The following is a 144,179-nucleotide window of genomic DNA, read 5'->3' on the forward strand; positions in this document are numbered from 1 at the left end:
CAAGAGACCCACCTCAAAACAAGGGACACATACAGATCGAAAGTGAAGGGCTGGAAAAAGATATCCCATGCAAACAGAGACCAAAAGAAAGTAGGAGTAACAATACTTATATCAGATAAAATAGACTTTAAAACAAAGGCTGTGAAAAGAGACAAAGAAGGACACTACAAAATGATTAAAGAATCAATCCAAGAAGAAGATATAACAAATATATATGCACCTAAAATAGGAGCACTGCAATATGTAAGACAAATTCTAACAAGTATGAAAGGGGAAATTAACAAGAACCCAATAATAGTGGGAGACTTTAATACTCCACTTACGCCTATGGATAGATCGATGAAACAGAAAATTAAAAAGGCAACACGAACTTTAATGATACAATAGACCAGTTAGACATAATTGATATCTATAGGACATTTCACCCCAAAACAATGAATTTCACCTTTTTCTCAAGTGCACATGGAACCTTCTCCAGGATAGATCACATCCTGGGCCATAAATCGAGCCTTAGTAAATTCAAAAAAATTGAAATCATTGCAAGCATCTTTTCTGACCACAATGCAGTAAGATGAGATCTCAATTACAGGAGAAAAACTATTAAAAATTCCAACATATGGAGGCTGAACAACGTGCTGCTGAATAACCAACAAATCACAGAAGAAATGAAAATAATGAAATCAAGAAAAATAAAGAATAAAGAAATCAAAAGAATGAAAATGAAAACATAACATCCTAAAACCTGTGGGACACTGGAAAAGCAGTGTTGAGGGGAAGGTTCATAGCAATACAGGCCTACCTCAAGAAACAAGAAAAAAGTCAAATAAATAACCTAACTCTACACCTAAAGCAACTAGAAAAGGAAGAAATGAAGAACACCAGGGTTAGTAGAGGAAAGAAATCTTAAAAATTAGGGCAGAAATAAATGCAAAAGAAACAAAAGAGACCATAGCAAAAACCAACAAAGCCAAAGGCTGGTTCTTTGAGAAGATAAATAAAATTGACAAACCATTAGCCAGACTCATCAAGAAACAAAGGGAGAAAAATCAAAACAACAAAATTAGAAATGAAAATGGAGAGATCACAACAGAAAACACAGAGATACAAAGGATCATAAGAGACTACTAACAGGAAATATATGCCAATAAAATGGACAGCTTGGAAGAAATGGACAAATTCTTAGAAAAGTACAACTTTCCAAAACTGAACCAGGAAGAAATAGAAAATCTCAACAGACCCATCACAAGCACAGAAATTGAAACTGTAATCAGAAATCTTTTAGCAAACAAAAGCCTAGGTCCCAAATATTTAGAGAAGAGAAAACATATATCCTATTCAAACTCTTCCAGAAAATTGCAGAGGAAGGTAAACTTCCAAACTCATTCTATGAGGCCACCATCACCCTAATATCAAAACCTGACAAAGATGCCACACACACAAAAGAAAACTACAGGCCAATATCACTGATGAACATAGATGCAAAAATCCTTAACAAAATTCTAGCAATCAGAACCCAACAACATATTAAAAAGATCATACACCATGACCAAGTGGGCTTTATCCCAGGGATGCAAGGATTCTTCAATATCCACAAATCAATCAATGTAATACACCACATTAACAAATTGAAAATAAAAGCCATATGATTATCTCAATAGATGCAGAGAAAGCCTTTGACAAAATTCAACATCCATTTATGATCAAAACCTCCAGAAAACAGGAATAGAAGGAACATACCTCAACACAATAAAAGCTATATATGACAAACCCATAGCAAACATTATCGACAATGGTGAAAAATTGAAAGCATTTCCCCTAAAGTCAGGAACAAGACAAGGGTGCCCACTCTCACCACTACCATTCAACATAGTTTTGGAAGTTTTGGCCACAGCAATCAGAGCAGAAAAAGAAATAAAAGGAATTCAGACTGGAAAAGAAGAAGTAAAACTCTCACTGTTTGCAGATGACATGATCCTCTACATAGAAAACCCTAAAGACTCCACCAGAAAATTACTAGAGGAATCAATGAATAGAGTAAAGTTGCAGGATATGAAATCAACACACAGAAATCCCTTGCATTCCTGTCCACTAATAATGAGAAAGTAGAAAGAGAAATTAAGGACAATTCCATTCACCATTGCAACAAAAAGAATAAAATACTTAGGAATATATCTACCTAAAGAAACAAAAGACCTATATATAGAAAACTATAAAACACTGGTGAAAGAAATCAAAGAAGACACTAATAGATGGAGAAATATACCATGTTCATAGATTGAAATAATCAATATAGTGAAAATGAGTATACTACTCAAAGCAATCTATAGATTCAATGCAATCCCTATGAAGCTACCAATGGTATTTTTCACAGAGCTAGAACAAATAATTTCACAATTTGTATGGAAATACAAAAAACCTCGAATAGCCAAAGCAATCTTGAGAAAGAAGAATGGAACTGGAGGAACCAACCTGCCTGACTTCAGGCTCTACTACAAAGCCACAGTCATCAAGACAGTATGGTACTGGCACAAAGACAGAAATATAGATCAATGGAACAAAATAGAAAGCCCAGAGATAAATCCACACACCTATGGACACCTTATCTTTGACAAAGGAGGGAAGAATATACAATGAAGAAAACACCAGTTCTTTAACAAGTGGTGCTGGGAAAACTCGTCAACCACTTGTAAAAGAATGATACTAGAACACTTTCTAACACCATACACAAAAATAAACTCAAAATGGATTAAAGATCTAAACGTAAGACCAGAAACTATAAAACTCCTAGAGGAGAATATAGGCAAAACACTCTCCAGCATAAATCACAGCAGGATCCTCTATGACCCAACTCCAAGAATATTGGAAATAAAAGCAAAATAAACAAACAGGACCTAATTAAAATTTAATTTTAATTAAAATTAAAGCTTGTGCACAACAAAGGATACTATAAGCAAGGTGAAAAGACAGCCTCCAGAATGGGAGAAAATAATAGTAAACGAAACAACTGACAAAGAATTAATCTCAAAAATATACAAGCAACTCATGAAGCTCAATTCCAAAAAAATAAATGACCCAGTCAAAAAATGGGCCAAAGAACTAAACAGACATTTCTCCAAAGAAGACATACAGATGGCTAACAAACATATGAAAAGATGTTCAACATCACTCATTATCAGAGAAATGCAAATCAAAACCAGAATGAGGTATCATTTCATGCCAGTCAGAATGGCTGTGATCCAGAAGTCTACAAGCAATAAATGCTGGAGAGGGTGTGAAGAAAAGGGAACCCTCTTACACTGTTGGTGGGAATGCAAACTAGTACAGCCACTATGGAGAACAGTGTGGAGATTCCTTTAAAAACTGGAAATAGAACTACCATATGACCCAGAAATCCCACTCTGGGCATACACACCGAGGAAACCAGAACTGAAAGAGACACATATACCCCAATGTTCATTGCAGCACTGTTTATAATAGCCAGGACATGGAAGCAACCTAGATGTCCATCAGCAGACGAATGGATAAGAAAGCTGTGGGACATATACACAATGGAGTATTACTCAGCCATTAAAAAGAATACATTTGAATCAGTTCTAATGAGGTGGGTGAAACTGGAGCCTATTATACAGAGTGAAGTAAGCCAGAAAGAAAACACCAATACAGTATACTAACGCATATATATGGAATTTAGAAAGATAGAAATGATAGCCCTGTATGTGAGACAGCAAAAGAGACACAGATGTATAGAACAGTATTTTGGATTCTGTGGGAGAGGGTGAGGGTGGGATGATTTGGGAGAATGGCATTGAAAGATGTATATTGTCATATGTGAAACGAATCGCCAGTCCAGGTTTGATGCATGATACAGGATGCTTAGGGCTGGTGCACTGGGATGACCCAGAGGGATGGGATAGGGAGCGAGGTGGGAGGGGGTTCAGGATGGGGAGCACATGTACATCCGTGGCGGATTCATGTCAATGTATGGCAAAACCAATACAATATTGTAAAATAATTAGCCTCCAATTAAAATAAATAAATTTATTTTAGAAGAGAAAAGCAATAGAAACAAACAAAAAAAACTCCCCACAAATTACTTCTTAATTACATAATGGAAAGTAGACTTCACAACAGGAAAAGCTAGTAGACATCACCATAGTCAAGCAATCAATGTTAACGTCACCAATGTTGAGACAAGCCAACATCATGTGACTACTGTTATGATGCTCTGAACAGGACATAGTATCACTTCAGTCATATTCCTGCCAGAAATGCACAGCCTGACTTTAATAATGAAGAAACATGAGACAAACTCACATTAGGACAAGCTGGACAGAACAGTTGGCTTGCATTCTTCAAAAATATCAAATTAAATGAAGACAAGAAAAGGCTAATGAATTAGTCCAGATAAAAGGAGGTCAAAGAGATATGATACCTAAATGTGTGATTCTGGACTGGGAAAAAACTGTCAACCACATTATTGAGACAATTGGAGGAATATGAATATGGAATACGGGTTTGATAATAATACTGTATCCATTTTAAATTTTTCTTTTTTTGTTAACTAAAAAAAAAAAAAAAAAAAAAATTCATTACCTCCTCCACTCCCTGGAAATGTACTTTCAGGCACAGCCAAAAGCTGCATATCCCCAATTTGCAAACCTTTTGAACAATAAAATTGTCTTTTGACTTAAGAAAACCCTGACTCCTTACTGGGATTTATTTCTGATTCAGGACAGCATTGCAAAGGGAGGGAGGTATCTCACGAGTTTAAAAAGGATGTAGGATTCACTTTGAACTGGTATTTACTTAGAAGTGTCAGGGAAGAATAACTTTCCCTTTACCCTTTTATATTCAGTGACTGAGGGCATATGATTTCAACTCACAAAAGACAGATCTCATAGGAGAAAAAAAGGATATAATCCTGCTAAAAGTCTTATATGCATAGGAGTTCACAGAAGGCTTCCCAGGTGACACTAGTAGTAAAGAAGCCTCCTGCCAAAGTAGGAGATGTAAGAGGTGTGGGTTTGAACCCTGGGTCGGGAAGAATACCTGGAGAAGGAAATGGCAACCCACTCCAAAATTCTTGCCTGGAGTATCCCATGCACAGAAGAGCCTGAGGAGGGGAAGGGATATCGGCCATAGGGGAGCCAAGAGTTGGATATGACTGCAGTGACTCAGCACACATGCAAGAGTTCATGAAGAGAAGTGAAACTGCTGTGGCACCCAAGTTCATATTGCCTTACCCAGAGTAAAGCCAAACAAACCGCAATGTCAGAGAAAGGTTTATCGTAGGGTGAAGCAAGGAGAATGAGCAGCTTGTACTCAAAAGACCCAAATTCTCCAATGGCTTTAGGGAAGATTTTTAAAAAGATAACATTTAGGGTGAGGAATGTAGGGCACATGACTTTCTTCTGATTGGTTGGTGGTGAGGTAATAGGCTGATTTTCTAGAAATTTCAATCGATCTTCTGATTCTGACCAGTTTAGTGGTCTCAGAATATAGTTAAATTAAGGTCCCCTGGGTAGGGGGTGGGGAGGCTTGATTCTTACTGAATAGTCAGAGATATGTATCAGATTATTATATATACCCCTTGAGGAGGAATAAGGATCATTTTTAGGCTGAACTATTCAAGACCCAAATAATCACGATGGTGTGATCACTCACCTTGAGCCAGACATTCTGGAATGTGAAATCAAGTGGGCCTTAGAAAGCATTACTATGAACAAAGCTAGTGGAGGTGATGGAATTCCTGTTGAGCTATTTCAAATCCTGAAAGATGATGCTGTGAAAGTGCTGCACTCAATATGCCAGCAAATTTGGAAAACTCAGCAGGGGCCACAGGACTGGAAAAGGTCAGTTTTCATTCCAATCCCAAAGAAAGCAATGCCAAAGAATGCTCAAACTACCACACAATTGCACTCATCTCACATGCTAGTAAAGTAATGCTCAAAATTCTCCAAGCCAGGCTTCAGCAATACATGAACTGTGAACTTCCAGATGTTCAAGCTGGTTTTAGAAAAGGCAGAGGAACCAGAGATCAAATTGCCAACATCCGCTGGATCATGGAAAAAGCAAGAGAGTTCCAGAAAAACATCTATTTCTGCTTGATTGACTATGCCAAAGCCTTTGACTGTGTAGATCACAACAAACTGTGGAAAATTCTCCGAGATGGGAATACCACAGCACCTGACCTGTGTAAGTTAAGGGACTTACAGAAGGCGAGGTTCACAAAAAGAACAAGACCGGCACTTTACAGGAACAGATCACCTTTAATGAGGCGAGAAAGGGCAACAGTCAGATTAGTGAGCTGCTGTACTTATCCAAGAAAAGAGTAAGTATATATAGGCATGTATGTAGGGAACTAGGTGTAAGGAAGGTTGAGAATGCTTGCAAACGAGACTCTCAACCAGGGCTGAACATTCTTGCAAATGAGATGTTCAGCTAAGAATCCTCTGTTTGTTCCCGTGGGAAAAGAACATTTCTTGCACACAAGGATGTTTCTCTGACTCCTCAAGAGGAACAGACCCAGGGATAAAACGGATTCTAAGTTGATAAGGAAGTTCCCCAAAACAAAGTCTTAGCTGCAGTAAATAAGTTAAGGTAAAGGTTATCTCGCCCTGCGCCTGCGCACTGTATAGTCGCTGAATTATGGTGTTTGGCAACTTGCCCTGTAGATTGTTGTGCAAAAGATATAAAGTAAAGCAGCTGTAAGAAGTGAGGAGTTAAAATAAAAAGATTCAAACCACTCTGCAGTGTTGGTGTTTCATTCCGTCGCCAGCATCTGGCGCCCAGCGCAGGGCACGACTGAACCGAAACGGTAAGCACCCCGGGGCGAGATGCTGAAAGGGGGACTTCCGGGAAAAAGAAAAAAAGAGAGAGGAAAAAAAAAAAAAAACAAAAACCAAAAGGGTGAGCACCCTGGGATGAAACGCTGAAAGGGGCACTTTAGAGAAAAAGAAACATAAGAGAAAAATAACAAAAAAAAAAAGAGAAAAGAAAAAGAAAAAACTATGGGGAATTCCCCGTCTTTAAAGTCACAATATATGGAGCTGGTTAAGGGGCTCCTGCATTCTATAGGAATTAAAACGTCTACTCGCGGCTTGAGTGAGTTGTTCTGTCTTATAGAGCAGCATTGCTATTGGTTTCAATATCAAACAGAAGTACAGCTAAATTTGAAGGAATGGAAAGTGGTGCAGAAAGAGTTAAGAAGGCAACATCAAAAAGGACATGTGATTCCTTTAAGGCTGTGGACTCTATGTAGTGCTATAACGCAGGCTTTAAAATTAATGGCTGCTGAGAGTGAGGCCGCTTCATGTTATCTTGAGAAGGGGGCTTCACCTCGGCCTCCGCCCAAACCTCCGGATGATAGTAAAGATTCATCCACTGAAACAGATAGAGATGTGAGTTCTGGGGAGGATTCAGATTCTGTAGAGGCAATGACTACTGCCTTTTGAAAGGTTTTATTAAATAAAAAACGAACTTCCAAGGCTGTTAACCCTTCTGCACCACCTTACGCATCCCTATTTCCAGTAGCTGCCGACAAGGCTGAGGTAGGGAGAGAGAGTCAATGGTTTTGGAAGTACGGGACAAAGTATATTTTGGGAAATGCTTATTAATGACTTTCGTCCTTTAATGTCACTGATTATTGAAGATAAAGAGTTTGAAGGATTAGTGGATACAGGAGCAGATGTTTTGGTTATTTCTCTCCAGCAGTGGCCTAATGACTGGAAAAAAGAAAAAAGTCCTCTTGTTTTAACAGGCTTAGGATCTATAGCAGATGTGTGGAGAAGCGCTCAACCTTTGTCATGCCAATTGTCTAATGGAAAGAAAGTATCTATTTCTTTTTACATTGTTAATATACCTATTAATATCTGCGGAAGGGATCTCTTATTTTCTTTAGGAACAACACTCAGCATCTCGTTGGAAAACTTGTAGCCACTGCTCAGATTCCTCGAGCTCTCCCATTAAAATGGTTAACTGATGTCCCTAAATGGGTTGAGCCGTGGCCGCTTCCAAAAGTGAAGCTCGAGGCTTTAGAACAATTAGTAGAAGAACAGCTTCAATCTGGCCATATTGAACCTTCCACGTCTCCTTGGAATTTTCCTGTTTTTGTCATTAAGAAAAAATCTGGTAAATGGAAAATGTTGACTGATTTAAGGGAAGTTGACAAATGTATAGAACCTATGGGAGCTTTGCAACTAGGTCTCCCTTCTCCTGCCTTGATTCCACAGAATTGGTCTTTGATGGTTTTAGATTTGAAGGATTGTTTTTTTTACTATTCCTTTGCAAATAAAAGATAGAAATAAATTTGCTTTTACTATTCCAGTGTATAATCATGGGCAGTGTCAGGTAACCTTACTATATGGAGGGGAAATTTTACTTTGAATATTAATGATCCTAAAGGGCCATTTCAAGTTCATTTGCATATTAATAAATCTTACTCTGCTATAGCATGTGTAAAATTTCCTTATTCTTTATTGTATGGGCAATGGATTTGGAATGAAATTTTGGGAGTTGTATTATGTTCTGATTGTAGCTTGACTAAATGTATAAACCGTTCCTGGTGGGAAAATGTTGAAGATGGTCCATTCCAGTAATTACTCTTCGGTCATTGTGAAAGCACAGACTGAACTCTGGTTACCTGTTAATCTTACTCGACCTTGGTCAGACTCTTTTGCTGTCACTCATCTTGTGAATGCTGTACAAACTCTTCTCCATCGATCTCGAAGAATGCTTGGCATTGTCATCGCATCAATTCTCGCCATGGCTTCAGTAACAGCAACAGCAACTGTAGCAGGTCTTGCTTTGCATCAGGGCATACAGACTGCTGATTTTGTTAGGGAGTGGCATAAGGATGCTCATTTACTGTAGCAACAACAGCATGATTTGGACTCTCAATTGGCTACTGATGTATTGAATTTACAACACACTGTTTCCTGGTTAGGAGATCAAGTGACTGGGTTAGCTACAAAGAGTGTGTTAAAATGTGATTGGAACTCATCTTACCTGTGTGTAACCCCTGTTCCCTTTAATATGAGTGAGGGTTAAGAAAAAGTAAAAAGGCCTTTAGTGGGACACCAGAATTTAACTGCTGAAATTATGGAATTGGAACAAACTATATTGTCAACTTTTAGTAAGATGCTGCCTGATAGTCTTGGTTCTGATATACTAAAAAGTCTTCAAGAAGGATTAGATAACCTTAATCCTTTAGGGCATGTATCTACATTGTTAACAACATCCTTTGTGAATACTTTGTTAATTGTTGTTTTATGTTTTATTGCTTTTATAGTCTACAGGAGCTAACAAAAAGGGAAACAATTGAAAGAAGAAGCTTTGCGTATTCAAGCGCTTATTCAGCACCTATAAGAAAAGAAAGGGGGAGATGTAGGGAACTAGGTATAAGGAAGGAAGGTTGAGAAGTGCTTGCAAACGAGTGCTTCTCAACCAGGGCTGAACATTCTTGCAAATGAGATGTTCAGCTAAGAATCCTCTGTTTGTTCCCGTGGGAAAAGAACATTTCTTGCACACAAGGATGTTTCTCTGACTCCTCAAAAGGAACAGACCCAGGGACAAAATGGATTCTAAGTTGATAAGGAAGTTCCCCAAAACAAAGTCTTAGCTGCAGTAAATAAGTTAAGGTAAAGGTTATCTCGCCCTGCGCCTGCGCACTGTATAGTCGCTGAATTATGGTGTTTGGCAACTTGCCCTGTAGATTGTTGTGCAAAAGATATAAAGTAAAGCAGCTGTAAGAAGTGAGGAGTTAAAATAAAAAGATTCAAACCACTCTGCAGTGTTGGTGTTTCATTCCGTTGCCAGCACATGTATGTGGAAAGTCACTATCTTAAGGGAGCCTGTTCTTCTCCAAGGTTGTTTGGAGTAGTTATCTCTTAAACGTCTGGGGCAAGGAATTTTGGCAATCAACCAGATGCTGGACTAGCTGGGAGCTGGGCGCAATCAACCTTTTTTTTTTTTAAATGTTTATTTATTTCTTAATATAAATTTATTTATTTTAATTGGAGGCTAATTACTTTACAATATTGTATTGGTTCAGAGAAGAAAAAAGAAAAACGAATTAAGAGAAATGAGGAAAATCTCAGAGACCTCCAAGACAATGTTAAACTATAATCAATCTTAATGTCCATTTTTCTCTTCGGATGAAAGAGTTCTTTGTTTCTCATAGAAATGGTGATGAGGACATGGAGGGGAGTTTCAGTTTCAGGCCATGTAACTTTCCTTCAACCTGTCTCTTGAGAAATCTGTATGCAGGTCAGGAAGTAAAAGTTAGAACTGGACATGGAAAAACAGACTGGTTCCAAATAGGAAAAGGAGTATGTCAAGGCTGTATATTGTCACCCTGTTTATTTAACTATATGCAGAACACATCATGAGATATGCTGGGCTGGAAGAAGCACAAACTGGAATCAAGATTACTGGGAGAAATATCAATAACCTCAGATATGCAGATGACACCACCCTTACAGCAGAAATGAAGAAGAACTGAAGAGCCTTTTGATGAAAGTGAAAGCGGAGAGTGAAAAAGTTGACTTAAAGCTCAACATTCAGAAAACTAAGATCATGGCATCTGGTCCCATCACTTCATGGGAAATAAATGGGAAACAGTGAAAACAGTGTCAGATTTTATTTTTCTGGGCTCCAAAATCACTGCAGATGGTGACTGCAGCCATGAAATTAAAAGACGGTTATTCCTTGCAAGGAAAGTTATGACCAACCTAGTTCAGTTCAATTCAGTTCAGTCACTCAGTCATGTCCAATTCCTTGCGACCCCATGAACTGCAGCCCGCCAGGCCTCCCTGTCCATCACCAACTCCCAGAGTTCACCCAAACCCATGTCCATCGAGTCAGTGATGCCATCCGGCCATCTCATCCTCGGTCGTCCCCTTCTCTTCCTGCCCCCAATCCCTCCCAGCATCAGAGTCTTTTCCAATGAGTCAACTCTTCACATGAGGTGGCCAAAGTATTGGAGTTTCACCTCAACATCAGTCCTTCCAATGAACACCCAGGACTGATTTACTTTAGAATGGACTGGTTGGATCTCCTTGCAGTCCAAGGGACTCTCAAGAGTCTTCTCCAACACCACAGTTCAAAAGCATCAGTTCTCAGCTTTCTTCACAGTCCAACTCTCACATCCATACATGACCACAGGAAAAACCATAGCGTTGAGTAGATGAACTTTTGTTGGCAGATTAATGTCTCTGCTTTTTAATATGCTTTGTAGGTTGGTCATAACTTTCCTTCCAAGGAGTAAGCGTCTTTTAATTTCATGGCTGCAATCAACATCTACAGTGATTTTGGAGCCCAGAAAAATAAAGTCTGACACTGTTTCCACTGTTTCCCCATCTATCTGCCATGAAGTGATGGGACCAGATGCCATGATCTTAGTTTTCTGAATGTTGAGCTTTAAGCCAACTTTTTCACTCTCCTCTTTCACTTTCATCAAGAGGCTTTTGAGTTCCTCTTCACTTTCTGCCATAAAGGTGGTGTCATCTGCATATCTGAGGTAATTGATATTTCTCCTGGCAATCTTGATTCCAGTTTATGCTTCTTCCAGCCCAGCATTTCTCATGATGTACTCTGCATAGAAGTTAAATAAACAGGGTGACAATATACAGCCTTGGCATACTCCTTTTCCTATTTGGAACCAGTCTGTTGTTCCATGTCCAGTTCTAACTGTTGCTTCTTGACCTGCATATAGGTTTCTCAAGAGGAAGGTCAGGTGGTCTGGTATTCCCATCTCTTTCAGAATTTTCCACAGTTTATTGTGATCCACACAGTCAAAGGCTTTGGCATAGTCAATAAAGCAGAAATAGATGTTTTTCTGGAACTCTCTTGCTTTTTCCATGATCCAGCAGATGTTGGCACTTTGATCTCTGGTTCCTCTGCCTTTTCTAAAACCAGCTTGAATATCTGGAAGTTCATGGTTCACGTATTGCTGAATCCTGGCTTGGAGAATTTTGAGCATTACTTTACTAGCATGTGAGATGAGTGCAATTGTGTGGTAGTTTGAGCATTCTTTGGCATTGCCTTTCTTTGGGATTGGAATGAAAACTGACCTTTTCCAGTCCTGTGGCCACTGCTGAGTTTTCCAAATTTGCTGGCATATTGAGTGCAGCACTCTCACAGCATCATCTTTCAGGATTTGAAATAGCTCAACGGGAATTCCACCACCTCCACTAGCTTTATTCATAGTAATGCTTTCTAAGGCCCAGTTGACTTCAACCTAGACAGTATATTAAAAAGCAGAGACATTACTTTGCCAACAAAGGTCTGTCTAGTCAAGGCTATGGTTTTTCCAGTAGTCATGTATGGATGTGAGAGTTGGACTATAAAGAGAGCTGAGTTGATGCTTTTGAATTGTGGTGTTGGAAAAGACTCTTGAGAGTTCCTTGGACTGCAAGGAGATCCAACCAGTCCATCCTAAAGGAGATCAGTCCTGAGAGTTCATTGGAAGGACTGATGTTGAAGCTGAAACTCCAATACTCTGGCCACCTGATGCGAAAAGCTGACTCATTTGAAAAGACCCTGATGCTGGGAAAGATTGAAGTTGGGAAGAGAAAAGGAAGACAGAGGATGAAATGGTTGGATGGCATCACCGACTCAATGGACATGAGTTTGGGTAGACTCCAGGAGTTGGTGATGTACAGGGAGGCCTAGCGTGTTGCAGTCAAATGGGGTCACAAAGAGTCGGACATGACTGAGTGACTGAGCTGAACTGAACTGATTCTTTCTGCACTGCTTTCTGTTTTTTGCATTCCCTCACTCCCGCAATTAGCAACTGCTTGAATCTGCTCTTTGGAACTAAGGAAAGGGCTAGGAGACTATTCGGGGAGGTGGGACGTATGTGGTACAGATGGGCTTTTGCACCCAAGTAGGCCCCCCTAGCGGAGAAGGCAATGGCACCCCACTCCAGTACTCTTGCCTGGAAAATCCCATGGACGGAGGAGCCTGGTGGGCTACAGTCCATGGGGTCGCTAAGAGTCGGACATGACTGAGCGACTTCACTTTCACTTTTCACTCTCATGCGTTGGAGAAGGAAATGGCAACCCACTCCAGTGTTCTTGCCTTGAGAATCCCAGGGACGGGGGAGCCTGGTGGGCTGCCGTCTATGGGGTCGCACAGAGTCAGACACGACTGAAGTGACTTAGCAGTAGCAGCAGCAGGAGCACCCCCCGCCCCGCCCAGGGTCTTGCTCATTTTCAATCCCTGCTTTTCTTTGACCCTCCTCAATCCAAAAGGGGAACAGGTACAGGAGGAGAGAAGGAATAAAGTTTTAGACAGAGATGCAAATCTGACATAAATCATAAACTGGGCAGAGAACTCAGTTCCAAAACTGAAAGGTAAGGCTAGATTCAGGTGCATTTATATCCTAATAAAGGAATGGTTTTTCCAGTGGCCATGTATGGATGTGAGAGTTGGACTGTGAAGAAGGCTGAGCACCGAAGAATTGATGCTTTTGAACTGTGGTGTTGGAGAAGACTCTTGAGAGTCCCTTGGACTGCAAGGAGATCCAACCAGTCTATTCTAAAGGATATTAGTCCTGAGTGTTCTTTGGAAGGACTGATGCTAAAGCTGAAACTCCAATACTTTGGCCACCTCATGTGAAGAGTTGACTCATTGGAAAAGACTCTGATGCTTTTCAGAGGGATTGGGGGCAGGAGGAGTAAGGGACGACCGAGGATGAGATGGCTGGATGGCATCACCGACTTGATGGACGTGAGTTTGAGTGAACTCTGGGAGTTGGTGATGGACAGGGAGGCCTGCTGCTGCTGCTGCTGCTAAGTCGCTTCAGTCGTGTCCGACTCTGTGCGACCCCATAGACGGCAGCCCACCAGGCTCCCCCGTCCCTGGGATTCTCCAGGCAAGAACACTAGCGTGCTGCAATTCATGGGGTCACAAAGAGTTGGACACGACTGAGCGACTGAACTGAACTGAATAAAGGAAAGAGATTTTGGGGTAGAAAAAAACAATTTCTGGATAGGCGACTATGAACTATATGGGGGAACCAATGTTAGATAATGATTATTTTAGTACTCCTTGTTTCTGCAAACATTAACATCTGAGGTGCTGACTCTCTCTGTGTGAATGAGTGGCTCTCCTCTTCTAGCACAGAGGAAGCAAGTACAGCCTTCTCTGAAGCAATACATGCCTTGCTCTTAGGCCAGAAAAGAGCAGAGGACTCTTCTGTATCTGAGTGATTCCCAAGTGCCTTCAGGTCAAAATTATCTTTCGGCCAAAGTGGCATATTTGGGGGTGGCATATTCTGGTCTCTGCCAGCGGTAATAAGAGCCACACAAAGAAGGGGAAATTCAATAATCTTTTTTACATTTTACTTAATGTAAAGAGTTTAAGTTAAACTCGTCACCTTTCCAGGAACAAACAAAACAAAACCTCGAAAACCCCATGTGGAAATTTCATTTCTTTGGAAAGGAAACCGCATTGCTCCTGCTGATGTGATTTCCCAGATCGCAACCGGGCAGCTTCAGTAGCGGGTGGGGCAGAGTGAGCCTTTTAGGCAAGCTTCCCCCACTTGCCTGTCACTCCTTACGGTTAAAGGGGTTCTGCCACCCCCTCGCTCGCTCCCTGCAACCAGCAGAGGTTGAGGACTGGTCCGCCTTCTCCCTCCGCAGCAACGAGAAGTGAGGGAATACGTTCTTTTCCGGTCCTTTCCTGTCTGTCCCGGAGTTCACCGCCGCTTGGCCCCCACCCTACGCCCATGACTATTGTAGCCGATGGCCCCAGCCTTTGCGCAGGAGGAACCAAAACAGAGGGGCTGCTGGGGCCCAGCCCTCTACAGGCCCTCTGGCGAAGTTCCGGTTCCCCTCTAGGAGGTTGGGAGGACCGAGTCTCACTCGTTCTGGCGGCTCTGCTGACCCACAGAGTTAGATTCTGTTCGGGAGCTCTAGTTCACGATGCTTCAAAATTAAACCGAAAACCGGTGGTGGCTGTAGACCTTCAGGAGTGAATTGAAATTCCTGCAGACTGAAAACAAGCATCTTCTGAGCTCCCCAGTCTTGGCCTGGAACAAAAAAGTCTTGTATATGTATAAATCCCATTCGCCAAACAGAGGTATTAAGGGGTCCTTGGAGACATGGCTGATTGGGGAGGGAGTGAACCTGACATGCCTGGGCCAGGCAAGAGGAATGAGGGGTCAGCTTGAAGAGGCTGCCTTTGGGCAAATTGATTTGCGCTTCAGTGAGAATTATGACTACAGTGAACCAAACACAATGCACCACGAAATACTCAACACCTTGAAACTGAGCCCAACTGTGTTATGCTCCCTTCCCCCACCCCAGGTCACATGGCTCTGATAGCAGACAGGGCTTCCATTCAGGGATCCCACAGACATAGCAAACAGAGGAGCAATTCTTAACTGGCTGTCTCCCCAGGGCTCATAGAAGAGGGAGCAGATATTCTCATTTCCTTGGGTTTTTCCCCTAAAGTGGTCTATTTGCATACTTCAAAAGTTACTTCCTGAAGGTCTGGTAGCTTGCATCTAGTGGCTGACTGTAATCCTCCAGGAAGACAAGGGAAGTGTGGGAATATTACCCTTGCCTTCTTTCTCTAGCCTACACCAAGTCACCAGTGTCTCCATTGAAGGAGCTTATACACATGTCTGCTGCCTGAAGGAAGGGCCTATGGATCAACGGGCTCTGATAGACAACAGGGCATGCATTCAGGAGTCCCATAGGACTGTGGTCCAAAAGAAGTTCTTAAGGGGCTTAGGAGCAACCATCCCATGGTTATACAACCCAGCTCAACACAGAGGGAGCAGGTAAAAAGTCCTACCTCCCAATTTCTTTCTTAGAAGGGCATAGCATTATATGTTCCCAGATGCTAACTGAAGGTCTTGCTTCTAACCCATCTGTGTCTGAGTGCTAACTGTGATTCTCCCATTTAGGACACTGATAGGTAACGGCAAGCCCACAGTTACTGGGAGCCACTAAGAAAAAAGGTCACTTGACCAATCATAAAGGTTTGAGACATAACCAGGAGCATATTCTAGGCTGATTGATGAGGTTCATCTCTTATATAAGACCATTCTGTCAAAACTAGGGGAGAGGGTAACTTAATCTACAAATATTGCACAATAAAAAATTTAAGAAAGAAGTGTTAGCTGAGTTGCATTTAATTATATATGACAATTGAAATAAGATATATTAAACACAGTTTCAGAGATTCAACTAGTGTTAGCCCACATCAAATAATAAATGAACAAAAGTCCTTTATAAATCCCTGTAGCTTAAATATCAGAAAAATTATTTTCATCTTATATAAACTGCAGAATGCTGTCCTGTGCCATCCAAACTAAGTAAGGAGTAAATCCATGAATAAGAAATAGTGATAAACAAAACTAGACACTACTGTCGACTTAAAAAATATTCACAACCTAAAAGTTGAGAGTTATGTTTTATTCAGTGGGAGTTTTTAGGACTTTAAGCCCAGGAGTCAACATCTCAAATAACCCTGAGAGAACTGCTCGGAGGAGGTGAGGGAAGGAACCAGGTTACATAGAAGTTTTGCAACAAAGGGCAGGTGGTTAGAACATTAAAAAATTATTGTTAATTAAAGAAAACCAGATAACCCAAGTTAAGGAATTGAGCACTTTTCTATGAATGGGAAGATGCAAGAATCCGGGCTCACTGAAATCATTCCTTTCATATGCATCTCAGCTATTGCAGCCAGTGTCCTGTGTTTTTCACACTCTGGGCTCCCTTGGGCCTCTCCTTAGGGAACTGCTGCAGTTTGATGGCTGCTTGATTGCAGGTATTCTTCTCTCTCTATTGACAAGAGCTTGAGGGCTACCATCACCACGAAACCCATGCATTCTGCTAATCCCACCAACAGGTGCTATCCTTCCCATCCTGCAAGTCACAGCATAGGATCTCTGCTGATCCAAAGTAGAGAGTTTCAGTCATCTTTCACCTTTAAGTCCTACTATAAGAATAGCCACACAGAAAGTCAATGGCCAGGAGAAGGCCAGGAGTCAGGGTAAAATTTCGGGGGCATAAATAAATATTGCTGAAAATCAGTGGTTTTCATAGGCAGATAGCTGTGTTTCAAGTCAACCAGAAAGACTCTGCATGAGGGTCAAAGCAGAGTGGAGTCAAACATCCAATATTGTTGTTGTTTAGTTGTGTCTGAATCTTTTGCAACCCCATGAACTGTAGCCCACCAGGCTCCACTGTCCAGGGAATTTTCCAGGCAAGAATACTGGAGTGGGTTGCTATTTCCTTCTTCAGGGGATATTCCTGACCCAGGGATCTACTATACAGCAGGTGGATTCTTAACACCTGAGCCACGGGGGAAGCCCCCAAACATCCAATGGCGGGCAGGTAATTCAAGAAAAAATGAAGAGGTCAAGTTGTGCTTCTTGAACTTTACATAAAGCATAATATCATAAGTGCCGTATGGAACCCAACAATATGGTGCAGGAGATCGACCAGGTGCAGGCAGAAAGTGTGGGTAGGAGCAGTATAGAAATAAGTGCTGGTGTTTGTGCATGACAAATAGCTGAGAGGAGGTGTGCAAATGACTGTGACAGTCTCTCTAGTGTTCAAATTAAGAGGCTATCTGGTACCTCCATGGACTTCAAAAGCATTGTGTCCAAAATAGCTTAAGCTGGGCTTAAAGGATGGCCAGGAGTTGCCTGGGAGATGAAAGGAGAAGCTCACTGGACCCAGCTGCAGGCCAGCTTCTCCACCCTGGCCTGAGAAAAATCTCAGAGACTGCTTTCCCTTCTTACCTACCCTACTCTTTCCCTTCTTTTCATCTGTGTTTATGGGGGAGGGGAGATGGCTCAAGATGTCTTGCCAGCCAAATGAGAAAACACTGCACAATGACCTCATCAGGAAAGGACTCATTACTGCTTGGTTTTAGGCAAGAGCTGGAAAAAAGTTAGCTTCACCAAGGACTTTCAACAACTGACCTTGATTCTGCATTGATGGCAGCTCCATATGCAATAACTGATTTCAGTTTTGTTCAGCCTCCAAGCTTAAGATGTACAAGAGATCACTCAGTTGCTGAAAAGTAGGCATGACAAACACTTCTGGTAGTTTATTGTTGGGTACTGTAATCTTCCTACAGCCCAATCAATGGCTACTATGCTGTTTTGCATCCTTACTGCACAAAATTAGGACTACATCTATGTGACTGAATTTCCTGTCTGTATAATATATGAATTGAGCCTCTCCGTTGTGATTTTTTTCCTTTTTATAAGAGTGACATGGAGCAGTCACTTTGAAAAAGTGAAAAAAGTGAAATGTTATTTGCTCGGGTGTGTCTAACTCTTTGTGACCCCGTGGACTGTAGCCCACCAGGCTCTTCTGTCCATGGAATTCTCCATGGCAAAGTACTGGAGTGGGAAGCCATTCCCTTCTCCAGGGTATCTTCCAAACCCAGAAGTCGAATCCTAATCTTCTGCATCGCAGGCAGATTCTTTACCATCTGAGCCACCAGGGAAACCCAATCAGTATAAGAGGTCTGCCCAAAGTATGGGTCATTCAACCAGCCCAAAAGTCTGAAGGTGGCACTCTGTGGTGAACAAGATGTCCTGGCAATCCAAGGGGAGAGATTATGGTAAGAGATGACAAAACACAGGAATAGAGGGGTTGGGGGAAGTGGCTTTGAAAGGGTAAGTTCCAGGTTCTCAGGTATTGGGTTTTTGTTTTTTTCATTTTAGGCAATTAATTTATGGTTTTAGTTACCCACAAGAGAGTTTCTGCATGATTCCTAAGAACCCAATGCAACTAAGACAGATGTTATCCATGAATAACTATTGCAATGTGGGAGAGAGTTCAGTGCAAGCTGAGTCCATCTAGTGTAGATGTAGCTGCATGTTTTAAAGTGAGGATGAGAAAGGGGAGGAAAATCCAGGGGAGTGAAAATAGAAAAAGAGAGGGAGGAAGGGTTAGTCTATGTGACAGGGTTTGATGTTTATTGAAGCTATAGAGACCCTCCTATAGAGACTGAGAGACAGGGGCTCTATCTCTGAGTGTTGGCTGGAACAAAGAGTAAATTCTTTTGGTAGCCTTGAGCTTTCCAGGGAGGAACCTAAAGGGCTAGGTCATCCCAGGGACATAGCTTTGAGTTGTTAGAAACCATGCTAAAGTTTGTTCAAGTCTCTTAATGTGGTTGGTGAGCAACATTATGCTGAGAGTTTGCAGTCCTTATGGGCCAAGTTTGAGGTCTAGCTTACAGCTGGTCTCAGATGTGTCTGAGTTTGGTCAAAGGGGGAAATTTTGCATGTCCTTCTTTTTCGAAGAAGAAGAGAAATTCTGAACAATATAAGTCTATATATATATATATATATATATATATATATTTTGCTTCATTGATGTTTTGGTTATTAAGTACCAGTTAAGCCATCTGTTAGACTTGGTAGTAGAAGATATTTGCTGGTGATGTGAGCAGTAAGGCATTTAATGAAGTTCTAATCTATGAAAACAAAAAGAACAAGATTAGTGGGAGGATCAGACTATATACCCAGTTTCTGAGTTCACAGTATAGCTAGTCAAAAAGATTTGTAGCTGCTGGGCAACATCAGAAATAATATTAAGGCAGGGAATCTTTGTTTCCTAGGCAGATTACTTAAAAGGCAAAGAAAAACTTTGTATAATTTCTTAAGAACAAACCAACAATTTAAAAAAACTTTGTTATTTTAATAGAGGAAAGCCAAACTCTAGCTTTGTATCAGTTATGATATTAAAGATCATCAAAAAACACTTCTAAATAAGGCCATACAATCTTAGTCAGCTTGGGCCATGAGAGATAAGATTCCTTTTTCACAGGCCTTCTCAACTTTCCATTATCTGTTCAGATTTTGGTCCTATACTTTCCACTTTCTCATTGTGGAACAATCAGTCATTTCAGTTTAGAATAAAATTACTCTTTTTTTCTTAATTAAACATATCCTACATTCCTTGCATACCTTTCATGTAGAATTGTTTCTCTTTACTCTTATTGTTTCTAGTAGTTTTGTTTATATATATTGATTATAATTTTTAGTCATTAGTTCCCAGGTGGTGTAAAGGTAAACAATCCATCTGCCAATGCAGGAGATGCAAGAAACACAAGTTTGATTCCTGAGTCAGGATGATCCCCCAGAGTAGGAAGCGACAACCCACTCCAGTATTTTTGCCTGGAGAATTCCATGGACAGAGGAGCCTGGCAGTTCACAGATCACAGGGTCGCCAAGAGTCAAACATGACCGAGTGACTGAGCACACACATAACCTTTACAGGGAAAATCAGGAAGTAGACAATTGTAAAGTGTCATATATTGGCATTCTGCAGCAGACCAGTAAATTTAGCAAGCATGTGCCTTGTGCTCAGTCGTGTCTGACTCTGTGTGACCCAATGAGCTGTAGCTCCTCTGTCAGTGGGATTTTCCAGGCAAGAATACTGGGGTGGATTACCATTTCCTTCTCCATTTGTAAACATAACATCTCACAATTTTTATAGGTATATGTTTCCTTATAGAATAATTATTTTAGTGTGGCAAAAAGAACATGTTTATTAACAGACCAGATAGCCTTAGCCTTTTGTACCATATAAAGAAGCCAAAAGAATATAAATTTAAATTTATGCTTAATACTGAATGTCAATATTTTATCTTATAAATAATCTATCTATTTAATGAATATCTGTTAATTTAATTTGGCATAATTCTAAAGTTGCAAGTTACAAAAGAGATTTTGGAAACTACTTTTAAGTAAACATTTTATAAAATGTAATTATTGTTGAAAAAATTGGTCAGAATAATAACTCAGTTTGGTTAAAATAAAATTTATAGTTTATATAATCCTCTACATCTAGTAAGTAGGTCTTCTGCATCTAATAAGCTTATTTGATTAGTCAACTCAAGTAGAATAAAAATGTATGACTATTACATTTAAATCTAACAATTAAGAAGACATACTTAAAAAAATTAAACCTATTGTATAATATCAAACTAGACTTATTTATCAAAGATTTACCTAAATCAAGTGAACTTGATAAATATTTCTAAATTTCTGGGAGTTTTAAATTTCTATAAGCATTCATTTTTATCTAAGTCAATCAAATAGACTTTCTTTAAAGGATCTTATAATATTAACTTGGTAATACCATCTGCAGGGAGGAAAATACCACATATACACAACATTCATGCATAAACATACAGACAGATGCAAATAGGAATCTTATGACTTCCATTCTAAAATTTTAGCTGTGGACATAAAACTCAGGATTTTATGTAAGAGTTGGTGCTGCTCACTTTATATTTTTATCAGAACTGTATTCATGGCAGATGGAACACGTTAAAGTTACCTGCTCAATACGGGGACTAAAATGCTTTGCCATATTTCTGGAGGGAGACTTTTAAGATTTTATTTTGCCCTGATATATAATCTTGCAGAGGCTGTGGGCTAAATTTGGAGTGAGGGTCTGAGGAGACTGTAAATGGCAATCTAGCTATGTTCAAATCCCATATAAATGGATAAAATATTTGCTTTGTTCCAATTAGTTCCTTTTACTTTTTCAGTCTCAGGTAGCTTTTTGGGTCTGTGGTCTCTTGAGAACCTCTGGTGGGGGAGCAGGGCCTAAAGTTTGACAGACCACAGGAAAAGTGAGAAGCTGGAGTGGGAAGAAAAGTTCTAGTGGGTGAAGAGAGGAATATAGGAGGTAGGAGTTTCAATAGAAACAAATCAAAAGATTTAAAGGAGCCAAAAGGAAAACTTGAGGTGATAAAAGGATGAAGGAGTAAAGGGGAAGGGAAAGGATACATCTCAGATGAGATGGTTTGGGGGAGATATTAAGTTTCCCAAAGAAGCCACTGAATTTCAAATTGTCTTTAGTAAAGTCCGTCCACAGGAAAGGACATGAATAGAATGAATGTCACTGTGGTGAAGCATATAGGCTGCAAGAGCTTGAAAAGATGGAATTTCAGCTGGCTGAAAATCTCCCAAGTTCTTAACTGGTGGTAGTTTTTAGACAAAGAAACCTGCCTTTAACCCAGGCTTCCTGTCTTATAAACAGAGAAGTCTGGGACTCTAACCTGATCTCTTCTGACTGGGATTCTGACTCAGCTTGTAAAGTATATTCAGAATCTTAAGTCAAAATTTATCATTATCAGCTTTGACAGACATTGTTGTTTCTTCTTTTTTCTTTTTCTTTTTTTTTTTTTTTTTTTGAGCACTGGATCAGGAGTTGGACTCGCCAATGGATTCCCAATCAGTAAGTCAGGAGTGAAGACAAAGACTTCAAAACTGTGCATCTGGGGTCCTGAGTGAGTGGTCCAGTAGTCAAATGATGTATTTGATTCTTTCCAAGTTGTGACACCAGATAATTGTCAAAGATAAAACTGGGTCCTAGCTAAGATGATAAACAGGTTTTATTGATTAATACATTATTGAAATAGGGAAGAGTCCAGGGTAAACTGAGTTCAACTATGACTTGAGCAGAGGTGACTGGGTGTTTGAAAGGGAGGATGAGGGAGTAGGGAGTGCAGTAAGCAGGGGATTAAGCAGAGTCAGTGTCCATTGAACCACTGTTTACCATGACATGTCATGTTCCCAAGACATGGAAGCAACCTAAATGTCCATTGACAGATGAATGGATAAAGAAGATGTGGTGCATATATACAATGGAATACTACTCAGCCATTAAAAAGAATGAAATGACGACATCTGCAGCAGGATGGATGGACCTGGAGATTATCAGCTAAGCGAAGTAAGCCAAAGAAAGGCAAATATCATGACATCACTTATATGTGGAATCTAAAAAAATGGTACAGATGAGCCTATTTACAAACAGAAACAGACTCATAGACTTAGAGAATGAACTTTTGGTTACCAGCGAGGAAAGATGAGGGTGGGGATAGATTGGGAGTTTGGAATTGAAATATATACACTGCTATATTTAAAATAGATAACCAACAAGGACCTACTGAATAGCATTGGGAAGTTCAATATTGTGTAGTAACCTAAATATGAAAAGAATTTGAAAAACAATAGATATATTATGTTGTTGTTATTGTTTAGTTACTGAGTTGTGTCTGATTCTTGGGACCTCATGGACTGAAGCCCACCAGGCTCCTTAGTCCATGGGATTTCCCAGGCAAGAATACTGGAGTAGGTTGCCATTTCCTTCTCGAGGGGATCTTCCCAACCCAGGGATTAAACGTGCTTCTCCTGCATTGGCAGGCAATTCTTTACCACTGAGCTACCAGGGAAGCCCAGATACATGTATATGTAAAATTAAATCACTACTGTACACTTGAAACAAACACAACATTGTTAATCAACTATACTCCAATATAAAATAAAGATTTAAATTAAGAAAAATGGAAATTTACAAGAATTTCCACTTGTGGAAACTGGCTCCTACCCTTCTATACAGACTACGAGACCAGGATACATCTTCAAGTGTTGACTGGCAGTAAACTGTTTTTTTAGCCTTGAGTTTTTTCAAGCAGGAGCTGTAACAGGGCCTAGGTCATCCCAGGGACACAGCCTTGAGTTGTTAGAAATGATGCTCAAGTTTGCTCAAGGCTCTTAGGTTAGGTGTTAGATGGAATCATTTGTGCTGGGAGACTACAAGGTTGAAGACTAGTTAAGATTAGGGCTCAGAAGAACCTGAGTTTGGTCAAGGAGTCTTTGTCAGTATTTCATATGAATAAGAGAAAAATTAATGTCATGCAGAGTACATCATGAGAAATGCTGGGCTGGAGGAAGCACAAGCTGGAATCAAGATTGCTGGAAGAAATATCAATAACCTTAGATATGCAGATGACACCACCCTTATGGCAGAAAGTGAAGAGGAACTAAAAAGCCTCTTGATGAAAGTGAAAGAGAAGAGTGAAAAAGTTGGCTTAAAGCTCAACATTCAGAAAACTAAGATCATGGCATCTGGTTCCATCACTTCATGGCAAATAGATGGGGGAACAGTGGAAACAGCATCAGACTTTATTTTTCTGGGCTCCAAAATCACTGCAGATGGTGACTGCAGTCATGAAATTAAAAGATGCTTACTCTTTGGAAGGAAAGTTATGACCAACCTAGATAGCATATTGAAAAGCAGAGATATTACTTTGCCAACAAAGGTCCATCTAGTCAAGGCTATGGTTTTTCCAGTGGTCATGTCTGGATGTGAGAGTTGGACTGTGAAGAAAGCTGAGTGCCGACGAATTGATGCTTTTGAACTGTGGTGTTGGAGAAGACTCTTGAGAGTCCCTTGGACTGCAAGGAGATCCAACCAGTCCATCCTAAAGGAGATCAGTCCTGGGTGTTCATGGGAAGGACTGATGCTAAAGCTGAAACTTCAATACTTTGGCCACCTCATGCGAAGAGTTGACTCATTGGAAAAGACTCTGATGCTGGGAGGGATTGGGGGCAGGAGGAGAAAGGGATGACCGAGGATGAGATGGCTGGATGGCATCACCAACTCAGTGGACATGAGTTTGAGTAAACTCCAGGAGTTGGTGAGGGATAGGGAGGCCTGGAGTGCTGCAATTCAGGGGGTTGCAGAGAGTCGGACATGACTGAGCAACTGAACTGAACTGAACTGAGTGTGGTAGTCAGATTTGGAATATGAGTGCTAATGAACATCTTGCCCTCCTAAATCCCAATTGCTTTTCTAAATAAATATGGAAAGCAAAACACAGAAGTCATAGATATAACTGCAGGCCACAAGAGCTGTTAGTGAAACCCAAGATGTTGTCAGAGTCAAACCACTGCAGACCTAGGCAAGTGGAAGCTTAGGGACCTTGTCTCCTGAGGGCATCCTTCTGAACTTTCTCACCTTAGGACAGCGATTAGGATCAGGTTGTAGGGCTTAAATCAAGCCAGAATGATGCAGTGTGCCTGGTGATAGAGACATGATTCCTGAAGAACTTCAAGAGGAGGCAGGACTTGTTTTGGAAGATGGACTCAGTTCAGGGGGCCAGAGGAATCAGAGGATCTAGGAACACTTCGGTGAGTGGCAGAGGTGAGGGTTGATTCTCTATGGGTCCCAAAGGGAGTAGGAAATAGAAAGCCAAGAACTGAGAAGGCTATGGGAGTGGGTTGAGTTAAGGGATTGTTATCTAGAAACAAAATAGTCAGCTCAGGGGACAGTGTTGAAGGAGAGGTCAAAAATGCATCTCTTAGGAGGAAAGGAAATGGCAGTCCACTCCAGCACTCTTGCCTGAAAAATCCTGTGGATGGAGGAGCCTGATAGGCTACAGTCCATGGGGTCGCAAAGAGTTGGACACAACTGAGCAACTTCACTTTCACTTTCACTTTCACTTTAGGAGGAAAGGAGAGAGAGACACAGCCAGAGAGAAGCCTGGCTACACACACACACACACACACACACACACACACACACACACACACTTCACACATAAAGGTATTTGTGTGCATGTGTGTGTGTGCGTGTGTGTGTAGTAAAAAAAGAGATGGAGTGGGAGAGAGATTGATTTTGTAAACTTCTATGCAGTTTATTCTCTCTTTATTTGGCCAATAAACTGAGTCACTCACAGGTAAAACCTGACTTCACACCCCAGATTTGGTTGGAACTAAGAAGTTCCTTTGTCTATTGAAGTAATGCAGACTCATGTTTAAAGATTAAAATTGAACAAACAAACAAACAAACAAAAAAAAAACAATAATACTTCAACCTCCCTCCCTTCTTCATCCTTTCCCTAGTCATTCCAGTCTTATTGCCAGAAGGAGAACTCACTGACTTTGGGGTTTGGTTTTCCTGTAATTACTTCCTTATGTGTAAATTTTATCACCAGTCCCTGTCTATTGACTCTCTGGTCAGAGGGCTCAAGATTAAGTCATTTATACTACTCTCTACCTCCTCACCACTCTTCCCCCATGACTATTACAGGTTCATTTTCTCCCATATATATATATATATATATATATATATACATCTACATTTTTGAACAATCATCTTTCAACTAAGGAAGTGAAAGAAGATCTTCAGGAATGACGGAAATCAGAAAAATTATTCTATTGAAAGACATTTATGGAAATAAAATACTGGAGGGTATTTCAAGCAAAATGAACCTAAGGAAAGATAAAGTAGATGAAATATGTAACATAAGGAAGAGTGGTGTGCAGCAAAATTGCCAAAAGTAATGAGTATTATTTTAACTGTGGCTAATGAAAGTGAAAGTGGAGAGTGAAAAAGTTGGCTTAAAGCTCAACATTCAGAAAATGAAGATCATGGCATCCGGTCCCATCACTTCATGGGAAATAGATGGGAAAGAGTGGAAACAGTGTCAGACTTTATTTTTTGGGGGGCTCCAAAATCACTGCAGATGGTGACTACAGCCATGAAATTAAAAGACGCTTACTCCTTGGAAGAAAAGTTATGACCAACCTAGATAGCATATTCAAAAGCAGAGACATTACTTTGCCGACTAAGGTCTGTCTAGTCAAGGCTATGGTTTTTCCAGTAGTCATGTATGGATGTGAATTGGACTGTGAAGAAAGCTGAGTGCTGAAGAATTGATGCTTTTGAACTGTGGTGTTGCAGAAGACTCTTGAGAGTCCCTTGGACTGCAAGGAGGTCCAACCAGTCCATTCTGAAGGAGATCAGCCCTGGGATTTCTTTAGAAGGAATGATGCTAAAGCTGAAGCTCCAGTACTTTGGCCACCTCATGCGAAGAGTTGACTCATTGGAAAAGACTTTGATGATGGGAGGGATTGGGGGCAGGAGGAGAAGGGGACGACAGAGGATGAGATGGCTGGATGGCATCATGGACTCGATGGACGTGAGTTTGAGTGAACTCTGGGAGTTGGTGATGGACAGGGAGGCTTGGCATGCTGTGATTCATGGGGTCGCAAAGAGTTGGACACGACTGAGCGACTGAACTGAACTGAACTGAATGTACTTGTGATTTTTAATGTAATTTTAAGAAAATAGTTCTTAACATAGAAGAAGGACAAAATGTATTTAAAAACATCTGAAACTAAACTTCCAGATTATTTCAATTAACCTTGGGAGTTTGGAGGGAGATGAGTAGAAAGAAAGGGAAGACAAGTAAAAACATGTTTAATATTTTGTCTCATTGAGAAGTGACCAGCACTTCTAGAAACACTGAGGAAAAAAAATACTCTTTTACATTTTTAAGAGTAATTACAAATAGAAATAGGTTACAGAACTTTAAAACCACTAGAGGGGGCACAAAGAAAGAAAATTGTACAACCCAACTGCTAGGAAACAAATATGCAAGAAGAAATTGTTTCATAGGAACATAAAATAAGAAGACAAGAGTAAAAGTCAAAGCAAATTAGTAACCACAATAAATGTGACAGATTAAGTTCTCCTATTAAAATAAAGAGGTTTTATCATGTGGGAAACATTTTACCCATTGTTTGTGTTCTAACTTTATTTATAGTATCATTCATCTTAGAGAGATATAAAATTTTAATGTAGATAAACCTACTAATGATTTATTTTATAGTTTCTGGGGTCTGTTTCATGGCTTTGAATATAAATATGATTTTAAAGGCATAAATATTTAAATAGAAAAGAAAATGTATTTCTTGTGGATGATAAAGTTGTCTACCTATAAAACCCAAGAGAACCCACTGAAAAATTATTTGAACCAATCAGAGGGCTTTAAAAGGTGATCAGGTGCAAGATATGATCAAGAAGACAATGATTCTTCTTCATACACTAGCAATAAGGAATGACACTTAAAAAAAAATTCTCTTTCACAGTAGCCACACAATCCATGAAATAAAGTCTAGGGAAAAAAATCTTAACTATATACCTGAAGAAGAAAACTAAAAGACTATATTGAAGAACAGAAAGTGGACAATATTCTTGGATGAGAGATTAACTTAAAGATGTCAGTTATTCCAATCCAAATCTCAAGATGTTTACTTTGAAAAATAGTAGAGATGATTCTAAAGTTCATATGGAGGAGCAAATAGAAAAATGTATCTCAGATACTATAGAAAAGGAAGTATAATCAGAAGTGAGATGCCCTTCAGATATCAAAATGTTATTAAAAGTGTGTTTCTGACATAAAAAGAGATTAAGTAGGTCAATAGAGGGGCTTCCTTGATAACTCAGCTGGTAAAGAATCCACTGTAATGCAGGAGACTCTAGTTTGATTCCTGGTTTGGGAAGATCCGCTGGAGAAAGGATAAGCTACCCACTCCAGTATTCTTGGGCTTCCCTGGTGGCTCAGATGGTGAAGAATCTGCCCGCAATGCAGGCTAGTCCATGGTGTTGCAAAGAGTGGGACATGATTGAGCGACTAAGCAAAGTACAGCACAGGTCAATAGAATAAAACTGAGGCTCTAGCAACAGACCCAATATTGTATGGAAATACAGTAATTAATAAAGATGTCACTTCAATCATGGGAGAAACTGATTTTTTTCTAACAAATTATATGCCATTTGCTTCCCACTGAAAATTTTATGTTCCTAACCACACACGTGATGATTACAAATGAAACAAAACCTATAAAATTATTAGAAAATACTAGAAATATTTGTATCATGTGTTTGTCATTTAAAATTACATTTATGTTCAAAACATGAAGCAGACCCCAGAAGTTATAAAATGTTGATATACTTACCTACATTAACTTTTACAGCCATGAAAAGGAACAAAATTGGGTCATTTGTTGAGATATGGATGAACCTGCTGCTGCTAAGTCGCTTCAGTCGTGTCCGACTCTGTGTGACCCCACAGACGGCAGCCCACCAGGCTCCCCTGTCCCTGGAATTCTCCAGGCAAGAACACTAGAGTGGGTTGCCATTTCCTTCTCCAATGCATGAAAGTAAAGACTGTCATATGGAGTGAAGTAAGTCAAAGAGAAAAACAAATATATTAACACATATATGTGGAATCTAGAAAAATGATACAGATGAATCTGTCAGCAACGCAGAAGTAGAGACATAGACATAAGGAACAAATGTACGGATACAAAGAGGGGAAAGGAGGAATGGGATGAATCTGGAGGGTGGGATTGACGTGTGTATACTGCTATCCATGCAATGCATAACTACTGAGAGCCTGTTCCTGCAGGGAACTGTACTCGATGCTCTGTGGTGACCTAGATGGGAGGGAAACCCAGAAGGCAGGGGGTAGTGTTTAGCTACTCAGTTGAGTCTGACTCTTGCAACCCCATAGACTGTAACTGGCCAGGCTCCTCTGTCCATGGGATTCTCCAGACAAGAATACTGGAGTGGGTTGCCAGTCCCTTCTCCAAGGGAGGGGATGTGTGTGTACATATGACCGATTCACTTTTCTGTACAACAGAGACTAGCACAATGTTGTGAAGCAATTATACCTCAATAAATTAAAAATAAAAAAGACCAAGCCAGATGAAAAAAAATTTCTTTTACATCTCTAAAATGTCATACATAAAGTTAAAACACAAACAATGGATAAAATAATATCCAAAATATCTAAAGAACACATCCAAACCAATGAGAAAAGGTAAACAATCCAATATGAATGAGATGAAATACAGCAGACAACTCACAGACCTGAAATACAGTAAAACATAAACATGAGCTAGAGATTTTAAAAGGTACACTAAAATAAATGCAGCGAAATGCAAGAGATTGATGACTTCAGTATTTATTTAAAGAGTGCACAGAGATGGACCTCATTGTACCTTGCTGCTAAAAGTGCCAATTGGCATAACATTTTTGGAGTGTAGTCATCAAAACCTTAACTACGTGTTTCCTATTATCCAGAAATCCCCTTCTGTTCTAAGGGGAATGTTACACATATGCGCAGAACACATTCAGGACAGCTTTTGTGTGTCTGTGTGTGAGAGAATGAATTTCTGCCCTTCAGAAGCCAAGACAGACAAGATCAAAAAGGTGCACAGATCAGCAAGAGTGGGATAATGTGAAGCACCTCCCTTGCAGGCTTGAGAGCCAAGTCTGAACAGAAATACTGTGTCCATGACCAGCCCTCAACCTCAGCCGGGGCAGATTCTCAGAACTACACCCAGGATACAGAGTGTGCACTTCCCCAGGCATGCTGTGTCATGGAAACTCTGCTTCCTTATTTAGGCTGGTGGAATCACACATTCTGTGTTTCAGTTCTGGATTGTGCAATGAGGGGCTTGGGTGAAGTGATCTCTAAGATAGTCTGTACCCTACGTATTGTGGAGGAACTTACTTCTCTTTCTAGTCTCTTCGTTCCCTCCTCCATTTTTCCCTCCTGATGTCTGCTCGGGAGTTGGTGTGTTGTCCCAGCTGTGGTTGTTGAGGACAGAGGCCCACATGCAGAGGAAAGGGCTGGCCACCCCAAACCACCATCAGCTTCCCTCCCTCCCAGCCAGCTTCTTCCCTCCTCCAACACAATACTGGACAAATATTTTAGGAGTCAATAGAGATGGTCAACTCTGAATGATAGTCCTCCTTTCTCCCACCTTAGGCAGTTACTCAAACCAGCCTGATTCTTAGTTTCACACTTAGGAAGGGACCATCATCTTCCCTCTTGTGCCCTGTTCAGGGAACAAACTTGCTCAATTATAGCTGAGGATTTGTGTCCTTACCAGATTCCAGACATAATGATGTAAGTGTGCAGGTGAGAGATGTGAATGTTCTTTTCAAAAGGTCTTCATAATGACACTGTCAATCATACTTAGATGTTTAGAAATTAAACCTGAAATGATAAAGAAGACAGAAAGGCCTCCTAAAAGGATGTTGAATATTTGAGAGAATTTTCCTGGCAGTGTTTTCCAGATGATCCCATTTTATCCTGCCTCCACTGGGGATGGACTGGGGCTCATCATGTCAGTGATGAGCACACAGTGCTGATAAGACCAGGCCAATGGGTCCCTACTCATTGAGGGCCAGGGTCAGGGCACTTTCAGGGAAAGCTCTTTCTAGACTAATAACTTGTCAAAGTATGTATTTTTTTTTTAATGAAAACATGAGCCATTAAAATTTGAAATGAACACATTAAGGATTTTATTTGACTCATAATTAATCAATAATATGGCAAAAGCTGGTCCGAAGACCATTTGAGGAGTTGGATATTTCGAGCCAGCTTAATATAGGAATGTTTGGATAAAAATTTATTTTTGGCCATGCTGTGTGGCTTGTGGGATCTTAATTACCTGACCAGGCATTGAACCTGTGCCCCCTGCATTGAAAGCATAGTGTCTTAACCACTGGACCACCAGGGAAGTCCCTAGAATGTTGGGATAAGATTACTGGCTTACATGCAACAGTGGTTAATGTCCCACAGGGCAATAAGCTGCATGTTTGAGACTATTTTTCTTTTATACTTGACAGAAATTATTTGCAGTTTTACTAGACAAAAACCTACAAGTTAAACATGCAAGTTCACTGAGTCTGAGAGCTTCAGTAATAAACAGTAGTGAAATAAAGTATATATGCTCCAATCAATAATGAATCCTTGGTTGCACAAGTGTTTCCATATGACCCTGAAAGGACATGTTGCCACCTTTTATGCCTTATTTAGAAATTTTAAACATTTTAAAAAATGGTTTCCATCTAACATAACAAACAGATACTATTTGTATGTCCAAGGAGCCAGGACAGAGTGTGGATGGCACAGTGGAATCCACCCCATGCTGGGGAAGGAAGCACTGATTTGATGCCGATGAGTGTGGAGCATCCTTAAATAACAGCCTAATCACTTTTTTCTATTAAAATCTCTTTATGTAACTCAATCTCTGTCAAATCCTATTTAAAAAAGAATTTGACAGCTGCTTTAAAAAAACATAATCGAGGCACACTGGTCAAAGCCTGCCTTCTTTTCCCTTTATGTGAACCCTTTATGTGTTCTCAACAGGGCCTGCATTAGTTGATGGCTTCTTTACAACTAATTCTTACTCTCCACTATTCTGTTCATTACAAGAGGATGTTGGCTAATTCTTTACTAGACAGGGATTCCTTTGAGGCTGGAGTGTCCAATGAGGATGCCTTTGGGCCACACTCCTAAAGTCACTCCAGAAATGCCTGTTGACCTTGGAGATTTCAGGATGGTTGAGTAGTGGAAGGGTGTGTGAGGCCCTTGTAGCCCTTTATGTCCCCCAGGGCCTAGCTTAAAATGAATGCCTGAGCTGGTAGTGTGTTTTTCCTTCTCTCTCAATGCAAGTGTGCATCTCACCATTTGTGTGACAAAAGCATAATTGTGAGCACCCTGCCAGCTGACAGGCACAGGACCTTCAGTCTCAGTTTCTTGGAAAACAACAAAAGAAGGTATGTAATAGGAGAGTTCAGGGAGCCATGCTATGGGCTGGGGGAAGGTTGTTGAGAAATTAGCAAATCTTTCTGTCTCTGAGCAGTGCAGAGCAAAACCCATCTCCTTTAATAACTGTCTTCTCTTTTGTGGATCAGGTCACGCGATTGGCTAGAATCTTTTGTGAGGAAGAATCACTTCTAGTACCCAAGGATCAAGGAGACTTGGCTGCTGAAGAGCAGGAGCCAGAACTGTAGAGGAAAAAAATATATAGTTACATAAAGACAGTTGTAAATGTGGCCCCATGAGACATTTATACAAGTTTAAACTATATGAGGCAACTTAAAAAAATGAGAAGAAAGTATGTATACAGAGGTAAGAGGAAATTCATTCATGAAGGCATTGGAAGAAGAAATTTTGAGCAGGAACTTGGGGAAAGTGATTAGCAGAGAGAAGAGGTGGGTGGGATGCTGGGAGAAAATGCATGGGGGTGGAGGTCACTACCATGGGTGCTTGGCTGGTAGAGATTAGGGGCCAAGAATAAACAGAAAGAAGACTGGAAAAGCTAGAATGAGCAGTGAGACGTAGTGAGAAAGAGGATACAAGCTCCTCTGAAGGAGGAACTCTGATACTCTGAAGATGAAGGAAAGCTTTATAAATTTTCAAACTCAGTATAGAAGGGGGCTTCCCTTCTCCCCTACGTTTACATCTATTCTCACAAGTTTATCTTAAGCTGTTCTTATTGCCATTTCTTCTGCTGTCTTTCCTTTTTTTTTTTTCTTTGCAGAAGAATTAACTGATCTACTTGTGAATTTGGCATGACTTTTTGTTCCATCTTCCCATGTCGTATGTGAGAATGGCCTTTATGCTGGAGGTGTTCTCTGGCTCCCCACCCATGAATCCTCTCAGACAACCTCATGGTGAGGTTGGTATACACCAAGGAGAATTGGCCAAAGTGACCCAATGGAATAGCTGTAAAGATGAGTTCCTCACTGACCAAAGGCAGCTGAGTTCAGTTCAGTCGCTCAGTCGTGTCTGACTCTTTGCAACCCCATGGACTGCAGCACTCCAGGCTTCCCTGTCCATCACCAACTCCTGGAGCTTGCTCAGACAAATGCAGCTGAGGGTCCTTCCCTTTTCACTTGCAGCTCCCCAGGAGTCCAGAGCTCATCTTTTTGAACACAGGCCTGTATGCACTTCTTGAGGCTTTGGAATGAGGTGCCCACGTGCAGCTGGTAGGACAGGGCACAGGGTCCTGTCCCTGCTGGAGGATGCACCAGGAAGTACGGAAGTGGCAGGTGGGGGTCTCCCTCCCACATCCCAGCTGTGCTGTGTCCAGAAGTCACAGAAGTGAACTCTGTCTGCTGCCTTTGGGTTGACATTCTCACCTCTCCCCAAGTGGTGTGCAGGACCTCAGGGAAAGACCAATAAAAAACTCAGGATTAACCTTTCCAAATAGTCCCTCAAACAACCGCCATTTCTCTTCCCATTCTGAATCACTTCAGGTCCTTTGAATGTCCAATTGACTCTTGCCTGCCAACTAGGACAATGTTCCACTTCCTTCTGTGGAATAAAAGTTCCTTTGCAATTTGGTCCCATCTATTTTTGTTTCCAGGACTGCCTTCCACTGGTGATTTTCGTAAACTCTCATGGCAAGCCCATGACCTATTCCTGCCCCATACGTGCTAACAGCCTCTTTCCACTCAGTGTCTTTACCCTTCCCTTTGTCTCCATAATTTCCCTGATCCTGTTCTTTATTCGGTGTCAATTTTATGTTAAATCTGTTCCTGGGCCCTCCAGGACTGGGACCCACCATTTAAGCTCACTACTCAGCTCTCTTTGCTGTCCTGGGATGTCTCTATGGGGGGCTTGCACCAGCCTGTCTCAATATGGAGCGTCACCATCAGGTTGGGGCCCTAAAGTTCACTGTTTTCACCTCCATCCACTAACCCAGAACCCCAGCACCTGCACAGGCCCCTCCCTAAACATCAGGCATTTCTTTCTGGGAGTCCTCCACGTGCTTGAATTCCCCTGTACCACAGCTCTGACTTGTCCCCTAGGAACGATGTCAGGGTTGGGGTAATAGCTGGTTAGGCTGGCACCTTGGTCCGTTGTGCTTCATTCCCACTAACACCAACGTGGCACAGTGGCATATGGCAAAACGGGGTAGGGTGGGATAGTCATTGTTTTTTCTCTTTTTGAGCTTTGCTCCATTACAGGAGTCCCAGCACAATACCCTGCTGCATTTCCAAGTTGTATGTGAATAGCTCTTGCAGGTTTTACTCATGGCCAAGTTCTGAGATTATTTTTCTTACTGTCCTTAACCCTATAGAGGTAAGAGTTGAGCACCAGAGTTAAGAGTTGAGCTCCAGATCTTTCCTAATCCTTAGTGGATATTCCTGTCCAGTCTCTGTATGTTTTGCTATGATGGTGAAGAGAAAGGGGCAGGCATGGCCATCCTGCCTCCCTGGAGCCCCAGAGATCCTGGGCAGCCAGCTGGAGCGTCTTCTCCCTGCTCTGAGCTTCTATAGTTTGTAGTCCCTACAAAACTCCCAGATACCTTTACCCTACTTCTAAGACCTTAGTGGGGCACTTTCCATGGAAATTCAATTCAGGCAGGATGTGACAGAGACTTCCTCGTTTTGTTCTATCTATCTTGGCTTTTATAACAAAGGGCTGAGCAGGCAGCATGTATCTCAATGTGGAAGGTGGGTGAGTAATTCTGTCACAGAAGAGCTGGTCCCCTTCTACTGTGCTGCCAGTTCGTGTCTACGGGACCTTAGCATCTGGAGCCAGGATACTTCGCAATTGTCTCCCTTGCAGGGAACTTGAGATCACCTGTCATTTTGGAACCTTTGCTGCTACCTGCCAGGTACGTGACTCAATCCTGTCTAAACCTCCACCTCTCAGAAATGGGACACAGAAAATGAGGGCTGAGGAGATAGCACAGCATGGGTTGGTACCATCTTATCAGCTGAACCTGGCTTCAGGATAAGGATGTCAGTGTGACTGAGGGGAGATGGCCGTTCTGGCAGTTCCACCTGAAGAGGAAGGATTCAGACACATCCCATTTCCCCCTCAAGCCATATGAAACCTCACTGAAGATCTCTCCTTGGGATAATTCATCTCCCTTAGAGACCAGGGGTATAAATACTCTTGTGGACCTATTGAAATAAAACCAAAGCAAGCTGGGGAGCATTAATTAACAGTTTGCAGAGGGCAAAGCATTGCTGTGGGCGCTGGAAAAGGAGAGGGTGCAAGAGTGCAAAAGTCCTACCCCTGGGAGCTTAAAGCTTAGGACTCAGGGAATGATAGAAGGGCAAAGCACACACAGCCCAAGCCTACAAAAGCAGCAAAAGCAAAACAAAATAATATTTAAAGAGAAACTCAAGAGCTGAAGGACTGGAAATCAAGAAAACATAAATGTTGTTCAGGAGGTGGGGATGCAGGGGGAGAAAACTGGAATGAAGTTGGAGTGTGGCCAGGGAAAAAATGAGAAGGAACAAAGAAAGAAGAGGAAAGATAAACTTGGGTGGACGGTAGCAGTATTTCAGCAGCATTTCTTTGGCATTGGTGTACACGACCTTTATATCTCCCTGTGTCTTCAGAGGCTCCCTGGAGAGCAGGGAGCATGTTCCCCACCAGCAGAGCTTAACTCTAACCTGGGACCCCCTTTTCGGCCATCCTTCCCCTCCCTGGGTCTACCATCTTCCTCAAATCTGCAACGTGTCCAGTCTCTCACCTTTCCCCAGCAAAACCTCCCCATCAGAAAACGAAGCTAAAATCCATTTCCACTGTGATGTGAATAGCTGAGATCAGAAGGGGTTTCCTCTCAGAGGGGTAAGGATCAGAGTGTTTCAACTGCTAAGGGAGGTTGGAAAAGGCAAACTTCTGGCAGCAAACAGGGAGGAGCATGCTCTTTAGAACGGGAAGGGAGCATTCAGCTCTTCTAATTTCCCTTCAAGAATTCACCAGACGGCTTCCCTCCAATTAAAGGCTTTAAAATCAGCTCCTTGAGTGTTGGAAGCAAAAGTACTATGGGGCATGACCTCCTGCTGGAGAAGATGCTGTTGACAAGTTCTGGGGGAAACACTCGTTTTAAGCTGTTTTATTAGAAGTGGAGTTGTTTGTATTCATTTATTGGTTGGTTAGTCTTGCGGCTGACATCTGGGGACCCAAGCCACTTCTTCAATTGCCGTGAGATGCTATCAGAGTGAGTGCTGCAGTCTGTGACCAGATGGTCCCTAACAGGGGTCGTGAATCGGGGGACAGGAGAACTGAGGTGCACCCAGCCTTGACACAACACTGCTGGTGAGGAAGCTGCATCCACAGAAGTGCAGAGCTTGGGAGGAACTCCCCCAGCTCCACCACCTTCCAGCCATGTGTGCAGGGCAAGTCACTTAGCCTCACTCTGCTTCAGTTTTCTTGTCTGTACCTTGGTCCTATAATAATAGTAATAATACTTCTGACATAGGAAAGTTCTGGGTAGATAGTAAGCACTCAATTCATGTTAATTTTTATTATTGTGGACACATGCATGTATGTATGTGTGTTTATGACCTCTTCCACCTGCGGCCTCAGTGACTGAAATCACAAGAGTGTATCACAACAGAGAACTGCAGTCCTGATAGTAATTCCAGGGTCTGGAACACACAGACTGACTGATAGATGGCAGCTTCCTCCTTCCCCAGGAATATGGGACCTTGAATACTGATCCTGCTGTGAGGTGCCCCTTCCCCCAGCTGCAGGCCTATCTAATGCCCTGTTGCTGCCTTGGGAACACTCAAGTTGTTCCTAGCACAAGTCTCGACTAATTCCTCACAGTCTGGCCAATCCGTATGGATCCATAAACACCCTCTGAGCTCTCCTTGTTTTGGAAGGCATTAGCTGGTGCTGATGTATCCTTAGAGCATCACACTCATAGGGCTCTGTGTCCTTTGTTCCTAGTTGGTGGGCCTGTCGCAGACACATTTCTGCCGTCAGCCAAAAGAGTGAAGGGCTAGACTGCCCAGCCTGAGCCTGGGCTCTGGCCCAGGGCCTCTATTCTGCTGGTTATTGTGTGACAGTATTCCAATAGCTGCTGGCTATCAAAATAGCCAGGGCCCCTTGAAAGGGGACTCCAATCTCCTTCCTTAGGGGCACCTTCTGATGCATGAATGGAGCTCCCCAACTTAGCCTCTGCTTTCCATGAGGCAAGGCCCCTGGCCAACTGACTCACAGGCCATTGCCTCTCCCTCTGGCAGTGGTCCTGTCAGCCCAGGTCCTTCCAGCACAGAGGTCATTCACGTTGCCTGCCTTCCATCAACTTACGTACAAACTTCCTCAGATCATCTTCTGCTACATGACCAACAGTTTTAAAGTCTTTCACATACTATTAGTTTTCTTTTCATTGTCAACTATTTTATTCTAAGGATTTTGACAGTTTAGGTAAATTAATCAATTGAAAAAGAAGGAAAAAAAATATGACTACCTGAATAGTTGCAGAAAAATAATTTACTAAAACCTAATACGTTTTTCTCTCAACTTAATGAAGCATGATTGACAAATAAAAATGGTATATATTATTTATTTTTTTAAACATATTTATTTACTTGGCTGTGTTGGGTCTTAGTTGTGGCATACAGGATCTTTAGTTGTGGCACATGAACTCTTAGTCACGGCAAGTGGGATCTAGTTCCCTGACCTGGGATTGAACCTGGGCCCCCTGCATTGGCAGTGGAAAATCCTATATACAGGATCACCAGGGAAGCCTCCCAAATTGTATATATTTGTACCATATGAAATCTTGATAAATGCATTCATTGTGAAATAATAATCCCAACCAAACTAATTAACATATCTACCATCTCACATAGTTATCTGCCGGGGTCCAGCCCCGGTGGATCCAGGGTGATTCAAAGGTGGGGGGACGGAGTCGGCGTCTTTGGAAATAACTTATTTAATTATAGATAGAAAGGGATTAGAAGATTAGCGGAGGAAAAGAGGCTGAATAACTTGGTTCACATGGGATACCAATCACCACCTACGCAGGCCGCAGGCGTCTTCCTGTTCTCCAGAAGGAGAGGTGGCACTGAGGCCCCCCCGGTCCGATCTTAGAAGCCCAGGCAAAGTTAGTAGGCTTGGCGGGTACCCATGTACCAGATGGGAATTCGGCCAGAAAATAGTAGGAGAGAAAAAAAGGGGGCTGAATAACTTGGTTTACGTGGGATACCAATAAAATTCCAAGACAAGGAATTTGCACCATCTACGTTGGGCCACCGGTGCCACTTGAATATCGGAAGGTGCCCCTCTTTGGGCTCCTCGCGTGGTCTTGAAAACCGAGGTGAATAAGTAGACTTGGAGGGCACCCACGCTCCAGATGGGAATTCAGCCCGAAAAATGGGGAGCAGAAAAGAACGACATGAGGGAATCAGTCTTTCCAGAAACTGATCCGATTTCTTTATTTTTGGGTTTGCTTATATACCTTTTGTTACACATAGGGATGAATACAGAGTCACGTGGGGGTCAGCAGTCCTGACCTTTATCAAAATCAGGCGCTTCACATAAATGTATAAAAAAAAGGTCTTAGGGATATTACATCATCTTCTGGCCATGAGTGAGACCTGCTGACATTTTATGATCCTTTCTTTCTGATAACCAAAAAACTTATTTCTTCCAAGGGTGTTTTTTCTTAAACCAGGCACCACCCTCCAAATAAAGTTACATTCCTATAGGGTGAGGGTGTAGTGAGTTACAATCAAGAAAGGAATTTATTTAACCCAAGGTTAACATGATTAATCTTAAAGGTTAATACTTATTTCTCCTATATGCTTAAAGGTTAATACTTATTTCTCCTATATGTTTAAAGGTTAATACTTATTTCTCCTATATGTTAGTTATATTCATTATAAGGGTAGGGAACATGGAGATTTAGCACCAAACATCAGCCCAACGAATGAAAATCCTTTCACCAATGCTCCCCTTAAGATCTATTTAGTCTTAAGATATGATAAAGTTACATTCTTACATAGCAAGGACACAGTGATTTATAACAAAGTACAGTGATCTATTACAAAAGAGAAAATCCATTAACTCAAAAAGTCTAGTATTGCTAACATCAAAAACTACCATATTTCCTTTTCTATAGTCCAAATATATTGATTAATATATTCCCAGGTGCCTAAGGATATGGAGGCCTGGCGGCAATCATTGACTCAACAAGAAGAAAAAGTCCTATGCTAATTAAGACTCTCAAAATACTCCAAAACTCTCTGTGCTGTTTATGGTTAAGAGGTAGTAAACAATCATGTGGCAGGAGTATGAATAATCCTGTCACACAAGCTAGTCTGTCAGCAGAGAGGTTTGACCTGAGACATCCTTGTCCCACCCAGAGCAGGGAATTAGCAGCAATTATTGACACAACAAATGAAAAACCCTTCACCAATATAGTTCCTAACCAACACACTATACTAATAATTTCCAACTCCCCAAAATAATTTGCCTTTAGTAAGTCTAAAACATCTCATGCCTCTCAGGTTGGGAGGCTATAAACAATCACATGTGGCCGGACGAACCTATACAGGTGGGCTAGATAACCTTCAGAGGAGTCCGTAAGCTGAAACACTCTTGTCACACCCAAGAATTTTTATTGCCTTGGAGCTGCATCTCTGAGAGAAACGGTTATATGGGGGAGAGCCCCCCGTAAAGTCAGAGGTGTAGGTGAGAGCATAAAACAGACTCTGGTTTTGAGGTTAGATGCTCGGGAACAGGGGGTTTCCTGAGGCTTGATCACGCCTTTGCGTATGCCAAGCCTCCTTCCTCATGACCTTTGCCATGGGCGGAATTCCTCACGCTGGCCCCCGGCAGTTATCTTTTTTGTTTGTTGTGAGAACACTAAAACTTTAATCTTAGCAAAATTTAGGTATACAATGCAGTATTATTAATTATGATCACCGTGCTATACATTAGATCTTCAGAACTTATTCATCTTATATCTGAAAGCTTGTACCATTTGACCAACACGTACCACATTCCCCCATCCTCTTCCTCTGCTAACCATCATTCAACCCTTGGAATTCGGCTTCTTTTTTTTACTGTAAGCTTTCATATGTAGGATGGATAAACAAAGTCTTACTGTACAGCATAGAGAACTATATTCAATATCCTATGATAAACCATAATGAAAATATTTTTTTAAAACAAAGTGGATTGAACTTGGGTCTCCTGCATTGCAGGCAGATTCTTTACTATCTCAGCCACCAGGGAAGTCTCTATAACCCAAACCATGTGTGTGTTAGTCGTGTCCGACTCTGTGATCTCATGGACTGCAGCCCACCAGGTTTCTCTGTTCCTGGAATTCTCCAGGCAAGAATACTGGTGTGGATAGCCATTCCTTTCTCCAAGGAATCTTCCCAACCCAGGGATCAAGCCCAGGTCTCCCACATTGCACGCAGATTCTTTACCATCTGAACCACCAAGGAAGCCCAACACAAACCATAATGGAAATAAATATTTTTTAAAAAGAATGAATCACTTTACTGTACAGCAGTAATTAAGACATTGTAAATCAACTACACAATAAAAAAAGAACTAAAGTCTTTCGTGTAAACCCTGCTGATGATATTACTGATGGTGTGGCTGGGGCTCTGTAGCCACAGGATCCCAGGAATGGGTGCCACCTCGCAGGTCTGTGGTAAAAGGCAAACCAAACAGCAGAGTGGGGTGGCAGACAGAGGGAGAGGGGAGACTGGGGAAGCAGGAGAGTAGAAACTGCCATGGGCCTTTCTGCTCTGGGATGCTATGATGGAGTGAAAGGAGAGGGATGTAGCCTCTAGAAGAAGATGGGGAGCAGAAAGCAGATGTTTGGAAGTTGAGGGCAGAGGGAGGAACTGATTTTTCTTTAAAGAGCATCCATCTCACCTTGGAGGCTTAACAACCCTCTGAATTGGATTGGTTTTTTCCATTGTTCAAGTGAAAAAATTAAGATTCAGCAAGTTACATAATCTGCATAAAGTCCCACAACTAAATAGAGGAGAAATGTGGGGAGGCTTGTATATTTCCCAAGATGAGTTGGTTACTCAGGCTCACTGATTCTCATATTACATTACCACAGCTCCCGAAAAGGGCATCAGGAATGAAGAGGAAACAGCCCTTGCTTGCACTGGGGCTGGGTCTCTGGGGCCACGGATGGGTATGGGGAGGAATCAATGAGACAGCCCCATCACTGTGGTCTTAAAGATGCTATTGACTCAGTGACAGTCATCAACTGACCTCCTGGGAACTCCACCTGAGGTCTTAGGGCTGGAAAAAGGTGTCCTAGGTGTGGCTGGAGTTAAAAGGCAGCCAGGCATGCATGCCTCATGTTGATGTATGGCAAAACCAATACAATATTGTAAAGTAATTAACCTCCAATTAAAATAAATAAATTTATATTAAAAAAAAAAAAAAGAAAGTGCACTGTGTTTGTTCCTCTGTTTTGTGGACCTGATGTTCCAGGTCAAAGGGAATTGGGAACTGGTTTGGGCCGAGAAAAGGAAAACGCATCTGGGAGTTCTTATAGATTTCCCTTTGTTTGGGCCAAGTCACTGAAACCTAACTCAGCTCCCACACAATACATGGCTCTATTCCTGGCTCTAAACAATGAGAAGCTCAGAAGTTGCTTCCTCTGGGACCCTTTGGCCCTGTCCTGTTGGAGGACTGTGAGTCCAAGCAAGGGTCAGCCCCACGACAAGCAATGCTGCCTGTTAAAATTAGAAGCAACTCTCACATCTGGCTATGACTGGAAGAAGCCAGGCGCTGGAGCTTGCAAGTCCCCGAAAAAAATAGACTTGAGGCAATAACAGATGTCAGGCCTGATACGTGGCGTTCTAACTCTACCGCATCACTCCAGTATGTCTTTATCCCTCTGCAGGTGGCCCCCACTTCTGTGGAAAAGTGATGGATTTCTCAGTCTTCCTGAACTACCAGCGAGGACGTCTGCCCAGCAGTCTCTTCTTCCTCACTCACCTGCTCCTCCTCCTCCAGCCCAGGGTGCTGTGCTCAGGTAACGTGTCTAATCTGCATCCCAGACAGCCAGGACCTCAGCGAGCACATCAGCTTCTGCCCACCCCTTCTGCAGGTTATTCCAGGCCTGAGATCTTGCAGCCTTTTACTAGGCTGTCTCAAGGGCTAAAAAATAAGCCCTCCATCCCAGTTGTTAAAGAGTCACTGACCCTGAGCACCGTCCAGCCCCACAGTGCTCCTCCACCATCCCTTCAGGGCCCCCGTCCCCAACAACTCCACAGCTCACAACCATGGCAGAAAGCATAGTGGGAGGGTGCCAGGAAAGTCTTAGTGGTCTGTACTTAGGCTGAGTGAGTGAAGTCGCTCAGTCGTATCCGACTCTTTGCGACCCCATGGACTGTAGCCTACCAAGCTCCTCTGTCCATGGGATTTTCCAGGCAATAGTACTGGAGTGGATTGCCATTTCCTTCTCCAGGGGATCTTCCCAACCCAGGGATTGAACCCAGGTCTCCCGCATTATAGACAGACACTTTACCATCTGAGCCACCAGGGAAGTCCACTAGGCTGAACCAGTTGGAAAATACTTTTAACTCCTCTCCTGCGATATAAGCCATAGCTTTTGAAGAACAGAAAGGATCCTGGTCATACTATCTCTCATGAAAGAAGCAACTAACAGAGAATGTAAACTAATTATGCAAATAGAATTCCCCAACTCCCTGAGCTGGAAACCAGGGATGCTGAAGTGATTGACAAAGCAGTCAGTTGAAGGAAGGTGACAGACATGATATACATGATTGTCCAGCTGTGTGACCAGAGCTGCAAGAGAAATACACCCAGAGATCTGGGATCACAGCTAAGAGACCAATTTGTTTTTTCCAGAAAGCCAAGAAGGGCCATAGACAGGAGGTACTATATGAGTAGAACCTTGCAAGAGACAGTCTGTAGGAAGATGACAGATGGAGAGTAAACTGAGGCAGGGTATGCCCAGGAAAAGGGCCAGGCATCAGGCATGGGAGCAGCGACAGCTGGAGAGAACCTGAAGAGGGAAGCTGGTAGGAGCAGTGTCAAGGCTATACCCAGTAGGCAACAAGGGGTCTCATATGGAGAGAAGAAAGGTGCTCCCATGCTCTATGGGCAAAGCGAAGGATGGGAGGAATTCATAAAGGAAGAATTGGGGGTGGGATTAAGCTGAGCTTTGAAAGAAGGAAAGGAGGAGCACAGAAGCTAGAAAAAAATGAATGAAGGCATGCTGGGTGGAAAGGCACTGCAGCAGGAACAGCAACTCTCATGGAAATTGCAGAAAACAGGGAGTAAAGCAGCCACGTGGAGACATCACTGCAGAGGACAATCAAATGAAAGATCCAGATGAATAAAAATCTCGACAGCAGGATTTGATCTTAGATAGGAAAACCCGTGAGGCAAGAAGCACCCCCCGAGATTATTTTAATAGTCTTTGTTATTACAGAAGCTATGCGTGTACATTATAAAATATTAGAAAATCAAAAAAGCAAAATAAGAAACAAAAGCAAAAATAAGAAAACATCTATTTGCACCATGCAGAAATGATCACCATCAATAATTTGGTCTTTCTTCTTTCAGATCTTTTATTCTGCACATTTATGCAAATACGTCAATTTTTATTCACATAAGAGGATAGTGTACATTTTTTTTTGCCAAAGATTCCATTTAATTTAATGCCTTGGCCATATTGACACAACCGTCCCCTGAATAATATTGGCAGCTGGTTGGTTCAAACCAGCTACCAGTACCCCACCACACATTTGTGTCTGGTTGTAATGTGTCTTGTGTAGTTTTTAACATGGCACATCCAACTATTTCATGACAATTACTTGCTCAAGAAACAGGACTGGTTGTCCTGTAGAGTGTTTCACCTTTGTCATTTGAATAGTTCACTGTGGATTTCTGAGCTGCAAAAAACAAACAAACAAATAAACAAACATATTTTTGAGGCACTAAATTACATGGAATCTTTGAAAAAAAAAAAAAAAACAACACAAAACCAACCCACAAAACATGTACATTATCTTATTTGAAGAAAGTTAATCTGGGCCATTGTCTGGGATCTTGTCCTAGAGGAGATCAGGGTGGTAGGCCATGAGGAGCCCATTCTGGCACACGTCGGCGATGAAGTGGAATTCTCCTGCCACCTGTCGCCATACCGGGACGCCGAGCACATGGAGATCCTCTGGTTCCAGAGCCAGGCCTCGAACGTGGTGCACCTGTACCGGGAGCAGCAAGAGTTCTACGGCTGGCAGATGAAGCAGTTCCAGAACAGGACCCAGCTCATCAGGGACGATATCGCAGATGGCAGCGTGACTCTGCGGCTCCACCGCGTAGTCCCCGCCGACCAGGGTCTGTATGGGTGCCGCTTCCTCTCCAGCGACTTCACTGGGGAAGCGACCTGGGAGCTGGAGGTAGCAGGTGCGTGGTCAGTCCCCAACACGGAGGGGAGAAGGATCCATTTGGGAAGAGCTCAAGAGAAGATAGATTGAAAAGCACAGAGAAAGGGAAAATTTCTCTAATTAAAAAAAAAAAAGAATATTAAAAAATATTCGTTAGGAAATGAACCCCCAAAATGCACACAAAATGGCCCTTAAACAAAGGAAAAGACAATTATTCTACTCACAGTGAGAAAAAGGCAAATTAAAACTACAGAGAGGTGATTTTTCCCTATCAGACTGACAAACATTCAGTAGCTGGACTACACACTCTTGATGGAGGAAGCAGGCCCCTTCTTCCTGTGCTGATGGAATTCGAAGTCCTGAACTCCAGCGCAGGGGGATTTGGCAATAGCTAAGAGGACTTCCTTTGTGTCTGCCTCTGAACAGCAATTCCACCTCTGGGAGTTGACCCTGGAGATATACCTCCCACAACTCCAATATGAAAGAAAGGCATTTGTATAAATACACATTGTACAGCAGTGTCGCTGCTGTTCAGTCCCTAAAGTCATGTCTAACTCTTTGTGACCACATGGCCTACAGCACATCGAGCTCCTCAGTCCTCCTCAAATTCATGTCCACTGATTCACTGATGCCATCCAACCATCTCATCCTGTACCACCCTCTTCTCCTCCTGCCTTCAATCTTTCCCAGCATCAGGGTCTTTTCCAATGAGTCTGCTCCTTGCATCGGGTTGCCAAAGTATTGGAGCTTTAGCTTCAGCTTCAGTCCTTCCAATGAGTACTTAGGGTTGATGGAAACTCCCTAAATGTCCAAGCATAGAAAAAGCAAGATGCAAAAGAAGCTCGATAGCATATTAATTTTTGTGTAAGAAAGGAGAAGAAACCTGGCACAAAAGAAACACAGGAAGCTAATGAAATTGGTTACTTAAAGAAGAGGGAGCAATGAGATGCAAAGGATGGAGAAAAGCCTGGGGCTTTTTTGATCTACTTGTTTTTTTATGGTATTGATGTTTAAACCATATTAAGGTTTTGCATATTCAAAATATAAAGCTAGTTTACTTGGGTAAAGAGATTTTTTAAAGTATGCATAACAAAGATACTTTAATTCTGGTGGGATTCAAGAGATAGAGAAGGCAATCTATTGAATTTTGGGATGGGATTACTCTTCAACCTAGGGGGACGGTCCCTTGCATTATATGGCTGAATACCAGCAGCCTTTCCTTATTTTAAAATGCCCTTCAGAGGTAGTGCTGTCCCCACATGCCATCTATAGTTTAGCCTGTCATTTATGGTCCATGTTAGGCTGCAAGCCCATATGTGTTGAGTGGTCACAGTCACCATGCCTTATGGTGACTGCAAATGGTGACTGGTGACATGAATTTGATGTACATCTGGGAAGGAGCCTGATCTTTCCTACTCTTCCTGCCTCTCCCAGGACTGGGCTCAGACCCTCATATCTCCATTGAGGGCTTCAAGGAGGGAGGCATTCAGCTAAGGTGCCACTCCAGTGGTTGGTACCCCAAGCCGCAGGCTCAGTGGAGAGACCATCACGGACGATGCCTGCCCCCGGAGACTGAAAACATTACTGAGGATGTCCAAGGCCTGTTCAGTCTGGAAACATCTGTGGTTGTCCAAGAGGGGGCCCACAGCAACGTGTCCTGCTCCATCCAGAACCACCTCCTAGGCCAAAAGAAAGAGTTTGTGATCCACATAGCAGGTCAGTGGGTACCAGCTCACCCTCATCTTCTTAGCCTTTAAGTTCTCCATGTCCATTATCCCTATGTGTCTGAGTGCTCAGTCACTTCAATCGCGTTTGACTCTTTACAACCCATAGACTGTAGCCTGCCAGGCTCTTCTGTCCCTGGGATTCTCCAGGCAAGAATACTGGAGTGGGTTGCCATGTCCTCCTCCAGGCCATTATCCCCAAAACCATCTATTAGGACACAAGGGCTCTGGAGCTTGGTTGTGTACAGGGCAGGCTGAACTTGATACCTGAAGCCATAATATTTAAAACCTACTAAGAGTACAGTAATTGGGGGAGGTTCCAGAAAGCCAATATTATTAGACAGCATCATAAGAACCCATGTGTTCCTAATTTTATCCCTCAAACAATATTTATTGAGCACTCACAATGTTCCCCAAACCCCTGCCCTCAGATGCACATTCCATGGGGGAAACAGATGCACAAAAGAGTAAATTATAGCACATGTTCGAAGGTATTAGTGATACAGAGAAACATGAAGCAGGGAAGAGTGCTAAGTATGGTGGGTTGAATGTATATACGTGGATTTAAAAGTGGTGAAGCAGGAAAGAAGACCGTTGGGAATGAGTTGAAAGTGAGGCCATTATCTAGCATCAAAGTTTTGTTATGAGGCCCCCACTGATGGATTTAATGTTCATAGGGATATATATGTGTGTGATACATAGTTCACCCAAAATTCACCCGGTAATTGGGTAACTGGTAACATCTGTGTTAGCTAATTGCTTTTATGCAAAGGAGAAAGATATATCTTATCTCAGTGACAAGCATGTAGCTACAGCTTGGAGCCAGGTGCCTAAGTGAACCTCCCAGGAGGCCTGGCGATAGGAGTGCTTTCTTCTTGATGTTTCCATTTCAAAGAGATGGCTCTGAGCTCCTTAAGAAAATCATTCCTGGATTGTAAAGCTGGAAGATCCTTATATAACTTTCAGAAAGATTTATATACATCTTAAAGGAATGTGCGTGCTAAGTCACTACAGTCGTGTCCGATTCCTTTTGACCCCATGAACTGTGGTCTGCTGGGCTCCTCTGTCCATGGATTTTCCAAGCAAGAATACTGGAGTGGCTTGCCATTTCCTACTCCAGGAGATCTTCCTGACCCAGGGCCTGAAGCCAGGTCTCTTGCATCTCCTGCACTGGCAGTCAGCTTCTTCTCTTTTTTTTAACCAGTTTTTTTTTTCTTTTTTAAAATTAATTAGTTTATTTTAATTGGAGGATAATCACTTTACAATATTGTGATGTTTTTGCCACACATCAACATGAATCAGCCACAGGTATACGTGTCTGCCCCATCCTGAACCCCCCTCCCACCTCCCTCCCACCCTATCCCTCTGGTTGTCCCAGAGCACCAGCTTTGGGTGCCCTGCTTCATGCGTGGACTTGTACTATTCATCTATTTTACATACGGTAATGAACATGTTTCAGTGCTATTCTCTCAAATCATCCCACCCTCACCTTCTCCCACTGAGTCCAAAAGTTTGTTCTTTACATCCTCATGTAGGATCACCAGTACCATCTTTGTAAATTCCATATGCATGCATTAATATACAGTATTTGTTTTTTGACTTAACTTCACTCTGTATAATAGGCTCCAGGTTCATCCACTTCATTAGAACCGACTCAAATGCATTCCTTTTTATAGCTGAGTAATGTGAGTTTGAGTGAACTCTGGGAGTTGGTGATGGATAGGGAGGCCTGGCGTGCTGCAATTCATGGGGTCACAAAGAGTCAGACATGACTGAGCAACTGAACTGAACTGAACTGACTATTCCATTGTGTATATGTACCACACTTCTTTATGCATTCATCTACTGATGGACGTCTAGGTTGCTTCCATGTCCTAGCTATTGTAAATAGTGCTACAGTGAACGCGTGCAGGGTATGTGTGTCTCCTTCAATTCTGGTTTCCTCAAGGTGTGTGCCTAGTAGTGGGATTCCTGGGTCATATGGCAGTTCTATTCCCATTTTTTTTAAGGAATCTTCACACTGTTCTCCATAGTGAAGGTACCAGTGTGCATTCCCACCAACAGAGCAAGAGGGTTCGCTTTTCTCCACACCCTCTCCAGCATATATTGTTTGCAGACTTTTTGATGATGGCCATTCTGACTGGTGTGAGATGATACCTCATTGTGGTTTTGATTTGGATTTCTCTAACAATGAGTGATGTTGAGCATCTTTTCTTTCTTTTTTTTTTTTTGTTGAGCATCTTTTCATGTGTTTATTAGCTATTGGTATGTCTTTGGAGAAATGTCTGTTTAGGTCTTTTGCCCACTTTTTGATTGGGTTATTTGTTTTTCTGGTATTGAGATGCATAAGCCGCTTGTATAGTTTGGAGATTAATTCTTTGTCAGTTATTTCATTTGCTATTATTTTCTCCCATTCTGAGGGCTATCTTTTCACCTAGCTTATAGTTTCCTTCTTTGTGCAAAAGCTTTTAGGTTTAATCAGGTCCCATTTGTTTATTTTTGTTTTTATTTCCATTACTCTGGGAGATGGGTCATAGAGGATCTTGCTGTGATTTATGTCAGAGAGTGTTAGCAGTTGAGTTCTTTGCCAGTAGTGCCACGTGGGAAGCACTTGAAGGGATAGAGAAAGAATTTATAAATTTTCTAAAGGAAACAGTCTAAGAGAAGGGGAAGGGGAATCTCTCTTGCTTTTTTGCACAAATTTTTAAATTTGTGTTTAACCTTGACAAAGGGTGTTGGTCACGTGGATTTCTGTAAGGAGACTATTTAGGTAGAGGGAATAGCAAGTGCAAAGGTCCTGAGGTGGAAACGTGCATAGCTAGTGGAAGAGCTGGAAAGAGGCAGGAAAGGCTGGAACAGAGAGCAAGATGGAGATCACAGGTCATCAAGGCTTAGGACTCTGAGCTCTTTATCTCCTAGGTCAGTGCTTCAAAAACCATCTGTGGTGAAGGACCAGTCCTTTGTGGCTCAGTACTTTTACCAAATAATAAAAACACACTGCTAAAAGAAGGAAATTAAAAACCAACCAAAACAACACATTATGTTAAGTGAAACAAAGACAAACACAAAAGGACAAATATTGTATGATTCTACTTATATGAGGTACCCAGCATCATCAATTCATAGAGAGGGAAAGCAGAATAGAAGTTACCAGAGGCTGGGTGGGAAGATTGGGGAGTTAGTGTTTAATGGGTACAGATTCTCAGTTTGGGACAATTAAAAAAAAAGTTCTGCTGGTGTTGGTTGCACAACCATGTTGGTGTACTTTTTTTGGAGGGGGGGCATGCCACAATGGCTTGCAGGATCTTAGTTCCTCAACCAGGGATTGAACTCAGTGGACTGCCAGGGAATTTCCAGTGTGAATGTACTTATGCCACTGAACTATAAACTTAAAATGGTTAAGATAGTAAATTTTGTGTTATGTTTATTTTACTACAATAAACCGAAAAAATTAAAGACCATTGAGATAAAAACACCAATTTCATTATCTTCAACAGACATAAAATTATTCTATCGAACTTCCACCAGAGTTTCTAGAGGATTGCTGTATTTCTTTACTGTCTGGCCACTGTCTCTGTAGGCTCTGCACCACACTCTGCTTCTGGGAAGATCCTCCTTAGGATGTCTGGAGTGGGAAGAGGGGAACTGTCAGTCAGCCCTATATGGCTTTGCTAACAATTCTTGCAAAGATGTGATGAGAAGTAGAAGCCAGGTGTTTGCATGAAGGGCAATATGACACATGGATTTGTTAGAGCAATCAGTTCAGTTCAGTTTAGTCGCTCAATTTTGTCTGACTCTTTGTGACCCCATGGACTGCAGGACGCCAGGCTTCCCTGTCCATCACCAACTCCCAGAGCTTACTCAGACTCATGTCCACCAAGTCAGTGATGCCTTCCAACCATATCATCCTCTGTTGTCCCCTTCTGCTCCCTTCAATCTTTCCCAGCATCAGGGTCTTTTCCAATGAGTCAGTTCTTTGGCATCAGATGGCCAAAGTATTGTAGTTTCGACTTTAGCATCAGTCCTTCCAATAATATTCAGGACTGATTGCCCTTAGGATGGACTGGTTGGATCTCCTTGCAGTCCAAGGGACTCTCAAGAGTCTTCTCCAACACCACAGTTCAAAAGCATCAGTTCTTCTGCGCTCAGCTTTCTTTATAGTCCAACTCTCATATTCATAATGACTACTGGAAAAACCATAGCTTTGACTAGATGGACCTTTGTTAGCAAAGTAACGTCTCTGCTTTTTAATATGCTGTCTAGGTTGGTCATAACTTTTCTTCCAAGGAGCAAATGTCTTTTAATTTCATGGCTGCAGTCACCATCTGCAGTGACTTTGGAGTCCAAAATGATAAAGTCTGTTACTGTTTCCATTGTTTCCCCATCCATTTGCCATGAAATGATGGCACTGGATGCCATGATCTTCGTTTTCTGAATGTTGAGTTTTAAGCTACCTGTTTCATTCTCCTCTTTCACTTTCATCAAGAGGCTCTTCAGTTCCTCTTCACTTTCTGCCATATAAGGGTGGTGTCATCTGCATATCTGAGGTTATTGATATTTCTCCCAGCAATCTAGATTCCAGCCTGTGCTTCTTCCAGCCTGGCGTTTCTCATGATGTACTCTGCATATACGTTAAATAAGCAGGGTGACAGTATACAGCTTTGACATACTCCTTTCCCAATTTGGAACCAGTCTGTTGTTCCATGTCCAGTTCTAACTGTTGCTTCTTGACCTGCATACAGATTTCTCAAGAGGCAGGTCAGGTGGTCTGGTATTCCCATCTCTTTCAGAATTTCCCATAGTTTGTCAGAGCAATAGGTAGCAATTATTCACTGAGTTTCAGATATCAACACCTTGATTTCTAATTTTCTTAGATGTAAAGCAAGAGTGAGAAGTAGAGGGAAGTCAGGGCTGTGGTCACATAAGTTCTAAGATGAAGGACTGGGCAGAGCCCATCAGCTCCTTGCTTTTACATCCCTCAGTTTGCAGTATTTTCCCCTCTGTGCTGAGCAAGTTCAAGTTTCCACTCTTCCTCAGATGCTACCTCTCCTGAGCACCATGCAATAGCTTTCATGTCCATTTTGCAGATGGCTGTGGTGGGGCCTGGGCTTCCCAGGTGGCTCAGAGGGAAAAGAATCTGCCTGCAATGTAGGAGACATATGAAATGTGGGTTCAATCGCTGGGTACCAAGATCCACCAGAGGAGGGCATGGCAACCCACTCCAATATTCTTGCCTGGAGAATCCCATGGACAAAGGAGCCTGGTGGGCTACAGTTGATGGGGTTGCAAAGAGTTAAACACATAATTGAAGCGGCTAAGCATGCATACAGACGTGGTAGGGCCCAGAAAGGGCCAACCAGTTGCTAGAGAGATTTTCTGAACTACAGTGTCTGGACCAGTCTTCTCACTTAGTATTTAGTGATGAGTGGGGTGTTTTCCAGATGTGTTTTTACCCGGAACCTCTCCCTGGAAGAGAGCTTTCCTTGGGACTCTGGTGGGCCTGCCGCTCCTTCTGGCTCTCCTCATGATGCTGGTGCTATACTTCTTTCGGAAGCAACGGAAGTCCCAAGGTACCAGGCAGAGTCAGGGGGCTGCCCTCCTGGAACTGGCTTTGCCCAGGAGAAAAGTGGTAGAGCCGGCCATGTGGTGGGGCAGGGAAGACCACTGCTGAGGGGCCATCTTGCCTGGCGGCAGGGTGGGAATGGGACATGGGAAACAGGTAGAGCAGCGCACGCACTGATCTCTGCTCCCCTTTTTCCTTCCTTTCAGAAAAGCTGAAGAAGCAAGCAGAGAAAGACAAAGGTAAGCGGGAAGAAAGACGGCTTTTCACCCACATCTCTGAGGGCACTGGATCAAGAAGACAAGTAGGGCACATAGGGTTAGGGGAGTTGGGAGGGGGCAGAGAAGGATTGAGGCAGAGGTTTACTTTCACTTCTCTTGCCTTGGAGCCTGTTCCTCTCCCATGTACAGCTCAAAGTGGCTCTCCAGAGCATGTGAGTTCCAAGTCTATGCACTTTGGAGAAGCAAGCCCTCAGTGATGGATGGAAATTTTTCTCTATTCTTTGTTTCTTTCTCCAGGGAAACTCACAGCGGAGCTGGGTAAGTTCTGGGTGCCATGCCCATTGTGCTGGTGGTGGGCTAGGGGGGTAACCCATGGCAGAAACAGGGATTCAGGGATTTTAGGTCCCCTTTGGAGAGCACTGAATCACAGTGATCTAATTCTATATCCAGCCCTCTGCGTATCCTGCCTTTCTCCTCCCAAATGGATGTGTGCACACCTGCCAAGGAATTATGACTTAAGAATTTCTGGATAGATTTTGCCAGGCCCTCTCCTGCAAATTATATGATTCAGTTACAGTTCCACGGTTAAAGGTCTCCTCCTTCTGGTTTATCTTCCTAGGATAGCCTTCTCTTTTTAAAGCAAATGTCACTGAGAAAGAAGGCATCTGCAATTTGCACCAAAGTGAAAGTAACTTATCAAATCCACTTTTCTCCCCAGGGGGATTCAGCACCTTGAAACCATGTTGGGGGAGGAGGAAAGAGTGAATTCAAAGGATGAGGGGATGGAGGAGAAAGCCACAATGGGTAGGGGAAGACCTTGAGAACCACTTTGTCTGCCCCAGAAAAACACCAGACAAAATAGTGAAGTAGAAGCTTGTTTTGCAGTCTACCTAGTCATGCAGGGGAAAACAAATAAAAGGCAATTGACCAAACAACAACAAAACAGCATGATAAGTCATTAACCCTATAGTCTGAATTAGTGTATATCATTGCCTTTCCTAGTCTTAACTTTTAAAAGATGGCATAGAGTAGAGAACTCAGAGGAATGCATTTCTGGTGGCAAAATATCAGAGTCTTGGTATCTTGCCAGGGGAAATAATTGAGTGTGATATCTAATTTTAGTTTTTTATTTTTTAAATTTTAAAATCTTTAATTCTTACATGCATTCCCAAACATGAACCCCCCTCCCACCTCCCTCCCCATAACATCTTTCTGGGTCATCCCCATGCACCAGCCCCAAGCATGCTGCATCCCGTGTCAGACACAGACTGGCGATTCAATTCACATGGTAGTATACATGTTAGAATGTCATTCTCCCAAATCATCCCACCCTCTCCCTCTCCACCCAGTTTTTAAAATAATAACCGGTAAGTGACCTTGAGGTTGTTGCAGGATGTGCCCTGTGCCTGGATTTACACAGGGACTTCCTCCCTAGGAAAAGCTTGCAGTTTCAGGGCAAATGTTTTCCCTTCCCAGCCCTGTGCAGATTTCTGCCCTAGAGCAAAGAATAGGGTGAGGAGTAAAAAGCTTGCAGATGGGTGATGCAACACCTAAAACGGGATTGGAATGAGTAATAGTTTAAGACTATGAAACCTTGTCTCAGTGACCTAACTGCCTTGTGAAGGTGGTGTCACTCATCCAAACGCTATTTTCTCTGTGGGTTCTGCTTACAGGGAAGCTTCAAGTAGAGCTGGGTAAGTGAGTCTCCCCTGCCCAGAACTATCTCTTGTCTATCTGGTTATCTGTAAATGTGCTTCTGATCTCCCAAGCAGGTATGATGGCCAGATTGGAACCCTGCTGGCTGGGTGGGTGGCAGGAGAAAGGGGAGTGGAGCAGGGGTGGGTGCAAAATTTGATGTGTGAACAAGGAGGCTGAAGGGACTTTGTTCTAATTCTGCTTTTCCTTGGCTACTTCAGACTGGAGAAGGGCTGAAGGCCAGGCTGGTGAGTGAAGCCCATGTTTCTCCCACTGTCCACTTTATGTCTCAGCATCCTAGTCACCTGCTCTAACCAACTACGCTTCATTCTGATTTATCCCATTTGCTACACACATGTATTAATCTATGTCACTCGGTATAGGCTATATTTGACTTTGACTTTTATATTTATGTTTACATTGCCCTGAGGTGGAGAAGGCAATGGCACCCCACTCCAGTACTCTTGCCTGGAAAATCCCCTGGACAGAGGAGCCTGGTGGGCTGCAGTCCATGGGGTTGCCAGGAGTCGGATACGACTGAGTGAATTCACTTTCACTTTTCACTTTCATGCATTGGAGAAGGAAATGGCAACCCACTCCAGTGTTCTTGCCTGGAGATTCCCAGGGACGGGGGAGCCTGGTGGGCTGCCGTCTATGGGGTCACACAGAGTCAGACACGACTGAAGTGACTTAGCAGCAGCAGCAGAGGTGTAAGCATACAGTAAATCATTGCTGCCAATTCTGGTTGCACATCAGAATCACCTAGATTCCTGGTGCCTGCCCTCAAAGACTCTCACCTGTGGTTCTGGAATGGGCATGTTACCTTACATGTAAATATTTGTCCCTGTACCTTCTTCCATTTCCCCCGTAAAACAGCCAATAATGTGTATCTTTATTTTGTATGTATTCTTGCAAGAGGTGAAATTTCTGTTTTGTGCGCATACACTGTAGTTACTGTAAAGATATTTATGGTCTCATGCTGATCTCACTTGCTTGTCTCACTCATCACTGTGCTTTAATATCTATCCCTGCTGCCACATGTAACTCTAGTCTGTATCCCCTTGCTGCAGAGCACTCCATTTGAGCCAGCCATCCTCCTGGAGTAGACATCCAGCCTTCTAACTCCATATCACTATAGACCACTAGTGATGAATAAAGTGTTTTCTGGCCCTGTGTGGAGATTTCTCTAAGGGGAGAAGTGCTGGTCCACTAGGGATGTTTCACTAAGTGGGATAGAAGGATTCCTGAAAGTAACACCATCATCCCATGCCAGCAGTGCATGGAAGCTCCATGAGCCCACAACTTGTGTGAGCCAGCTTTCTAAGCTTGCCAGTCAATGGAGCTGAGTAATTATTCTTTGGGTTTGCACTCAACTGAGCACTAAGAAATCTGAGCATTTCTTTACATGCTAGCTGGCTTTTGGGCTTCCTCTTCTGAAAATTACCAGTTCGTGTCCTTTGCCTATTTTCCATATGTTGTTGCTATCTTTTTCTTGTTGATTCACAGGACAGGGCTGGTGTCAGTGCTGGGGAATGGAGCCTTTGGGCTTGCAGGCATCCTTCATGCAATATTATTTTTATTATATAATATATATGATATTAATCTCTCATTGTTATCACACATTGTGAATTCCTTCTTCTCTTCTATTATCTGCTATTAGCTTTGTCCAATGGTGCCCCTTAATTGAAAATTAGTTCTGATAAAATATAATTTATCACACTTTTACTTTATGGTTTGTGACTTTTAACTTTTGTTGGAGATCTTCTTCACATTTAGGTCACAAATCTAGTCTCCTACATTTTCTTCTATTCACTTTATATGTTATGTGTAAGTTTTTGTATCCATCTGAAATTAACCTTTTTATGTGGTGTTAGACAAGAATCCAGTGATTTTTCTCATATAAAGAGTTAGCTTTCCCAGTGCCGCTTACTACACACTATCTGTGACTTACCCATCAATGTGGACATCACCTTTAGTGCATACTCAGCTGCCATGTCTTGATGGGTCTGCCTCTTGGTCACCTATTACCTTGGTTTTTAAAGTACCTGAAAGTACAAGTTCTCCTCCATTTCCCCTTCCTTTTTAAAGTTCGTGGACCTTTTAAAAATATAAATTTTAGGATAAATTTATGAAGTTCCCCAAAACATCCAAAAGTAGTTTTAGCTGGGATTGGTTTGAATTTACAGCTTAATTTAGAGAGGATTGACAACTGTATAGATTTGAGTTATTCTATGCAAGAGCTCTAGATTTGTGAAGTTCTACTGGTTATTCTGATGCAAAATCAGGGTTGAAAGGCTCCATATAAATTTATGGAGCTCTGATAACATCTTCTACTGTTTCTGCATTTTGTGACTTTGGTGCTCTCTGCTGTAATATAGGACGAGATAAAACAAAACAGAAATCCACACAGTAAGAAAGAGAGCAAGTCAGGGCGTCCAAAGGATGTCTTAGAACAGGAGCCAAGCTCAGCTGGGCCTCCTGGGGACTAAGCCAGTCAGAAATGGAGGCTTTGTTTCCATCCTTCAAGGCATCCCAACTGCCTATATTGGTTCTCTTTGCTCACATACTCTGTCATCCCACTATCCAGCACCACCTCAGCCTGTACACGGCTTTGGCATAAGCCAGCACTGGCACCAGCCTCCCTGCCCAATCCCAAATTCCTGGGAAGATGCCATGGTGGACCCAGGCTAGTCTGGGTCCAAACAAGTTATCATGATGGAGATGAGATTACTCAGTTTACAGGCATCCTTCATGCATCTTAAGGCTCCCTCAAGGTTCCAGAGTTACTGACTCAGATCTCTGAGTCTCTTTTTCTTCTCTGTTTGGTTTCAGAGTGGAGAGCAGCTCAACGACATGCAGGTAACTGAAGCCAGGGAACTGTATCTTGTGAATTAGGTTGGCTGGATCTTAATCAGAAGGGAGGTCTCCAGAACTGAGATTAGAGGAAGGGTCTTTCCAGGAGCCATGGATGGAGCCTGCATACAAACTCACAAGCTCACTTGCACACACACACAACATGACATGTATGCCTGCACACATACACGCTCATATGCACAAGTGTGATTGCACTCACACATGCACACATTTGTGTGCACTCTGATGCTCCCACATGCATATAACTTTCTGGGTTTTACTAGATTTGTTTCCATCTGGCAGAACTTCCCACATTATCTGACAGAGGGATCCTTGGGGTCCCTGTCCATCAAATGAGTGTGATTTGGGGGTGGAGGGGGAATGGGTTGCTGGAGTGCAGGGTACTGGACTAGATGATCTCAGGGGTCCCCTTCAGTTTTAAAATCCTAACATTGCTGTTCAACAGAGGCCCAGAGCTCACTAGTGATCTCAAGGTCACACTGAGTGATAAGAGCAGCCAGGAAGAACCAGTCCTGAGCTCCTTCCTGTTGACTGGGCGTGTGTGCTAAGTCACTCCAGTCGTGTAGGACTCTGCCACCCTATGGGCTGTAGCCGGCCAGACTCCTCTGTCCATGGGATTCTCCAGGCAAGAATACTGGAGTGGGTTGCCATGCCCCTCTCCAGGGGCTCTTCCTGACCCAGGGATCAACCCCTCTCGCTTATGTGTCGGGCTTTGGCAGACGGGTTCTTTACCACTATCACTACCTGGGGAGCCCTCTTGCGGCCCAGGTCTTGGGAAAAGTGAGCCCGCCTCCATTCCCAGAAACCTCCCTCATTTGCTATCTGTGCTCTGTATGGCACCATGGAATTCAAGAGCCTTCCGGTTAAGGAAGGAAATGAATTCCTCTTATCACGTTCAAAAGCTAGGGAGTGACTTCCATGCCTCTTCAGTTCCAGGGTGGTGGGAGGAGGGGCTTCAGGAGAGGGGTAACTATTCCACCGATTGCTCCATCGGGAGAACTAGACGTTTGCCTATCAGGGGAGGGGACAGGGATGTGGGTGCGGGCAGAACGGTCCCTGGCGGGCACTGACCCTGTGCCTTTGCGCAGTGGATGTGACCCTGGATCCTGGCTCCGCCCACCCCAGCCTGGAGGTCTCCGAGGATGGCAAAAGCGTGTTCTCACGCAGGACTGCGCTGGGGTCAGAGAACCCTCAGTGGTTCTCTGAGCAGACGTGCGTCCTGAGCCGGGAGCGCTTCTCCGCTGGCCGCCACTACTGGGAGGTGCACGTGGGCCGCCGCAGCAGCTGGTTTCTCGGTGTGTGTCTGGCTGCGGTGCCGAGTGCAGGGCATGCTCGCATGAGCCCGGCGACTGGCTACTGGGTGATGGGGCTGTGGAACAGCTGTGAGTACTTCGTCCTAGACCAGCACCGCGTCCCGCTCAGCGTGCGCGTGCCGCCCCGCTGCGTGGGCATCTTTCTGGATGTTGAGGCTGGAAAGCTGTCCTTCTTCAACGTATCCGACGGCTCCCACATTTTCACCTTCACCGACACCTTCTCGGGGATGCTCTGCGCATATTTCAGGCCTAGAGCCCACGATGGCAGCGAACACCCAGATCCGCTCACCATCTGCCCATTACCAGTTGGTGAGAAACGCGTCCTCGAAGAGGAGGACAGTGACGCCTGGTTACAACCCTATGAGTCCTCGAACCCTGCCCTGGGCCTGTGGTGAAGTGCTTTCGTGGCCACTGGACTGGGTCCTGGGCGGCTTCCTGGATACCCAGCTGGCGCTATGCTCTTCTGCTTCCTGTAAAGCCAACAGATACAGTAACCTCACTGTCTGCCCCAGAATGTCGGCAAAGGCTAAAAGGCTCAGCAGAATGGGAGCAAAGAGAGACCTTTGCCTATGTAGATGTGAATGTGTACATGTATGCATATGATTTTTTCTTTCTTTCTTTTTTTTTTTTTTTTAAAGAAAGACAATTCCAAAGTTTATCTGTGTATGTTGTAGGACTGAGCAGGTGAGTAAACATATATTCATGTTGCTAGGAGTCACAGTGTTCACTGTGAAGACATGAAAGAAACTGGAATGGGGAAAAAAGAGGAGAAAATTCATCAGATAAGATTGGGGTATCAGTTAATTTCTGTATTTTAATATTTTTGTATGTATTTTCTAGCTCTACAAAGGTCTGGAAACAATGACACTTCATAAGCAACAAGTTCACCTAAGGCTCAGATGCTAGTTTTCACTGCCAATTAGCACCAAAATGAACTTGGAGAAGTGGTGAGAGTAGAGAACATCTTTTGCTTTTATGTACAAGAATGCTCAAAAACGGACGGGAACATAGCAAAAAGACATTGGAGCTAGGTGAAAGGGGCTCCATTGACCAATTATAGGACAATTTGAACATTAAAATGAATAATGACAAGAATTGCCCAAGAAGAGGTCAATTCACTAAGTGTGCTGAGAGGTTTCTTTAGCCAGAGACAAGAGATACAAAAAGAAAAAAAAGCCCACAAAACAAACAACAAAATATAAAAACATAAAACAAGACATAGGGAAAGGAGAGAATGAAAGAATAATTGTGAACTCGAGGTTTTTACTATGAAATAGATGCATATTGTTGTCAAATAGACAGATGTGATATAGTTCCTGGCTCTGTCTACACTGAGGGCTTAGAAACAACAATACCCCTGTACCAATGAGCATGTCTAGCACTGAGATCTTAGTTTTTAGTTACTATTTACTACGGAAAGGAACCGAGGCTCCTTGCAGAAATGGTGCACTTCAGGGCTGGCGCAGGGAAAATACATGGTGAGATTCTGATCTATACTAGGAAATATTTATTTGGTTTTTGACATAGATTTTAGAACAGAGCTCTTAAACCCTTGAAATTTTCTAAAATATAAGAGTCGTAAGGATGTCTTTGGATATTCATAACAAGCCCTTTAACCACACCTGAATTTATATTACTGAGATAATTTTTAGAAAGCCAGTAAGGATGAGGCTAGTTGCCATGGGAACCAACTGTGTGACCAGAGGGTTGTAACTTAGCCCTACCCTACCCACCTACCTCAAAGAGGGAAAAGGGGCTGGAGACTGAGTTCAACCACCAAGCACCAATGATTTAACCAGAAATGCCTATGTGATGAAAACTTTCCATAAAACCCCAAAAGGACTCGGTTCAGAGAGCTTTCAGGCTGGTGAACACTGGAGATGCAGGGAGAGAGGTGCTCAGAGAGATAAAGGAAGAAGCTCTGTACCCCTCCCACATACCTTCTTCTATGCATCTATTCTACCTGGTTCCTGAACTATATCACTTTATAATAAATCTGTAATCTAGTTAGTAAACTCTTCCTGACTTCTGTGAGCTGCTCTGGTAAATTAATGGAACTCAAGGTAGGGGTCTTGGGAATCTCCAATTTATAGTGAGTGGGTCAGAAGCACAGGCAACCTGGATTTGTAACTGGTATTGAAAGAGAAAGGGAAGTCTTGTAGGACTGAGAACCTGTGGGATCTGACCCTATCTCTCGGGCTTCCCAGGTGGTGCTAGTGATAAAGAACCAGTCTGCCAATGCAGGAGATGCTAGAGATGTGGATTCAATCCCTGGGTCGGGAAGATCCCCTGGAGGAGGGCATGGCAATCCACTCCAGTATTCTTGCCTGGAGAATCCCCTGGACAGAGGAGCCTGGTGGGCTACAGTCTATAGGGTCACAAAGAGTTGGACATGACTGAAGCGACTTAGCATGCACACACTAGGTAGATAGTGCCAGAACTGAGTTAATAGATTGGGGGTGTTGAAAGAAACACGTGGCAGAATGAGTCTGTCTTTTACCAGGATGCAAGAAGTCCTCAAAGAATAGAGGGGGAAATGTCAACTGGACAGAAAAGCCAGTTTAAAGGGACTCCCATTAGCCAAATTTGAACATCAAAGTAATTAATGGGAGTTATAGATTGAGAAAAAAGGAATCCAAGAATATGTGTATCTTTACTGATATACATAAATAAATGAACAAATAAATGGGGGAGAAGAGAAAGTTTTACCAAATCACCCCCACCTCCTTTCAGTCTATGCCCAGTGACCCTCTGTCAAGTTTTCTAAAAGTAGGACCTGGTACATTCAATTCTCCCCACTGTTCACATTTTCCATGCAGCTATTCCTCAAACCTGGGAAAGGATGAAAACAACACCTATGTATGGGTCCCAATCCAGTGTATAAAGCACACCTGTGATGTGAGGCTTACCCTACCTGAGATGGTCTTTGTGGTTAACTCACAGAGACTAGCAGAGCTGAGAGCACCTAGACTTTGACAGCAACACGCAAGTCATCCTTGTCTCCACAGGAATCTTTCATGGAAAGACAAAGATTCCCATGGATCGGGCACATTTTTGGTGGGCTTATATATTGGTACAGCTACTTTGAGGTCAACTTTGTTAACATCAACCCATGTGGAGGACACCGCACCTCTGTCCCCCACACCACTCACATCTCCTCTGAGCCAGGCCACAGTGATGCAGGACCAGGAACTCTGTGTGGCTTTGGGCAAGCAGTGAATCTGCCTGGAACTCAGTTTTCCCAACTGTAAAATGGGGCCAGTCATCATGCTCTGCTGTCCCCATAGGACTGCTGAGAGGCTTTGAGGGGGCCAGTGTGAATCCCTGTAGAGGAGAGGGGTGCTGGGAGGTTGTGTCACAGTTTACCTCTCACACAAGACACTGAGCCCTCTCTGGGTCCCCTTCCTTGAGCTAGCCTCACCTGAACTTTCATATTCATTAAACATGGTGTCATTACATAAAAAAATTTTTCTAAACATGAACATCCTCTGACAAGCAATTCCACATCCAGGAATCTGTTCTACAGAAATATTTACACCTAATGATGCAAAAGGATGCTCACTGTGGCAGTGAAAACAGAGGTTTGGAACCATGTACTTGTAACTAGAACAGATAAATATAGCTTATTCATACTGTGGGGTACCACGGTGCTATAAATTTTTATGGTGCACATATATCTTTACAGGGAGCATATATTGCTTCTGTAATTAAAAAAAAAGTTGATGAGTCTTTTCCTTCTGCCTCATCTCAATCAGAAAAAAGTCACAAGAAAATATTTTTTTCATGTATAATTGAATCCATCTGGTTGAAGAGTCAACACCAGGGTGTAGTAACATGACACGTTGTCATGTCTGTTATGGTTTTCAAATCACTGCCTTTGATTTCCTCTATGAAATCCTTCCTTATTGTTCCTCAGTAGCATCTTGAACAGAGCCCATCATATTCATACAGCTTTGATTATACTGTTCAGTTTGCAAACTCTGACCTTGTATCCAATTCTGACCCCAGCAGGTAGGGGGCCTAATGTGGGGAGGGGGTCATTCTGCCTCTGAAAACTTCCTGTTGCTCTACTCTCACAGGCTCTTGCCTCAGTGCTGAGGCAGGAAGAGGAGACAAGAGGGAGGGTGCAGCCACAGCCTCCCCGAATCCTCCCTATTCCTCAGTTCCCCCAGCCTTGGCTGAGCAACTAATCTCTGCTCCATCCTGTTCGTGCCAGGCCAGCCCAGCACTCCTTTGATTCTGGATCCCTTCACTTGGCAGACAGCATGCTTAGAAGGGATCCAATAAAGTGACTTAATTTTGACTAGCTTCCCAGATGTTCTTTTGACCCGTAGTAAATTCATATGTGTGTGCATAGAGTGCAGACTGGGCATGCTGTCTTCAGGGACCACATCTCCCTGTCTCCTCTTCCTCTGGGTGGATCAAACAAGATGCTATGCTCTTCTTGCAGTCATCACCGAAAATTGCATGATTCTTTGAGGGTTGGATTAGGGGAGTGGCAAGTACTTCCACCAGAGAGGGTTATTGCCTCTCACTGTATGCATTAAAACACCCAAAACCTTGGGGACTCCCTCCCCAGTTTCCTTCCCATCCTCTATCCCCCAAAGGAAATGATCTCATTTAACCTATAAATAATATCTTATTTCATACATTTCTTTTATTTACAGTTTATTGTCAACATGCGTTAGTTACATAAAGTGAAAAATTATGAATAATCAAAGTATAATGATGCAGACTCAAAATAGATATTCAACACAAAAACTACAACCATAAAAGCAGGTTAACTCATGCACACATAGCAGCATAGATACAGCAGATATTTCAAAGGACAGCAAGTGCCTGCTTTTTCATTTGAAGATGGTGGCCATATCATACACTAGAATGCCTCAGTTTATCAGTGCCTGAGAGCCAAAATTCATTTGTAAAAATGTTTTTCACATTGACACTGTTGAAAAAGATAGATTTTCCCGAATTAAGCCTCCTCTCAGGCTTCTTGCCAGTTTCTAACACCTAAAAACTGATACAGAAAGTATTATAAATGTAACTACAATGAATCTTAAAGGTTAAAAAAGTATCTCTCAAAATAATTTAAAAGAATTATTGCAAACAGTAATGCTGGTGCTCTCCCGGATCTACTCCAGCATGAGCATCTCTAGTTCTGCTTCTGCAGCCTTAACCACACTGCCATCCTCTGCTTGCTTCCTTCCCTGGTTCTTCTACTGGTAGCTCCACCCTGGCTCCAGGCAGCCTTGTATCTTCTAACGGTGCCTCCCAAAGACTTGGTCTGAAGCTCAGTCCCACCTGGGCCAAGACTCAGGACACTCCCAACACTGATGAGGCTTGGGGGGCTCCTCCTCCAGCCAACAGACCCCTCTATACTGGTTGCCACAGTTCACATCAGGGTGAGCAACTCTTACCATCGTCTTCTTTCCCAGAAACAGTTTGGAGAAGATTTTGTAAACAAAGTTCCAAAACAACATTATTGCTGGCACTCCTGTGTCATGTGACTGCTGCTGTGTCCCTGATGTTCTCTAGACGTTCCCTGGAGTGGGCCTTTGGAGAAGAGCTGTCAGCAAGAGACCTGGGAGAACCCTAGGACTGAGAAACAGAGATGCAGCTGGTGAGCTGGGCAGCACGGGGTACTGGTTGGAGTCTTTGTGGGTCCTGAATCTGGATATAGAACATAAACCCCACACAAGATGGGGCCCAGCTGTAATCTGTCTTCTACTAATCTGGAAGTCCACAACCTTATTGGAAGGCCAGGTACAGACCACCATTCAAACTGTCACTTGTTACTCTCAGTAGGTCAAAAGTAACTGTAAGTAAGTGTTAGTCACTCAGTCGTGCCCAACTTTTTGCAACCCCATGGACTGCAGCCCACCAGGCTCCTCCATCCTTGCGATTTTCCAGGCAAGGATACTGGAGTGGGTTGCCATTTCCTTCTCCAAAAGATCTTCCCAACCCAGGGATCGAACCCTGGTCTCCTGCACTGCAGGCAGATTCTTTACTGACTGAGCTACACAGGCAAAGGAGCATGAAAAAACAAAAATCAGTGAAAGGAAACAAGTCATTTAGATGGAATTAGGTCCCTCTGTCGGCAGTCAGGGTAGGGAACCTCAGACACAGTAACCTAGACTTCAGATTTCTGCTCTGCAATATAAGAAGCTTAGAAACATGGTTCTAATTCTTACAATAGAAAATAACTGAAAACACTGAAAAAAATCTCAGATCTGTCAGAGTATTGAAGTCACAAGGAAAACTGTTTCCCTGAAAACTAGGGAGATAGGCAGATACAGAAAATCACAGCTTCTAGGTAAAACTGCACAACTCAGAGGAGATTCACACCTAATCAAAACTCACTGTTTTTTAGATAAGACCACTCATCCGGTACCAGTTTACTCAAGCTCAGGTTCTTTACATCTCAATGCAGAAGTGATTCAGTGAGATAAAATGATAGGTAAGTAGATTTACTTAGAGAGACACACATTTCATAGACAGAATGCAGTCCATCTCAAAAGGTGAGAGTGGCCCAGAAAAAAGAGGTGGTTAGTTTTTATGAATTGGGTAATTTCATAGGCTAATAAATAGAAGGCTTATTCCAACTGTCATGGAGAAGGGGTGGAGATTTCCAGAAAGTGGGCCTGACCTTTTATGGTCTGCTTCAGAATTATCATGTTCCCTATAAGTGTACCTTTTAGCATATGCTACTGTACTACGAGTGTATAATGAGGCTTGAGGTCTACTGGAAGTCTAAGCTTCTACCATCTTAGGCCTAGTTAGTTCTAACCAGTTAATGTTGTATCCTCAACAATTGTCATTCTTTAAGGATTGTGCCCTGATCCCTTCCCTCTTGTTTCACAGGCTGTCCAAGTGGAGAAGCCTGCTGGTGGAGAGTATAGGAACACAAACTGTAATTAACCGACTGCTAGAGACAGTGGAGGAGGGCATGGTAACCCACTCCAGTAGACAGAGACAGAAGTGGAATAGCTTGAGTTTAAAACTCAAGGGGACAGCAGTTTTAGTTACCCCATCCACTTTCTTGAGTTTTATCTTTAGGATCCGCACCAAGTTCTCACTGTGAGGACTGGAGGAAAATTCTCTCACTCTACCATCAGGAACAACCATTTTGAAATCTTTCAGGGCACTCAGTTCTTCCTCCAATTCTATGTAACAAAGGCCAGGTCTTAAGGAAAACTACTTTTTCTGACCTGGGGAAGGGCAATTAGCCACTCCAGCCCCCTCTAGCCTTCCTATCATACAGAAGTAAAGAAGGGGGGAGCTGAGGAGTACTTGTGAAGATTATATTCCTGGGGCCCAGACCCATAGAAAACAGACATAATCATAGGACTACAGAATGTTCTGTTTTCCCAACACCTTCTTCTAACACAACCACAGAATCCCTACATAATGACAGAGGTTATAGTTGAACAGAAAATGAAAGGCTCATACTCTTAATAAAGGACTTTGCTAGGAGAAAACAAGAACAAGGACACTAGAGGAAACTGATATCTTGGACAGCTACAGCCAAACCAAACAGCAATCACAGTGTAACTCCCAGCCTGGTCAACATACACCATCACACTAAAGCCAAGTTACCTAGTTCCTGTTACCTAATAGATCATGTTGAGTTTTCAAGAAAATTTACAAAGCTAAAAGCAAGAAAAAAAATAGTCTGAAGAGAAAAAGAAAACAGAACTAAATTCAGATATGGCAATTATTTTTGGAATGATTGGACTAGGAATTTAAAATAACTATGATTGCGATGCTAAGGATTTTAATGGAAAAAGTGGAACACATTGCAAATACAATAGATAATGCACATAGGGAGGCTGAAACTCTGAGAAGGAATCAAAAAGAACTGCTAGCAATTTAAACCACTATTGCAGAATTCAGAGTGCCACCTACTGAATGCAAGAAAATATTTGCAAATCATGTATCTGATAAGGAGATTTAATCCAAAAAATAGAAAGAATCCATACAAGTCAGTAGCAAAAAACTAAACAATACAATTTTAAAGTGTGAAAAGGATCTAAATAGACATTTTCCAAAGAATACATGCAAATAGGTAACAGATATGTGAAAAGATGTTTGACATCACTAATAAGGAAATGCCAATCAAAACCACAGTGAGCTATCACCTCATACCTGTCAGAATGGCTATAATCCAAAATATAAAAAAATAACAAATATTGGTAAAGATGTGAAAAGGGAATCCTCATGCCTTGTTAGTGGAAATGTAAAATGGTGCAACCTCTATGGAAAACAATCTGGTGGGTCCTCAAAAAATTAAAAATATAGCTATCATATGATTCAGCAATTCCACTTGTGGTGTATTTATCCAAAGAAAATGAAAAGACTAACTCAAACATATCTTTACAACCCCATCCCTATTCACTGCACTATTATTTACAATAGCCAAGATGTGAAAACAACCTGTCATCCATTGATGAATGAATGAATAAAAAAGTGCTATTCCAGTCATTAAAAAATAAGGAAATCCTTCCATTTGTGACAACATGTATGGACTTTGAGTGCATTAAGCTAAGTAAAATAAGTCAGAGAGAGGAATACTGTATGATCTCACTTATATGTGAAATATATATATTTTTAAAGGTAAAAGAAAGGAAAAGGTAGCCTAGATTTGGGGGAAGTAGGTTTCCAGAAAGGAGAGCTAGGATCTGTGGCCCCACACTCATGAAGTTATTAGCTCCAGAACCATGAAGGGAGGAGAGTCACAGCAGAATTCCTAGAGAAATACGGCAATGATCCTAATTGACAAGAGAAGGAATGAGGAACACTAGAGACCCATGTGGCAGGCCAAAGACCTCTGCAAAATCATGTAGGATAAACAGGCATGGAGGGTCACTGGCCTCAGAGAGAGGCACAGATGGACCAGGACTGAGGCCCCTGTCGTCCTACTTTCCGAAAACTGGAAGCTTCACCTGCAGCAGGTGCTTGGTAAATCTATCCACTGATAGATCTGACTGTTGTGCTCAAAGCTCAGAGGATGTCAGGCCCTATGCTGAGGGACTGAGGATCCACTGTGGGTCTTGTGGCCTAGCAGGAAGTGAAGGCATTGACCTCTTATATGCAGCAGAAGCGTGTGCACTAGGAACTGGGAAACTGAGAAGCCAAGTGAATGCATGATGGATTCCCACCTGAGCAGGGGTAAGGGTGGGGACAAGGATGATCTCTGAAAGGAAGAGAGGCCTGAAAGATGTCTCATCACGGCCTAGGAGAAAAGGCTAGAGTGGGTTGTCATTTCCTTCTCCAGGGGATCTTCCTGATCCCAGGGATCAAACCCACATCTCTTGAGTCTCCTGCATTAACAGATAAGATTCGTTTACCACTGCACCACCTGGGAAGCCCAGGAGAAAAGGCTAGAGAGAAGGAAAGGGCCAGTCCATGCCACTGAACCAAGGGAGCCCCCAAGAACCTGAAGATTACAGCAGAGTTGGAGTAAGATGAGTGACTGGAAGAGATGTAGGGGCAGGATGGAGAGGCCTTCAGTTCAGTCTCTCAGTCATGTCCGATTCTTTGCGAACCCATGAACCGCAGCACACCATGCCTCCCTGTCCATCACCAACAGCCGAAATCCACCCAAACCCATGTCCATTGTTTCGATGATGCCATCCAACCATCTCGGCCTTTGTCGTTCCCTTCTCCTGCTGCCCTCCATCTTTCCCAGCATCAGGGTCTTTTCAAATGAGTCAGCTCTCTGCATCAGGTGGCCAAAATATTGGATTTCGGCTTCAACATCAGTCCCTCCAATGATCACCCAGGATTGATTTCCTTTAGGATGGACTGGTTGGATCTCCTTGCAATCCAAGGGACTCTCAAGAGTCTTCCCCAACACCACAGTTCAAAAGCATCAATTCTTTGGTGCTCAGCTTTCTTTATAGTCCAACTCTCACATCCATATATGACTACTGGAAAACCATAACCTTGACTAGACAGACCTTTGTTAGCAAATTGATGTCTCTGATTTTTAATATGCTATCTAGTTTGGTCATAACTTTCCTTCCAAGGAGCAAGTATCTTTTAATTTCATGGCTGCAATCACCATCTGCAGTGATTTTGGAGCCCCCCAAAATAAAGTAAGCCACTGTTTCCCCATCTATTTGCCATGAAATGATGGGACCAGATGCCATGATTTTAGTTTTCTGAATGTTGAGTTTTAAGCCAACTTTTTCACTCTCCTCTTTCACTTTCATCAAGAGGCGCTCTAGTTCTTCACGTTCTGCCATAAAGGTGGTGTCATCTGCATATCTGAGGTTATTGATTTTCTCCCAGCAATCTTGATTCCACCTTGTGCTTCCTCCAGCCCAGCATTTCTCATGATGTTCTCTGCATAGAAGTTAAATAAGCAGGGTGACAATATACAGCCTTGATGTACTCCTTTTCCTGTTTGGAACCAGTCTGTTGTCCCATGTCCAGTTCTAACTGTTGCTTCCTGACCTGCATACAGGTTTCTCAAGAGGCAGGTCAGGTGGTCTGGTATTCCCATCTCTTGAAGAATTTTCCAGTTTATTGTGATCCACACAGTCAAAGGCTTTGGCATAGTCAATAAAGCAGAAAGATGGTCTTTTTGGAACGCTCTTGCTTTTTCCATGATCCAGCAGATGTTGGCAATTTGATCTCTGGTTCCTCTGCCTTTTCTGAATCCAGCTTGAACATCTGGAAGTTCAGTTCACATATAGCTGAAGCCTGGCTTGGAGAATTTTGAACATTACTAGTGTGTGAAATAAGTGCAATTGTACGGTAGTTTGAGCATTCTTTGGCATTGCCTTTTTTTGGGGATTGGAATGCAAACTGACCTTTTCCAGTCCTGTGGCCACTGCCGAGTTTTCCAAATTTGCTGGCATATTGAGTGCAGCACTTTCACAGCATCATCTTTCAGGATTTGAAATAGCTCAACTGGAATTCCATCACCTCCTCTAGCTTTGTTCATAGCGATGCTTCCTAAGGCCCACTTGACTTCACATTCCAGGATGTCTGGCTCTAGGTGAGTGTGAGTGATCACACCTTTTTGATTATCTGGGTCCCTACCATTTCTGTTCTTTATTTTGCCCATTTTTGCATGAAATGTTCCCTTGGTATATCTCTAATTCTCTTGAAGAGATCTCTAGTCTTTCCCTTTCTCTTGTTTTCCTCTATTTCTTTGCATTGATCACTGAGGAAGGCTTTCTTATCTCTCCTTGCTATTCTTTGGAACTCTGCATTCAAATGGGTATATCTTTCCTTTTCGCCTTTGCCTTTCACCCTTCTTCTTTTCACAGCTATGGACAGAGATTTGTGACACTGTACAGGAGAGGCTTTGGGGACATAAGAAGATAGTTAGGTGTTCCCCAGGAGGTAGTGTAAGACCATGGCGGATAGGTCACACCCGCAGTGAAAATCAGGTTGTCACGTGTAAGTCTTCTCTCTGGGTTCAGAAGCTAGAAGATGTAAAGTGAGTGTAGGTCACAGAGATTAAAAACCAAACTTATGGTTATCAAAGGGAAAGGGTGGGAGGGAGAAATTAGAAGTTTGGCATTAACATTTACACACTACTATATATAATATAGGTGACTAATAAGGACCTACTGTATAGCACAGGGAATTATATCCAAAATTTTATAATAACCTATAAGGGAAAAGAATCTGAAAAAGAATATCAATACATATGTATAACTGAATCACTGTGCTGTATACTTGAAAATAACACAACATTGTAAATTAACTATACCTCAGTAAAAAATTTTTAAGTCAGGGTAGGTGCTTGCACCGTTGGAGGGAATATAAATGATAGAGTCACCATGGAAGGCTGTATGGAGTTTCCTTTAAAAACTAGGAATAAAACTACCATGTGTGTGCACTAAGCTGCTTCAGTCCTATATGGTTCTTTGTGACCCTTTGGACTGTAGGCTGCTCTGTCCATGGGATTCTGGGAAAAATTCTGGAGTGGGTTGCCATGCCCTCCTTTAGGGGATCTTCCCAACCCAGGAATCAAACCCATTTCTCTTATATCTCTTTCACTGGCAGGTGAGTTCTTCACCACCAATGTCAGTTTTAATGAGGTGGATGAACCTAGAGCCTATTAAACAGAGGGAAGTAAGTCAGAAAGAAATATAAATATTGTATATTAACACATATATATGGAATCTAGAAAGATGGTATGTATGAATTAATTTTCAGGGCAGCAATGGAGAAACTGGAAAATTCTTAAAGAGATGGGAATACCAGACCACTTGACCTACCTCCTGAGAAATCTGTATGCAGGTCAAGAAGCAACAGTTAGAACTGGACATGGAACAATAGACTGGTTCCAAATAGGAAAAGGAGTACATCAAGGCTGTATATTGTCACCCTGCTTATTTAACTTCTATGCAGAGTACATCATGAGAAATGCTGGGCTGGAGGAAGCACAAGCTGAAATCAAGATTGCTGGGAGAAATATCAATAACCTCAGATATGCAGATGACACCACCCTTATGGCAGAAAGAGAAGAAGAACTAAAGAGCTTCTTGATGAAAATGAAAGAGGAGAGTGAAAAAGTTGGCTTAAAGCTCAACATTCAGGAAACTAAGATCATGGCATCCGGTCCCATCACTTCATGGCAAATAGATGGGAAAACAATGGAAACAGTGACAAACTTTATCTTTTGGGGCTCCAAAATCACTGCAGATGGTGATTGCAGCCATGAAATTAAAAGACGCTTGCTCCTTGGAAGAAAAGTTATAACCAACTTAGACAGCATATTAAAAAGCAGAGACATCAATTTGCCAACAAAGGTCTGTCTAGTCAAGGCTATGGTTTTCCGGTAGTCATGTACGGATGTGAGAGTTGGACTACAAAGAAAGCTGAGCACTGAAGAATTGATGCTTTTGAACTGTGGTTTTGGGGAAGACTCTTGAGTCTCTTGGACTGCAAGGAGATCCAACCAGTCCATCCCAAAGGAAATCAATCCTGAATATTCATTGGAAGGACTGATGCTGAAGCTCCACTACTTTGGCTACTTGATGCAAAGACTCATTGGAAAAGACCCTGATGCTGGGAAAGATTGAAGGCAGGAGAAGGGGATGACAGAGGCTGAGATAATTGGATGGCATCACCAACTCAATGGACATGAATTTGAGTAAACTCCAGGAATTGGTGATTGACAGGGAGACCTGGTGGGCTGCAGTCCATGGGGTCGCAAAGAGTCAGACAGGACTGAGCAGCTGAAATGAACTGCATGGAGAAACAGACATAGAGAAAAGAATTATGGACATGGGGAGGGGAGAAGAGAGACGGTGAGGTATGTGGAGAGAGTAACATGAAAACTTACATTACCATGTGTAAACTAGATAGCCAATGGGAATTTGCTGTATGACTCAGGGAACTCAAACAAGGGCTCTTTGACAATCTAGAGTGGTGGGATGGGGAGGGAGATTCGGGAGGGAGGGGACATGGGTGTACCTGTGGCTGATTCTTGATATATGACAGAAAACAACAAAATTATGTAAAGCAATAATTCTTCAGTTAAAAAATAAAATTTTAAAATATATATTAATAAGTTAAAAAAAAAAAGGGATGCATTCGAGCCAGTTCTAATGAGGTGGATAAACCTAGAGTCTATAATATAGAGTGAAGTCAGTCGAAAAACAAATATCATATATTAACATGTATATATGGGATCTAGAAGGATGGTACTGATGAGCGTATCTGCAGGGAAGCAGTGGAGCCGCAGACATAGAGAACAGACTTATGGACATAGGCAGTGGGAGGAAGGCTCTAGGGTGGGATGAATGGAGAGAGTAGCATGGAAACACACGCACTACCATACGTAAAGTAGATAGCCAAAGGGAATTTGTTATATGACTCAGGGAATCCTGGTGGCTCAGATGGTAAAGAATCTGCCTGCAACATAGGTGACCCAGGTTCCATCCCTGGATTTGGAAGATCCCCTGGAGAAGGACATGGCAACCCACTCCAGCATTCTTGCCTGGAGAATTCCACGGACAGAGTGTCCTGGTGGGCTGCAGTCTGTGGAGTCACAAAGAGTCGGACATGACTGAGCGACTAACATGTTTCACTTCTCAGAAAACTCAAACTGGAGCTCCATAACAACCTAGAAGGGTGGGGCGGGGTGGGAAGTGAGGGAGAGGTTCAAGAAGGAAAGGACAGATGTATACCTATGGCTGATTCATGTTGATGTATGGCAGAAACACACACAGTGTGTGCTTAGTCACTCCAGTCGTGTCTGACTCTGTGACCCCATGGACTGTAGCTCACCAGGCTCCTCTTTCCATAGGATTCTCCAGGCAAGAATACTGGAGTGCATTGCCATGCCCTCCTCCAGGGGATCTTCCCAACCCAGGGCTTGAACCCAGGTCTCCTGCATTGCAGGTATATTCTTTACAATCTGAGCCACCAGGGAGGCCCAAACAAAATATTGTAAAGCAATTATCATTCAATTAAAATAAACTAAAAAAACGAAGGTAGGGAGACAGGGCAGAAGATGAGTTCTCAGGTATAGGCAAAAGGGAGTGTTGGCTTGGAAGAATGGTGAGAGTAACCGGGACATCCAAGAAGCACTTCAAACATAACCTGAGGACAAATGAGCTTTTGATGTCCCACCCTCTCCCAACCAACTTGCTCCCTGCCCTTGCATCTCATGCATGCTCTTACTCAGTTGCGTCTGACTCTTTTCGACTTTATGGACTGTAACCCACCAGGCTTTGTCCATGGAATTTTCCAGGCAAGAATGCTGGAGTGAGTTACCATTTCCAACTCCAGGGGATCTTCCCTACCCAAGCATTGAATCTGCACCTCTTGCATCTCCTTTATCACCGCACTACCTGGGAAGGCCTCCCTGCCCTTGCTAACTCACTTCACTTCTTCCTGTTGCTCAAGATCTTGGTGCCATCTTTAACTCTTTGTCATATTTCAGCCTAGCCTATCCACAAATTCAGCTTTACTGGCCCAGTCACCCCAGAATTGCATCACTTCTTATCATGTGGTCTGAGACATCTTTTTTGGCACCTAGAATGTGGCAGTAGCTCCGCTTAGCCTCCCGGTTTGCCTTTGGACTTTTCTGTTTTGACAAGCTATTCCCTCTCAGGCTGCTGAAATACAGTGCTGAGCCCATTGTCTGAGCCTCCCCTGCAGCCATCACTTCCTTCCAAAACCATCCAGAATGTGCTCTGGCTAGTGCAGCTAGACTTACATTGAGGAGATTTCTGTTTTGTTTGGGGAACAGTGAGGCCTGTCACCTAGCTCAAGTAGAGATTGTATATCAAAGCTTACCCTGGCCACTGTTTTGCCACCTTCCCACCACCCTGGAGGTGTTCAAAAGCTTTTTGGCTGTGTGGACCCTTGGACTGAATCCTATCACCTCCTATCTCCAACTTGAACCATTTTCACAAGGAATTCTGTTTCTGCTCTTGAGAGGGTACCTACTCCAGCCTAGTTGTGGTCACTCACGTTTTACTTGAGGTTCAGCAGCTCCTCCAGGCTGTGGAAGTGGATGGGGCTTCTGGAGGTTTTGCTCCAGAGGGACCCTGAGCCACTGTGAATCTACCAGTTACAAATAGAGCAGCCTGTGCTTCTCCGGCAGCCCTCTCTCCCTGCATCTTCTACAAGACTCCATGAGAGACTATGTAGGGAGATATCAATTGGCCACGTGGTTGTGGTCAAACTCTCTTGCCCCACTCCACTCATGTCCTACAGCTGGGATCATTTGTGGCACTGAGCATGCGCATCGTGGTGTGATTATATATATAAGCAGCACCTGAAACACTCTTGGAGAGTGAGTCAAGGTGGTGGCATTGTTTGTGACAGCCGTTAGAGAGTAAAGCATGTCTGCCTTGCTGCTGTGAATAATGTTTGCAGTTCCTACTGCTCCTTGGACCTTCTTTCAGCTTCCCAGCTGGACCCTTGCCTACCCTGGGTTCAGCAAACAGTGAGATGCAGCAAGACAGACCATATCAGGTGTTTGCTGTTGGTGTGGGTGTAAAGAGGAGCCCAGATCAGAGCTCACTAAGGGCCAGGCACTGCAGACCAAAGATGAATGTTGCTCTTAAGAAGGCCAGGCTACAAAAAGACAGCTGGAAATAGTCACAAGTCAGTAGGCAAGGCCCCAAGACAAAGAGGCACAGTCAGGATGGGCAGATCCTCGGAAGCTCCCATAGCATGCAGTGCTGGAACTAGTCTTTACCATTTAGGATGCTTCAAAACTTTCCTGGGGCTTTCATAAATACAGATCCATGACTCCCAGCCCCAAATAATCTTATTCAGGAGTCAGGAGAACTCACAGGTTTAATGGGTTCAGGGTGATTCTGACTTAGGTGGGTCTATTTTAGAAGCCTGGAGACTCAGACTGCTGTGGGGAGGGGAGCAATGGGCTGATGGTCATCAGCCAAGGAAGGTCACATGGGAAGGTTTGGAGCCCCAGTATATTTCCTAACAGTTCTGGTGGGTCTGGATATGCAGTATACAAGTAGTATAGATAGGGAAGGAAAAGTGAAGCTAAAAGGCAGTTGTGCTCAACAGATGTCCCAAGATGCATGTAAAAGGACAACACTGTCCCAAATGTTCTCTAGGAGTGAAGGTCCTGGTACCTTCCAGAGGAGACTCAGTGACACCTGATCTTTCAATCACTTCTCTAGAACAGATTAATCCTTCCTTCATGTCCCTCCTTCTTGGGATCGAACAGTCCAGTGCTCAGCTTTCAGCAACTCTGCATTGGCACCATCTTCCCAACTGCAGCACAAACATGAGGCTCACTGTCTTCCAAATTCAGTCCTGCCTCACCCTTAGAACCACCAACTGCTGCTCTTTGAGCTACAAGAAAGACTCACACAGGATATGAATCTTGGAGATACTAATTTTTTTAAACTGCATGAAGAGTTTCAGAACAAGGAATAGAAAAATCTCACCCAGACCAGGTGAGGTCAAAACTTGCTGGTGATTAAGACCCCACATTTCCATTGCAGGGGCCACAGGTTCAATGCCTATTCTGGGAACTAAGATCCCACATGCCCCATGGTGCAGCCAAAATAAAACAAAAACTTGCTGGATGTCAAACTCCAAGGATGGTACCTTACTCCTCTCCTCCCCACCTCCACTACTCTATTGGTGATTTTTTTTCTAGATGGGGAAAAAGTGGAAACAGTGACAGATTTTATTTTCTTGGGCTCTAAAATCACCACAGACCATGACTGTGGCTGTGAAATTAAAAGATGCTTGCTTCTTGGAAGATAAGCTATGACAAACCTAGACAGCATATTAAAACTCAGATATCACTTTGCCAACACAGGTCTGTATAGTCAAAGCTATGGTTTTTCCAGCAGTCATGTATGGACGTGAGAGTTGGACCATAAAGAAGGCTGAGCACTGAAGAACTGATGCTTTTGAATTGTGGTGTTGGAGAAGACTCTTGAGAGTTCCTTGGACAGCAAGTTGATCAAATCAGTTAATCCTAAAGGAAATCAACCCTGAATATTTATTGGAGGGATTGATGTGTAAGCTGAAGCTCCAGTACTTTGGCCACCTAATGCGAAGAGCCATTTCATTGGAAAAGACCCTGATACTGGGCAGGAGGAGAAAGGGGCAGCAGAGGATGAGATAGTTGGATGGATTCACTGACTCACATGAACATGAGTCTGAGCAAGCCCCAGGAGATAGTGAAGGATGGGGAAGCCTGGTATGCTGTCGTCCATGGGGTCACAAAGAGTTGGACATGACTTAGCACCTGAATAACAACAACAAAGAAATAGTTAGGAAGGATGCCCACTGCTTCTGCTAGTTAGCAGGCAGAGCATGGAGCCACAAAGTAGAAAGTAAGATTAAAGGTGGAGGAAACTGAGGTCACTGACGGTCCAAATTGCTAATGGACTGGAAATGCAAGATGAAAGACAAGTGCTAGTTACATGGATGCCAGGAGAGAGCAGTACACAGGTACTTACTTAGGGAAGAAAGCAGGATGGCAGGCACCGAGTGCAGAGCTGGAGGAGATGGGAGGAGCTGGAGGCAAAGACTGGTCCGGTGGGCTAGGGAGAGGACAGAAAGTGGATGAACTTAGTCTTGTACCTTCCTTAGCATTTACTAGAAGTAAGGGGACTTCCCTGGTAATGCATTGGTTAAGACTCCGTGCACCCAATGCAGGGGGGGTGGATTTGATTCCTGGTCAGGGAACTAAGATCGCACATGCTGTACAGCAACTGACCTTGCAAGTTCTGAAGCTGTGTACCACAACTAGAGAGTCTGTGCACCACAACAAAAGATCCCGCTTGACACAATGAAGATCTCATGTGCTGCACTAAGACCTGATGCAGCCGAGTAAATAAAAAAAAATAAAAATGAAAGTTAAGCTTACTCTGCCAGCTAAAGAACAGCGACCAGCTGAGGTGCATGCTGAAGCAAAGGGAATGCAGGATGGATAGTAAAAAGTAGTGATAAATGCCAGCTACAACCACACAACTGGTCACAGAAATGAGGACAAAAAGTGTTATAAGTATTTCCTTATTTTGTTATACATGTCTGTGTTATATATACATAAATTAGCAAATATCTTTTTATTTCTTTTCTTCTCTTAACACTCTTAAGATAAGCTGTATTGACTTTGTGTCAGTACTTCAGTATTTCTAGGGCTTCCCAGGTGGCGCTAGTGATAAACAACCTGCCTGCCAATGCAGGAAAGATTTAAGAGATGTGGGTTCAATCCCTGGGTCGGGAAGATCCCCTAAAGGGCATGGCAACCTACTGCAGTATTCTTGCCTGCAGAATCCCATGGACTGAGGATCCTGGAGGGCAAGTGTTCATAGTGTGGCAAAGAGTTGGACATGATTGAATCAACTTAGCACACGCAAAAAAATGTAAGGGGTGGTGAATGGGGTTTTTCCCTTGGGATTTAGGACTTTTCCTTTCTCCAGATTTCCCTGGTGGCTCAGATGGTAAAGCGTCTGTCTACAATGAGGAAGACCTGTGTTCGATCCCTGGGTCAGGAAGATCCCCTGGAGAAGGAAATGGCAATCCACTCCAGTACTATTGCCTGGAAAATCTACAGTCCATGGGGGTCGCAAAGAGTCGGACACAACTGAGCAACTTCATGTTCACTTTCTCCAGACATCGCACACCCTAAGGCAGCAGAAAGCTAGTGAGAGGCAACTGAGAGAGCATGGCCATGGGAGGCACTCAACTTCTAAGTGAAGAGTGAAAGGGGCATACCGAGAAGGCACTGGGGCAGGCTTTGCATGGGGGCTGAACCGAGCACCCCTGAAGCAGTGCTTCTCTAAACAAGGGTGGCTCACCTGCACTACCACCTCCCTGCAGGTTTTTGGACAAATGACTTCCTGATCTTACACTTGATGTACTCAGAATCTCTGAAGGAAGACCTGCAAATCTGCTCCATCAGCAAGCAACCTGGGTGACTTTTAAGCAGTCAACTTGAAAAGATCCATTGATCGAGATTTCCCTGGCAGTCCAGTGGTTAAGAACCTGTGCTTCCACTGCAGGTTCTATCCCTGGTGGGGGGACTAAGATCCCACATGCTGTGCAGTGTGGCCAACCCCTGCCCCCACCCCGCCAAAACAAAAACATTAAACCAATTAAATAAAAAATTAAACCCCAAAATACAAAAAGATTTCTTCAGTCTGTTTACAGTGTGTTCTGGGAAGAGAGGCCTACACTGTACTCCGCTGCTACCTTAGTTGATTTAGTGAGTCATTTCCATTTGCTCACCCTGCTGTGGGATTTGAAGGGGATGGGCAAGAGGTCATTGCAAGCAATGGTTCCAAACTTTAGCTGTGTGTCAGAATCACATGGATATCTTTTATTTTATATTGAAATGAAGATTTACATATTGGGTCGGTTTGGACTCATTTCCATTACAGGTTATTACAAGATACTGACATATGCTATATAGTTCCGTGTGCTATACAGTAAACCCTTGTTGTTTATTTTATATATAGAAGTGTGTATCTATTAATACCATAATCCAAATTTATCCTTCCCCTTTCCCTTTCCCTTTTGGAAACTATGTGTTTGGTTTCTATTTCTATGAGTCTGCTGTTTTGTAAAATAAGTTGACTTGTATTATATTTTTTAGCTTCCACATATAAGTGATGTGATATATATTTGTCTTTCTCTGCCTGACTTACTTCACTTAGCATGATAATTTCTAATTCCATCCATATTGCTGCAAATGGCAATGTTTTCATTCTGTTTTATGACTGAGTAATATCCCATTGTATGCATATATACCATGTCTTTATCCATCACATGAATCACATAAATTTATATCTTTTGCAAGTTGCTTTGGGAATAACCCAGAGCAATTAAAATCAAAAGTTTGCATTTGAGATCCAGATATCCCTGATCACTCAGTTGGTGAGGAATCCACCTGCAATGCAAAAGACCCCAGTTCGACTCCTGAGCCAGGAAGATCCCCTGGAGAAGGGAAAGGCTACCCTCTCCAGTATTCTGGTGGAGAATTCCATGGACTGTATAGTCCATGGGGTCTCAAAGAGTCAAACACAACTGAAAGACTTTCACTAAAAGCATTTAAGGCTTGTGAGTGGCTGTAATGGGCAACCAAATAGGAGCACTATTGCACCAAAAGGGACCTTAACCCTTTTGGTACCACATATGCCCTCTCAAAATGTTTGAGATACGTTGAAAATACATAGTATTGGGACTTCCCTGGTAGTCCAATTGTTAAGACTCTGTGCTCCCAACGCAAGGGGCATGAGACTGATCCCTGATTAAGGAACTAAGATCCTGCATGCCACATGGTGCACCCTCCATATACAAAGGAAAGCTATTATACTAATGCATGGTTATGAAAAATTAAAATTTTATTTAGGTGGGCCATTTTTGAATGTCAAAATGTTCTTGGTTTAGTAATTCTATGTCGTTCAGACAAGTAGTAACACATATTTGTTGTTTAGTTGCTAAGCCATGTCCGATTCTTTTGTGACCCCATGGACTGTAAGCCCTCCAAGCTCCTCTGTCCATGGGATTTCCCAGGCAGGCAAGAATACTGGAGGTTTCCATTTTCTCCAGGAGATCTTCCCAACCAAGGGATTAAACCCGCATCTCTTGCATTGGCAGATTCTTTACCACTGAGCCACCAGGGAAGCCCAATATGTACTTATTAGGTAGTAAATAAAAAAGATATAACAGTAAGCCTAACAAATGACATAATTTCAAAGAAGTTACAAACACTATTTCAAGGTGTCTGCAACAATTGCAAGGAATCTGTAAATGGCTATGATTTCTGTTGGTGACTTGAATACTACTGTGATTCATAATTTCCAGAGAGCAGAGGCATCTGCTGGGAGCTTATTATGAACACAAACCTCAGATGAGCTGTATCTCTGGGGTCCATCAGAGCAACAGCCAGCTCCATTCCCACTTCATCTCCAGGTAAAAGAATTAGTTCTTCAATCAGAAATAATTTGATAAGTGGAAAGGTATCTCAAATTAAAAAGAATTATCAATAAACATTCTAGTTTTTCATCTTTTGGGGCCATTTCTATTTCTCCCATGAATTTCTGTCCACATTCCTGCCAAAATGTTATGTCTCTCTTTAGTAGCTCTTTATCTATTAGAGATGTTAATTGATTTCTCTTTTGGTCAAAAATTAACAAAATTTGCCAATTTGTCATTTATCGGTTTACTTTATACATGGGTGTCTTTGATAAACAGATATTATATTCAAAGATCAATCTTTGCAATTTCTTTAGAAAGATCTTTACCTTGTCAGTTGAAGGTGAACATATACCTTGGTTTACATGCTTACTTCCAACTCCTTACTCTTTATTTTGAAACATAAGTAAAGAGGTTTGTTTATTTTCTAAATAGTAAACAAATTATATTTTAACATTCACTATGGTGAGAAATACCAGGAAAGATAAAAGCAGCCTCTGACAACTTGAAACTGACCTCACACCATCAGCCAACTTAGGGCTAGACCTTGATGTTCTTCTGTTGAACATAAACACAGAACAGTATCAGACAAAGCCATCTGATACTGAAATAAAGGAAGAAAAAAGCAAGATACTCATACCGACCTTCTATGACACCCATCTCTCCAACCTCCCACCCCAACCCAAACACACACACTTAACACTTGTGCTGACAAAACCTGTTACAGCCCAAGTCTAGAGGAAGCAGGGTCCACTTGTTGTTCTGTCTGTCCCAGGACCCTGCTCACCTTACCCTCAGGCCCTCCTGAAGTTCAACGTTTGGTGCTGATGTCTTCTTACCTTGACCAGAGAGAATGGGGCTATACTTCAAGCTTCCAATCCAGCATGTACGGGTCTTAGAAGTCACCACTCCATCCCAACAAATAAAAAAGCAGAACAAACTGAAAAATCAACAATTCTTCTTAGATCTATCAGAGAAGTGAGGTTGTTACTGAAAGCTCAGCCTCTCTGTACTCTCGTGCTGAATCAAATCCCAGGGGAAGAGTTTTGGGTGAAACAGAAAAGGATAGCTTTATTGCTTTGCCAGGCTAAGAGAGACACAGCACTTCTGCATCAAAAAACTACATATCTCAACTCCAGAGAACTTGATGAGGATTTTATAACAGTATGTCAGAGGTGGGGTCTCTGACAAGATTAGGGCGTGAGCAGGGCTTTCACTACTTAGTCTCCACTCAGGTCTCCTAATCTTGATGAGTTTCTCTAGTCCCTTTAATCTTGCCTCAGGTGATTTCTTGACTCAGTCACTCAGTCTGACTCTTTGTGACCCCATGAACTGCAGCACGCCAAGCCTCCCTGTTCACCAACTCCCAGAGCCTACCCAAACTCATGTCCATTGAGTCGGTGAGGCCATCCAACCACCTCATCCTCTGTCATCCCCTTCTCCTCCTGCCCTCAATCTTACCCAGCATCAGGGTCTTTTCAAATGAGTGAGCTCTTTGCATCAGGTGGCCAAAGTACTGGAGTTTCAGCTTCAACATCAGTCCTTCCAAAGATCACCCAGGACTGATCTCCTTTAAGTTGGATCTCCTTGCAGTCCAAGGGACTCTCAAGAGTCTTCTCAATACCACAATTTAAAGGCATCAATTCTTTGGTGTTAAACTTTATTTATAGTCCAACTCTCACATCCATACATGACTACTGGAAAAACCATAGCCTTGACTTGATGGATCTTTGTCAGCAAAGTAATGTCTCTGCTTTTCAATATGCTATCTAGGTTAGTCATAACTTTCCTTTCAAAGAGTAAGCATCTTTTAATTTCATGGTTGCAATCACCATCTGCAGTGATTTTGGAGCCCAAAAAATAGTCCGACACTGTTTCCACTCTTTCCCATCTATTTCCCATGAAGTGATGGGACCGGATGCCATGATCTTCGTTTTCTGAATATTGAGCTTTAAGCCAACTTTTCCACTCTGCTCTTTCACTTTCATCAAGAAGCTCTTTAGTTCTTCTTCACTTTCTGCCATAAGGGTGGTGTCATCTGCATATCTGAGGTTTTTGATATTTCTCCTGGTAATCTTGATTCCAGCTTGTGCTTCCTCCAGCCCAGCATTTCTCATGATGTACTCTGCATAGAAGTTAAATAAGCAGGGTGACAATATTGGAACCAGTCTGTTGTTCCATGTCCAGTTCTAACTGTTGCTTCCTGACCTACATACAGGTTTCTCAAAAGACAGGTCAGGTGGTCTTGTACTCCCATCTCTTTAAGAATTTTCTATAGTTTATTTTGATCCACACAGTCAAAGGCTTTGGCACAGTCAATAAAGCAGAAATAGATGTTTTTCTGGAACTCTCTTGCTTTTTTGATGATCCAGTGGAAGTTGGCAATTTGATCTCTGGTTCCTCTGCCTTTTCTAAACCAATGTGAACATCTGAAAGATCATGGTTCACATATTGCTGAAGCCTGGCTTGGACAATTTTGAGCATTACTTTACTGGCGTAAAAAGTGCAATTGTGCAGTAGTTTGAGCATTCTTTGGCATTGCCTTTCTTTGGGACTGGCATGAAAACTGACCTTTTCCAGTCCTGTGGCCACTGCTGAGTTTTCCAAATTTGCTGACATATTGAGTGCAGCACTTTCACAGCATCATCTTTTAGGATTTGAAAGAGCTCGACTGGAATTCCATCACCTCCACTAGCTTTGTTCATACTGATGCTTCCTAAGGCCCTCTGGACCTCACATTCCAGGATGTCTGGCTCTAGGTGAGTGATCACAGTATCGTGATTATCCAGGTCATGAACATCTTTTTTGTACAATTCTTCTGTGTATTCTTGCCACCTCTTCTTAATATCTTCTGTTTCTGTCAAGTCCATACCATTTTTGTCCTTTTTGAGCTCATCATGCAAAGAGTTGACTCATTGGAAAAGACTCTGAAACTGAGAGGGATTGGGGGCAGGAGGAGAAGGGGATAACAGAGGATGAGATGGCTGGATGGCATCACCGACTTGATGGACTTGAGTCTGAGTGAACTCTGGGAGTTGGCGATGGACAGGGAGGCCTGGCATGCTGCAACTCATGGGGTCGCAAAGAGTTGGATGACTGAGTGACTGAACTGAACTGAACTTGCATGAAATGTTCAGTTGGTATCTCTAATTTTCTTGAAGAGATCTCTAGTCTTTCTCATTCTATTGTTTTCCTCTATTTCTTTTGCACTGATCACCAAGGAAGGCTCTCTTATCTCTCCTTGCTATTCTTTGGAACTCTGCATTCAAATGGCTATATCTTTCCTTTTCTCCTTTGCTTTTGGCTTCTCTTCTTTTCACAGCTATTTGTAAGCCCTCCTCAGACAGCCATTTTTCTTTTTTGCTTTTCTTTTTCTTGGGGATGATCTTGATCCCTGACTCCTGTACAATGTCATGAATCTCTGTCCATAGTTCATCAGGCCCTCTGTCTATCAGATCTAGAAATCAGATTGATTATATTCTTTGCAGCCAAAGATGGAGAAGCTCTATACAGTCAGCAAAAGCAAGACTGGGAGCTGACTGTGGCTCAGATCATGAGCTCCTTATTGCCAAATTCAGACTTAAAGAAAGTGCGGAAAACCACTAAACCATTCAGGCATGACCTAAATCAAATCCCTTATGATTATACAGTGGAAGTGAGAAACAGATTTAAGGAACTAGATTTCTTGACTGCTCCTCCCTTATTAGCAACAGTTTGAATCCCTTATTTGGAACTCAGGGAAGGTTATAATGGCTGGAGTCTTGCCTACAAGAAATGGAAGACAGAGAGGCTTCCATTTCTGGGAGCCCCATAGGCCCCTACTCGGCTTCAAAGTCCCAGGGCAAACCACTGCCCCTCCACCCCCAACAATTGGAGAGACAGGCAGATTCAGAGATTTGCAACTTAAGTCAAAAACCTCCTCACAAATAGAAACCTTCTTAGACACTAGTGCTAGGGCAGGAAATCCTGGGCTGTAATGGACAAATTGCTGGGGGCTCAGTGTCATCAAGTCTGGAAGTTAAAAACTCCAGGGGCTCTAGCCATCAGTGGTCCCCACACTTTTGTGAGTTTTATCTTTAAGAGCTCTACCAGATTCTCACATTGAAAATCCAAGAAAAAGTAGTTAGATTGAAATACACTGTAGCAGTCTGTTGTTCACAAGGCTGCTCTGTGATAGCTTATGATTAATGATGATGGATTCAAGATTTCCAAAGAAGATTTAGCTTCTGGACCAGGAATCAGGCTTGATCACTCAAGAGCTTTTGTATAGCAGAGTTTTATTAAAGTAAGAAGGGACAGAGAAAGCTTCTGACATAGACATCAAAAGGGGGATAGAGAGTATACCACTCACTAGTCTTAGCAAGGGAGCTATATACTTTTTAAATTGGCTATTACAATAAATCAAAAGAATGTCTCAAGGTTGTAAAGATTGTACTAGACCCACTCTGCAATTTACATTTTAAGATGACAGGATTAGAACTAACAATAGATCTTACCAGACCCACTCCTGTAATATACACTTTAAGATGACAGGATTAGTCTGAAGGTTCTCAAGAAGGAGAAACATGTCCTCAAGCAGGATACATTGTTGTCATATACAGAGTTTAAGAAAAAACATATCCTTGAGCAAGATGAGATGTTTCGTTGTACAATCATCAGCTCTGGGCTTAAAGAAAAAAGTTTTTCCTTCTCTCCTCCTTGAGAACTCCAGACCCTTATCTCCTCCTCGGGGACCCCAGACTTCTTATCAGCCTACCTAGGAATTGACTGTCTCACCTGAAGAAAAATTTTACCACAGCCTCACCAGCCTAGGAGAAGGGAACTACCCAATCCCATCCCTCTAGCCATCCAGCTTCTCTAAGTGGGAAAAGCACTGAGAAGCACTGGTAAAGTACATAGCCCAGGGGCACAGGCTCTCTAAAATACTAGGACTTAATCATAGGATTATAAAATGCTTCTCCTCCCCAACTATTTACCAGCAGTTCCTTTTACCCAGTATATCATGTGTGACTTTCAACAAAAATTTTCAAGTTGTACCAAAATGTAAAATAGATAGTTTGAAGAGAGACAGCAAGGACCATAACCAGACTCAGATATGGCAGGGACATTGGAATTTTCAGAGCAATTTGAAGCAACTATGATTAAGATGCTATGACTTCCCTGGTGGTCTAGTGATTAAGACTCTACACTGGCAATGCAGGGAGCCCAGGTTGAATCCCTGATCAGGGAACTATATCCCACAAGCCACAACTAAGACCTGGGGTAGCTAAATAAATATATAAATAAAGTATGCTAAGGGCTCTAAAGGAAAAAGTAGACAACATGTGAGAGCAAACCGATGAGTAATGTGTGAGCAGAGAGATGGAAATTTTAAGAATTAAAAATAAATACTAGAGTTCAAAAATGTCACCAGAAAGGAAGAATGCCTTTGATAGCAGTCCCCAACTTTTTGGTTCTAGGGATGGTTACATGGAGGGCAGTTTTCCCATGCACAATGGGAGAGGGATGGTTTAAAAGCAACATCTTCCTTGCATGCACAGTTCACAGTGTGATCACACTCCTATTGAAGGAGGAAACAGAGCTGGACTCGATCTTAGGGCAGACTGTGAACATTAGGCTACATGCATGGTCACCTTCCCAACGGACTCTGAATTTGTGCCTGGTATCTATAGAAATGGCATACCAATGGAAAACCAGAGCTCCCGGAGCCTCAGGACTTGTGTACTTGGACTCTCCGTCTAAAAGAATATGCTAATTATCTCTGTAACAGAACAAAGTCATAAATTCCATTCTGTTTATCAGGATATGACCACAGGCCTATTGATAAATGTCCACTGTTTAACTATCTAGGCTTATGACGCATGAATCATGGGTTAACTTTGATCGTATCTCTCTTTTACCTTGTCCAGACTAGTTTCAAGGAATCTGGGGAGGTGGGTTTGAGCAAGTACACTTGGGGTATATAAGGTTGTCACAAAAACTGGTCGGGGTCCTTGGCTAAGAGGAGACTCTGTCTTGGGCCCGCTGGTGTAATATACTGCACTCCACTATCTGCATTGTCCTTCTGAGTGAGTTTGTTTCCTGGAATGCATGGCTACAACACTATGAGAATCGATACTGCCACTGATCTGACAGGAGGCAGAGCTCAGGTGATAGTGGGAGAGATAAGAAGTAGCTGCAAATATGGATGAAGCTTTACGTGCTTACCCGCTGCTTACCTCCTACTTGGCAATCCAGTTCCTAACAAGCTATGGACCGGTACTGGTACATGGCCCGAGGGGTGGGGACCCCTGACTTTGATGGTCTCATTACTAGACTACATACAGCTGAGGAAAGAATCTCTGCTCTTCAGGATATGACAATGTTACTGTGTCCTGGCTCACTCTGCTTGCCACACAAGTCAATAGATCAGAGGTGAGGAGTTGAGGCAAGGAATATGACTTTATTTGGAAAGCTGGATCACCAAGATGGCAGACTAATGTCTCAAAATAGCTATCTTATAGGGGTCTGAATTCCAGTTTCTTTCACAGAACAGAGAGAGAGGAGATGAGAAGTAAAGAAGAAGGCCATTTACCTTGCTAAATAGAAGAAAGAAAGAAAGAAAGTCACTCAGTCGTGTCCAACTGTTTGCGACCCCATGGACTGTAGCCTACCAGGCTCTTCCGTCCATGGGATTTTCCAGGCAAGAATACTGGAATGGGTTGCCATTTCCTTCTCCAGGGGAATCTTCCTGATTGAACCCGAGTCTCCCGCATTGTAGGCAGACGCTTTACCATCTGAGCCACTAGGAGGGGATATATTAATTTCTTCTATTCTGCCACCTTTCACAGGTGGGCTTGGTCAGATTCTCTCTAACAAAGGCACTTTAGTTGAACAGTCAGGTAGAGGGGCAGGGTTCCCTGAGGCAGGCCATTATGTATGATTATAATAACAAAAAGCAATGAAAAACAAAGACTAAAGCCAAAGAAACAGATCCAACATGGAGTCAAAGTTGGCTCTTCCCTGCAAAAACAATAGAAACAACGGAAAAGTAAACAAAAAAGACAGATTAAAAAAAAAAAAACAAACAGACTATCTAAGAAATGTGAGATAATGAAAGAAGTTGCAACATACGCATAAGGGAAATACAAAGAGAAGAAACACAAGAAACAATTGAAGCAATCAAGGCCAAGAATTTCCCCAAATTAAGAGCTCTGTATAATCAAAGCAATGGTTTTTCCATTGCTAATCATGTATGGATGTGAGAGTTGGACCATAAAAAAGACTGAACACCAAAGAACTGATGCTTTCAAACTGCAGTGTTGGAGAAGACTCTTGAGAGTCATTTGGATTGCAAGGAGATCAAACCAGTCAATTCTAAAGGAAATCAACCCTGAATAGTCATTTGAGGGACTGTTGCTGAAGCTCTAATGCTTTGGTCACCTGATTCAAAGAGCCGACAAAATGGAAAAGACCCTGACGCTGGAAAAGACTGAAGACAAAAGGTGAATGGGGTGGCAGAGGAGGAGATGGTTAGATAGCAACATCAACTCCATGGACATGAATTTGACCAAACTCCAGGAGATAGTGAGGGACAGAGCAGCCTGTTGTGCTGTAGTCCATGGGGTCACAAAGTGTCAGAAATGACTTAACAACTGAACAACAACAATCAAAACAGGCAGAGATCAAGGAAGTTAAGGGAATACCAAGCAGGTGTCAGCTACAAATTGGTACTTGTCAAGAGTTTGCCATCGGCCTCTAGAGATGGAATCCTGTGCTGCTGCAGCTGTTGACCTTCGACATGCCCTCAAGGCAGTTCAGCATGGTGAATGAGGCACTCTGTGCTCCAAGGAATGTGGTAAAACAGGTCTTTAGATATGTTTTTAGGAACTGACTTCAAGATCTCAATCCTTGCATCTGCTCATATCTAGAAAAGCACTTCATGGTGACATCAGGTCCTCCTAACTAGCAGAAAACCTTTTGCAAAATGAGTGTTTGATTGCATTGGACTCAATCTTCACCAAAATCTTTTTTTTATTGACCTTCCCCTACTACCTGTTTGGAGCAGTCTCTCAGAGCTATCTGAGGTGCTGTCTTCCAGGCTGAAGTCCTCATTTTAGGCCAAATAAAATTTAACTTACAACTCTCACATTGTGCATCTTTTTAGTCAATACAGGGAAAATGCTTCCAAACCCACACATATGGATACCACATTCAACTGCAAAAATAATAATAATAATAATAATACAAAATAAATAAGTAATTTTAAAAAAATCAAAGGGATAATGGGATCCAGGATTCTACTTGGAAAACATGAAGGAAATAAGATGAGGGACATGTAGAAGCCAAATTCTTACCACTGTACTGTCTTGTCAGTTCTCTACAGTTAAGACTGAGGTGAAACCAGACAACAAATATTAAGAAGTTTCCCCCTGGTCCCTGGTACCTGGATACTGCCTGATACTTTAATCTCCACCTAATCACCCATAAATGAACACTTAAGACTCTCTGTCTAAAAGAATATCAGCCTTCAGTGAAGCTGCAGTCTCAGTTCCAGTAGAGGTCAGCAGAGGTGGAAGAGGTGGAAGCCCCCAGGCACTCACACGTGGACAAAGCTCAGGGCCCCAGGGAGGAGGAGGCAAGGACCCCAACCTGGGTCTCCACCCCCATCTCTGCCTTCCAGACTGAGTCAGAGGGCACCTCCTGCTGGAGAATTGCCCCGCCTACCCTATGCCTGGCTCTGGTAGACGGAGATGTGTTTACCTGCTTTAGGATGCCAGGCAGCCCCCAGGGAACCAACTGGTCTGTCAGGTACACTGCATTTTAGCCCCAGACAGGGGTCACAGCCTTGTCATAGCAAAGGCACTTGTATAACTCTATGAAGCTATGAGTCATGCCATGTAAGGCCATCCAAAATGGATGGATCACAGTGAACAGTTCTCTGGCAAATCATGGTCCACTGGAGGAGGGAATGGCAAACTACTCCAACATTCTTGGCTGGATAACCCCGTGGAAAGTACGAAAAGGCAAAAATATATGATACTGGAAGATGAGCCCCCAGGTCAGAAGGTGTCCACTATGCTACCGGGAAAGAGCAGAGGGCAATTACTAATAGCTCTAGAGAGAATGAAGTAGCTGGGCCAAAGCAGAAAAGATGCTCAGTTGCGGATGTGTCTGGTGGTGAAAGTAAAGTCTGATGCTGTAAAGAACAATATTACATAGGAAACTGGAATATTAGGTCCATGAATCAAGGTAAACTGGATGTGGTGAAATAGCAGATGGCAAGATTGAACACTGACTTCTTATAGGAATCAGTGAACTAAAAAGGACAGGAATGGGAGAATTTAGTTCAGATGACCGTTAAATCTACTACTGTGGACAAGAATCCCTTAGAAGAAATGGAGCAGCCCTCACAGAAAATGAAGTCTAAAATGCAGTGCTTGGGTGCAGTCTGAAAAACAACAGAATGATCTTGGTTTGTTTCCAAGGCAAACCATTCAACATCATAGTAATCGAAGTATTCCCCAGCCATTGATGCCAAAGAAGCTGAAGTTGACTGGTTCTAAAAAGAAAAAGATGTCCTTTTCATCATAGGAGATTGAAAGGCAAAAGTAGGAAGTCAAGAGATATCTGGAAAAACAGGCAAGTTTGGCCTTGGAGTACAGAATGAAGCAGGGCAAATACTAAAAGAGTTCTGTCTAAAGAACACGCTGGTTATAGTAAACGTTCTTTTTCAATAACTCAAGAGACAACTCTACACATGGACATCAGCAAATGGTCAATATTGAAATCAAATTGATTATATTCTTTACAGCCAGAGATGGAGAAATTCTATACAGTCAGTAAAAACAAAATCTGGAGCTGACTGTGGCTTAGATCACAAGCTCCTTATTGCAAAATTTAGACTTAAAGAAAGTAGGGAAAACCACTAGGCCATTCAGATGTGACCTGAATCAGATCTCTTATGATTATACAGTAGAAGCGATGAATAGGTTCAAGAGATTAGATCTGGTAGACAGAGTGCCTGAAGAACTATGGGCAGAGATTCATCACATTACACAGTAGGTGGTGACCAAAACTGTCTCCAAGAAAAAGAAACGCAAAAAGGTAAAATGGTTGTCTGAGGAGGCCTTACAAATTGCTGAGGAAAGAAGAGAAGTGAAAGACTAGGGAGAAAGGGAAAGATATATCCAACTGAATACAGAGTTCCAGAGAATAGCAAGGAGAGATAAGTAGGCCTTCTTAAATGAACAAAGCAAAGAAATAGAGGAAAACAATAGGATGGGAAAGACAAGAGATCTCTTCAGGAAAACTGGAGATATCAAGGGAACATTCCATGTAAGGATGGGCATGATAAAGGACAGAAATGGTAGGGACCTAATAGAAGCAGAAGACATTAAGAAGAGATGGCAAGAATACCCAGAAGAGCTATACAAAAAAGGTCTTAATGACCTGGAAAACCACAATGGTGTGGTCACTCACCTAAAGCAAGACATCCTGGAGTGTGAAGTCAAGTGGGCCTTAGGAAGAATTACTTTGAACAAAGCTAGTGGAGGTGATGGAATCCCAGCTGAGGTTTTTAAAATCCTGAAACATGATGCTGTTAAAGTGCTTCATTTGATATGTCAGCAAATTTGTAAAAACAGCAATGGCCACAGAACTGGAAAGATCTGTTTTCATTTCAATCCCAAAGAAGGGCAATGACAAAGAATGTTCAAACTACTGAACAATTGAGTTCATTTCACATGCTAGCAAGTTTATGCTCAAAATCTTAGGCTTCAGCAATGCCTGAATGGAGAACTTCCAGATGTATAAGCTGAGTTGCAAAGAGGCAGAGTAGCCAGAGAACAAATTGCCAACATTCGTTGGATCATGAAGAAAGCAAGGGAGTTCCAGGAAAACATCAAATTCTGCTTCACTGACTACACTAAAGCCTTTGACTATGTGGGTCACAACAAACTGTGGAAAATTCTTAAAGAGATGGGAAAACCAGACCACCTGACCTGTCTCCTGAGAAACTTGTATGTGGCTTAAGAAGCATCAGTTATAACATTACATGGAACAAATGACTGGTTCCTAATTGGGAAAGGAGTACAACACAGTATATTGTCATCCTGCTTATTTAACTTCTATGCAGAGTACATCATGCAAAATGCTGGGCTGGATAAAGCACAAGCTGGAATCAAGATTGCCAGGAGAAATATCAACAACCTCAGATATGCGCATTGATACCACTTTAATGGCTGAAAGTGAAGAGGAACTAAAGAGTGTCTTGATGAGGGTGAAAGAGAAGAGTGAAAAAGTTGGCTTAAAACTCAGCATTCAAAAAACTAAGATCATGGCATCTGGTCTCATCACTTCATGGCAAATAGGAGGGAAAAAAGTGGAAGCAGTGACAAATTTTATTTTCTTGGGCTCCAAAGTCATTGCAGATGGTGGCTGCAGCCATGAAATTAAAAGGCACTTGCTCCTTGGAAGAAAAGCTATGACAAAACTAGACAGCATACTAAAATGTACTTTGCCGACAAAGGTCTGTATAGTCAAAGCTATGGTTTTTCCAGTAGTCACGTAAGAATGTGAGAGTTGGATCATAGAGAAAGTTGAGTGCTGAAAAGTTCGTGCAGTTGAATTGTGGTCTTGACAGTCCCTTGGACAGCAAGGAGATCCAACCGGTGGATCCCAAAGGAAATCAACCCTGAATAATCTTTAGAAGGACTGTTGCTAGAGCCATAATACTTTGACTAGTAGATCCCCAAATAACCTGACTGCAAAAACCTTTGTGTCTTCTGTTTCGTCTGCAATGTTATACTGACAGGCAGACTATAAAAATGTTCTGGCTGTTTCTGAGATTTGATACTTTGGCATATTTAATGTACAATTTCAAGAAGGCACAAAACTCTTTACATTGCTTACTAACATAAGATAGACTGAAATGGAGTTTGTATTATAATAAGTAACTAGTAGTTAGTGCCAGAAAACACTGGACTTTACTGGTAGCTATGATGGTACAGATGATAAAGTGAAACTCAGAGAAAGAAATAACATTGTCCAGGTTGCTCAGCTCCTACCTGTCAGACTCTACCTCTGACCTATGTACCACATTTCAGTGGACAGTGAGTTCTAAATCGATTCTCACTCCTTGCTCACTTTTAGCATGCAGATCAGAAGAAAGACTGTCCCTGGCAATTCTGGGGAAAAGGCAAAAATGTATTTATGAGCCTTCACTGCATGGAAATAGGAGTGTTCATGGAGGAAAGACTCATTGTGAAACTGATAACTACCATGTTTCCTTGACATCTTTGATCCAAATGCTTTCAGGTGAGGCTACTCAGCTCATAGCCTCACCCCAACCAGCCTGAAGGGGCTGAGGGGTACAGAGGAGGATGTGCCACAAGAATATCTGAGCTTCTGGAAGAAGGAACAGAACAAGAGAGGAAGCCTCAGAAGGGTGGGCATGGCTACACTCTCCATGTCCCCAGGACCTTCTTAAAGGCCCTCATTACCTCCCTGTTCCTCAGGCTGTAAATGAGTGGGTTGAGCATCGGAGCAATGATGGTGTAGAAGGTGGAGATGGCTCTGTCTTCTGCTGGCGTCCTAGCGGAAGCTTTCTGCATGTAGTTAAATAGGCCACCGCCATAGTAAAGACCCACCACAGTCAGGTGCGAGGAGCAAGTAGTCAGCGCCTTCTGTTTCCCCTCAGTGGAGGTCATGTTAACAGTCATGAGGATCCGGGCATAGGAAGCCACAACGACCCCTAGGGGCAGCAGCATCATGACTACACAGCAAGCATAGATGAGGTCTTGAAAAAGCGAGGTGTCTGCACAGGAGAGCTGCAACAGGGTGGGGACCTCACAGAAGAAGTGGTCCACCTGGAGAGAGCCACAGTAGGGGAAGCTGAAGACCATGCCCACATAAATTACACTGTCAGTCACTCCAACCATCCAGGATGCAAGGGCCATCACGCAGCAGGCCTTCCAGTTCATGAGCACAGGGTACCGCAGAGGGAGACACACAGCCACATACCTGTCATAGGCCATGACTGCCAGGAGGAAGCACTCAGCACTTCCTACCATGACCACTAGGAAGACCTGAGTGGCACAGCCACCCCGAGAGATGAACTTACTTCCCGAGAGGAAGTTGGCTGCCATCTTGGGCACCACTGCGCCCATCATGGTCAGGTCCATGGTGGAGACCTGACTAAGAAAAAAGTACATGGGAGTGTGCAGGCGCCTGTCAGCTTGTATGAGCAGGAGGAAGAGGATGTTGCCAGTCAGAGAAGCAGCAGAGGCCAGAAGGACAAGGGTAAAAAGGAAGAAGTCATATGGTGAGTAGCTGAACAGACCCAAAAGGATGAAATCTGACAGGGAGGTATGGTTCCATACGTCCATGGCCTTCAGCCTAAGAAAAAAAATAAATGAGCAAACATAAGAACAAAATGACTAACCTGGCATCGCCATTGTACAAGGAAAATAACTTCCTCTGGTTTCTTTTAAAGGACAGTGCTCAACCCTCTGTCTCAGCCCCATCCTTTCCTCCTACAGTGAAAATCCATCTCCTCTCCATTGTCTCCAGGATTTGAGCTTATTTCTCTTGAAAGACTAGGAAGCAGGCCCCCAGTGGGGGAAGGTCAGAGAATGCAAGGTAGACAGAGAACTTTTAATTAGCAAGTGAATACCTAGAGATTTAGGGAAAGAGAATATAGATTTAAGAAGATATAGGGGAATAAAATTTGTCACCCCAAAATGTCACTTTGGCATTTGGATTATTTCAAACGAAAACAATCAAGACCTTAAAGACTAAAGAAGAAGCTTTAACCTTCCCCCAACCGCTTAAAAGAATTTCACTAAAAGACTCATCCCGGAATAGATCTATCATCAGAGAGATCTGCAAAGAACATGGATTTAGAGTGTATGTGTGGGGGAAACTGTGGGCAGAGTCTGCTCTGTCCCAGCATGGCCCAGAAAACATTTATTTACCAAATTTTGGTTTTTCATCCCCATGTCCATCACCTTCCTCCCCTTTGAAGTCCCAAACTACTAACCTCAACATCCTACTTTGTCTTGAAAGCTGAAGATGGTATTTAAAATGAGGGTTTTAGCCCTTTTGGTGAGTTACTCAGATTTCCTGAGTCTCTCTCAGGTATGCATGTTCTTAAACCTGTATTTGATTTTCTCCTGTGGATCTGTCTCATGTCAATTTAGTTCCTAGACCAGCCAGAAACTAGGCAGGTGGAAGAAAATTTCTTCTTCTCTGATTTGGAGAAGGTGAGTACTGGGGATAGAGAGAAAGAGAGAAGGATGTGGGAAAGGGGTGACAGCTGTAAATGTAAGTTATATTTATAAATTGAAAATAAAGGGATAGAGTCCTATCCTCACTTTACTTAGCAATTGCTTAGAAAATGTATACTTGTAAGTTCCTCATCTCTCTGAAATGTATGTAAACATTTTAAGAGTAAAATAAAAATATTTTCTTAAGAACTTAGAACCCAATTCTTGGAAACATTATTGTCAAAAAAGATAGAGTCCTTACCTCCCAGGCTCTGCAGGCAGGCAGGACCCTAACTTCAGCAGGCACCTTGCTCCAAGTTATCTCTTGTCATAACATGTGAGAACTTGGTATTTCCTTTGGATGAAGACAAGTGACAAACACAGAGAGTCACACCAATTACCAGGTGAATCAAGAATGAACTCCATGTGACAAATGGTGCTGTCAATTCCTCTTCCTTGAGGACTATTGTTGTTTATCTTGAGAGCATGCAAGTAATGAGTAGTCACTGCCTGGCTGTACAAAGGGTTCAAATTCCTCTGTCTTTGCAACCTCTTAGCTGATTACCTGTAAACACACATCAAATTCTGATTTAATGTTTATACAAAAATAAAACTGCTTTCTGGGCTTCCCTGATGGCTCAGTGGTAAAGAATCTTCCATCCCTAGCCTGGGAAGAGCCCACATATTGCGGAGCAACTAAGTCCTTGTGCCACAACTATTGAGCCTGTGCTCTAGAGCCTGGGAACCACATCTACTGAATCCCACATGCCCTAGAGACCATGCTCCACAACAAAAGAAGCCATTTCTGTAAGAAGTCTGAGCACCTCAATGAGAGATTGTGCCCCACTCTCCACAACTATAGCAAAGCCTGAGCAGCAACAAAGATCCAGCACAACCAAAAATAAAATAAATAAATAATTTTTAAAAAAAAAAAAAAAACTGTTTTCTTTCTCTTCTACCTTTGTGGATAGGTTTTAAAAATGGGGAAGAGACTGACTTGGCTTTTAATTATATTTTCCCAACACAGCAGGCACTACAACAGAGTTGTGACACAACAGTGTCATGTCAAATACACAAGAGAGCCTCAGAAATGCCTCTCTGGAAGTATGCCAACCCTTCACCCTACTCCATTACTTGAACTGTGGGGTATGTGAGGGCAGGGACTTGGACATGACTATCTCTCAGTTGTCCATCAGTCTCTTTAGTGCCTAAACTCAGTTGACTCTAAACTGGTTAGAACCAGTAACTGTTCCAAGAGTCAGTGACACTCACTGAACTTACCAAGGAAGAAATAGTGCTCACACCACAAGTGGTGGGTCTCCAGGGGTGCATTTTTGGAGTGTGCTGCTTCTGTCTTGTTTGATGTCACAATTGCAATTCAAGCATTCCCTCTAATAAAAACTGGAAAGAATGTCAAAGAGAAACAGACTTCCATTAGGAAGATAATTATGAATAGAAAAGATAGGAAGAATGAGATTGCTGGAGTCCGGTGGTCATGACTGGGGTCATGTTATGTCTGTCTCTAAGACATTAAAGAGAATGTTTTCAGAAATGTGCACATCTTGGTTCCACTGCAGGGACTATGGGTACTGGGTCTGGATAAGGTCTCATCATATGATTTTTTTTGAAAGATCCCCAAGTAATTCTAATGAAATATAGGTTTACACACTGGTATAGGTCAATGTGCCTGCACAATGCCATTTTCATCTTAGCAGAGATGAGATAAATGGCTAGAATCAGGAGATCACAGCAGGAGACAGGGAAATCCTACGACATAGTGAGATACAGAGATATACCAGCCAAGAGAGCCAGAGAATAGCTCAAGGAGGTAGATTCCTGATCAGCACAAGCAGGAATGAAGCATAGCCATGGACGCCAGCCTGATGGGGGCACATTTGAGGCAGTGACACAACAGGTCTGTCTTCCTACTTTGGAACTGAGTCCAGAGACTGGAGAACAGTAAGCAATGATAGCAATTTTGCTCAAGAAAACTAAGAATACCATCTTTCAAGTCTCTGACTTTGGCAACAAGGAGGTATCTTTGTATCCAGCCTGACACTCTATAGACTGAACACGGAAGTCAGATCCGCTTCTTCCCCTTCCCAGTCACCTTTGTCCCTCATCTGTTTAGTCTTCCCTCACCCCCTTCAGCACTTACCAGACCCATTCAGTTCCCTACAGTTCACCTTCTACTCCACCCAGTGGAGTATAGCAGAGATGGGTCAGACCTAAGAAGTATGCAAAGATCTAGTCCTCAGAACAATGCATGAGCAAGCTGTCATCTGAGAAAGACTCTTACACAGAGTCTCCTCTAACTCCACAGCTCTAACTAAAAATTTTACAATTAACTATCCAAGATATTCTTCTCCTTCTTACAAAATTGATGAGCTCATATCCCAGGTTTATAACTTTAGTTGGAGAGCAGATATCTTGAGACCCAATTCAGTACATAATGACCCCAGGGGATGGACAGAAACTCTACTTCAAGGAAGAAGCCAAAATTAATGAAATGGCTATAGGACAAAATTTATTCCCCATAACCCTGGATCTGAAAAATACCCCAGAGTCCCACCTAAACAAAGGGAGGAGGCACACACGAGACATCCCTTGACACATCCACATATGCTTCCCTCGGGGTTCTTCACCCTCACATCACCCATAGGGGCTGGGAGACAATGTGATCACCAAAGAATATCAGAGCAAATGTCTAGCTCCATTCTGAGAATTTAATTGTGAATAATGAGAAGTAGAGATTAGTTAGTTCTTCTGCAAATCTTGTATTCAACTGATGTCCTATAATTTTTCTACTCAATTATTGGTTGTTCATTCAACAAATAATTATTGGGCATTGTGGATTTAAATGAGGACCAGCCGAACAAGGAAGGTAAAAGCTACTTATTCAGAGTTTGGTACAGCAAGGAAATCAGTCCTGATCACTTGCATTTTGGCAGAGACTCTATGGCAGGCAGTCTACCTTTCTGAGTTCTTCACTGACTTTTGTAATAAAAGACCAAGAGAAAAAGAAACAGACAAGAAAAAAAAAATTTATTACCACGAATGTATGCAGATCTTCCCAGGTGGTGCAGTGGTAAAGAACCTATCTGCTAATGTAGGAGCAGCAGGAGACATGGGTTCAGTCCCAGGGTCGGGAAGATCCCCCAGAGGAGGGCACAACAACCCACTCCAATAGTCTTGCCTGAGAATTCCATGGACAGAGGAGCCTGGAGAGCTCCCCTGGAGAGTTGGACATGACTAAGCATGACATGTATGACTAAGTATACATGTATGCATAACTAATGTGTACATAGGAGATAACCCAGGAAAGTGCATAACTCTGAGATGACTTAGCATTCAGGCTTAAACACCATCTTAATTGCAAAAGAGGAGAGAGGATATAGGCCGATTAAGGGAAAATACAACCCACTCCAGTATTCTTGCCTGGAGGATCCCAGGCACGGGGGAGCCTGGTGGGCTGGCATCTATGGAGTTGCACAGAGTCAGACACGACTGAAGTCACTTAGCAGCAGTAGCAGCAGCACATGATTTTTAGGAAAGATAATTGGGACTTAGAAGGGTAGACAGGAGATATGATAGTTTCTGACAAAGTTCATCTGGATGTGGTATCACTTCTAGTGTCTTTTCCCATGATGAGAGTCAAATTTTCATTTGTGTTAAAACTCCTGGGGAAGGGATTCATGACAACTACACTTGTTTTGGAGGATATGTTTATAGACCCATAACAGGAGTTCAGAGAAGGTTTCAAGTTCCTTTCACTCAAAATAATCATTACAGAAAAGTGGAATATTTGGGAGTATTGTATTATCTTCCCCTCCAAGACAAATAGTAGACAGAGAAATAACTAACAGAAGAAAGAAAGATCTTCCTGGATCTTTCTACTAGCATGGAATTCTCCAGGCAAGAATATGAACGGTCTCCATATTCATAAATTTAGACTATGAACTGAAGCTCAGCAAGAGTATTGCAGCAATATTAAATTGCCTGCTAATTGGAAGAAGGGATGGAGCCAGAAAACAGAGTGCTCTCAATCATGGGTTAGCCAGTGTTTTGTTAGAGAAAATTGTAAATTTGTTATACCTGAATTGATACATCATTAAATCAGATAGTAAACTGTGGAAGATGCATATTGTAAATATTACAACAGCCGCTTAAAACTAAAAACGAGAGAAAGTGATATACCTAAAAGGTGAGGGGAAAAAAATCGAATGCCAATTTTGATTAATTTCAAAGAATGTCAATAGGAGAAATCATTTTTGTAAATGAATAACAGATGATAGAAGTGGAAAACAAGGAAAAACATGTTAGATTTCAATTCAACCAGAGCAATAACTACAATAAATATAAATGAACTAAACATTTCAATGGAAGTGAATATTTAGCCAGAGGTTTAAAAAATAAAAAGAGCTTATGATATGGTACTTTTTATAAGCAACTCACTTTAAAACTAAAGAATAGATAGGAAAGTGAAAGAATAGGGAAAGATATATCTTATAAACAATAATCATGAGAAACTTGGTGAAATTATATTAACATCATGAAGGCACAAGAAAAGGAAATTAGCAGTAACAAAAATATTCATCACATAATTATACACAATTAATTGTAATTACAGATGTCAATCAAAAAGACCTACATAATTTACTCCCACCACAACACCTAGGTGTCAGTAGAGACTAAGCGGAGAAATTGTATTTCCATACCCACCTGTCACTAATGAGGTGGTAACCCCCCTTTTATCCAGTGGAACAGTCTTAGAGGAGACCTACAAAAATTAAAGCCTGAAAACCACAGCCTTATAATATCCCAAATGTCCAAGTTATGATCAAATATCATTCATGATATCAAAAATCCAGGAAAAACTCAAACTAAATGAGAAGACAACAGATGCCAAAATTGAAATGATGATATGTCAAAATGCATGAAAGATCTTAAATCAACTATTATAAAAATGCCTCCATAGGCAATTAAAATACATTCAAGACAAATAAAAAAGAGACGATCTCAACAAAGAAGGAGAAGATAAAATGAAAAACATGAAAAATTTTAGAACTCAGAATAAAATATCTGAAATTTAAAACCCAATGGTTGTACTAAAGAACAAAAAGGAGAAGACAAAGAAAAGAATCAGTGAATCTGAAGATAATACAAGAGGGAGTACCTAATGTGAACAATATAAAGAAGATTGACTAAGAAAAGAGGAACAGCCTCAGGACATGTCTGCACTGTAACAGAAGATCTAGCAATCATGTGATCAAAGTTCCAGAAAGTAGATGAAGGAGGGTGGAGCTGAAAAAGTATGCAAACAAAAACTCACTATAGGTAGCCAATAGATAAATGAATAACCTAGAGCTTTAAGAAGTTGCAAAAACCTCTAACAAGATAAACCCAAAGCAATCCAAGCAATGACATCATAGCCAGACTTCTGAAAATTAAACAAAATGAAAATTAAAGTAGTGAGTGAGAAAGGACATATTACATACAGTGGGACAAATCTTTTGACAGCAAATTTCTTATAGGAAACAGTAATGGACAGAAGGAAGAGACACAACAGTATTTAAGTCCTAAAGGAAAAGAATTGTCATTTGATATCTTTTGAAAATATATTTTAGTAAAGAAAAGGAAATGAAATAATTTAAGAAAACTAAGAGAATCTGTTGGGAGAAAATCTGCTCTAAAAAAATGACTTAAAGAATTTTTCTAAACAGAATACAAATGACAAAATAAGGATTCTTGGGAAAAAAATAAAGAACGAAAATATGAGAAATATTTTAGTTTTCCAAATTATGTTTGAAGGATGAAGAAAAATATTACATTGTCTAATGTGGTTCTCAATAAACTTAGGAAATACTTTAGAAAATTAAGTTAAAATGCATTGGATAAAGGGACATAAAGGGAAATAAGTTTTCTAACTCACTCATATGGATAAAATGTTAATATTGGTAGATTTGGAAAAGCTATGTGTATAGTTCAATATCTAGAGTTGCTTTAAAAAAAAGTTACACAAAGAGATACAATAAAAAACACTTAAGGTAAATAAGGGTGAAATATTATAAGAAAAGACTCATCTAATGCTGCGTATAAGAGACTAACTTCTGAAGTAAGGGCACACAGACTGAAATTTAAGTGATCTATGCAAACCAAAACAAATAAAGAAGCTGTGTAGCTACTTGCTGCTGCTGCTGCTGCTAAGTCACTTCAGTCGTGTCCGACTCTATGCGACCCTATAGACGGCAGCCCACCAGGCTCCCCTGTCCCTGGGATTCTCCAGGCAAGAACATTGGAGTGGGTTGCCATTTCCTTCTCCAATGCATGAAAGTGAAAAGTGAAAGTGAAGTGACTCAGTCGTGTTCTACTCTTAGTGATCCCATGGACTGCAGCCCACCAGGCTCCTCCGTCCGTGGGGGTTTCCAGGCAAGAGTACTGGAGTGGGGTGCCATTGCCTTCTCCCATGAACCGATTTAGTACCCAGTTAATAGGAGCCACAGGGCCGCCGAAAGCCCGCAGCAATGAAAACCTAGACAGAATTGATATGTTTTAGGAACTGTGGTGTTGGAGAAAACTCTTGAGAGTCCCTTGGACTGCAAGGAGATCCAACCAGTCCATTCTAAAGGAGATCAACCCTGGGATTTCTTTGGAAGGAATGATGCTAAAGCTGAAACTCTAGTACTTTGGTCACCTCATGCCAAGTGTTGACTCTTTGGAAAAGACTCTGACGCTGGGAGGGATTGGGGGCAGGAGGAGAAGGGGACGACAGAGAATGAGATGGCTGGATGGCATCACCGACTCAATGGACGATGGACATAAGTTTGAGTGAACTCCGGGAGATGGTGATGGACAGGGAGGCCTGGCATGCTGCGATTCATGGGGTCGCAAAGAGTCGGACACGACTGAGCGACTGAACTGAACTGAGGATGATATCATCAAATTGAATCTAAGGGAAGGAAAGAAGCAGAATTTCCTGATATTAAATACAAGACTTCAGCAAAGTGGTGCCAGGCAATTCAGAATGAGAGTAAGAAGGGCTATTCAATGGAATTCTGGTTTTGGTAAGAATAGTCTGAGCCATAGAAGAAGAGTGATGCCTGGGAATAGACGTCCTTATGGAGTTATCACTGGCCTTGCATCTAGGAAAGCAACTGGAATTCAAAAAAGAATTAGTCCTATGAATTGACCACCTCTGAGTGACAAGAATATAGAACGATATTTTCCAACATTAGAAAGGAAGGCAAACCTTCTGAGACTAAATGAATAGAGCAGGGATAACCAGTTGCAGCTCTCACAGACCTAACCAGTTAAATGGAAAAAATTACATTCCAGCCGGTTTTACCAGGAGTGGAAATAAATTAAGTCATCAGAAAGACACTTGTCAGGGAGCTTTTCTTTTCAGAAGAGGCCTGAAGGTTCAAGCCCAGCTGAACGCAGAGCAACTAGACGATGTAGTAGCAAAGAGAACTCATCAATAGAGAACTTCTATCACAAATGGAGGAATTTTGACTGTATCCATTGATAATCCAGGAGGAGCGCAGTGCCCAGTAACTCAGAAACCACAATCAACTCGTACTGCTGTGCCCTCATTCTGGACAAAACGGGATCAATCTGATGTAAAGAAAGTTCCTAAAGGTGTCCCCCTACAATTTGAAATAAACAGTGTTGGAAAACAGATGGGGATGACTTTTAATGAGCCACTTGGGATCCTGAAGGAACAGAGAGCCACTTTCAACAAAGGAGGTAGCCGCTTTGTAACCATGGGATAGATCCCATGTCAAAGGAACTTTTGAATGATGACTCTTAAAAATTTAATTGCTTGAAGAGTTCATCACAGAAATTCAAGAAACTTTATTTCAAAATATTCACAAGGCTAAAGAACTCATTTTTGTTTTTGAAGTATTTTTTAAACATGTATAAATAATAGCCTGAAAGAATAAGAGGGACTATACCTATATGTTCTTAAAGATTTCATGGTTGGTCCAGACAGAACAATTCTGTTTGACTGTTTTGATTTCTCATGTAGCAGAAAGAAGGTGGAAAGACAGAAATTGATTATTTTATGATAGTAGTATTTAGGATCGCATCACCTTTGCCCATTTTTTACACCTTGCCATGGTAAATCTTGGTCTTCAAAATTTAAAGTAGGTCCCTTTGTTGCTGTCACTTATACTTTAATACTGTTCATGTAATAACTGCAGTTGTCTTTTCTTCATTAGAGATATAAAAAGTATTAGAATTTCAGTTTGGGGTTTAAGAGTTATGGGGATATTTGTAACTTGGTTCATTTTTCAAATAGCATTAGGTTAATCCTCCAGAGTTGTAAATCTTTAATGCTGAACTTTTTAAAACAAGAAATGTGACTTCAGGCATTAGTCTCAGTTTAAAATGTGATGTTTGAAACAACTCAAAACCTATGGGACACTGTAAAAGCAGTGCTAAAGGGAAGGTTCATAACAATACAGGCTTACCTCAAGAAACAAGAAAAAAGTCAAATAAATAACCTAACTCTACACCTAAATGAAGTGAAGTGAAGTCGCTCATTCGTGTCTGACTCTTTGCGACCCCATAGACTGCAGCCACCAGGCTCCTCTATCCATGGGATTTTCCAGGCAAGAGTACTGGAGTGGGTTGCCATTTCCTTCTCCAGGGTATCTTCCTGACCCAGGGATTGAACCCAGGTGTCCCGCATTGTAGCCAGATGTTTTTACCCTCTGAGCCACCAGGGAAGTCCACTCTACACCTAAAGCGACTAGTAAAGGAAGAAATGAAGAGCACGAGGGCTATCATAAGGAAAGAAATTATTTAAAAATTAGGGAAGAAATAAATGCAAAAGAAACAAAAGAGACCATAGCAAAAATCAACAAAGCTAAAAGCTGGTTCTTTGAGAAGATAAATAAAATTGACAAACCATTAGCCAGATTCATCAAGAAACAAAAAGTCAGATCAACAAAATTAGAAATGAAAATGGAGAAATCACAGTAGACAACACAAAAATACAAAGGATCAAAAGAGACTACTATCAGCAACTATATGCCAATAAAATGGACAACTTGGAAGAAATGGACAATTCTTAGAAAAGTATAACTTTCCAAAACTGAACCAGTAAGAAATAGAAAATCTTAACAGGCCCATTACAAGCACAGAAATTGAAACTGTAATCAGAAATCTTCCAGCAAACAAAAGCCCATGGCCAGAAGGCTTCACAGCTGAATTCTACCAAAAACTTAGAGAAGAGCTAACACCTATCTTACTCAAACTCTTCCAGAAAATTGCAGAGGAAGGTAAACTTTCAAACTCATTCTATGAGGTCACCATCACCCTAATACCAAAACCAGACAAAGATGCCACCAAAAAAAAAAAAAAAAAAAAGAAAGGAAGAAAATTACAGGCCAATATCACTGATGAACACAGATGCAAAAAATCCTTAACAAAATCCTAGCAAACAGAATCCAACAACATATTAAAAAGATCATACATCATGACCAACTGGGCTTTATCCCAGGGATGCAAGGATTCTTTAATATCCACAAATCAATCAATGTAATATACCACATTAACAAATTAAAAGATAAAAACCATATGATTATCTAAATAGATGCAGAGAAACCTTTGACAAATTTCAACATCCATTTATGATGAAAACCCTCCAGAAAACAGGAATAGAAGGAACATGCCTCAACATAATAAAAGCTATATATGACAAACCCACAGCAAACATTATCCTCAATGGTGAAAAATTGAAAGCATTTCCCCTAAAGTCAGGAACAAGACAACGGTGCCCACTCTCACCGCTACTATTCAACATAGTTTTGGAAGTTTTAGCCACAGCAATCAGAGAAGAAAAATAAATAAAAAGAATCCAGATTGGAAAAGAAGAAGTAAAACTCTCACTGTTTGCAGATGACATGATCCTCTTCATAGAAAACCCTAAAGACTCCACCAGAAAATTACTAGAGCTAATCAATGAATATAGTAAAGTTGCAGAATATAAAATTAACACACAGACGTTCCTATACACGAACAATGAGAACACAGAAAGAGAAATTAAGGAAACAATCCCATTCACCATTGCAATGAAAAGAATAAAATACTTACGAATAAATCTACCTAAAGAAACAAAAGCCTATATATAGAAAACTATAAAACACCGATGAAAGAAATCAAAGAAGACACTAATAGATGGAGAAATATACCATGTTCATGGATTGGAAGAATCGCTATAATGAAAATGAGTATACTACCTAAAGCAATCTGTAGATTCAATGCAATCCCTATGAAGCTACCAATGTTATTTTTCTCAGAACTAGAACAAATAATTTCACAATTTGTATGGAAATACAAAAAACCTCGAATAGCCAAAGCAATCTTGAGAAAGAAGAATGAACCTTAAGGAATCAACCTGCCTGACTTCAGGCTATGCTACAAAGCTTCAGTCATCAAGATAGTATGGTTCTGGCACAAAGACAGAAATATAGATCAATAGAACAAAATAGAAAGCCCAGAGATAAATCCACACACCTATGAATACCTTATGTTTGACAAAGGAGGCAAGAATATACAATGGAGAAAAGACCATCTCTTTAACAAGTGATGCTGGGAAAACTGGTCAACCACTTGTAAAAGAATGAAACTAGAACACTTTCTAACACCATACACAAAAATAAACTCAAAATGGATTAAATATATAAACATAAGACCAGAAACTATAAAACGCCTAGAGGAGAATATAGGCAAAACACTCCCTGACATAAATCACAGCAGGATCCTCTATGAACCACCTCCTACAGTAATGGAAATAAAAGCAAAAATAAACAAATGGGACCTAATTAAACTTAAAAGCTTTTGCACAACGAAGGAAACTATAAGCAATGTGAAAAGACAGCCTTCAGAACGGGAAAAAATAATAGCAAACTAAGCAACTGACAAAGAATTAATCTCAAAAATATACAAGCAACTCCTGCTGCTCAATTCCAGAAAAATAAACGACCCAATTAAAAAATGGGCCAAAGAACTAAACAGACATTTCTCCAAAGAAGACATACAGATGGCTAACAAACACATGAAAAAATGCTTAATATCACTCATTATCAGAGAAATGCAAATCAAAGCCACAATGAGGTACCATCTCACGCCAGTCAGATTGGCTGCTATCCAAAAGTCTACAAGCAATAAATGCCGGAGAGGGTGTGGAGAAATTAAGGAAACCCTCTTACACTGTTGGTGGGAATGCAAACTAGTACAGCCACTATGGAGAACAGTGTGGAGATTCCTTAAAAACTGGAAATAGAACTGCCATATGACCCAGCAATTGCACTGCTGGGCATACACACTGAGGAAACCAGAATTGAAAGAGATCCGTGTACCCCAATGTTCATCACAGCACTGTTTATAATAGCCAGGTCATGGAAGCAACCTAGATGTCCATCGACAGATGAATGGATAAGAAAGCTGTGGTACATATACACAATGCAATATTACTCAGCCATTAAAAACAATATATTTGAATCAGTTCTAATGAGGTGCATGAAACTGGAGCCTATTATACAGAGTGAAGTAAGTCAGAACGAAAAACACCGATACAGTATACTAACGCATATATATTGAATTTAGAAAGATGGTAACGATGACCTTATCAAGATAGCAAAAGAGATACAGATGTACAGAACAGTCTTTTGGACTCTGGGAGAAGGCGAGGGTGGGATGATTTGAGAGAATAGCATTCAAACATGTATATTATCATATGTGAAACAGATTGCCAGTCCAGGTTCAATGCGTGAGACAAGGTGCTCAGGGCTGGTGCCCTGGGATGACCCTGAGGGATAGGATGAGGAGGGAGGTGGGAGGGGGGTTCCAGATGGAGAACACATGTACACCCATGGTTGATTCATGTCAATGTATGCCACAACCCACTACAATATTGTAAAGTAATTTAGCCTCCAATTAAAATAAATAAATTAAAAATAAAATAAAATGTGGTGTTTGAAGGCCATAAATGGTGTTTACAAAGTTATCTGATAGAGCCTAATTGGAGGAAAGTCCAGAGTAAAAATCTGGTAATTTGTGTGGAGAGAAAATAGCAGGTGGAAGATGGTAGCTGAGGTGAAGACTTTTAACACCTAACTCATAGGTGTACTGTTTGGATTTAGTGTAGTTTTGAGTCTAGTGTGGCCAAAGAATTCTTCAGATGATATTCCAAATAATTATAATTAAAATGGATTGAGTCCCTTAGATGTTTTGATGGGAAAATTAGCCATAAAGTCCTAGACCTCTTATTTGAAAAAGTTAAATTTTAAGTTTACTAAGTTAAACAGTTCAGTTCAGTTCAGTCACTCATTCGTGTCCGACTCTTTGCGACCCCATGAATCACAGAACGCCAGGCCTCCCTGTCCATCACCAACTCCTGTAGTTCACTCAGACTCATGTCCATCGAGTCTGTGATGCCATCCAGCCATCTCATCCTCTGTCGTGCCCTTCTCTTCCTGCTCCCAATCCCTCCCAGCTTCAGAGACTTTTCCAATGAGTCAACTCTTCGCATGAGGTGGCCAAAGTACTGGAGTTTCAGCTTTAGCATCATTCCTTCCAAAGAAATCCCAGGGTTAATCTCCTTTAGAATGGACTGGTTGGATCTCCTTGCAGTCCAAGGGACTCTCAAGAGTCTTCTCCAACACCACAGTTCAAAAGCATCAATTCTTCGGCACTCAGCCTTCTTCACAGTCCAACTCTCACATCCATACATGACTACTGGAAAAACCATAGCCTTGACTAGATGGACCTTAGTCGGCAAAGTAATGTCTCTGCTTTTGAATATACTATCTAGGTTGGTCATAACTTTTCTTCCAAGGAGTAAGCGTCTTTTAATTTCATGGCTGAAATCACCATCTGCAGTGATTTTGAAGCCCCCCAAAATAAAGTCTGACACTGTTTCCACTGTTTCCCCATCTATTTCCCATGAAGTGATGGGACCAGATGCCATGATCTTTGTTTTCTGAATGTTGAGCTTTAAGCCAACTTTTTCACTCTCCTCTTTCACTTTCATCAAGAGGCTTTTTAGTTCCTTTTTAGTTAAACAGTATACAACTCTAAAAAATGTATATGTCACAAGGTTAAAAGTGCAAAATGATAATAGTTAACATTATTATAACCTTGTTCTGTACCTTTGTTTCTGATTTCTTGTGTAAAGTTCAGGTATTTATAGTGAGAAAAGGGTTTTCCACCCTCACATTCTGGAGGGCTAGAAGGAGTTAATTTGTTGTGCCAAGCTAGTGCTAAAAGTCCTCAGATAGTTGTGCATTTTAAGTTATGGTATAAATACAGCAAAATGCAACAAAGTGCAACAAAATATTCAAACTACATTTTACAAGTTTGGTCATTTTGAAGCTTAATTTTTGATATGCTGTAATGTTAAAACCTCTAAGTAGATGTTAGTTTTCCTGCAGTGTGTTGTGTTGATTTTCCCTGTTAAAACATAAAATATTGTTATGACTCCCGCCTGCATTGCAGGGTATACTAGACTTCACTGTTGTCTCTCAGGGTCCTTCAGTTACTTGGTTTATGCTAGTCATGGAAAGCTATCAATAACACTTTCATGCTTATACCAAAGAATTAAATCTGATCCTTAATATCTGGTATTTTGCTTGTAAGTCTACTGATAAGGGATTATTGGAAGCCAGTCATACAATTTGAAAGTAAACTCTAGTCTCTCTGTAGGTTGAGGACTCATTGCAAAACATTTTTGCAAATATGAATGCTTAGATTTGATTCATGAACAATACATTTTAGACTGGTTTAGAATTATTGATAACTTATGTTAAAGCAAAGGAAAAACAACTGAGCACGAGTTTTCTATCTTTAGAGCAGTTTGTGAAAATATGGTAAAAAGATGTTTTCATTTTCTTGTTCTTTTAAATATTATTATACAGTGCTATTATTAATGCCTTATTTTTAAATCTTAAAAATCCCTCCAAATATTGATATTAAGTGCATCAAACAAAATGTCTTTGGTATTTTAAACTTTTGCTCTTCATGCATCTGTAATTTCATTTCCTTTTTAAACATAAAATCTTGCCTTTGTTACAAAAAAAAGAACAACAAAAAACCTCTGAGCAAACAAGAATCCAAAACCAAAATTCAAAGAAGAATTAATACCCAAATTCTCAAACTCTTCCAAAAAAACAGAAGAGAAGGGGATGCTTTCAACTTATTTTACCAGGTCAGCCTTACCTTGATACAAAACCAGACAAAGATGGCAAAAAGAAAGAAAATGACACATCAATACCACCAGGGCACTTAGATGTAAAAATTCTCAACAAAATATTAGTGAACCAAATTTAACAATACATGACAAAGATCATACACCATGATCAACTGGGATTTAGTCCAGGGATGCAAGGGTGGCTCCACATTCAGAAGTAAATTGAGGCAATATACCACATTAACAAAATTAAGCATAAAAATCACATGGTTACCTCAGTGGACACAGAAAGAGCATTTGACAAAATTCAACATCTATTTATGAAAAAAAACTTTCAACAGTGAGTATAGACGTCATGTAACTCAAGTAATAGAGACCATATACAGCAAGCTTACAGTGAATATCATACTCAACAGTGAAAAAATAAAGAGCTTTTCCTCTAAGATCAGGAACAAGACAAGAATGCTCACTCTTGCCACTTTTATTCTACATAGTATTGGAAATCCTAGCTACAGCACTTAGGCAAGAAAAAGAAATAAATGTAATCCAAATGGAAAAGAATAAAAATGATCACTATTTGCAGATAACATATATTATATTAAAAAAACTCTCCAGATTTTTTTCACCAAAAATATCTATTAACTAACCAACAAATTCAGTAAAGTTGCAGAATACAAAATCAATATATGAAAATCTGTTGCAAACACAAGTAATGAACTATTAAATACTAAAAAAATGGTTTCATTTACAAATGCCTCAAAAATAATAAAAATAGTCTAGGAATAAATTTAATCAAATATATAAAAGACCTATACAATGAAGAGTATAAGACATTGATGAGAGAAGTTGAACAAGACACAAATAAATAGAAAAATATTTCCTGCTCATAGATGAGTAAAATTAAAATTGTTTAAGTGTCCATACTGCTAAAAGCAATCTTCAAATCCAATGAAAATTCTATCAAAATTCCAATGGCATTTTCACAGAAATAGAACAACCTTAAAATTTGTAAAGAATCACAAAAGATCCCAAGTAACCAAAGCAATCTTGAGAAGAAAGAGAAAACCTGGAGGCATCACACTCCCTTATTTCACACTATATTAGCAAGCTGTAAAATAACCAAACACTATGGTACTGGCACAAAAACAGACACATGATAAAATGGAATAAAACTGACCAGAAATAAATCCATGAATATATGGTCAGTTAAGTTTTGATCCAATTAAACTTCAAACCAAATATTTACAGAATAATATTTTGAGCCGAAAAACACAAAGGGGGAAAATTTCTTCAATATAGGCTGTTGGGAAAGTTAAACAACCACATGCAATATAATGAAACTGAGCCATTATCATATACCATATACAAAAATTACCTCAAAATGAATTAAAGAGTTGAATGTGAGACCTGATATACTAAAACTCCTAGAATAAAGCCTTTAGAAGATCCTTGAAATTGTCTCAGCAATCATTTTTTTGCATCTGACACTAAAAACAAAGGCAACAATAGCAAAAATAAACAAGTGGGACTCCATCAAACTAAAAAGCTTTTGCACAATAAAAGAAATTATCAACAAAATGAAAGGACAACCTACTGAAAGTGAAGAATATCTGAAAATCACATACTGGATAAGGGATTAATATACAAATTATATAAAGAGTTCACACAACTCAATAGTAATAACACCCAAATAGACCAATTAAAATATAGGTGAAAAGATTTGAAGAGATATTATTCCAAAGAAGATACAGAGATGGCAACCAGCACATGAAAAGATTCTTAATATCACTAATCATCAGGGAAATGCAAAGCAAAATCAGCTCACACCTGTCAATATGGCTGTTAAAAAAGAAAAAATAAGTGTTGGCAAGGATGTTGAGAAAAGGAAACACTTGTGCACTGTCAGTGGAAATGTAAATTGATGTAGCCACTATGAAAAACAGTATGGAGATTCCTCAAAAAATTTAAAGTAGAGCTACTTTATGATGCAGCAATTCTACATTTAGGTATTTATCCAAAGAAAATGAAAACACTAACTCAAAAAGATATCTAAACCCCCTGCTCATTGCAACATTACTTGTAATGGCCAAGATGTGAAAACAATCTAATAGCTCATTATTGGATAAATGGATAAAGAAAATGTGAAATGTGTACACACACATACACACACACACAATTGAATGTTATTCTGCTATAAAAAAGGCAAAATCTTGTCAATTATGAGAACATGGATGGACCTTGAGGACATTATGATAAATGAAATGAGTCAGAGAGTGAATGACAAATACTTTATTATCTCATTTATATGTGGAATCTAAAAAAGAGCAGAATCAAATTCATAGATATAGTGTATAGATAGGTGGTTGCCAGAGGTGAGAGTTGAAGGGCTGGAAAAATGGATGAAGAGGGTCAAAACATGCAGTCTTTCAACTATAAAATAAACATGTCTTGGGATGTAAGGTACAACATGGTTAACATTGACTATAGTTGATTATATTATACCATATTGCATATTTGAAAGTTGTTAAGAGAATAGATCTTAAAGTTCTCATCAGGGGGAAAATTTTTTGTAATTACATAGTGTCCTATGTTAGCTATGATTATTTTGGTGATTATCTTGCAATAAACACAAATATCAGATCACTATGTTGTACACCTGAAACTAATATAATGTGCTAATTTTTTATATCTCTAAAAAATGAAATATGAAAAACACTTTCCAAAACAAAAAAACTCTAAATTTTAAGTATATCATATTTGAATTGCAAAAAATCAAAGATAGAGATAATGGGGTTCTGACTTCTACTTGAAGAAGGAAAAATGAGGAAAGGAAAGCACCAAAATTCATACCATTCCTATTGTTCTGGTCATCAGTTCTCTTCCACAAAGACAGAAATCACATCAGTCATTCTTACAGTTCTACTGTAAGCTAGGAATTTCTCTTGGCTTGACCTTCAAAATGTACCCAGACTAACTATACTCAATATACTGTAACAACCTATAAAGGAAAAGTGTCTGAAAAAGAATGTATATATAGAGAGATATAGACAGATAGATATACTTTTCTGAGTCACATTGCTGTATACATGAAACTAACATGAGCTGGACTGTGAAGAAGGCTGAGCACCGAAGAATTGATGCATTTGAACTGTGATGTTGGAGAAGACTCTTGGGAGTCCCCTGGACTGCAAGGAGATCCAACCAGTCCATTCTGAAGGACCTCAGCCCTGGTGTTCTTTGGAAGGAACGATGCTAAAGCTGAAACTCCAGTACTTTGGCCACCTCATGCGAAGAGTTGACTCATTGGAAAAGACTCTGATGCTGGGAGGGGTTGGGGGCAGGAGGAGAAGGGGACGACTGAGGATGAGACGGCTGGATGGCATCACTGCCTCGATGGATGTGAGTCTGAGTGAACTCTGGGAGTTGGTGATGGACAGGGAGGCCTGGCGTGCTGCGATTCATGGGATCGCAAAGAGTCAGACACGACTGAGCGACTGAACTGAACTGAACACAACATTGTAAATTAACTATACTTCAATTTTTTTAAAAAGATGAAAAAAAAGTACCCAGAACCTGCTCACTTCTGCTATAGTCTGCATTTTTTTCCATTGTGATCCAAGTGTCATCATTTCTCACTTGAATTACTATAGGATTTTTGGGTGGATCATACAAAGTGCCAAGTTGGTTCTCTTTTTTCTAACGGAGAGGGCAGATCATAACTCCTCATTTCTCAAAACCCTATCTCTTCACATAGCCTATCAAACCTTATGAGATGTGGGCCTTGTTTTCTAGCCAGCTCTGCCTCAGCTTATCCCTGGCTGGCTTTGCTCTAGAACACTGTCCTCAGCCTTTGCTCAGTCATCCCTTCTGCCTAGAACATTTTGTATCAGTAGCCAGGCCCTAAACTCTCCCAGGGCTGGGCTATCCTCTTTCCTTCACCACTGTGTGTGCATTCCACCCACCTGGTTGCCAAAACCCCACAGGCTTTAAGGATATGAGTGCAAGTCTCTTGGAAGCAGTATGACTGAAAAGAGATTTTTGGTCCAGTGTGTTCAGGGAGCTATTTGTAGAAGACATGACTCAAGAGATTATTGCCCAAATTCCTCCAGAGCTCTTGAACTAAAAACCTGATAGAAGCCAGTTTCTGCCAGGGTTTTATCCTCACACCTCATCTTTGTCCCAACTGAGTTAGGAGATAGATGGGCCCAGGGTTTGAGCTGCGGGAGTTTGTCAAACTGGAATTTTATTTTTCTTAGACACTCCAAGCACAAAGTTATGGCAGGATCTGAACTGTGCTGGAGTAAAGAGATAAGAAGACCACATCTCTCATTCCTGAGGCCAAGGAAGTCTCCTCAACTACACATATGCAAAAAGACTCCTAAGGAGAGAGGCATCATCCCATAATATGTGTTGTCATAGTCATTTTAGCCTTTGCACTGGAATCCAGCTTAGCAAAAAGATGTACATGAATATCAGGGAGGGTCCTAAGGAAGTTCAGATGTGGAAAAAAGAAGTGAGATATTTGGCCAGAGGAGAACCAAGACCCAGAAGATCTGTTCCTAGATAAATGATAAGCCACCTCTTTACTGCGCTCCTCCTCTTTAGGGAAGATGCCCATACCCTTTCTCTCCAGGTGTGTATTTCTGCCTTGCCTCTGTCTTAAATAAATAAACTGCTTCTCTCTGTGCTCTTCCACATGTTGTGTTGTGCTAATAATAATACACTTTGTACTTGTTTTTACAGTTTTTACCTCCGTAAAATATTCTTGCTTTCAAATGGGGCAAGATCCAGAGCAACTTCGCTTCTAGCCTCTCTACCCTGGTGGATTAGCATCTAGAATTTCTGGTTTTCATCTAGACTACTTAGGTTCAATTCCTGGGCAGGGAACTCAGGTCCTGTTTCAGAACTGCTAGTTGCCATCTCTCTGAGATCATAACCTTGATGTTGATGATAAAGAATCAACCTGCCCACCCCCCCCCAAATGGAATGATACACTTGTAATCTTTTCACCTTTCATGATATTATTCTTAGAGGAAGACTATGAAGAAGTTCTAGTCTTTACACACTGATTCTTATATTTAATGAACAATTTCAAGAAGGCACGAGTCTCTTTCCATTGTTCAATAACAAAAGAAACATGTCGGGCTTACTTTATTGGTGCAGACGATAATGTGAAGCCCAGAGAATGGAGTAACCTTGTCCAAGGTCACACAGTTCCTACAAGTCAGACTCCATCTCTGACCTTTGCATCACATTTCAGTAAGCAATGAATTTTATATTGGTTCTCCTTCCTCACTTTTAATACGAGTTCAGAAGAAAGACCGTCCCTAGCAATTCTGGGGAAATGGTAAATAATATATATCTATGGGTCTTCATAAGATGAAAATAGAGGTGCTCATGGGGGAAAGATTCATTGTGAAACTAATTACTACTATCTGTTTCCTTGACATCTTCCATTCAATGTTTTCAGATTGCTCAGCTCATAGCTTCACCCCAGCCAGGCAGAGGGTTCAATTTGTTCAGAAGAGGAAAGCAAGCCACGAAAGAATCTGAGCTTTTAGAGGAAGGAGAAGAACAAGAGAGGAAGCCCCAGAAGGGTGGGCATGTCTGTACTCTCTATCTCCCCTGCATCTTCTGCATCTTCTTCAAGGCCTTCATTACCTCCTTGTTCCTCAGGCTGTAAATGAGTGGGTTGAGCATTGGGGTGAGGATGGTATAGAAGATGGAGGTGGCTCGGTCCCCTGCTGGAGTCCTAGCAGAGGCTCTCTGCATGTAGCTAAATATGGCTCCCCCATAGTAAAGACCCACCACAGCCAGGTGGGAGGAGCAAGTGGACAGAGCCTTCTGTTTCCCCTCAGTGGAGGTCATGTTAATTACAGCCATGAGGATCCAGGCATAGGAAGCCACAACGACCCCCAGGGGCAGCAGCAGCATGATCACGCAGCAAGCATAGATGAGGTCCTCAAAGAGGGATGTGTCTGCACAAGAGAGACGCAGCATGGCGGGGACCTCACAGAAGAAGTGGTCTACCTGGAGAGAGCCACAGTAGGGGAAGCTGAAGACCATCCCTACATCAATCACACTGTCAGCCACTCCACCCATCCAGGATGCCAAGGACATCAGACAGCAGACCTTCCAGTTCATGAGCGCAGGGTACCGCAGGGGGTGACACACAGCCACATACCTGTCATAGGCCATGACTGCCAGGAGGAAGCACTCAGCTCCTCCTACCATGACCACTAAGAAGATCTGAGTGGCACAGCCACCCCGAGAGATGAACTTACTTCCCGAGAAGAAGTTGGCTGCCATCTTGGGCACCACTGCGCCCATTATGGTCAGGTCCATGATGGAGAGCTGGCTGAGAAAAAAGTACATAGGAGTGTGCAGGCGCCTGTCAGCCTGGGTGAGCAGGAGGAAGAGGATGTTGCTGGCCAGGGCTGTAGCAGAGGCCAGAAGGACAAGGGAAAATAGGAAGAAGTCATATGGTGAGTAGCTGAACAGACCCAAAAGGACAAAGTCTGATAGCGAGGTATGGTTCCAGATATCCATGGCCTTGACCCTGAGGGAAAAATAAATGAGTAAACATCAAAACGAAACAACTTACCTGGCATCTCCATCATATACGCAAACTGTCTCCTGTTTCTTCTAGAGAACGGTGCCCAGCTGTCTGTCTTATCCCTGTCCTTTCCCTCTGCAGTGAAATCCTTTCCCTCTCATTTGTCCTCAATGGTTACCAAACAAGATTTGATCCTTATTTCTCTTGAAAACTAGTTAGTACGCCCCCAGAGAAAGGGGCCTAAATAATACAAAGGGAGAGAGAGAAGGGATTTTATGGCAAATAGCTATAGGTTTAGGAAAAGTGGATATAGATTTAAGACTATGAGAGTATTGGAGTTTTCAATAGAGAGTAGGAGAAGGAAAAGTGTATAACAGATGTAAGAATAAATGCTATTAAAAATGTAAGGCTTTCATTTTCCCTTCCCCCATTTTCTTAGAGCATTTACTTTAGAGAAATTTGTAAGTTATTTGACTCTGAAATGTACACAAACATTTTAAAAGTGAAATCATCTTCTAGCTAGCTTTCAGACCCAGTAGTGTCTTTCTCAAAAACTTGAGCCTCCAATTAAAATGAATTAAATAATTTTTAAAAACTTGAGATCCATATCTTTTCATTGCAATCATCCAGGAAGATAGAGCCCCTTCTTCCCCGGCTCTGTAGGAGGGCAGGACCCTAACTTCAGCAGGCACCTTGCTCCAAGTTGCAGAATTCTCTCTTGTTGTAGAATGAGAGAAGTTTATTTTCCTTTGAATAAAGCCATTTAACCAACACAGTCACTCCAATTACCAGGTGAATCTAGAATAAACTCTGTGTGCCAAATGGTGCTGTCAAGCCTCTTATTTGAGAACTGGTTACTGTTTATCCTGAGAGCATGAATATAATGGATTATCCTTGCCTGGATGTAGAAAAGAATGATATTCTCATGTCTTTGCATTTACTTGGCAGATCACTTATAATGCACATCACATTCTGATTTAATGTTTATTCAAAAATAAAGCTGTTTTCTTTCTCTTATACCTTTTTGGACAGGTTTTCAGGGTAGGAAGGAGGTTTAGTTTTTGTTATATTTCTAGAGTCAGGAAACTGTGGCAGTGGGGAGAGAAATCCCAGGACATAGTGAATTATACAAACACGCCAGCTCCTGGTGGCTCACACGATAAAGAATTTGCCTGCAATGCAGAAGACCTGGGTTTGAACCCTGGGGCAGTAAGATCTCCTGGATGAGGGCATGGCAACCCACTCCAGTATTCTTGTCTGGAGAATCCCTATGGACAGAGAAGCTTGGCAGGCTACAGTCCATGGGGTCACAAAGAGTGGGAGATGACTGAACAACGAAGCACAGCCAGGCAAGGGAGCCAGTGGACAGCTCGGGTAGGTAGATTCCATGATCAGCACAGGCAGGAACATTGCAGTGACAGAGACACATGTGTGGCAGAGGCACAGCAGACGTGCCTGCCCACTTTATCTCAGTTCAGAGGCTGGAGGACAGATGATCAATGGTAAAAATTTTCCCCCAAAAAACTAGGATTATCATATTTTGGTGTCTGATGCTGATAACATTTGTCACTTGACAGCAAGGAAGCATCTCTGTGTCCAGCCTGACACTATAATCTGAAGCCTGAAGTGAAACTAACTTCACATTTCTGGGTCACATTCAGTCCCTTATCTGTCAGGTCTTCCCTCACCTGCTTCAGCACCTACCACCTCTATTCCTTTCCCCAGAGTTCATCTTTCACTCTGACCTATAAATCTCAACAGAAATGGGTTAAACCCAAGCAATATACAAAGATTTAGTCCTCAGGGCAATGCGTGAGCAAGTGGTGACCTGAGAAATCCCCTCACAGACTCTCCTCCAACTCCATAGCTCCAAATAAAAATTGGTAGAACTAACCATCCAAGATGTTCTTCTGCTTCTTACAAAACTAATGAGCTCATGCCCCAGGTTTATATCTCTAGTTGCAGAGCAGATATCTTGGGAGACCCAACTTGCTCATAATGACCCCAGGGAATAGATAGAACCTCCATCCCAAGGAAGAAGCCAAAATTAATGACATGGCTTCAGGATAAAGTTCATTCCCCATAGCCCTGGCTCTGAAAAGCACCCCAGACTCCCTTCTAAGCAAAGGATGGACCCATCCCTTGACACGTCCACCTACACTTCCCTCAGGACTCTTAACCCTCACTTCACCCATGGGAGCTAGGAGAGAATGTGATCACCACTAAGAATCAGAGTGAATCTATCTGCATTCTGAAAGTTTGGTCATGGATGATGAATTGGTCCCTGGTCAGTTAATCTATGACACTTGTACTCAAGTGATGTCCTATACCTTTATGGACTTGATTGTTGGTTTTTTGTTTTCCATTCAAGAAGCTATATTTGTGCACTATGGAATGAAACAAAGAGCAGCCACATGAGGAAAGCAAAGGGTCTTTATTCAGAGCTTTTGATAGCAAAAGGGTCAGCCACTGTTGCTTGCATTTTGGCAGAAACACAAAGGCAGGCAGAGGAGTAGGAAAGCTTTAGAAAAAGAGAATCTCCACATATGCCCTGATTGGAGAATACTAGTGTGGTGAATCTGTTGGCAGGCAACAAGAGTACCATTATTGGTAGGGTACATATTTGGCTCTTTTTGGTTGGTCTTAACTTGAAAGTGGGACAAAAAATTAGGGAAGTTGTCAGTTATTAATCAAGCCTTAGACATTTGGGGCCTATTGTTACAGAAGCGATTGTTAATCTTCCTATATTGTTACCAAAGTGAACACTCTATCTTCTACAAGACTGACTTATAAAAGACTGCCTTCCTAGCTGGACTGTTTATTATTGACAAGAGGGTTGATTTCCTGGGCAAGTTCTTGCAGTTTGTGGGTCAGAGTTCTCTTTTTATATATGATCCATTGTCTGTATGTTCAATCTCTCAGCAGCTATAAATGTGAATATCACATTGCTGCATTTTAGTATGAAAGCTGTTAAGAGAGAGTTCTAAGAGTTCTCATCACAAGGAAAATAATTTTGTATTTATATGAGATGATAACTAAAGTTAATTAAATTTTGTGATAATCTCATAGTATATTTACATCAAATCATTAAGATGTACACTTGAAACTTATACAGTGCTATATATCAGTTATATCTCACTAAAACTGGGAGGAAAAAAGAACACTCACCATAAATAAGGTTCTAACAATGCTGAAAGAAAAGGGAAAAAAAAAAAGAAAAAGTTTGGGTATATACAATGGGTTACAATTCATCCATTAAAAAATAAGGAAATCCTGCCATGTGCAACAATACAGAAGAATCTTGAAAGCATTCTGCTAAGTGAAATACATCAGACAGAGAAAGACAAATACTCCATAATCTCACTTATATGTAGAATCTAAAAACAAAAACAAAACCCCTCATAGAAACAGTTTCTACTGATTGTCAGAGGCTGGGAGGAGGTGGGTAGGGGACACGGCGGGAGAATTGGGTGAAGGAAGTCAAAAGGCACAAATTTCCCATTATAAGATAAATAAGTTCTTGAGATGTAAGGTACAGCATAGTAACTATAGCTAACAGTACTGTAGTGTATATTTGAAAGTTGTTAAGAGAGTAGATCTTAAAATTCTCAACACAAGGAAAAATCTTTGTAACCATGTGAGGTGATCGCTCACTAGCTCAGTTGCTTCAGTCGTGTCTGACTCTTTGCAGTCCTATGGGCTGTAGCCTTCAGTGGTGTCTCAGATTCTTTCCGTTGCTGTAATAAATGACCACAAACTTGGTGGCTTAAAACAATTTCTTCTCTCTTACAGGTCTAGAAGTCAGAAGCATAACATTAGTTTCGTTGGTTTAAAGTCAGAAAGCTGGTTGCTTCTGAGGTCTCTGAGGAAAAATTCTTACTTTGTTCAGATTCTAGCAGCCTCCTGTATTTTTTTATTTCTGATCCCTTTCTCTGTCTTCAAAGTCAGTAGCATATCATCTTCAAATCCTTCAAATAGCTTCCATTGTCTTATCTCTTCCTTTTACAGTCAAATCTTCATATCCCTCTCTTTTGTGATTCTATTTAGGTCCAGATAACTCAAGGCAGGGGCTTCCTTTGTGGTTCAGTGGTAAAGAAACTGCCTGCCAATGCAGGAGATGCAAGTTCAAGCCCTGCGTTGGAAAGATCCACTGGAGAAAGAAATGGCAAACCACTCCAGTATTCTTTCTTGGGAAACCCCATGAACAGAGGAGCCTGGTGGGCTATATATAGTCCATGAGGTCACAAAGAATTGGACACAATAGTGACTAAACAGCAAACTCTCCATCTAAAAATCATTATCTTAACAAATTCAAAGTCCTTTTTTACCATTTGTATTCCTTTCCTGGGACGCTGGAACAAAGTAACATACACTGGGTGGCTTAAATGACAAACATTTATTATCTCAGTTCTGGAACTAGAAATCTGAAATCAAGGTGCCTGAAGGACATGAAGAACTGGTTCTGTGCTTCTCTCCTTGCTTCTGCTAGCATCAGGCATTCCTCGGCTTTAAAATGGCATTCTCCTTGTGTCCCTTCACATCATCTGCTGTGTATGCCCATCTGTCTCTATGTCCACATTTCCCTTTTGGATAAGGACATCACTCATGTTGTATTTGAGTCCACTCTAAAGACCTCATCTTAACTTGGTCACCTACAAAAGACCTTACTTCCCAATAAGGTCGCATTCACAAGCAGTGGGGACTTCAAATCTTCATGATTTTTATTTATAAAAACACATGTATAAAAAGATACAATAATCATAAGTAAAATAGATACATAAAATGCCTCGTGAATAAAACAGTGTTAATGACAGATTTGTTCATAAGCATGAAATCAAGAAGGACCCTGTGTTACTGAAAGCTTGGCCTATCTTTGCACCAGTGCTGAGTCAAATCCCAGAGACAGAGTTTTGGATAAAGTAAAAAGCTTTATTGCTTTACCAAACACTGGACTTCTGCCCCAAAAAACTATGTGTCTCCACCCCAGAGAACCTGATGAGGGGTTTTATAACAGTGGATTAAAGGTGGGGTCTCTGACAATAGGGTGTGAACAGCCTTGGATTCCCTTAATCTCATCTCAGATGGTCAGTCTCCTAATCTTGATGAGTTTCTCTGGTCCCTTTAATCTTGTATCAGTGGTTTCTTGGCTGTTCCTCCCCTGTTTGGAACTCAGGAAAGGTCATAATGACTGGAGCCTTGCTGGCAAGAGATGGGTGACAGAAAGACCTCTGTGCCTGGGAGCCCCATAGGGCCCCACTTGCAAAGCTTTCTCAAGGGTAGATCCCCCATGCCCCCTATCTCTTATTTGTAGAAAAACTTTAGCCTCCAGACCCACATATGCTGTGTGGAGTTGAAACACTTTATTTTTCACCAAGCATTTATAAATATTTAAGTGAAATGGAGGAAAATAAATAATAGATTAACATTCATAACATTAAACAAAGCAAATTTTGTTGCATTTAACTTTTAATGAATTCCATTTGAACTGTGAGTCATTCAAGAAAGAAACCTATTTGGGAATTTCTTTCACATTCCAAGAACCCTTGAAGTTACCCACCTCTCCTCACCCACTTCAGCTGCCCCACCCATCTCAGTCACCATCAAGGGTGACTCTAACTACAAAATAAATCTCCAGAAGTTAAATTCCTGGGCCTAGCAATATATTTTACATTTGGGGAGTATTGCTAAATTGTCCAAAATGTATGAGAGTCCCTGTTTCTCCAGTAGAAGCATCCTCTTGCCCAGTCCAAATGGTCAGGGCAGGGATGCGGCTCTGCTGGGGTCAGAGCTCCACACAGCATATGTGGGTCTGGGGGCTTTGACTTTTGCTAACTGTTGCTAACCCTGAGGCTGCAGTTTCACTAAAGGGTGATAATCCCAAAGACTGAGAGGTTTATGTATTTATTTATGAGAGATTAGGTGGAGATTGGACTTTCCTGGTGGCTCAGATGGTAAAGAATCTGCCAAACGGTGCTAGTGATAATGAACACACCTGCCAATGCAGGAGACACCAGAGAGGCAGGTTTGATCCCTGGATGGGGAAGGCTAGGGCAACCCACTCCAATATTCTTGCCTGGAAAATTCCATGGACAGAAGAACCTGGCAGGCTACAGTCCATAGGGTCACACAGAGTCAGACACGACTGAAGTGACTTAGCAGTGACCCACACACACAGGTGGAGATTAATGTAGTGGCTTCCAGGCAATAGCACCATGACAAACTCCTTAAATTCCTTGTCTGATGTCCCCTCTGTCTGATGATCTAGACAGAGGAACTGTAAGAATTTGGTCTGTTCAACTCATCCTTTTTGTTTCCTCTTTGTTTTCCATTCTAGAAGCCACTCTCTCCAATCATGGCAAGAGTATCAGAAGTGCCCAAAAAGGTTCTTAACTTTTACAGACTTTGAGTTGTGGACAGACCTGTGTGTACAAAGTATGTATGTGTGCATGGGATTAGGGAGGAAGTGGGACTCAGGAGTGGGGGAAGGAGAGTTCTTTATACTGCTTTTTATAATTTTTTTAAAAATAACACGACAATGTTTCTATGTTTATTTCTTCATTACACTCACAATCTTATTGGTATTTGTTGTCATCAGGGAAACAGAGCAGAGGGATGGAAGTCAACTCTTCTTGGGGACTCAGGGATTTCTTCCTTAATTATATTAATTCTAATATCTAAAAAGTGGATCCCAATCCTGTTTCCAATCACAGAGAACTCTGAAAATAGACTAATTTATCTGATGCAAAATCAGCACCTAAATAGACAGATCTTTAAATGAGGGAAACAACATGGCAATAAAATAGATAACCTGGAAGAAATGGACAGATTCTAAAAAAGTTCAATCTTCCAAGACTGGACCAGGAAGAAATAGAAATTATGAACAACCCAATTACAAGCATTGAAACTGAAGCTGTGATTAAAAAAAAAAAATCTCCTTCAAAACAAAAGCCCAGGACAAGATGGCTTCACAGGAGAATTCTATTAAACATTTAGAGAAGAGCTAATGCCTATCCTTCTAAAGCTCTTTCAAATAATTGCAGAGAAAGGATCACTTCCAAATTCATTCTGTGAGGCCATCATCATCCCGATACCAAAACCAGACAAAGATAACACAAAAAAAGAAAACTACAGGCCATTATCACTGATGAACATAAAATCATCAACAAAATTTTAGCAAACAGAATTCAGCAACACATCAAAAAGCTCATACACCATGATCAAGTTGGGTTTATTCCAGGAATGCAAGGATTCATCAATATATGCAAATCAATCAATGTGATACACCATATTAACAAATTGAAATATAAAAACCATATGATCATCTCAACAGATGCAGAAAAAGCCTTTGACAAAATTCAGCATCCATTTATGACTAAAACTCTTCAAAAAATTGGCATAGAAGGAAGCTACCTCAACATAGTAAAGGCCATATATGATGAGCCTACAGCAAACAGCATTCTCACTGGTGAAAAACTGAAAGCATTCCCCTTAAAATCAGGAACCTGACAAGGGTGTCTGCTTTCACCACTATTATTAAACATAGTTCTGGAAGTCCTAGGTACAGCAATCAGAGAAGAAGAAGAAATAAAAGGAATCCAGATCAGAAAAGAAGAAGTAAAGCTCTCACTGTTTGCAGATGACATGATACTGTACATAGAAAACCCTAAAGATCGTATCAGAACATCACTAAAGCTAATCAGTGAATTTAGCAAAGTTTCAGGATACAAAATCAATGCACAGAAATCACTTGCGTTTCTATATACTAACAATGAAAGATCAGAAATAAAAATTAAGGAATCAATTTCATTTACCATTGTAGCAAAGAATTAAATACTTAGGAATAAACTTACCTAAGGAGACAATTGGAGAAGGCAATAGCACCCCACTCCAGTGCTCTTGCCTGGAAAATCCCATGGACGGAGGAGCCTGGTAGGCTGCAGTCCATGGGGTCGCGAAGAGTCGGACACGACTGAGCGACTTCACTTTCACTTTTCACTTTCATGCATTGGAGAAGGAAATGGCAACCTACTCCAGTATTCTTGCCTAGAGAATCCCAGGGATGGGGGAGCCTGGTGGGCTGCTGTCTATGGGGTCGCACAGAGTCAGACATGACTGAAGCGACTTAGCAGCAGCAGCAAGGAGACAAAATAACTGTACATAGAAAATTATGACACTAATGAAAGAAATCAAAGATGACATAAACAGATGGAGTGATATTCCATGTTCTGGGTAGGGAGAATCAATATTGTGAAAGTGACTACACTACCAAACACAATCTACAGATTTAATGGGATCCCTATCAAATTACCAATGGCATTTTCATAGAACTAGAACAAAAAATTTCACAATTCATATGGAAACACAAAAGACCCAGAATAATCAAAGCAGTCTTGAGAATGAAGAATTGAGCTGCAGGAATCAACCTTCCTGACTTCAGATTATACTACAAAGCTATAGTCATCAAGACAGTATGGTACTGGCACAAAAACAGAAATATAGACCAATGGAACAAGATAAAAAGCCCAGAAATAAATCCATGTACCTATGGGTACCTTATTTTTGACAAAGGAGTCAAGAATATATGATGGGGCAAAGACAGCTTCTTCAGTGTATGGTGCTGGGAAAACTGATCAGCTACATGCAAAAGAATGAAATTAGAACACTTCCTAACACCATACACGAAGATAAACTCCAAATGGATTAAAGACCTAAATGTAAGACCAGAAACTATAAAACTCTTACAGGAAAACATAGGCAGAACACTCGATGATATAAATCAAAGCAAGATCCTCCATGATCCACCTAGAGTAATGGAAATAAAGACAAATGTAAACAAATGGGACCTGATTAAACTTAAAAGCATTTGTACAGCAAAAGCTTTTTTACAGTAACTATGAGCAAGGTGAAAAACACCCTCAGAATCGGAAAAAATAATAGCAAATGAAACAACTGACAAAGTATTAATTTCCAAAATGTACAAGCAGCTCATACAACTCAATACCAGAAAAACAAACAAACCAATCAAAAAGTGGGAAAAAGACCTAAACAGACATTTCTCCAAAGAAGACCTACAGATGGCTAACAAACACAAGAAAAGACGATCAACATCGCTCAATATTAGAAGAATACAAATCAAAACTACAATGAGTTATCACCTCACTGTCAAATGACCATCATCAAAATGACCATCTACAAACAATAAATACTGAAGAGGGTGTGGAGAAAAGGGAGCTCTCTTGCACTGTTGGTGGGAATGTAAACTGATACAGCCACTATGGAACAAGGTATGGAGATTCCTTAAAAAGCTATGAATAAAGCCACCATATGACTGAGCAATACCATTCATAGACATATACCCTGAGGAAACCAAAATTGAAAGAGACACATGTATCTCATTGTTCATTGTAGCACTATTTACAATAACTAGAACACGGAAGCAACATAGATGTCCATTGACAGATAAATGGATAAAGAAGTTGTGCTACGTATACACAATGGAATATTACTCAGCCATAAAAAGGAACACATTTGAGTCAGTTCTGATGAGGTGGATGAACCTAGAACCTATTATATAGAGTGAAGTGTTTCAGGAATAGAAAGATAAATACCATATTCTAACACACACATGTATATAGAATTTAGAAAAATGGTACTGAAGAATTTATTTACAGGGCAACAATGGAGAAACAGACATAGCGAATAGACTTATAGACCTGGGGAGAGGGGAGGAGAGGGTGAGATGTGTGGAAAGAGATGCATGGAAACTTACATTACCGTATGTAAAACAGATAGCCAAGGAGAATTTTCTGTATGGGTCGGGAAACTCAAACAGGGGCTCTGTATCAACTAAAGGGGTGGGATGGGGAGGGAGATGGGACAGAGTTTCAAAAATGAGGGGATATATGTATACCCATGGCTGATTCATGTAGAGATTTGACAGAAAACAGCAAAATTTTGTAAAGCAATTATCCTTCAATTAAAAAAGAAATAAAAAAGAAACTGGAACATAAACTCACCAAATTGGTAAGAATCAGAAACACGTTGGATGGTTAATTCTATAAATTTATGTTTGGAGCCGTGGAGTTGGAGGAGTGTCTGTTTAAGTCTTTCTCAGATGACCGCCTGCTCATGCATTGCTCAGAGGACTAGATCTTTGCGTATTTCCTGGGTCTGACACATCTCTGCTGAGCTTCACCAAGTGGAGTGGAAGGTGAACTGTGGGGAGTTGAATGGGTATGGTAAGTGCTGAAGGAGGTGAGAAAAGACCAGAAGATGAGGGATTAAAGGTTAACAGGAAAGGGAAGAAATGGATCTGACTTCAGGCTTCTTCCTATAGACTGTCAGGCTAGATACAGGGATACCTCCTTGTTATCAAAGGTTGTCAGCAACAAGGACTGGAAAGATGGTAATCTTAGTTTTCTTGGTCAAAATTGTTATCATTGCTTATTTGTTCCCCAGTCTCTGGACTCAGCTCCAAAGTAGGCAGACAAACCTGTTGGGTCATTACCACAAGTGTGCCCTCATCAGTCTGGCGTCCATGGTTATGCTTCATTCCTGCCAGTGCTGATCTGGAATCTACCTCCCTGAGCTGTTCTCTGGCTCTCTTGGTAGGCATATCTCTGTAACCTACCAGGTCCTAGGATTTCCCTGTCTCCTGCCATGATCTTCGACTCTGGACAGTTTACTTATCACTGCTGAGATGAAAATGGCATTGGGCGTGTACATTGTCCTACACCTGGAGACGTAAAAAAATTAAATATATGATTAAGCCCCTTCCATACCCACTATCAGTCACCTATAAGGTGGAACCAAGGCATATGCACAAAGACATCTTCTCAGATGTCTTAGAGACATAAGCATGACCCGGGTCATGACCACAGCATCCCAAGAATCTCACTCTTGCTTCTTTTTTTCTATTCATAATTATATTCCTATCTCAAACTGTTTCAAGACTCTTTGTCCCTCTTTTGCACCTCTCCAATTTTTACTAGGGGAAATTCTTGAATTGTAAACGTGACATCACACAAGACAGAAGGAACACACTCCAAGAAAGCACCCCTGGAGGCCCACCACTTGTAGAGTGAGCAATGACTGGTCCTTCCTTGGTAAATTCAATGAGTGTCACTGAATCTTGGAAGAGTCACTGCCTCTCATCAGTTTAGAGTCAACTGAGGTTGTACACCAGGTAACGTGAATGATGTACAACCGGGAGACAGATGTGTCTAAGTCCTTGCCCTCATATATACCAGAGTCCAAGTAGCAAAGTGGGGTGAAAGGTTAATCTACATCCAGAGAGATATTTCTGAGTTTTGAGGTTCTCCTGATGCATTTGACATAAAACTTACTTCAGTGGCAGTGCCTGCTGTGTTGGGAAAATATAATTAAAAAGCAATGTCCTCCCTACCCTGAAAACCTTCCACAAAGGTAGATGAGAAAGAAAACTGTTTTATTTTTGAATAAGCATTAAATCAGAATGTGATTTGCATCACAGATGATCTGCTAAGAAATTGCACAGAGAAGGAATATCAACCTTCTATATAGCTAGGTGGTGACAAATTATTACATACATGCACTCAAGATAAACAATAACTAGTCGTCAAGGAAGAAGCCTTGACAGCAACTTTTGTCAGGTTCCATGCTTAATTCATATGGCAATTGGCATGATTCTCTGTGTTTGTTACTTGGCTTTTTCCAAAGGAAATACAGACTTCTCACAGGTTTTGACAAGAGAGAGTTCTGCAGCTTGGAGCAAGGTGCCTGTAGAAGTTAGGGTCCTGCCCTCCTACAGAGTGTGGGAGGTAAGGATTCTATCTTCCTTGATGATTACATTTCAAAGAGATGGATTTTAGATCCTTGAAAAGACATTTCTGATTCAGAAGTTTGGTTAGAGATTATTTTACTTTTAAAAGATTGATATAGCTTATCAATTCCTGGGCTTCCCAGGTGGCACTAGTGGTAAAGAATCCATCTGCCAATGCAAGTAGATGTAAGAGACACGGGTTCAATCCTTTGTTCAGGAAGATCCCCTGGAGGAGGGCAGGATACCCCACTCCAGTATTCTTACCTGAAAAATCCCTTGTATAGAGGAGGCTGGTGGGTTACAGTCCATAGGGTCGCAAAGAGTCAGGCACAACTAAAGCGACTTTGCATGCATTCACTTACCTTATCAGAAACATAAGGAAGTTACAATTATACTTCTTCTAAGTAATTGCTAAGGAAAGAGGGAGGTAGGGGTCTTTTCCTTTGTTTTCAAGTTGGTTTGTCCTTACATCTATTCCCCCCTTTCCCACCTCCTCTCTCTCTCTCTTCACACCCAAGACTCACTAGAGGAAGAAATTTTCCTCTACTTGTCTAGGCTTTCAGGATGGTCTAAGAATTAAATACACCGGATACACATTTACTGGAGAAAATCAAACAAAGATTTAATAACTTTCATACGTGGGAGAGACCCAAGAAAAGTGATTAACTCACCAAAAGGACAAAAGTGAAAGTGGAAGTCCCTCAGCCTGACTCTTTGCGACCCTGTGGAAAGGACCTCACCTTCAATACTATCTTGGCTTTCAATACAAAAGAGGATGTTGGCGGTCCTGGTTTGTGACTATTTACATGGTGATGAAAAAGCAAATGTTTGGTAAATAAATGTTTGCTGGGCTACGCAGTGACAATGGGAAACTGAGTGACCTCTGATCTCTAGGCCCTACCTAGAGTCTGCTCTCACACACAGGTACACTGAGTCCATGTTCTTTGCAGATTTCCCTTTTGGTACTCTTTTAAATTCTTTTAGGTACTTGGGGTGAAAGTCAGTTCCTTCTTTAGTCTTTTGGGACTTGATTATTTTCAGCTCTAAGTAAATCCATATTCTAAGGAGACATTTTGGGGTGACAAATTTTATTCTCCACATCTTTTAAAATCTATATTCCTTTTGCCTAAATCTACAGCTATTCACCTGTTATTTAAAGCTCCTCTCTCTCCCTTTCATTCTCTGACTCTCCTCTGAGGGCCTGCTTCTTAGCCTTTCAAGAGAAATAAGATCAAATCCTGCTTGATAATCACTGATGTCAACTGAGAAGAAATGAATTTTCATGGCAGGAGGAAAGGATGGGGCTATATCAGAGATCTGAGGTAGAAATGGAAGATGGTTATTTTCCTTTTGTGATAGAGTTGTCTGGTAAGTTATATTGTTTTTATGTTTGCTTTTTCTTCCCTCGGGGTCAATGCCATGGACATCTGGAATGATACCTCCCTATCAGAATTTATCCTTTTGGATGTGTTCAGCTACTCACCATATGACTTCTTCCTTTTCCCGTTGTCCTTCTGGCCTCTGCTACTGCCCTGGCTGACAACATCTTCTTCCTCCTGCTCACTCAGGCTGACAGGCGACTGCACACCCCCATGTACTTTTTTTCAGCCAGCTCTCTATCATGGACCTGACCATGATGGGTACAGTGGTGCCCAAGATGGCAGCTAACTTTATCTCAGGAAGTAAATTCATTTCTCAGGGTGGCTGTGCCACTCAGGTCTTCTAAATGGTCAGTGCTTGCTCCTGGCCGTCATGGCCTATGACAGGTACATGGCTGTGGGTCACACCCTGTGATAGGTACCCTGTGCTCATGAAATGGAAGACTTGCTATCTGATGGCCTGGCATCCTGGGTGAGTGGAGTAGCTGATTAACACGGGCATGGTCTTCAGCTTCCCCTACTGTGGCTCTCTCAGATGGACCACTTCTTCTGTGAGTTTCCCACCCTGCTGCACCTCTCTTGTGCAGACACATCCCTCTTCGAGGACCTCATCTATGCTTGCTGTGTGGTCATGCTGCTGCTGTCCCTGGGGGTCACTGTGGCTTCCTATGCCTGTGATTAACATGACCTCCACTGAGGGGAAACAGAAGGCTCTGACCATAGCTTCTTTCACCTAGCTGTGGTGCCTTTACCATGGGGGAGCCATCTTTAGGTACATGCAGAAAGCCTCTGCTAGGACATCAGTGGGAGAATGAGCCACCTTCATCTGCTATACCATCTTTACCCCAATGCTCAACCCACTTATTTACAGACTGAGTAACATGGAGGTAATGAGAGCCCTGCAGAAAGTTCTAGGGACATGGAGAATGTAGTCATGTCCACCCTTCTGGGGTTTCCTCTCTTGGTTTTGTCTGTCCTCTGCAATCTCAAGTCTTCTTGTGGCTCAGACTTCCTCCTCTGTACAAATTGGGCCCTTGTGCCTAGCTGGGGTGAGGCTATGAGCTGAGCAATCTGAAAATGTTTGGATACAAGAGGTCAGTGTAACAGATGATAAGTGATCAGTATCACAATGAATCTTTCCTCCATTGAGCACCACTCTCTCCATGCAATGAAGGACTGTAGATATATTTTTACCTTTTCCCCAGGTTTGCTAGGGAAAGTCTGTCTTCTGAACTGCATGTTAAAAGTGAGCAAGGAGTAGAAAGAGATTCAAAACTCATTGTCCACTGAAACGAGGTGCAAAGATCAGAGGTGGCCTGAGATGTAGAAACTGTGCAAACTTGGACAAGGTTACTTCATTCTCTGGGCTTCACTTTATCATCTGCATCAACATTGTTGTCATTCATTTGCTCAGACGTGTCTGACTCTGCAACCCCATAGTCTACAGCACACCGGGTTTCCCTGTCCTACATGATCTCCCAGAGTTTGTTTAAACTCATGTCCATTGAGTTAATGTGCAATCCAACCATCTCATCCTCTGTCACCCCTTTTCCTCCTTCCCTCTATCTTTCCCAGATTCAGGGTAGCACCATAGCTACCAGTAAAATAAGTCCAATATTTCATAGCACCAACTACTAATTGGGATTTCCCTGGTGGCTCAGATGTTCAAGAATATGCCTGCAATGTGGGAGACCCAGGTTCAGTTCCTGGGTGGGGAAGATCCCCTGGAGAATGGAATGGCTATCCAATCCAGTATTCTTGCCTGGAGAAATCCATGGACAGAGGAGCTTAGTGTAACACAAACTCAAGTTCAATGTTTCTGATGGTGTTAAGCAATATGATGAGATTTGTCCTTTCTTGAATTTGTACTTTAACTATAAGTATCAAAGTGTAAAATATCAAAGAAAAACAGCTAGAACTTTTTAGTTTTTGTACATGAAAAATACTTTGTTAAGTTCAGAGATTGCAAATTTGTCATTCCATGCTAGTAGGAATTTGAGGGAAGATTGATTCTTTATCACTGATACCAGGTTTAGAAGGGAAATGAGGTGTGAGGAGAAAACTTCAGCAAGAACTGGCTTCTATCATGTTCCTATCACTAGGGCTCTGGAGAGGTTTGTGAACTAATCTCTTAAGCCATGCCTTCGACAAACATATCCCTGAATGCTGCTGCTGCTGCTGCTACTGCTGCTAAGTCACATCAGTCGTATCTGACCCTGTGTGACCCCATAGTCGGCAGCCCACCAGGCTCCCCCGTCCCTGGGATTCTCCAGACAAGAACACTGGAGTGGGTTGCCATTTCCTTCTCCAATGCATGAAAGTGAAAAGTGAAAGTGAAGTCGTTCACTCATGTCAGACTCTTCACGATCCCATGGACTGCAACCCACCAGGCTCCTCTGTCCATGGGATTCTCTAGGCAAGAGTACTGGAGTGGGGTGCCAGTGCCTTCTCCAATATCCCTGAATAAAGTCTACCAAAAAATCCCCCCTCAATCATTCCATTTTCACTACTCCCAAGAGACCTGCACTCATATCCTGAGAGCCTAGGGCTTTGGGGCACCAAGTTGGTGTGCACACATAGTAGTGAAGGAGGCGGCACAGTCCAGTCCTGGTCTAGATACTGATGCAAAGTGTTCCAGGCAGAGGGGACAGCTGAGCAAAGGCTGAGGACAGTGTTCGAAAGCAGAGAGCGCCAGGGAGTCTGAGGGAGAGCTGGCTAGAAAGCACAGCCCACATCTCGTACAGCCTGATAGATATTTGAAAACATAGGGCTTTGAGTAGAGAGGATGTATGCTCTGCCCCTTTTTTATAAAATTACCCTGTACCCTGCAGAGTCCACCACAAGGCTCCTCTAGTCGTTAAGATGAGATGGCATCTTGGCATCTCATGGTAAGAGGTCATGGCACTTGGACTGTGGTGAAAATTAAGATAGCAGAAGTAGGCAAGTTCTGGGTACTTGTCTTTGGTCTTTTTTAAAAAATTAAGTATAGCTAATTTACAAAGATTTGTTAGTTTCAAGCGTACAGCAAAGTGATCCTATATATGCGTGTGTGTGTTCATACATAGCATATATATATATTCCCTGTGCTATACAGTATTCTGGGTACATTTAGAAGGTTAAGTCAGCTTATTAATTAATGTTTTTAGCTCATGGTTTTAGCAAGGATAAAATGAGTAACTGCATTTAACATACTGTGCACTGTGAGCTCTTTGTTAGTTCTATTAAAAATGCATATATATTTTAATAATCAACATATTCCTTTGAAAGTGATGGGCAATTTTGTGCCATTTAAAGGAAACAAGTTTTCAGGTGGTTCTTTATAATGTCGATGAGTTTTTGGGTGGGTGTATTATAGACCAACATGTGTGCTGCCCAACATTTCATTCTGCAACCTCCCTAGTGTCCAAGGGGACTTGGTCCTGGTCACTCCTTCCTCCCACTTCTCACAGACACAAGTTTCTAGTTGTACTAGACCATCCCCACACCACGTCTCCTCCTTCTCCCTTATGGGCTCCACTGGAAGGCATGAGTAGGTGGGCATCATCACACACTGCTAGCCCCAGGATCAGACCTCCTGTGTACCTGCAGGGAAGATGAACCAGGTGGACAGGCAGTGCTGATGACATGAGGGCTGTCTGCCTTGTTGAAGTCAAAGAATTGTACCTTCACCAGCAGCCCCAGGTGAAGGGACAGTTCTCCAGCAGAAGGACCCTCTGGAGTGGAACCCTGGTTCATGGAGAGGTTGTCCATTGGGGAAATCAGCCCTGGGGCTGATCATGACCACCTCCTCCATGAACAAGGGTTACACCCAGTGTGTAGGGTTCTGGGGCCTTCACCTCTGCTGTCCTCAGCTTAAATGAGGCTGTACCTTAGCCAAAAGGTGCAAGTTCCACAGGTGAAGAGGTTTCTGTACAGATCTTCCTCTATTTACCATGCAGTTAAGTATGGATAAAGGTACTCTAGTTGAAAATAGTGTAAATTGAAAATGCATTTAATACATCAGGCCTACATGCCACTGCCCAGTACTGTGAGAGAGTTCTGTACCTTATATTACAAGCTGGATTCAAGATTGCTGGGAGAAATATCAATAACCTCAGATATGCAGGTGACACCACCCTTATGGCAGAAAGTGAAGAAGAACTAAAGAGACTCCTGATGAAAGTGAAAGAGGAGAGTGAAAAAGTTGGCTTAAAACTCAACATTCAGAAAACTAAGATCATGGCATCTCGTCCCATCACTTCATGGAAAATAGATGGGGAAGCAATGGAAACAGTGACAGATTTTATTTTGGGGGGCTCCAAAAATCACTGCAGATGATGAGTGCAGCCATGAAATTAAAAGACACTTACTCCTTGGAAGGAAAGTTATGACTGACCTAGACAGCATATTAAAAACCAGAAACATTACTTTGCCAACAAAAGTCCATCTAGTCAAAGCTATGGTTTTTCCAGTAGTCATGTATGGATGTGACAGTTGGACTATAAGGAAAGCTGAGTGCCGGAGAATTGATGCTTTTGAACTGCAGTGTTGGAGAAGACTCTTGAGAGTACCTTGGACTGCAAGGAGGTCCAACCAGTCCATCCTAAAGGAAATCAGTCCTGAATGAATATTCATTGGAAGGACTGATGCTGAAGCTGAAACTCCAATACTTTGGCCACCTGATGCGAAGAACTGACTCATTTGAAAAGTCCCTAATGCTGGGAAAGATTGAAGGTGGGAAGAGAAGGGGACAACAGAGGATGAGATGGTGGGATAAGTGGATGAGATGGTGGACATAAGTTTGTGTAGACTCCAGGAGTTGGTGATGTACAGGGAGGCCTTGCGTGCTGCAGTCCATGAGGTCACAAATAGTTGAACACAACTGAGAAACTGAACTGAACTGAACTGATCATTATCCTGGGAAAATTACAAAATTTGAACAGTTTCTACTGAAGGCATATTACTTTCATACCATTGTAAAGCTGAACCATTTAAATCACACTACTGTAAGTTGGAAGGGCTTCCCTGGTGGCTCAGTGGTAAGGAACCCACCTGCGAATGCAGGAGTCATGGGTTGGATTCCTGGGTCAGGAAGATCCCCTGGAGAAGGAAATGGAAACCCACTCCAGGATTCTTGCCTGGGAAATCTCATAAACAGAAGAGCCTGGTGGCATCCATGGGGTCACAAAAGAGTTAGACACGACTTGGCAACTAAACAACAATAAACTATAAGTTGGGGACATCTTTATTTATCTATAGACAATTAGATGGACATGAATGTATCAAGTGACTCCCAGGTGTCAAGTCCCACGTGAAACTCCAAAATAGTCCTGCTCTGATGTCACTTATGTCTTTGTGGGAGAAAATTGATGATCAAAACTGTAGGAATGGTGTGAATATTGATGCCTCCATTTTCCTTTTTTTTTTTTGCCTTTTTCTTCAGTAATGAAGTCTCAATCTCATTATCTGTTTATCTTTGATTTTCTTTCAGTTTCTCTCAGTTTGAATATGATATGCCTAAAGTTTAAGACTTGTTTTGGTGTGTTTTTGGCATTCACTTTTTATTGAGGTATAATTGACATATCACATTATATTAGTTTCAGATGTACAACATAATGATTTAATATTTGTGTTTATTGCAAAACAGTCACCACAATAAGTATAGTTAACATGGGTTACCACACATAATTTCAATTTTTCTCTTCTGATGTGAGCTTTAAGATCTACTCTCTTAACAATTTCAAATATGCCACAAAATATTGTTAACTATAGTCATTATTAACCATGCTTTACATTACATCCCCAAGATATATTTATTTTATAGGTTGTACCTTTTGACCCTCTTGAAACATTTTGCCAGCCTTTCCTGATTGCCTCTGGCAACAACCAGTCTCTACACTTCATCTATGACTTTATTTTTTCTCTTTTTTTGATTCCACATATAAATGAGATCATCAAGTATTTGTCATTCTCTGTCTGACTCATTTCACTTAGTATAATGCCCTCAAGGTTCATCCATGTTGTCACAAATGACAAGATCTTCATCTTTTCTATGGCTGAATAACATTCTGTGTTATTTACATGTATATAACATTCCATTATATGTATATATGTGTAAATATTTAAATAACACAGAATGTTATTTATATATATATGTAATGACATTCAACCAAAGTGGAATGACATTCATGCCAATTTTAAAAAATTTTATTTTTTTTTTAATTTTAAAATCTTTAATTCTTACATGCATTCCCAAACATGAACCCCCTCCCACCTCCCTCCCCATAACATCTCTATGGGTCATCCCCATGCACCAGCCCCAAGCATGCTGTATCCTGCGTCAGACATAGACTGGCGATTCAATTCTTACATGATAGTATACATGTTAGAATGCCATTCTCCAATTTTTAACATATATATATAAATAACACGTGCGCACATGTGTCCATATATATGTATATATACATATCATATTTTCTTTATCCAGTCATCCATTGCTGAACTCAGGCTGTTTGCACATCTTGGCCATTGTAAATAGTGCTGCAGTGAAGAGGGTGTGTAGATATCTTTTTGAATGAGTGTTTTCATTTTCCTTGGGTAAATCCTCAGCAGTTGAACTGCTGGATCATAATGTTATCCCACTTTTAATTTTGGGGGATTCCATAGTGTTTTCACAGTGGTGGCATCCTCTACATCTCTACCAACAGTACACGACGGTTCCCTTTTCTCCACATCACTGCCAATACTTGGTATTTCTTGCTTATTTTCTAACAACCATATACCAGTGGGTGTGAGGTGATAGCTCATTGTGATTTTAATTTGCATTGTGATTTAATTTGGTGATTAGAAATACTGAGAACCGTTTCACGTGCTGGTTGCCATCTCTATGACTTCTCTGGAAAAATATCTCTTCATATCCTTTTGCCCATATTTTAAATGGTCTAGTTGAGATTTACTGCTATTGAGTTATATCAATTCTTTATATAATTTGTGTATTAATCCCCTATCCAATGTGTAATTTGAAGATATTCCTCCCATTCATTAGACTGTCTTTTCTATTTGTTTAAAGCTTTTCTTGCTGTGCAAAATATTTTTAGCTTGATGGAGTCCCACTCATTTATTCTTGCTATTCTTTACTTGTTTTTAGTGTCACATTCAAAAAGTGATTTCCAAGACTAATGTCAAGGATCTGCTTCGCCGTGTTTTATTCTAGCAGTCTTGTGCTTTCACATCTCCCGTTTAACTCTTTAATCTACTTTGAGGTAATTTTTGTGTATGTTGTAATATAATGGTTCAGGTTCATACTATCACATGTGGTTTTCCAATTATTCCCACAGCATTTATTTTTTTTACTTTTTGGTCATGCCTCATGGCATGTGGGATCTCAGTTCCCCAACAAGAGATGGAACCTGCACTCCCTTCATTTGAATAGGAGAGTGTTAACCAGTGGACTGCCAAGGAAGTCTCCCCAACAGTGTTTATTGAAGGGACTACCTTTTACAACTTTGTTTTCTTGGTTCAAAATATTATCTTGTAAACAATTTTCTGAATCTATTAAGATAATCACTGATTTTATTCTTCATTTTATTAAGATGATATATTACCTGGATTTACTTGTAGATGTGGTGCAATCTGTGCAACCCTAGAATAAATCTGAGTTGATCATTGCGTATGATCTTTTAAATGTATTGTTCCATTCAGTTTGAAATATTTTGTTAAGTATTCTTTTCATCTATATTTATTTATTAGGGGTATTGGCGTGCCATTTTCTTTTCTTGTGGCATCTTTGCCTGGTTTTGGTAGCAGGGTGACACTGATCTTATAAGTAAATTGAAAGTGTCCCCTCCTCTTTTGTTTTTTGGAAGAGTTTGAGAAGGCTTGGTATTAATTCTTTTTTGAATGTTTGGTTCTAGACTGCTTTTGCTCAGAGATTTTGATTATATTGATATTATATTGATTCAATCTCCTAACTACTAATGAGTCTATTCAGATTTTCTTTTTTTCATGTTTTAGCCTTGATTATATGTTTCTGGAAGTTTATTCACTTTCTCTGGGTTGTCAAATTAATTTGTTTATAATTGTTCACATTTTTATGATACTTTATATTTCTATAATGTCATTGTATTGTGTTTGTTTCCTTTCAGACTTTATTTGAGCATTCTGTTTTTATATCAGTGTGTCTAGGTAAAATTTTTTCAATTTAGTTTGTGTTTATAAAGAACCAGTTCTTGGTGTCATTGTTTTCTTCTATTGTCTTTTTAACTCTATATCATTTATTTTGGCTCTATTCATTATATTTTCTTCAGTCTATTGTATTTTTGGCTCATTTGTTCTTTTTCTACTTACTTGAGTTATAAAGTGAGATTGTTTATATGTGATTTTTCCTGTTTTCTTTTAAATGTAGACAGTTATTGCTATGAACTTTCCTGTTAGAATTCCTTTTGTTGCATTCCATAAATTTTGGTCGCTGTGTCTCTTTTTATTTTTGTCTCATAGTATTGTTGATGCTTCTTTTGATTTTTTCAGGTATTTTTTGATGTTTCTTTTTATTTGTTCTTTGATCCATGGTTGTTCAGTAGCATGTTGTTCGACCACAAATCTGTGAGGCTTTTTTTTTTTTTCTTTCCGTTTTCTTCTTGTAATCAATTTCTAGTTTCATATTATTGTGGTTGGAAAAGTGCCTGACATGATTTCCTCTTCTTAACTTTAAGAATTTTCTTGTGACTTAACATATGATCTAACCTAAGCAATGTTCTCTGGGCATTTGAGAAGATTATGTATATTGTTACTTTTGCATTGTTGTGGTTGTTCAGTCACTAAGATGTATCTGACTCTTTGCAACCCCAAGAACTGCAGCACACCAGGCTTCCCTGTCCTTCACTATCTCCCTGAGTTTGCTCAAACTCATGTCCATTGAGTTGGTGATGTCATCTCATCCTCTGTCACCCAGTTCTCCTCCTGCCCTCAATCTTTCCTAGCATCAGGGTCTTTTCCAATGAGTTAGCTCTTCACATCAGGTGACCAAAGTATATAAGCTTCAGCTTCAGCATCAGCCCTTCCAATGAATATTAGGGTTGATTTCCTTTAGGATTGACTGGTTTGATACCCTTATTGTCCACGGGACCCACAAGAGACTTCCCTAGAATCACAGTTAGAAAGCACCAATTCTTTGGCTTCCATCCTTCTTTATGGTCCTACTTTTTCATCTGTACATGATTACTGGAAAAACCATAGCTTTGAATATATGGACCTTTACCAGCAAAGTGATGTCTCTGATTTTTAATACACTGTCTAAGTTTGTCATAGCTTTTCTTCCAATAAGCAAGTGACCTATTTAGCAAACTCTAAGTTATTGTCATTGCTGAGTTTAAATGTGTCACAAATCAAGTTTCCCCAAAGCAAAGTGAGATAGACTTTGCATGCAGAAAGTTTATTGGAGAGTCTTCTCAGTATGAAGACCTATAAAATGGGAAGTTAGCTAAGGAAGAAAAACTGGATACAGGGAGAAGTGGTCCATGATGCCTATGTGTAGTGCTCTGGAGTTGGGGAGCTCTGGAGCTGGATGGACCCTCAGAGTCAAACTGAGGCAAGGTAGCCAAGCCTTTTTAATCCTCCATTGACCTCCCCAGGCATCCTCCACTATCCCAAGGAGAAGCAAGGCCTAGGGCAAGATGTCTCTTCTCAGCTATGGGCAATTCCTTGAGAAGAACACAACTGAAAACTTCCACCTGTCAACTCTTTCAACGACCATGGAATGAAGGATGTGTGTATTCTATTCTTGTAACTCTGTCAGCCCAACTTTTTGTCCAAATTGCCACACTCATCATGAACATGATAGATTGAGTTGATGTCTAAATTTGACTAACCTTAATCAGAGAATGACTTTTATTTTTAGTACGGCACATTCATATCTCTTCTAATGAAACTACAGTTGGTTAGGTCAGGTTTCCTGGCCCCAGAGCACATCTCCAGGTGCCAAAACCAACCTAGTTCTGCCCAACACCACAAGAACACCTCCCCAGGAGTTTCTTGAGAGCACCAGCCACTTCCTTGTTCCTCAGGCTGTAGATAAGTGGGTTGAGCATAGGGGTAATCATGGTATAGAAGGCTGAGACCACCTTGTCCTGCTTGGAAGAATGATAGGCCTGAGGCCGCATGTAGGTGATCATGGCGGCCCCATAGAAGAGAGACACAGCTGCCATGTGAGAGGAACAGGTAGCAAAGGCCTTCTGCCGACCTTCAGCAGAACGCATGTGGAGCACAGTTATCAGGATCCTCAGATATGAGGCAGAGATGACAGAGAAGGGCAGGAGCAGCATGAGGACACAGCACACATAGATCATAGTCTCATAGAGGGAGGTATCAGCACAGGCCAGCTTGAGCACTGCAGGGACCTCACAGAAGAAGTGGTCAATCTCTTGGGAGCCACAGTAAGGGAATCGTAGTGTAAAGATAGCCTGGATCAGCCCATCCACCAGGCCAAAGAGCCAAGATCCTGCCACCATGAGCCAGCAGACACGGCGGCTCATGACCACTGAGTACCTCAGTGGGTTGCTGATGGCCACATAGCGATCATAGGCCATGAAAGCCAGCAGGAAGCACTCATCTCCCAGGAGGGTGAGAAAGAACAGGATCTGGAACCCACAGCCTGTGAAAGATATGGAACCATGCCCCAGGAGATAGTCAATGGCCATGCGTGGTACAATGGTGGAGATGAGCATGAGGTCCATGAGTGACAGCCAGCTGAGGAAGAAGTACATGGGACTGTGTAGACGGGAGTCAGTGTTGATGAGGAGGATCATGAGCCCGTTGCCAGAGAGGGCCACCAGAAACATGACCACGATAATGGAGAAGAGGAGGAGGTGCAGTGGTGAGTGTGTGAAGAGGCCCAGGAGGATGAAGTGGGAGATGCGAGTCTGGTTTCCCAACAAGGCCATCGTTCCTTCAGAGGGAAGTGCCATAGAGAGGACTGGGATCTGGAAGCAGGAGGTTTGTGTTCAGTGCCATAATACTGAGATCATTGCAAATTTTTCCAATATGCTGCCCTCTTTAAATGTTATTTGATTTAGAATAAAAGGTATGGTTTCTTTAAGAAAAAATATCCTAACAAAAATGCAGGATACCTCTGTTGCCTTTACTTTTAAATCTTTCTGCACATAATTAAGATGCCTGTCTTAACCCATTATTGTTAAAGTAAGCACTGCTTCTACTTCTGCTAGGATTGGTCTGTACTCCAACCCACAGAGTTCTGGGCCGGCCTCACTAAAGAACCTAAAGCAGCAAAGACATTAACAACTGTGTGAACTGAGCACTGTTATGACATTTTTGAATCTCAATTTTCTTATCTTAAACTGGGATAACAACTGTCTATGAAATGATAGTAAAGGTTGAAGATGACAACATAACCAGTGTCTTGTAGCACAGAAATATTGATAGCTGACATTACTTGATCATTTCTCATGTGCCAAGCACCATGATGAGCACTCTGTAATCATATTTAATCCTCATAACTGCTAAAAATTATCATTTTCCCCATTTGTGAAATGGGGAAAGTGAGCAAGTGGGGATTAAAAATTTTTGTAATCAATATTAGATGAGATATAGGAAGGTAAACATGAAACATGAATAAGAATTTATAGAAAAAAAAGTATGTAGAAGATGGAACCTTAAAAAAATTTAAAAATACACCTCAGACTACACAGTTCTACTTATAAGAATTCATGTTACAAAAAATTTGCATATATATGAAATGTTGTGTTGACAACAGGATTTAGTGTAGATTTGTTTATAGTGGAAAAAAGGTCACAAAAGATCTAAATTTCTATCAATACAGGAAAAATCGAATAAACGATGGAATAATAAACTGTAAGAAAGAAGCAAAATGAGTTTGCTTCTTATGTGTTTATATAGAATTCTCCCCAAATAATATTGTTCTGTGAAAAGGGCACATGACAGAGCAGTTTATGAGCTATATTACATACTATATAATTACATGCCATAATTATATGTTATATATACCTATAGAAATTGTGCTTTATGTGTTAGAATCATATAATTATTCTATATTATACATCATATATCATGGAATACAATATAATATTACATTTTACTGATACATGTATAAAAAATAAATGAGTATGTGTCTGTATATATTTATATCTATAAACAGTGTAAAATCTCTGGAAATGAACATAAGAAGCTAGTAATGCTGCTTACCTCAGAGGAAAGAATCAGAAGAAGATTGCTGAGACCTAAGTTAGGGGCTTCCCAGGTGGCACTAGTGGTAAACAACCTGCCTGCAAATGCAAGAGACTATAAGAGATGCAGGTTCAATCCCTGGATTGGGAAGATCCCCTGGAAGCAGGCACAGCAAACCACTCCAGTATTCTTGCAAAAGGAATGAGCAAAATCTATAAACTATTATATATAATGATAAAAATCTACAATATAATATATTACCAAATACACATCCTTTTCATAGTCAAACCATATAAACAATACCCACAAGTTAATAAGAAAAAACAATGAACATGATGAGCAGTAATTCTCAGCAAATAGCATCAATAAAATGACTTTATTTCACAAGTAACTAGAAAAACTCAAAAGAGATATACACTTTTACATATCAGGTTGGTATAAAGCTGGGTAATGCTAAGTGTGGGGAGACAAGAAAATGAGAAATAAGTACATGTAATGTGCTGAAGGACACAGACTATAACATTGGTTACCTCAGGAGAAAGGATTAAGACTGGGTAAGGATGGTGGTGAAAGAAGACTCTAGTTTAACCTGTGATGTTTGAATTCTTAATAATAAGAACATGTTCTTATGAAACTATCCCAAAATATTGCAGAGGAATGAATACTTCTGAATTCATTCTGTGAGGCCAACATCAGCCTGATACCAAAACTAGACAAACATAACACAAAAAGAAAAAATTACAGGCCAATATCTCTGATGAATACAGATGCAAAAATCCTCAGTAAAACACTCACAAACCAAATGCAACAATGCATTAAAATGTTCATACACCATCATCAAGTGGGTTTTACCCCATGGATGCAAGGATTTTTCAATATTTTCAAATCAATCAGTGCAACACACCACATTAACAAATTGAAGAATAAAAACTACATGATCATCTCAATAGATATAGAAAAAAATTTAGTTAAAATTCAGCATCCATTTATGGTAAAACTCTTTAGAAAGTGGGCATAGAGGGAAAATATTTCAACATAATAAAGTCCATAAATGATAAACACAGCTAACATCATAATCAATGGTGAAAAACTGAAAAAATTTCCTTCAGGAACAAGACAAGGATGTCCACTCTCACCACTTTTACTTAACATAGTTTTGAATGCTCTAGCCATATCAATCAGAGAAGAAAAATAAATAAAAGGAATCTAAACTCAGAAAGAAGTAAAACTATTTACAGAGGACATGATGTTATACATAGGAAATTCTAAAGGCACTACCAGAAAACTACTAGAGCTCATCAGTGAACTCAGTAAAGTTGCTGGATACAAAATTAATATACAGAAATCTGTTGTATTTCTCTATACTAACAGTGAAACATCATCAAGAGAAATTAAGGAAACCATCTCATTTATCATCAAAGTAAAAAATGAAATATCTAAGAATAAACTTACATAAGGTGGCAAAAGACCTGTACTGCAAAACCTATAGACACTGATGAACGACAGCACAAACAGATGGAAAGATATACCATGTTCTTATATTGGAAGCATTACTATTATTAAAATGACTATACTACCCAAGGCCATCCATAGCTTCAATGCAATCTCTGTAAAATTACAGTGGCATTTTCCACAGAAGTAGAACTAGAAAAGTGTTTAAAATTTGTGTGAAAATACAAAGACCCCAAACAGCCAAAACAATCTTGAGAAAGAAGAATGAGGCTGGAAGAATTGTGCTTCCTGACTTCAGACTATACTACAAAACTACAATAATCAAAGCACTATGGTACTGGCACAAAAACAGAAATCTAGATCAATGGAACAGGATAGAAAGCCCAAAAATATGCCTATGCACTTCCAGTCAATTAATCTATGACAGAGGAAGCAAGAATCTATGATGAAGAAAAGATAGCCTCTTCAACAAATGATGCAGGGAAAACTGGAAGTCACATGTGAAATAATGAAGTTAGAACATTCTTTAACACTGAATGCAAATAATAAGCTTAAGCAGATTAAAGATGTAAATTTGAGACCAGACAGTATAAAACACTTAGAGGAAAATATAAGCAAAACACTCTTTGACATCAATTGCCGAAATATTTTTTGGCTAGGTCTCCTATAGCAATGGAAATAAAAACAAAAATAAACAAATGGGACCTAATTAAAGTTAAAAGCTTTTACATAGCAAAGGAAATCATAAGTAAAAAGACACTCTGAGGGTTTCAGAATGTGAGAAAATATTTGCAAATGATGTGACAAATAAGCGATTAATTTCTAAAATAAGGAAACAGCTCATATAGCTCATCATCATCATATATATATATATATATATGTATATAATTAAAAAGTGGGCAGAAGACCTAAATATACAGTTCTCCAAAGAAGACATACAGATGGATGATAAGCGTCTGCAGAAATGATCAATATTGCTAATTATTAGAGAAATGCAAATCAAAACTACAGTGAGGTATCATTTCACAGCAGTCAGAATGAATGGCCATTAATAAAAAGTTTACAAATAATAAGTGCCAGAGAGGATGTGGAGAAAATGAACCCTCCTATGCTGCTGTTGGGAATGTAATTGCTGCAGCCACTATGGAGAATGATATGGAGGTTCCTTGAAAAATTAAAAATAGCGTTACGATATAACCCAGCAATTCCATTCCTGGGCATATATCTGGAGAAAACCACAATTCATCTGGATGTATGCACCCTGATGTTCATTGCAGCACCATTTGCAATTGCCAAGACATGGAAATAACCTAAATGTTCACTGACAGAAGAATGGATACAAATATTTGGTATATATATATGTATATATACAATGGAATATTAGCCATAAAAACAAATGAAATAATGCCTTTTACTGCAACATGGATGGACCTAGAGATTATCTACTAAGTGAAGTATGCCAAAGACAAACATCATATGATATCACTTACATGTGAAATTGAAAAAAATAATATAAATGAACTTATTTCCAAAATAGAAATAGACTCACAAACATAGAAAACAAACTTATGTTTATCAGAGGGGATAGTGATGGGGTGTGTGTGTGTGTGTGTGTGTGTGTGATATATGAGGAATTAACATGTACAAACTACTATGTATAAAAGAGATGAACAAGGACCTACTGTATGTCCATCCTTTCCATCATAGGTTTTTACCAATCTTGTAAAAACCTATGATGGAAAGGAATCTGGAACAAAATAAATATATATACGTATAGCTAAATCACTTAACTGTATACATGATGCTAATATGACATTATAAATTAACCATACTTCAATATTCAAATGGTCAAAAAGAAATGCAAAAAAAGACAATAAAATATCTTTAGATGAATGTTTCAAACAGAGTCCTTGTGACGTGTAATTAAGTAATGAAGCTCAAATGTTTAGAATTCTGTATCGAATTAGAGGTAGGTAGGCCTGACTTCACCAGGCCTGCACAAAGAAAAGTGACAAGGAGGAAATCATGTAGATAGAATGACTAATGAATTTACTCTTATTTTAAATCATGACATTATGTCTTGAAAAGAGGTTTTAAAACAGGCTTGTAGTCATGTTGCTTGTTTTGAAAAATGTTATTGATTCTAAGACCTATAACAATTCTCAAATTTTAGTGCTCATAAAAATTATTTCTGATGCTGATTAGAACAGCAGGTTTCTTTTGCCCCATCTAAGAGTTATTAAGCGAGGAATCTTAATTTTATGCACGATGAAGTTTTGAGATAAGCTGGCAGAAAGTATCCCCCCTACACATCCCCCATTTTTTTCTTATTATTGATCTTGCCTTTACTAAATCTCTAACTGGAATCAAGTCACCTTCCATTTCTGTCTTTTCTATCTCTCAAATTTTATTGAGATAAAATTGACAAATAAAACTGTATATATTTAGATATTAAAAAAAAAACACAGTAAGAACATGTTCATATATTCCTTACATTTAAGTGAAGATTGTCATAAGCAGGTAATTGATGCACCTGGAACATCTTTTTTCTCTTGCTTGTTTTGTAACATAACACTATAAAACACATCCAAGGAATTAGCAATTAGGAAAATTTTAAAGTAATAATTAGTATTTTAACATGTTTTTATAGAAAAGGTAATCAATCAGATACTATTCTCAATGTCACTTACCTCTGGGGTGTTGTGGTGGATCTCTTTGTTGCCACAGCTACCTGGCCACACACATCAGTCCTAGCACACATGACCAAATTAACAATCCCATCCCAGGCAATGACTATAATCCTCATAGAGCATAGAGCAATGGCACTGATGCAAACAAAGTGTGAGAGAAAGAAGATGAGGGATTAGAAAGGAGAAGGATGAAGAGAAACACAACTACAGACCAAGATGTCAAGCGAGAGAGGAAAGGAGTAATGGGAAAATGTCAAGGAAAAGGACACATGATAAAATAGAAAAAAAATAACGAGAGAATGCGCTGGAATATAAAA

General features: G+C 41.3%; 4 protein-coding genes, 1 long non-coding RNA gene and 1 pseudogene across 11 annotated transcripts; 2 read left to right on the top strand and 4 right to left on the bottom strand.

The window, feature by feature from the left end:
• Window positions 1-6,409: 6,409 nt before the first annotated feature.
• On the top strand, window positions 6,410-59,987 carry BTNL9 (butyrophilin like 9). 6 transcript variants are annotated; one of them, XM_042250395.2, is made up of 11 exons: window positions 6,410-6,817; window positions 42,071-42,202; window positions 44,257-44,604; window positions 46,020-46,301; window positions 51,751-51,879; window positions 52,079-52,111; window positions 52,388-52,408; window positions 53,764-53,784; window positions 54,007-54,033; window positions 56,618-56,644; window positions 57,748-59,987. In XM_042250395.2, the coding sequence occupies exons 2-11, from the start codon at window positions 42,097-42,099 to the stop codon at window positions 58,365-58,367; spliced, it is 1,614 nt and encodes a 537-aa protein (XP_042106329.1). In that variant the 5' UTR covers window positions 6,410-6,817; window positions 42,071-42,096; the 3' UTR covers window positions 58,368-59,987. The 6 variants fall into 6 exon arrangements, with proteins under 6 accessions (XP_042106329.1, XP_004008781.3, XP_042106330.1 ...); XM_004008732.5 differs by lacking the exon at window positions 6,410-6,817 and adding an exon at window positions 34,875-35,053; XM_042250396.1 differs by lacking the exons at window positions 6,410-6,817; window positions 54,007-54,033 and adding an exon at window positions 34,875-35,053.
• Window positions 59,988-62,611: 2,624 nt separating this feature from the next.
• Window positions 62,612-73,593, bottom strand: LOC121819638 (uncharacterized). The gene is made up of 2 exons (XR_006059927.2): window positions 73,420-73,593; window positions 62,612-63,570 (listed from the first exon to the last, which is right to left on the bottom strand). It is a non-coding gene; the product is annotated as an uncharacterized LOC121819638 (long non-coding RNA).
• An 18,209-nt stretch (window positions 73,594-91,802) lies between these two features.
• On the bottom strand, window positions 91,803-92,732 carry LOC101110674 (olfactory receptor 2M3-like). Its single transcript, XM_004009406.3, has one exon. It carries the CDS (start codon window positions 92,730-92,732, stop codon window positions 91,803-91,805), a length of 930 nt encoding a protein of 309 aa, XP_004009455.3.
• Window positions 92,733-100,077: 7,345 nt separating this feature from the next.
• LOC101105409 (UAP56-interacting factor-like) lies at window positions 100,078-101,383 on the top strand (annotated as a pseudogene).
• Window positions 101,384-113,424: 12,041 nt separating this feature from the next.
• LOC101110938 (olfactory receptor 2M3-like) lies at window positions 113,425-114,357 on the bottom strand. Its single transcript, XM_012179234.4, has one exon. The coding sequence runs from the start codon at window positions 114,355-114,357 to the stop codon at window positions 113,425-113,427; it is 933 nt and encodes a 310-aa protein (XP_012034624.2).
• Window positions 114,358-137,508: 23,151 nt separating this feature from the next.
• On the bottom strand, window positions 137,509-140,083 carry LOC101111192 (olfactory receptor 2V1-like). Of its 2 annotated transcripts, XM_042250400.1 has the most exons (2): window positions 140,024-140,083; window positions 137,509-138,438 (listed from the first exon to the last, which is right to left on the bottom strand). In XM_042250400.1, exons 1-2 carry the CDS (start codon window positions 140,081-140,083, stop codon window positions 137,509-137,511), a joined length of 990 nt encoding a protein of 329 aa, XP_042106334.1. The 2 variants fall into 2 exon arrangements, with proteins under 2 accessions (XP_042106334.1, XP_004009457.5); XM_004009408.5 differs by lacking the exon at window positions 140,024-140,083 and having other exon boundaries at window positions 137,509-138,459.
• Between the last annotated feature and the right edge of the window lie 4,096 nt (window positions 140,084-144,179).

Source organism: Ovis aries, chromosome 5 (genome assembly GCF_016772045.2).
Source record: "Ovis aries strain OAR_USU_Benz2616 breed Rambouillet chromosome 5, ARS-UI_Ramb_v3.0, whole genome shotgun sequence".
NCBI lineage: Eukaryota > Metazoa > Chordata > Mammalia > Artiodactyla > Bovidae > Ovis > Ovis aries.

What these genes read in the sequence shown, in the direction of transcription:
- BTNL9 (XM_042250395.2), top strand. Translation starts at nt 42,097, where the DNA reads ATGGATTTCTCAGTCTTCCTGAACTACCAGCGAGGACGTCTGCCCAGC. An exon ending in CTGGGAGCTGGAGGTAGCAG is followed by an intron (nt 44,605 to 46,019) that starts GTGCGTGGTCAG and finishes TGCCTCTCCCAG; the next exon opens with GACTGGGCTCAGACCCTCAT. An exon ending in AAGGGCTGAAGGCCAGGCTG is followed by an intron (nt 54,034 to 56,617) that starts GTGAGTGAAGCC and finishes GTTTGGTTTCAG; the next exon opens with AGTGGAGAGCAGCTCAACGA.
- LOC101110674 (XM_004009406.3), bottom strand. Translation starts at nt 92,732, where the DNA reads ATGGACGTATGGAACCATACCTCCCTGTCAGATTTCATCCTTTTGGGT.
- LOC101110938 (XM_012179234.4), bottom strand. Translation starts at nt 114,357, where the DNA reads ATGGATATCTGGAACCATACCTCGCTATCAGACTTTGTCCTTTTGGGT.
- LOC101111192 (XM_042250400.1), bottom strand. Translation starts at nt 140,083, where the DNA reads ATGCTATTTGCTGAGAATTACTGCTCATCATGTTCATTGTTTTTTCTT. An exon ending in TTTTTCTTATTAACTTGTGG is followed by an intron (nt 138,439 to 140,023) that starts GTATTGTTTATA and finishes TTGGGAAACCAG; the next exon opens with ACTCGCATCTCCCACTTCAT.